This window comes from Hypomesus nipponensis, chromosome 28 (assembly GCF_054491055.1).
Source record: "Hypomesus nipponensis isolate SF chromosome 28, ASM5449105v1, whole genome shotgun sequence".
Classification (NCBI taxonomy): Eukaryota; Metazoa; Chordata; class Actinopteri; order Osmeriformes; family Osmeridae; genus Hypomesus; species Hypomesus nipponensis.
The window spans coordinates 4093639-4235495 of record NC_140388.1 but is presented as its reverse complement, the minus strand read 5'-3'; the positions used below and the strand labels follow the sequence as shown (position 1 = coordinate 4235495).

The 141857-nt window shown below is 45.8% G+C and overlaps 9 protein-coding genes across 19 annotated transcripts in view; 4 read left to right on the top strand and 5 right to left on the bottom strand.

Annotated features, from left to right (window-relative positions):
* tacr1a (tachykinin receptor 1a) overlaps positions 1 to 18168 on the bottom strand; it is a 21881-nt gene extending 3713 nt beyond the window's left edge. For all 9 annotated transcript variants that reach the window (XM_084694608.1, XM_084694609.1, XM_084694610.1 and 6 more), the window contains exons 1-4: positions 17710 to 18168; positions 9116 to 9310; positions 4306 to 4456; positions 3533 to 3729 (exon numbers count right to left, since the gene is read on the bottom strand). In XM_084694608.1, the coding sequence (XP_084550734.1) occupies positions 3533 to 3729; positions 4306 to 4456; positions 9116 to 9310; positions 17710 to 18113 (947 nt within the window). In that variant the 5' untranslated portion in view covers positions 18114 to 18168. The remainder of the gene's footprint in view (positions 1 to 3532; positions 3730 to 4305; positions 4457 to 9115; positions 9311 to 17709) is intronic.
* A 6500-nt stretch (positions 18169 to 24668) lies between these two features.
* Positions 24669 to 32978, top strand: LOC146219552 (tetraspanin-15). Its single transcript, XM_084695223.1, has 8 exons — positions 24669 to 25065; positions 26650 to 26835; positions 27072 to 27146; positions 28464 to 28559; positions 29620 to 29736; positions 30699 to 30749; positions 31164 to 31280; positions 31822 to 32978. The coding sequence occupies exons 1-8, from the start codon at positions 24979 to 24981 to the stop codon at positions 32158 to 32160; spliced, it is 1068 nt and encodes a 355-aa protein (XP_084551349.1). The 5' UTR covers positions 24669 to 24978; the 3' UTR covers positions 32161 to 32978.
* A 9380-nt stretch (positions 32979 to 42358) lies between these two features.
* slc4a5a (solute carrier family 4 member 5a) lies at positions 42359 to 60045 on the top strand. Its single transcript, XM_084695301.1, has 25 exons — positions 42359 to 42425; positions 43389 to 43610; positions 45864 to 45993; positions 46276 to 46436; positions 47259 to 47417; positions 47730 to 47837; positions 48022 to 48077; positions 49351 to 49508; positions 49748 to 49835; positions 50329 to 50483; positions 50616 to 50744; positions 50863 to 51037; positions 51306 to 51439; positions 51872 to 52143; positions 52631 to 52665; positions 53066 to 53257; positions 53886 to 53999; positions 54191 to 54352; positions 54706 to 54884; positions 55127 to 55199; positions 55397 to 55465; positions 56324 to 56497; positions 56952 to 57122; positions 57271 to 57329; positions 58752 to 60045. The coding sequence occupies exons 1-25, from the start codon at positions 42359 to 42361 to the stop codon at positions 58915 to 58917; spliced, it is 3408 nt and encodes a 1135-aa protein (XP_084551427.1). The 3' UTR covers positions 58918 to 60045.
* A 27-nt stretch (positions 60046 to 60072) lies between these two features.
* Positions 60073 to 66169, bottom strand: ogfod2 (2-oxoglutarate and iron-dependent oxygenase domain containing 2). The gene is made up of 8 exons (XM_084694367.1): positions 65910 to 66169; positions 65791 to 65812; positions 62128 to 62162; positions 61950 to 62060; positions 61768 to 61867; positions 61525 to 61649; positions 61170 to 61427; positions 60073 to 60938 (listed from the first exon to the last, which is right to left on the bottom strand). The coding sequence occupies exons 1-8, from the start codon at positions 66039 to 66041 to the stop codon at positions 60678 to 60680; spliced, it is 1044 nt and encodes a 347-aa protein (XP_084550493.1). The 5' UTR covers positions 66042 to 66169; the 3' UTR covers positions 60073 to 60677.
* A 1141-nt stretch (positions 66170 to 67310) lies between these two features.
* On the bottom strand, positions 67311 to 70959 carry star (steroidogenic acute regulatory protein). Its single transcript, XM_084694435.1, has 7 exons — positions 70759 to 70959; positions 70207 to 70314; positions 69708 to 69838; positions 69227 to 69385; positions 68605 to 68789; positions 68241 to 68334; positions 67311 to 68010 (listed from the first exon to the last, which is right to left on the bottom strand). Exons 1-7 carry the CDS (start codon positions 70820 to 70822, stop codon positions 67891 to 67893), a joined length of 861 nt encoding a protein of 286 aa, XP_084550561.1. The 5' UTR covers positions 70823 to 70959; the 3' UTR covers positions 67311 to 67890.
* Positions 70960 to 74541: 3582 nt separating this feature from the next.
* Positions 74542 to 101299, bottom strand: LOC146219548 (G protein-coupled receptor kinase 5-like). Of its 3 annotated transcripts, none has more exons than XM_084694529.1 (16): positions 100843 to 101299; positions 83548 to 83643; positions 83328 to 83440; positions 81433 to 81510; positions 81250 to 81347; positions 80635 to 80727; positions 80393 to 80456; positions 80149 to 80289; positions 79745 to 79935; positions 79603 to 79640; positions 79352 to 79441; positions 78803 to 79011; positions 77826 to 77963; positions 76164 to 76301; positions 75793 to 75924; positions 74542 to 75592 (listed from the first exon to the last, which is right to left on the bottom strand). In XM_084694529.1, exons 1-16 carry the CDS (start codon positions 100892 to 100894, stop codon positions 75509 to 75511), a joined length of 1755 nt encoding a protein of 584 aa, XP_084550655.1. In that variant the 5' UTR covers positions 100895 to 101299; the 3' UTR covers positions 74542 to 75508. The 3 variants fall into 3 exon arrangements, with proteins under 3 accessions (XP_084550655.1, XP_084550657.1, XP_084550656.1); XM_084694531.1 differs by lacking the exon at positions 100843 to 101299 and adding an exon at positions 93787 to 93802; XM_084694530.1 differs by lacking the exon at positions 100843 to 101299 and adding an exon at positions 88567 to 88843.
* Positions 101300 to 101808: 509 nt separating this feature from the next.
* srrd (SRR1 domain containing) lies at positions 101809 to 104790 on the top strand. The gene is given in 8 exon segments (XM_084694532.1): positions 101809 to 102147; positions 102318 to 102358; positions 102449 to 102654; positions 102771 to 102869; positions 103015 to 103166; positions 104050 to 104095; positions 104269 to 104359; positions 104362 to 104790. Coding segments are annotated over 8 exon segments (885 nt in total). The 5' UTR covers positions 101809 to 101998; the 3' UTR covers positions 104463 to 104790.
* Positions 104791 to 105516: 726 nt separating this feature from the next.
* On the bottom strand, positions 105517 to 121837 carry LOC146219546 (clustered mitochondria protein homolog). The gene is made up of 28 exons (XM_084695300.1): positions 121579 to 121837; positions 119257 to 119366; positions 119005 to 119176; positions 116013 to 116144; positions 115659 to 115807; positions 115409 to 115563; positions 115052 to 115174; positions 114795 to 114921; positions 114611 to 114703; positions 114103 to 114269; positions 113835 to 114020; positions 112996 to 113430; positions 112734 to 112807; positions 112512 to 112616; positions 112122 to 112222; positions 111655 to 111807; positions 111436 to 111498; positions 110992 to 111224; positions 110603 to 110687; positions 110257 to 110410; positions 109407 to 109546; positions 109181 to 109261; positions 106812 to 106937; positions 106547 to 106656; positions 106318 to 106411; positions 106119 to 106247; positions 105895 to 105968; positions 105517 to 105742 (listed from the first exon to the last, which is right to left on the bottom strand). The coding sequence occupies exons 1-28, from the start codon at positions 121628 to 121630 to the stop codon at positions 105517 to 105519; spliced, it is 3849 nt and encodes a 1282-aa protein (XP_084551426.1). The 5' UTR covers positions 121631 to 121837.
* Positions 121838 to 131409: 9572 nt separating this feature from the next.
* tcima (transcriptional and immune response regulator a) lies at positions 131410 to 132410 on the top strand. The gene has a single exon (XM_084694896.1). The coding sequence runs from the start codon at positions 131514 to 131516 to the stop codon at positions 131814 to 131816; it is 303 nt and encodes a 100-aa protein (XP_084551022.1). The 5' UTR covers positions 131410 to 131513; the 3' UTR covers positions 131817 to 132410.
* Positions 132411 to 141857: the final 9447 nt, after the last annotated feature.

The window sequence follows — 141857 nt, the reverse complement described above, 5'->3', positions numbered from 1 at the left end:
CCCAAAAGGAAAGGTGGCCTAAGGTTTTGTGTAAACTATAGGAAGCTTAACAAAGGGTCCCAGACAGATGCTTTTCCACTTCCTACAATCCAAGAAATCCTAGTCTTTTCCACCCTCACCCACTTAAACAGTGGCTATTGGCAGGTTGAAATGGATCAGGACAGCAAGGACAAGACTGCATTTGTCTATGCAGAAGGACTGTTCTCCTTTCGGGTTATGCCTTTTGGACTCAATGCTCCAGCCACCTTTCAGAGACGTATGGAGTCTGCCTTAATGGAACTAAAAGGGAAGATATGCGTAGTCTAGCTGGACGACATCATTATCTACTCCTGGACAAGAGACCAACACTTCCAAGATGTTCAGACAGTGTTGGACAATCTAAGAATAGCTGGACTCGTGTAAACATGAAGATGAACCTCTGCAAAAACTTCTTGAAGACTGGCCATATTGTCTCTTCAGAAGGCATCAGTGTTGATCTGGATAAAACTAAAGCTGTCCAAGACTTCCCTGGGCCAACCACTCTCAAGGCCCTACAACTATTTTTTGGGATGGCTGGTTGGTATCATAGATTTATCCCAAACTTCTCACTGGTGGCAGAACCACTGTTTGTGCTGAGAAAAAAGGTAGCAAATGAATGCCAGACGTCCTTTGAAATACTCAAACGAAATACTCATCTCCCATCTTGGCTCACCCAAATTCTGACTGCCTGTTATTGTCTACACTGATGCTAGGAATGTTGGGTTGTGTGCAATCTTTGGACAACAGATTGAAGTTGGAACTGAAGAGGTGCTCGCATTTGCTGGTCGAACTCTGAACAGTGCAGGGCGGGACTATTCCACAACCGAGCAGGAATGTCTTACTGTTGTTTTGGTACTAGAAAGGTGGGTATACGATCTAGAAGGACAACACTGAATTGTGGTCACAGACCACTCCTCGCTTGTGAGGGTGTTCAAGACCACCAAACCAAGCAGTGAACTAGTCTGTTGGCCTTTAAGATAGCAGGCGTCTATCTTCCACTTGGTGATGCACTTTCAAGGGCTTCTGTAGATAGTACAAAGGGCCCTCAGTCTATCTGTGCTTCTGTTTGGGTAAGTTGTCTTGAATCCCCCAAATCTGGGTTTCCCCTTTCAAATGAGATTATTTTGAAGTCCCAAGTTTGGCAACTGAACGTGGCATCTTGGTATGTCAAGATATAGTATATAGAGTTGTGATGCTACCACATAGGACACTGTATCAGGTTTAGATTCCAACTATCCTAGTCTTCAATTAATAATAATAATAATAATAATAATAATACATTGTATTTTCCAAGGCGCCTTTCTCTGCACTCAAGGACACCGTACAGAGGTACATAAAAAAACATTAAAAGCAGCAGAACATTTTTAAATACAACATTTGCATCACCTTTTCCATTAAGATCCCTTGGCAGGTATTCTTGGATGGTTCAAAACATATAAATGGTTGCAAGCTCCAGCGTACAGGCCAAAAATGAACTTGGATGTCAGGAATTTCATCAAGAACTGCCAGGTATGTCAGAAGCACAAGATAGAGAGTAGACGGCTGGAGGGAAAACTACAACAGACAATTGTACACCATCCCTGGAAAACGCTTGGAGTTGATCTGATGGGTCCTCTTCCTAGAAGTTCCACCCAGAACGTCTACATGTTAGTATTTGTTGATTACTAAACCGAGTGGGTAGAACTCTTTGCTCTTCGCAAAGCCACATCTGAGTCAGTAGCACACAGTGGAGTGCCAAATTATCTCTTGTCAGGCCGAGTTTCTCAGTTTGTTCCGCATTTGTCACACCCGTAGAGGCCAATTTAAAAGACACTTCAGGGTATGTTTCCGGAACTTATGGTTTTGTGGTGATAGGTCCAACAATTTTTGACTTTTGTTAATTTCTTTGCTAAGCCACAATCCTTTTGAAGTCACAAAAGGAGTCAAATAAGTCACACTCCTTCCCCCCTATTTTGACGATCTGAAACGCAAGTATCAAAACGCAAAGCGCAAGTAACTTTGTGGGCGTGACTTCAGCTTGGTTGTTATTTTGCCAGCGGGATAAATGACTTTGCGCCTGGCGCAAATCTAAAAAGGGTTGGTCTGAAGTAGCTACATTACTAATGGGTGTGGTTTGGGCGTAACGTGCAATAAACCAAACAGAGCATCATCTCACATTCCCTTTAAGAGCAGCGCTTGTTCCATGGCGAATTGCTATTATAACGGCTGATTTGCCAGGCGCACTCCAGGAGCGGTTCACAGGAGGAGACCGACGTTCTTGTCAGAGCCGTAAAAGATAGAGAAATTACATTGTATGGGAAAGGCAGAGCAGTTTTGTCATTTCACTAAATTGGCCGCTCATGCTGTTCATTCAAATTATTATTCTTGTTTTTACATAGATTTTATTTTTTTAATTGTTATATTTTTTAATTGTTTAGTTCTTAGAATTAGTTTAACTAATGTACTTTTGTACTTAATTTATACCCGTTTATTGTTTGCACCTTCCTGCCACAGTTAATCGTGTACTCGGCGAATAAACCAAATTCTGATTCTGATGGGCATGGGAGAAGAAACCTAACCAAATTAGCTTCGGTTAAACAGTAATGGGAGGAAATTGCCACAGTTGTTACAAATAAAGTTCACATACATAGAAATTTCTTATGAAAATCTTTTTATAATCATTGAAGAAATGTAACACGCCATAAATCAAAACAATGTAACGTAGCTTCGCAGAAAGAAGACCCTGGCCTCGCCAGCAGTGCGCATGGACCAAGCTTGCGCCCTTAAAATAGCATCTGAATAATGCGCGATTGACTTTAAACCACGTTTTTCCTGGTCAGTAGCGGAATTGTTTTTCGGAAACTGCAAGATACCACCAGGGAACGTTTGCGCCGGAACACGCCTCCTTTTTCGCTGAACCGCCCACGGGAGCGCAAAGTCATTTCGACGTGCGTCTGTGGAGGGAAAAGTCGGCTGTGCGTCGAGTGCAAACTAGGAATGACACTTGCGTCGTTGACTAAGTCAATTGCGCTGGGTGCAACATAGGGCCCCTTGTATCTTATTTGTATCCAAGTATATGTACAGAAACAGCTCTGATTATCAATTGTGGTTAATTTATTTGCTTACAAAAACAAGCGGAGCTGGTTCATGCAGGGGACACGAGACATTGCGCGTCACTAGCAACTCGCCCTATCAATGCACTCTGCATTGCTTAGTGCGACACAAGGTGCTTCTGTTTAATCTGCTGCCTCCGCCTCCCCGGCCTCCACCCTTGGTTCTGTGTTTCTTGTCGTAGGGGGAATGCGTTGCTGCTCTCTGCTTGGAGGTCGAGACGGTGTCTCCGTCTGGTGCGGCAGGGAGCCATTATGCCAAATTCAAGTATTACAATCATGTATTGTACCGTGTGAAATAAAGTATCAAGTAAATACAAGTCCTCCTGCCTGAACCAATTAAAAGCCCACCCTATGTGTGTGTGTGTGTGGTGGGTGTGTGTACATGCCTGTGTGTGCTTATTATTGGCGTGTGTGTGCGTCACCTGTCATTGAGGCAGCAGTAGATGATGGGGTTGTACATGGTGGAGCTCATGGCCAGCCACATGATGGCCAGGTACACCTGCTGGATGAAGGTCTCCTCAAACATCTCGGGGAAGAACTGATGGAGCAGGAAGTACACGTGGAAGGGCAGCCAGCAGACAGCGAACGTACACACCACCACGATCATCATCTTCACCACCTGGAAAACACCACACACACCACCACGATCATCATCTTCACCCCTGGAAAACACCACACACACCACCATGATCATATTCTTCACCACCTGGAAAAAAAACACATAAAAAAGGAACAGACGGCACACACAAATCCTGAACGATGGAAGAGGAAACCATTTCAAACGAGATCGAGGAGAGGGAAAAGAAAGATGGGGAGAAATCCGGGGGGAGCAGAAGTGGCTTAGATGAAAGAGTAGACAGACAGAAGGGGTTTTTAATCTCAGGTTTATGTACTGATTATTTAATGAGAAAAAGATGTAAGAAACCCACACACATATCTTTCTGGTATCGGTGACTTTGTGTTTGATACCAGAATGATAAAAGTACAAGCAGCAATGGACCTCTATTGCAATTATCAATTGAACTGAGTAAGCCTGTTCATTTTCAATTACTCCTGTCGATGGTTTTCACAATAACGGACTCAGGTGGAACTCGTATTGTAAATATGTTGAGAAGACATTAACTGCTTCCCCTGGAGCTGTGTGCTTCCCCTGGTCCTACCTGGTTCCTGGGTGTGGAGACATGTTGAGGCTCACCTTGCGCTTGGCCATCAGCTGCTCCCTGTAGCGGTCGGAGGAGTCTCCGGGGATCTCGCTGGCCCACAGGGTCAGGCCCACCACGAGGTAGGCACATCCCATCACCAGCAGGGGCAGCACGTAGATCAAGATCACCACACACACGTGGTACCTGGTGGGAAGATGGACAGGGTCACACACAACGGAGTAGGGGAAGGAGGGGGTAAGGAGAGAGATGGTAGGTGGGGCAGGATTAAAACCCTCCTCTCATCCCCTGCTGAATGTGACTGATGAGAACTTGTGTGCACACGCACAGGTTTACAGAGATTTTGTTGTGCCTAAATCCGAAAAAGTTCACAGGGCCGAAGGTTTTTCAAACAGTCAACTGTCATGCAAATGAAAGCTTTGTGAATTAATGGATGAAGACAGCATTCAGACAGCATGTAACAAGTGAATTACTTGGTCATCAGACACGGATACAAGTCACTGACCTCGCTCCTGAGCCTGCTGTGGATTTCTGGGCTGAGTGTGTGCGCGTGCGTATGTGGTATTTGTATATGTGCGTGTGTATGTGTGGTGTTTGCTGCAGGAGGACCCCTTGATGCTCATGAATTCCAAAGGACAATCCATTTATCTCACTGCGTGCTGCCCAGCTGAGCTCATCTCCCTTCCTCCGTGATTCACCGAGATGATGCCCATGTGACAGTGTGCAGGACAGTGGCTCGCGTGATCAACTGAAAGGGACCACACCATCTAGCAGGCAATGAGGAGAGGAGGAAATGTGTCTGGCTGCTATTCTTTATAAATCACAAGAAAAGTCCTTTCAGAGTTTCAAGTACAGTAGCTGCCATGAAACGACATCTGAGTTAAGATATTACTGTTTGTATGCCCAAGAGAGGCTTTCAGAATCTTTCTTAAACTCTTTAAATATTATATCCATCTCTGCTTATATCCATCTCTGCTTTTGAATCTGTATGTGTTTCTGTTTTATGGTGGAAGGCATCTGTTTACAATACAAATACAATTTTAATGATGTTCATAGTTGGTTAGGAGTGATTAGAGCTGCCGGATATGAGATCTGCTTGAGAGGATAAAGGCTACTGGTGAAAGGTGGGGCTTCTACTAGTGTTGTTGTGTCACAGATGTGTGAAATTGCCTGTCACACTCGTAATACTGGCTGTTGGTAAACAATGCTAGAAGGGGACAAGCATTGTTGAGTTTGCAGGACCAAAGGTGGTAAACATTTCTATTCCCTATTTCCCAGATAGCTTTTATTAATTTGCAACAGAGTATCGCTTGTGGAGCAATTCCGAAATGACAAACAACTTTTTCAACCCTCCTTCAACATAAGAATGTGAGAGCCTTCCAAAAGCAGAGAGTAAGATTAATGTCCGCAGGAAAGCGGGGCTTTACTTTCCAGTTATTAGATCTTTTGTCATACAAAGATAACACTGATTCCCCACAAAGGTTTGTGAGCGTGGCTAGAACTGGAACTGTTTTGACACGGTTATCACAGTCATTTCACAGACAAAAAGCATGCAGTGCTTTGGTTTTCTCCCACAGCACATTGTTTCAACACTCCCAAACAGAGAATGTTTGCATTGGAAAAGCGAACGCATGCGCACAGACAGACAAAAGTGCACACATTCACCTATGGTTCAATTACAGACACACAAACACACACACACACACACACAGTTATTTCAACCTAGTATCTGTCTCAAGAATTGTTACTACTACTTTCTGCATGGCTTGGTCTGGACTCTAAAGCAATTTGCAAAAATCAGTGATCAGTGCAGCATTGAGAAATCCCCTCTGAATACAAATTGAGTCCACTCCCTCGCAGGGACTTCAGTAGGTCTGATCAAAAAAATCCATCCTTGTAATGGATGGAGAACTAAAGGAATCGGAGGTTACACACGTTCACCTAAATGTCAGAGGACTAGCATCAATACGCCGCTTGTCTTATGGGGCCACTACAAAGACATTGGATAACATCCTCTGTGTTTACATGCATAAGACCATACTTAAATATTCGTATGTCTTTGATCCACCGTCAGTGCATCTACGCTTGAGTGTCTGTGTGTGTAAGTCTGCGTTTGAGTGTCTCTGTGTGTGTGTGTGTGTTTAAGTGTGTGTGTGTCAGTGCGTGTGTCTCTATGAAGAGGTATATGTAGCAGACAAGGTAACCTGACACCTCAAATCACACTGCCTTACTGGCGTACATCAAAGAGGCCTTTTCAGGGGACCCATTTAGGGGAGGGAACAGGGAGAGAGCAAGGTGTACCCGGGTTGGAATGGCCTGACCGTATCTCTGCTTCTTTTTACGTGTGCCTGTGTTGTTTTCTGTGTGTGTGTGTGTGTGTGCACGTGTGCATCCTTGTGTGTGCCTGTATGTGTGTATCGTGTATGTGTGTGGATTTTCGTGTGTGTGTGAGAGCACGTGTGTGGTCCGTGCGACACGGACGCATTCGTCAGCCCGCTAACGAATCCAAGGGTTTGGTAACTGGCCTCAACCTATTTATACCCTTCCCCTGTGGCCTTGTGGCCCAATCTCTGCTTGCTGTGAGGCTGGACCAGGGGGCATAGGGCCTGGCCAGGGGATATTGGGGTGAGCACAGGGGCCTCACACAATCAGATGTGTCAATTACAGCAGGGTCTCCATGTGACGCCTCCTCTCATTTGGCTATGATGTGTTCATTAAAACAGCTACACGCTCCACAGCCATTCCAACATGGACATGGTAATTGTCATAGTGCTATTCAGCGCAAATTATTCCCACACTGGGCCAAGCCAGAAGACAATGGCTTCTTCAGACAATGGCTGCATAATCAGCTGAATCACTGAGGGTGCTGCGAGCAGACTTCCAATCTGTGTTTATCTGTCCACCACGAGCGTAGGCAGCAACAACACAAAAACAAAGACATTAAAGGGCGCAGGGGTCGCAAACACTTTCCAAGGTGAGAAGAAATGGGTCCTCTAATAATAACTGGTTCACCCCTTGTTTATGTAACCCCCGGGCATGGGGGGGGGGGGCACAGCCTCGGGGATCTGTCTAGCACAGGGCCGGGTTGAACGTGTATGTCCAGTGGTGGGTTTACACAACAAACACCCCTGATACCCAGTCACACGGACCAGCACATACAGTTGTAGCTTCTCAGCTACAAACACAGCCCGAGTAACAGGTGTGGAGGTGTCACTCCGGATATGTGTCCACAGCCTGCCCCACAACGTGGTAAGCCGTAGCATCTATTTCAGCGGAAGATAGAGGGATGGAGAGAGAGGTTAAGGAGAGCAGAGGACGGAGGGCGGGGTTATGCAGAGCAGAGGTGAAGCTCATCGGCGGTGACGATGCAAACGTCATGCAGCTCTATGAAAAGAACTGTGAGAAGCCGTGAGAGAAGGGTGTGAAGAGGAGACGGAGGAGGTGTGAGGAGAATGAGAAAGGACTGGATGCAAAACCGAGAGCGAGAGAGAGACACAGAGAGAAAGAGAGAGAGACACACAGAGATAAAGAGAGGTGAGTTTTGTTTTGTTTAACACACATTTATTGGTCCCTTAATAGTTGGCAGGCATTACACCATGCTCCATAAAACATCATCATGACCCACAGAACCCAACAAGAAACAAGCATATTTGTATTCTTCATTATCATTTATATACTGTATTTATAGTGCATTCGATTAATTTGCTATCCTCCAGTTAGACATGCACACCTAATGTATGACACACTGCTGGCCGGATAACGGAGTTCTATTATTTGGGTTGAAGTTAGTCTCAGGGTACCAGAATGTACTTTCCACTTCCTTATTCCTCACAGCCAACTTTACCGCTTTAAAAGATGCTTCAAAGAAATGAATACAATTCAATTCTCACTTTATTCATCTCGAAGGAAACTTCAAGGTACAATAGTTTCCTCAGACAAAGACGTATAATAATTAGATGGTGGAGGATGTGAACTGGGGCTCCAGTTTTAGACTTTCTCAAGGAACTTAATTAAATATATTTTTTATTAAAAGTACTAAGTAAAATCAATGTTTATAATAACCAGGGTAAGTAATAACCAGGGTTAATATTAAACACGGTTAGTGCTGACCAGGGCTAGTAATAAACAGAGTTTGTATTAATAAGCAGTGTTGATATTAACCAAGGTTCACAATAACCATGGTGAATAGTCAACAGCGTTAGAGATAACCGGGGTTAATAATAAAAAGGGTTAGAAGTAATAATCAGGGTTAGTAATAATAGGCATGTTTAGCAGTATCCTGGGTAAATTAACAGAGAAACAGATTCTTCCTCTCATCTTCACCCTGGGCTTCACCCAACGCCTGGGTCCTCTCCTGAGCATCAACACAGCACTGTCACATCTCTCATCGTGCGCCATTCATCCTTGAACCTGAATGAAGCCAGGCCTACTAACATCACTGGAGAGGGAGGTTGAACTGTACCGTGTAACTTGTGTTCAATACAAAAACACTATAAAACTATCCCTCTTGTTTCGCTTGTCTAGATGTTTAGAAAAATGGACGAATTTGTCCCGGATCCACACACACATAAAAGCAATGAGTCCCTTGTTCAGTGGCTCGACTCATTAAACAAAGAAGAACATCCTTTTACACATTCTTTTTTGAATGGAAACACATTATCAGCATTGGTTATTAATGGGACTAGGGAATAGAGCACACACACTTGCACACACTCAGAATAGTTCAACCAACACACATTCACACTCGCACACAAACTCACGTACGCACACGCAAGCACACAAAAAAACAACACGCACGCACAAACAAACAAACGCACCGAGTCCCACACGCACACAGTCACTCACATCTTTTTGAAGTCGAAGACAGTGTACTCGGGCCAGTCGATGTAGCAGACCACTCTTCCAGGCAGCTCATCTGTGGTGGAGTAATAGTACTGGGGAAAGGCCAGGAGCAGGGCCAGAACCCAGATCACCACCACCACCACCCTGTTCTCTGTCGAGGTCATCCGGGGCTGCAGTGGATGGATGATGGCCATGTACCTGGGGACCATCAGGAGGAGAGGTCGGTCACTCATGTCTGGTCTGGAGCCCATGGCAATCATAAACTTGACATAGTGGGGTTGGCCGACGGCTCAAACCGGGAAACAGATGCGGTTGCTCATCTCTCACATACACGCACAGAAACAAACACACTCATGCACATCAAAACAGACACACACACACATACACATACACACACACACACAGACACACACACACAGATAGCCAGTGTTGAAAGAAAGTAATTACTCTGTTCTAAACCCAAGGGTATCAAACAATATAATGCGTACATTAAAATTCTCTTCACAATCACAGTTTATTTTCTGTTAGACCCTGCCCTTGAAAAATGAAGTCATCTTTCAAAGCGTATTTCTAACAAAGGAAACACCAAGAAATTGGGCTTTTGTCATTTTGGGTGCCAGATCGGAAGCTCTCAACGTTAATATCATCCACCTTTAGACATCGTCTTACCAAGTCATTATGCACATAATGTAACTGTAAAGCATTTTTCTCTGTCAAGATTGTATCTTCTGAGTGTACTACAGAGGACCACATGAAAGATGAAGTCGAACTAAGTGATCTAATCAATGGCTTAATTCACGTAATAACTCGATTTAGCCAGCTAATTAGACATTCTCCTTCTCATCACCAAGGGAGAAGGAGAGAACTGTGTTTCGAGTGTTCCCTGTGGTCCAGTGGCGGAACCAGACTTTCATATGTGGGCTGTCCAAGGGGTGGCCAGGGCTACTTCAGGGGGTCCACAGACCAAGATTGAAAATACTTGTGTAACCTTAGCCTGGCATCTAAGGAATGTCAATTATTCATGATTACTGATTAAAAGTAGAAATTATAATTCACTTAAGCCTGAGTTCTTCAGAGTGACCTAGCATGGTCCACTAGGGTTACTTTAATACAATTCTACATTTACTATGAATAGACTACATGGCTTGTGACTGACTGCCTATTATGTTCTGACATGGTGCTGGTAGACAGGGTCCTTGTGAAGTCTGACCACATTGACTCTGACTAGCCTCGGGGAGAGAGCTGCTCAGGGGTATTGGGATGGTGTACGGGCTCGGGTCTATTTGCACCTGATCTTGTTTGCTCAGTATTTTGAAGAAGTCTGCTATCTCACCCTTACTTTTCATGTTTGAAGAGAACCCTATGCAAAAACAACATGTAGGCCTACATATCCAATTACCCACATGAGTCAAATCTCAATCTTAAACATATCCCCATTATTAATCTTCAATAAACTACCAGGCTTGAAGTTACTAGATCATGGCTGGCCCTACTTTGGCTAGACCGTATTTCAAACAGGCATTATACAATAGCAAACAGGGTAGCTATCTGACTGCAGTGTTAATCTTTTAAGTAACGTTAATAGATTGATAAGGCATCTCGTCAAGGCATCTTAGCAGTTAAAGTATAAAAATAGTGTAGTGACCCACACAGAGACGTGTGTTATATGTTAGGCTGTTAGTTGGTTGTGTTGTATTTACCAGTACCCATTGTTCACAGGGTCCTAGATGCCAATCAACCTGCTGTCTGTCAATCACGGGAATGCCCGGAATGTTCTGATACGGGCATCCTGGTGGTTGGCGGAGGGGCATGGAGGGGGGTTGGGCAGGGGGATGGAGCATTGGAAGTTAAGAATAGGTTTAGCCTTTGTTCTTACTGTTAGGGGTGTGCGATACTGCAAAATTTGGTATCGATCGGATACCAAGTAAATACAGGGCCAGTATTGCCAATACCAATAACTATACTTTTTACTTAGAAAAGCAGCTTATTTACTTTTGTGTAGGGGTAAGCAGTGCCTCATAATTTATGAAGTGAATGCATCATCAATATAGCCTGGCTGCAAGCCCAACTTCTCCCCGCCCACAAAAAAATTTGGTCGGGAAGTTGGGTCTGGAGGGTCTCGTATTGGGGAACAACTACATAAAACCAGGATCTGGGCGTACCAATGAAATTGCCAGGGCGGGCTTTATACGATGATGGACAGATGATCAACAGTAACGTAATCACCCACATCACAAAAGAGCGCTTAAGTTGAATTTGTTTTGAACAAACAACATATTACATTGCTCTGATTGGTTGTAGGTCTATCAAATTGAGCGAAGAGGCATTTGTTTTCCAGGCTTGTTTGAAACACGCCCCGTAGTCAAAGCCAAACGGAGAGTTCTCAGACTCATATTCTGACTAGAATTATGAGTATGACAACGTCAGGCTATCATCAATACGCAAATTTGAATGAAAATGAATTTTCATGATCAGTGAATGATTTTGTAATTTTTTCTTTAATTAGTTGATCATGGTTATGACCATAATAAAACACAGGACAACCAGTTTTTTCCAAAATACTGTTAGTATAGTCTGCTGCTGAGTTGTTACTGCATGTAGCCTGGTCCTAACCAGACCCTGGTACATTTCATTTGTACAGAAGGGTCTGGGATCGCTCCATTGACAAGCGTTAACTTTAGGGCTGCAACTAACGATTATTTTAATAATCGATTAATCTGTCGATTCTTTTTCCGATTAATTGATTAATCCATTTTTTTTATTTTTTTTGCATTCATTTCCAACCCTTTATTCAAATACAGAACTAACAGTGCAAATTCACAGCGCAAAAAAATCTTCAGAATGTGCACAAACAGGCACACAATTTAGAAAAAGTTACTAATATTAGCGTGGATTTAACAGTATTTTCCAAGATTAGCAATTTATTTGAGTTTTGTTTAAAACTTGATTGAAAATTGATAGGTTGTGGAAGTAGGTAAGACTTTATTAGAATAATCTTGTCACGGAGTGCACGGCGACGGTGTGCCGGTCTGCGTCACCGGCATTCTAAGACGCACCTGTTTTGAGTTGGGACTAATTAGGACGGCTATATAAGCCGAGATGTTTCAGACTTTGTTGTGGAGTCTTATTCTTGTTTCATGTTAATGGCCGTGTGGCGTTTGACCTTTGTTTTGTGTAACCCTGTTTATTTTGAGTAAAGACCTTGTGCACTTTCATTCAAAAGACGCTGACTCCTTGCCTGCTTTATCACAAATCTGATGTATATTTAAGATTTTTTGACACAATTTTGAAAAAAAAATAGGATTTGCGAGGATTTTCATCATTGTATTTGAAACTTTGTTGAAAAAGTAAAGGCTGTGGAAGTATACCACAGCCTTTTTTTGTACAGTAACTGAACATGCCAATGCTCTGAGAATAGCACTAAGAATAGCTCAATGAGTAGGAACGGTGACCTGCAAAGTATAAGGTCGTAGGTTTGAATCCAGCCACACTGAGTCTGTCTAAATTGAACGTATGTTTAGTTAAACAGGATGACATCATTCTGAAGTACCATGCGCAATTTCACCTTGATTTGTCATAAGATCATTGAATTACAGCTGTTTAAGCTTTGGCTGAATCGAAAAAGCCATGCTACAGGATATACAGCTTTTTTCTTTTTTTTACAGAAACTGACCAGAATTTCTCAGCCTTGTGGGTAGCTCAGTGGGTTAAAACGTTGTACTGCAAAGCATAAGGTAACAGGTTCGAGTCCAAGCACAGTCTTTTGGCCTGTCATAATTTTGATTACTTGTTTAGTTAAACAGGCCGACATCATTCTGATATACCATGCACAATTTCATGCAACCTTTCTTAACCTTTGTCCCAAAACTGACAAAAAACTAGTACTCATATCACGCAGTCGGAGCACTGCTAGATAATCAGCGTCAGCACCCTTGGGTACCCAGCATGCAGTGCGGCATGTCCAAAAACGCAAAGACTTGTGGAAAATAGTTTGGTTACAACAGCCTTGCGAGGGATTTCAGTTGTGGTGTTCGTTCAGTTAGATGTTTGTAATGTTATTATTGGTTAGTTAATATAATCTTGTTGGTCACCCTGATTGTGTATGTTGTGTAGTTTAATCGCACCAGAGAGTCGGCTGCTAAACTGTCACAGGCTGTTCTTGCAAGGAGCTGAATATAAACGTTGAACTGGCCCAGTTGCCCACATGACTTTAGTTAGTTGTGCATTGACAGAGTCTGGAATTGTTTTTGGCCAAACATGATGTCGTTTTGCTCTCTTGTTGTATAAGTCTCAATCTTCTGCAGTGTACGTGTTTATAATATTTTGCCATTTTGCGGAGGAAACCGCATTGCTGCTTGCAGCTATATTTTGAATTGTAGTTCAGTAGTGGCGGCGGAGAAAGATGCGAGTGAAGCCATTCGGTCTGTTGTGGCAACGCTACCGAATATCTAGAAGGGGTCATTGACCGATTTTCTAGGGTATTTCACACTGTTCCTTAAGGTCTCCGAATAGAGTATGTAACATTGGTTGGGCTCAAAATGGCCCGGGTACTGTTCTATGCACCCTAATGCAACCCTGTGAAATAGCCCTATAATGAAACAAGCTGTTTTCTCCTTTTATGGTATGCTCAAGAATATTTAGATGAGCTGCACGCTGATTGGTTGGTTTACAAGGAGTGAAGCTGTGGAGCAAAGACGCGACATGGCCAACAGCACTCACTGAAACATCATAGGTGGAGAGAGAGGTGGAGAAAAATGTGAAAATGTAATCTATTGTGTCTACACAACACTGTTTTCAAAAGCTTGACGAGATATAATTCGAAATGATAACGTTTGTTGTTTCCATTTCTGTTGTCAAGCAAACGGGATCGACTTAAGTGGGTAACGTTACAGCTTAGCAACCAAACTATCGTGATTCAACTCAGTTTTAGTTAGCCATCTTGCTGAAAGATAAAATAAAAAATAACCTGACAAAGATCTTGACAAACATGCATCGTGTATTGTAGAATTTACATGACATCACACATTCTATATTGCTAGATACAGGATACGTTAGCATTGCTAATAACTGTTAGCAAAAAAATCATACTACAGCTTGCGGTTGTGATGAACATAAGCACCTCTTTTCAGCAACAACTTCATAGCAAATCCTGCTATACATTGTCCCAGGTTTTCAGTTTTAACTGTCCTCTGTGAAATTGTTTGAACACCAGATTACCCGCCTTCAAGGAACACTTCTCAATAGGGAGTGCCCAGACTCTCTGTATAAATGAAATGTACGAGAGTCTGGTAGGACCAGGCTACATCTGCAAAGCAGAGCCTGCGGCCCAGCAACTCCACTTTCATAACATTTTGTTCAGGAAGCCTCAACCCCAAAGCTAAACCTTAAAACGATTACTTTAATATGATGCTCCAGTCTCCCGCCGCTGGCCCTGTATCAGATGCTGGCGCAGTGATTTGTGACTGACTGGTGAACTGTGGAAATATCCTTGATTGAAAAAATGCACTGCCAGATGTCAAAAGAAACGCTTCTTTTAACAAGATAACTTAAATGTCAATTAGCATCCAATTGCCTGGGATAGCGAATTACATTTTGGGGAGGCACCTGGGGTGGCCAGTCCGATATCAGGGGGGTCCAGTGCCACCCCGGCCACCCCTCAGTCTCAGCAACTGCTGTGGTCACACGCATCAAATAGCACTAGTGACGGACTGGAGAAAATAGAAGAGAGACAAACACAGAGATGCGGGGGAAACAGACCACTGATCCTACATCAGAGTGCACTGTTTACGTATGATGAATGGGAGAACCTGCATTTTATACTGTACACTTCACTACTGGCCACCCAGAATTTCATACTTCAAGATAACCTCAACTGAGTTTAACCCTGAGCAGGGGGAACCCCTCCCCTTTTTCACCCACACATCTAGCGGCGTTTGCTTTCTTAAAATCTTGTATAAGCTGCGCTCCTCACATCTAGGTCTCGCATGGCTGAGGGACATGTTGCGCTCTTGTCAGAGACAAACAATTGCCTCTGACAAGTGCCTTTTATGAATGGGTGACGTAAATCCAATAAAAGCATTTTCAGGGCTCCTGCAATACCAGATGCAATCCAATGAAACCAAGGAGACACATGGGGGGGGGGGGGGGTAAGCGAGAGGGAGGGGGTTGCAGTTGTCCGGGAGTGTGTGTTGTGTGTGAGGAGGAGAGAGGGAGTGGGCATGTGGGAATGCGTGGTCCGTGTGGGACAGAGAGGTAGTGGGGGAGTAGGCCTGCAGGAGCGTGTGTGCGTGTGTTCGGGAGTGTGTGACTGGAACCATTATTGTCCTCAATACCTCCCACTAATTTTACTTGCACCTGTGTTTGAAGGTTCTTAAGTTGGGAAGCTATTGAGGGAACATAGTGGTCTCTCCTGGGGTGTTGTTTCTTTCCGGGATGTTGCACGCAACCCCCCCCAGCCCCCAAACCCCCCCCCCCCTCGCATCAACAGACAGGAGGGGACCTGCCTTGGAGAGTGCCAGGCGGGTGGGATGCAAGGCTAACACTGATTGATAGAAAAAGGGGGCTCTTTTCTATTCTGGTCCACCGACATGACATCGCTCCTCCAGTCAGCAGTTTTCTTTGCTTGTGAGCCAGGAGGCAGACGAAACCTGGCTCTCCTCCACAGCACACAGAAACCAGCCAGGATTCACCTGGCCATAGGAGCATCAATCATATTGCAACGCTTCTGTCAGGGGGCGTTGTGTGTGTAGGGGGGGGGGGCATGTATATGTGTGTGGGGATGGTGTATGTGTGTGTGGGGTGTGCGTGTGGGGGGGGGGGCAGTGTGTGTGTGTGTCTATGTGTGTGAGGTGAGCTACCTTGTGAATATCTGATCTGATTGTGTGCGTGGCTGTGCTCAGTTGGATTGCGGGCGTGAGCGATGAGACAGAGCCTAGCAGCTCGGAGGGCAGCCCTATCGATGATCGGGATGAGGGGGATGGATTCCGGAGACACCCCTCGAGGGATGAGTGGCAAAGACGCGTAAGGGGACTACAACATTACAGGTGGGAGGGGGAGTAAAACTCTCCACTGCAGCACAGCCGCGTAGCCAAGCATGGGCGTGTCAGCGGTGACATGGCTGACATGTAACCAGCTTGCTGGGGCTGGTGGCTGCAAGCGTGAACGGCAGACACAGGGACGAGGTGACAACAGCAGCGCTAGTCAAAGATGCTGTGTGTTTCCGCTTTGAATTCGTTTCCGGAATTAACCAGGTTAGCCCAGATGCACACCTGAATCCACTCATCCACCTCCACTGTGTATTACAACACCTTGGACCTTGGCTACTGAGGAGCAGAATTCAAGCTATGTTCATCTATTAAAGGAAATAAACATGTGTTGGTGAAATGTATTTCAGCTTATTGTGCTTGCTGTTGATCAATTAAGTCTTGTTTGCATTTCCTAGAAATATATATATATATATATAAATAATCAGACCTAATGATGAATAAATAGAGAGGCGTTAAGCATGTAAAACTACCCTTTTCAGAAAACTGAACATTGAGCCGGTTCACTGCTTTAGACACAAGGCTGATCTTTATTTTGTGTCTACAAGTGCACTTAAGCACTGGGTGAGACTAGATGGGTGCAGGTAATGATAAATTAGTATGTGCAAGGTCTCTTTTAGTGTATGGATGAGCCACAGGGTAGCTGCTGATAGTCAGAGTTAGAGTAACTCTCTCCCTTCCTCTTTCAACCTTATTCTCTCTCTCCCATTCTTTCTCTCTCTTTCCTTCCTTCCGTCTCACTCTTTATCTCTCTTTGTTCTTCAGCCTGCCTGTACAGTCAGGTGCCTCCAGATCTCCTGCACCAGAGGTAATTGCATTTGAAAACAGTGCAGAAGGTCTAGGTTATGCCTCTGCTACTTGGGAAAAGGAAATACGCAGGGGGTGACAGAGTCTGAGTTCCACTATTTCAACTCTATTTCCAGTTCTGAAAGCAGGGAGGCCTTCTCTTGCAGCATCTACATCTAGACAACTTCATTTCTAACATACGGAAAAAGGTTAGCATCAAAGCAACAGCTGGTGAAACACACACAAGTACAAATGAACACTCACGTTGCACAAAATGCCTGAACACACACACACAACATACACTCAACCACATACAGAGATTGAGATGTTAAGTTCTGCTCCTGATTCATCTTCAAAAGGAGGAATCCTTAGAATGATAGATTGTGGGTTAACCGATGAGTGGAACAGGTGAGTTGACAAGCTCAAGACTGGTTTATAGCCTTACAGAGCATACTGTGACTCACACAACTGAACATAGGCTGGCTCTGAATCATTGATTAATCCTAACAGCCCCTAAACTATCCTTGCCACACAGAACCATGCTAAAATTAAACATACTTTAAATTACACTTAACCCACAGTGATTTAAAGATAACATGACATTATGGTTTGGTTTCATTGTTGATTAATGTACGAATTGGTGCATTATTTTGACAGAATCACAGACTGAACAGTTTTCTTGACTTTGGACTAGGTATCGGGGTTGTGTCTACATAGTTTGACAATTATTGATGTGATTTTGCGGCATGCACAGTTGTCTATGCTTACCTGTCTAGCGCTATGGCAGTCATTGAGTAGATACTGGCGAAGACAGCGGCGATGGGAAAGAAGTTGTGAAAGCGGCAATACACCAGCCCGAAGTACCATTCGTTGTGTACGGCATAGGAGAAGTTGATAACGGTATTAAAAGCTGACATAGATGCTTCAGCGAACGCAAGGTTCAACAAAAAATAGTTTGTCACTGTTCTCATTCGTTTATGCGCCATAATTATCCATATAACTATAACGTTCCCTACCACGGACACAATAACTATGCAACTGTAGGCAATAGCCCAAAGGACAATTCTCCAGACGGGTTGGACAAACTGGTTCCAATATATTGTTCGATTCTGAAAATCGGAGACGTTAGTCCCGTTAGTTGGCGCATCTGTCGAAGTGAACAATGGATCCATTTTGGAGGAAACAATAGTAAATAAACCTGAGTAAATAAATGTGCTTTAGAACAAATTCGATCGAGAAACCACAAAGAAGGTTGTTCATCCGCACACTGCCACACTCTTCTGGTGTTTGATTAACAATGGTACATTTTAGAAATATATCTTGGAGCCGTCCTTGTCAAACATGCACAAATCAACAGAAGAATGTAAAGAGATGCTACTTCAAATGGAAGTTCTCTTCAATTTTTGTCATTGAACCTGACTTGACTCCACTCCTGGTAAAATTTAGATTGTCCGATATGCACTGTCCTGCTGTTCTTCATTGTAGCAGCACGGGCGCCGGGTTGAAGGCATAAACTGAGTTCCAACACTTCCCTCTTGCGCCGCTCACTCTTCTAAGCTCTCCTCACAATATCCAACTACATCTTCAGCACTCTGCTCCTGGCGCGTTCCAGCGCGCAGGAATGCATGAGCGCAGTATGGCGCTATATTGGAAAAGCTATCTATTCTGATTTATGGCCTTTAGTATGTAGGCCTAGTTTTGTTTACATTCTGTGGTTTGTTTAGAAATACAACTTTAGGTGGCTATTTCAGAACATTAAGGTACGCTAAAGTTATAATGAAAAATGTGATTACGCTCAATTTGATTGAATATTGAAGATTGAAGTACTTTATTACTCGCTCACTATTTCCCTCTGGTGGAACTAACTTGTGATACAATTCAATTATTGTCTTCGTAGTCTCCGTAGTCGTATTAGTCTGCTAGTCTTCTAGCGTTCCCCGTCCTTTGTGCAGGGTGTATAACCGATGCGTCTATCAATGACTCTCGTTAAAGGATCAAACCGTTCCTTTAATAGTGAGAACACTATACAAGTTGTTCATTAAAAGTATAAAGCTTTCACGGCATAGGACTCGGGTAGGTCATTTGAAGTAGGTGAATCTGAACTGGAGAGTAGGCCTACTTTGTTTTGGCCAGGATCCAAAGTACTTGTTTAGAAAGTGTCCTCTGGATTCAAACTGAAGGTTTCTGGGGCTGTGGGCCAAAATGTCCATGCTTTCGTACACACTTTACAGACAGCAGCAACTGCCAGAGAAAGAGTAATCTATTTTTTTTTTTGATATTTAAGGGAACCTTGGTGAAATTGATTTGGTACCCACAAGAACAACACCATCTACAAAATGACATTATTAAGCAACAATTTTACATTCATCCCAAGATAAATGTTTCAAACAGAGCCATATATCAACCAGCTATCACGATCATGAGCTACCACCAGATATTGTTCCGTTGCACGGTTTAAGAGGTTACAACATTTTTGTGGCAAAGTCTCTTGTGTGCACCAAGGGACCTCAGTGCTAGCCTAACGTCACAACGTCAGCACACCTCATCACAACGTCAGCACATGTTAGCAACGATGCAGTTCTTGCAAGACAGACAGCGATATCAGCGAGCCCTCAGCATTAGTTAAGGCTACTTTTCTCTAGGTACCTACGGACATGTCTTAATCTGTTAGACAAGTGGGTTCCCCTTCGTTCTTTTGGTGAGCAGTCTCACAAGCCTTACTTACCCGGCGTCATAGAGCCGACCAGCCAAATAGTTATTAAGCACTAACGTTGCTACCTTCATATACCTTGCTCTACAGCTGGCAGCTGTGCTCTGTTTTGCTCCTAGATTCAGACCTAGCCCCAGTAAATTGTAGAGCTAGCTTACCAGTCGAAGGGCGTACAAAAATACAGGGTGTTGATTTATACAGGTTGGAAACATACCCATCTGCAACCGACGCAAGCGCACCCCCACAATTTCTCCAGATATTGTACCCTCTGTAGTTCATCATTCAATCTGTTAATTATTAACAACTTTCCAAAACATGTTTAGGACCACCACTAGTGTTCACTCTATGTGGGATACTGGTTGTTACATAAGAGCCAGTGTTGGGCTGTGATGTGAAAAACTTCTAAAAACACTCCAATGGCATACAATTGTTTGTCATCATAAGTAGGCCTACATTTAACCATCGTAGTAAGTTGAAGAAAAATTTCAACCATTGTATTTCGGAACAAATTGACCCGAACCATTTGAATAACTTTTAAAAACAGCAAAGTATCAGATTCAAGCAGTAAATCTTTGTTAAAAAGAAGAAATATTACAACATTTGCCGGATGAACAATGCTTTAAAAAAAAAAAACATCTTTTGACAACTAGATTTTTTGTATGTTATCAAGGCAGGTTATCTAATGTGTTTGAGAAGCACTTTTTGTCATATTTGCCTGAATGAACTTCACATCTTGATAGCAAGCAATAGGCTACATATAAAGATTTGATGGTATTACAAATCAATCCGACATCTGTGGGCGTCAGAAGACTATAATAAACACAACAAATCATTAGGCCGTACCCTGACTAATGATTGGACGGGCTACCTGTCTGTCTGTCTGTCTGTCTGTCTGTCTGTCTGTCTGTCTGTCTGTCTGTCTGTCTGTCTGTCTGTCTGTCTGTCTGTCTACCAACCTGCGCGCACTCTACCCCTGCACTGTAGTTTTATGGGAGTGGCTTTGAAAGGAGGGTTTGCGATATTTTGGGATGAATCGTGTCAAACAGAAGCTAAAATAACTAATCCAGCCTTAATATGAAGATAAAACGTGTTTAAATGTTCTCCTTTTTGTGAAGGCAAGGTCAGTTACATATATTGTATACTTTAATAAACATAATTCACCCTTTTTGGAACAATTGCTCTTTCCATGATGTACAAAGTAAGCAAGTGCTTTCTGTAGAAGAATTTCCTACATTTACACATGTGGTGCTGGCTTTACTGTCTTATAAAGGGGCAGACCTGGCATCATTTTCACTTCTTGCCAACACCTGTATCCATTAGAACCTTTCATTTCTTGTTGATTGACTGTGGGTCTGAAAATGCCAGATTGAACTTTCCAGCCAACACCTGCAGCGACATCTGATCGAGGTGGCTGGGATCACCTCAGGATCTTCGGAGTGATGAGTGCTTTGCCAATCTCCTCCAGGAAAAGCAGACGTCTGTACCATTTGCCCTCATTTAACTTCTGAGTCATTTCATGTCTATAACATTGTAAAATATCACCACAGCCCAATGAGCAGTATGCACTGGCAGCTGTATGCTGATGTGACTTTATCCAAATACTCAACTCCTCCTTTAGTGAAATTATTGTATAATTAGTTTTCTTTGGGCAATATGAAACTATGGTTGAATTTTCAAAACAACAAAAAAACTAACTTTGAGAGATGCCAGGCTTGTTTTTTAAAATTTTCCAGTCAAGGTCAGCTTTCACCTCTGCAGGTCAATACAGGATGATGGGATGTAAATAAGTTGTCACACATTATGCTGTAACCATACAGCACTTAAATCGCATCAAGCACCGCTCAAGTCCCCTGGTTTTTTCAGGTGCTCCTCCATGTAGCTGGAAGTAAATCGATTTGACATCACAGGTTGCTCATATTTTGATACCCTATTTGGCATGCTTATTGACTGACAAAATGGAAAGCGTCCTCTGAATGGGACAAGGAATTCATCTACTGTCACGAGGACCGGGATTATTCAGGAGAGATCAAATGTCCACCCATTAATACCATACATCCCTAACTTCAGCTAGTTTGTCTTTTTCGTGTCTAGCCCGTATATAGTATAAGCTTATCAAAGTGAATGAAATGATAAATGACGTGGAACGCTTCTAGAGAGATTGGTGCCTGAAAAACTGGTCTTCCATTGTCTCCATTCAAGAGACTGCAGTTGTTTCTCCATTTGACCAGGTAAACCCCAGATAAAATCAGCCATCCAATTTATGCATGCAAGTCCATATGATCCAGTGGCTTCTAATTCTCATTCAACACATGACTCCCCCAAAACTGTCCATAGCCAGTATAATTTTCAGTTTTGGTTGTGATGTAAAGAGCTCAAAAGCTGGTTGTATGTCATGGACTCAAGTGGTAGAAAATTGTTAATGTTGAAACCATTTTTATGACACTGGAGGCAGACTGTCTGCCTGGTTTGTTATGTTGCAGGTGACCATTTCATTTACCATCTTTAGATTTCCATGGCACCATTCAACATCTGCATCTTCTATTAAGATGTTCTCTGTCTCTGAAGCATCCTTTGAAATCTCTTCCCCTATTTAAGTATCGCAGACAGTTCAACATTTATGAGAGGATTTCTTGGAAATATAAATCAAAAAGAAAAACACAGGTTGACCAGAATAACAGACTCGAAACGGATTGAAATTACCTGGTACATAATGGCAAAGTTAATTACCAAGAATACTTATAAAACACTGCTTTCAATTCATTTTTTCAATCTCTCTGTGAAGAGCTTTTATAGTGATGTCTCCAAGATGTTCTTCTTTGATTCCTGTCAGAACACAGTAATTCATATTTTAATATTTTGCTAAGTGTCTCAAGTCTAATGGCAACTTCAAGAGAAAAGTATCTCCAAGATGAGATGAAACTTCAACAAGGTGTCAAGTGGGAAATAATAGAGCAGAAACACATTATTTATATATATATATATATATATATATATATATATATATATATATATATATTTTTTTTAATTTTTTTTTAAACGCTATGTAGGCCCTGTTAACATAGCAACCCAAACATAAATAGCTCAACTAATTATTGTGTTACCTTAGAAATGAGGAAAAAACTGTTTCATTTAACTAATCTTATTCCTGCCTAGTGTACACTTTTAGAATGGCTTCAACTTGATTTAAATCAGTCCCAATCTTGTTGTCAGCAGGAAGAACTTTCACTGCAGGGTGCCTCCTTGTGAATAACTTTCAAGAAATTCAAATTAAAACATTATGTTGATAATACACTTCATGTTGATACGTTGATGTCCATTGCTTTATACTGTATGAGAAAGTAAAACTTGAATGTCAGTTTCTATTCAAAGGACAAGATAAATAACAGAGAGGGGTTAAGTTGACTCTAGCTCCCCATGTCCAGCATAGAGATAGGAGGATGTTTGGTTGCTTCCACAAAGAAACAGGTCTGCCATCCTTCCACAGTTGATGGTAGCATTGACCGTGCACTGGTGCTTTGAATGAAGCTGCAATCTTGTCACAGCAATAGAATGGGCTTCGGGCACAGTTGTCAGTCCTACTGTATGTTTTATTTTGTATTTGGGTATAGAACTTTCAACGGTCAGCTAAAATGCATTAAAACTGACTGGATGACAAAACAAATCATAAAAAGAATGACAGTCGACAGGTGCTTGAGATGGTTTATGGTCACAAGGATAACCGTCACAAAATATAGTTTGTGAAATGAGACTTGCATAATGACCAAGGACTCCCTGACCTACAGTGCTGTCATTTACATGAGAGCCCTTCAGAACTCAATGTCTCCCTGGTCGAATGAAGTCAGCAGCTTTGACCTTTTCACATCCTGTTTTGAATACTAAAATGTGTATTGTTGCCCATGTTTTTACAGCCTCTTCTTCTAACTAATTGTCCAAGCTGAGCACTGAATTAATAAAGAACCAATTGTTATTTTATTGCTGTTTAAAAAGAAAACACAATCTGAAAATGATGTTCACATAGATCAAATGTGTCAAACAACAGAAATGTTATTGTTGCACTGTGTCTGGTAAAAATACAAATTGTTTCTTGGCATTGATAGACCTGTGTTACTTCTGGTTCTTGACAATTTGCTGTACAGTACTTATATCTCCATCTGTTTTTAACTTTGGATAAAAGCTGCTTCTTCTGCTAAATGAATACAATGCAAATGCAATGTACCTATGAAGTCATAATAAAATGCTTATTTTTGATGCAGACTGATGACATTCATTCCATGTATTATCAGTCTTGGTTTTATTTTGCACTCATCGACAGACCTCTCAGTGTCAAAATGCCCTCCCAACAGGATCAATGATTTATAACCGATCTATTATTTATTTTTATTCCATAATAAAGGCATCCGAATTCTAGACACATTTTGACCCACTGTAGGCTACGCTTGTGTTGAACTCTCCTCTAGAATTCAGGATGGCAGACCTACGCTGTCTGACCTCATCCTTAAAATTCTGAAGTAGTTAATTATTTAAACGTTCTGGTCTGAAAAAGCCCAAGTACTCTACTCGAAAGCCTACAAGAAACGTAGCCTATTTCTACTCCGTTTATCAATTGTTTTTTACAAGGAGGAATGCAACCTGTTTCGAAAACAAATGAGTAAGCAACTGTCTAGTTGATGCAACATGTGGAAATAGGCCTTCGACGGACTTGATCCCAATTTAGTCACAGGTTGACAGAAGAATTAGCTGCAGGCTTAAGCTTTTTTATTTTTTATTATGACTATTTCAATTTAGAAGTTCAACGTGCATTCTGCTCTCTAGGGCAGCTATGGCCAATGATGATTCGAAATGCAATAGGCTCTAATACAATCCTTCTTGTTGAAATACAGAAACATTTATGCAAATAAGATAAGTTTAACCATTTGAAATAGCGCAGCTCTTAAATAAAGCGACTGTAGCCTACATCCAAGCCATCATTATTATTCCTTGTAAGTGGATTGCCCCTTTAAGAATTTTCCAAAACAGAGCATGCTTGAAACGCGACGCGGAAGTTGAAGAGGAAATATTAGATTTGATTGTTACAATGTTAGAGCTAATATAGATGAATAGATCCACTCGTTAACAGTACTGCACAGTGAATATGTTATTAATCCGTTTATAACCAACCAACACAGACAGGCGCTGATTGATGCAGTTGAGTATGAAAATGAAACTGCAGGTGTTTCTCCGGCGATGTTTTTTTTTTTAGCTAGAGCTAGTAGTAGTAGCTAGAGTTCAGTAGACGAAACATTTTTTTACTCAGTGTTACTAAACACACAACCTGCCCGTCTGTCAACATGCCTTCTTACTCAGAGTGGAGAAAAAGCAATCATTTCTATTACTTCATTAAATTCACCTTAAATGTCTACTCGATGCTGTTCTCGGTAAGTATAGCTCTAGCTAGCTAATGGTCATTTAGCTACATGTGAAGATGACTGAGGCTTGTCGGTGGACCAGAAGAGGTGTATGGTTATGTAGTAGCCTATACTATAGCCATATAAGCATAATCAACTACAGTAACGTCGAAACAACCTATACGTCCGCGGATGTGGGAGTTATGGGGCAGTACTACTAACAAAGGGGGCCATGCCTTGCCTTTCACTGATTCATGCAGGGGGAGCTTGCTAGTGTGAATAGGCGCTAGCGAGATAACCACACAAAGAGAGCCTTCTGTGTCTAGACTAGACGGATGATATATTTAGCCGACACAGAAGAGCTTGTACTGTGCTGTCTGCTGTGTTAGAGATGGTATTGCGTTTATTGCGATGATAGTTGCTGCAACAACACATTATCTTCCATTGGAGCACATATATGTCTTTAGATGGTTTTAGCCCAACACCGAGAGATCGCGTCCCAATCTTCTGATTTCTTAGCCTGAAGCACTATACGAAATCAGCTTGTTGTTGCCAAGACCTGGATAAAGATGGAAAGCTTCAGCTTGTGGTTAGTTTTGATTTGACCTCCTTCTCTGTTAATACCCCCCCCCCCCGCCCCCCCCAGCCTTCATCTCCTGAGCCCCTCTCTAAGGTGGTGATTTACTGTCTTGAGAGCTATTCCTTCCACTTGTGCTCCCTTGGCTGGAAGCCATCTACGCTGCAGCTCTTAAAGTTAATTAATGCTTTTCCCCCTCCATCGTCTGTTCTATTAAGCTAATGTAATTCATACGGTTTGCGGGAATCCACAGCGGTGCATTTGCGTAGGTTTCCACAGAGGACCAATCTTTTAGGGCAGTTGTCATTGTCCTCATTGTTACTTTATCCAGCATCTTCCTATCAATAGGAAAGATTTCCTTGGCCTTTTTAGTTCGGCTTGTCTACTTGCTGTGGTTTCTGCTTCATACTAAGGTTATATTCATTATGCAGTTTGTTTGTGTTCCCAACTCTCAAGTTTATCACCCTCTCACATGCCTCAGAGCAAAGGCTTTTCGGCCCTTATCTCAGGGCCAGTAGAATACATGCAATCTCTGAGGTAGAAAGGATTGAGGTGGGTTGCTGTGGGGGGTGTTAGTGGAGGGTAGATGATATGAGGCCAAGTTTCTCTTTAAAGATGCCCTCCCTCTCCTTGAGAATTAATAGGACCGGGCCCAATATGGCCTCTTATTTGCAGAAAGTGTCATTATTACACAGAGTGAATGCCATTCTCTAGCTTTGGTCTTGAAAGCCCTTAAATGCCTTACAGTACCAGCTGCTTTTAACAAGGTGGCAGACATAACCCGACAGCGTCACAGGGCCACACTTTCTCCCCCATTTTCTGCCATTTCTTGTGTCTTTAATCTTCTCTACCGCACTCACTGGATACCCACCACCAATATAGCCCTCATCCTATCAGATTTCATTAGGGGGACTTCTAGCACGGCTACCGACCAGCAATGCATATTTTGCGGTTATGTGTATGGCCTGGCTCTCGTGCTCTGGTACCCACCCCCCCCCCTGCCGATCCCTGTTTTCACCCCCTCTTATGTCCCTCAGCTGCTGGGCCTGTGTGTCCTGTGTGTGGGCGTGTATGCGGAGGTGGAGAGGCAGCGAAACCGCACCCTGGAGGGGGTGTTCCTGGCCCCTGCTGTGGTGCTCATCCTGCTGGGGCTGTTGATGTTCACCGTGTCCTTGGTGGGCATGGTGGGCTCCCTCAGGGACAACAAGACTCTGCTGCATATGGTGAGTTGTGTGTGTGTGTGTGTGATTGTGTGGAGGAGGCCGTACTGGGTGGGGGGATCCCGAATGCCTGAGGTTGTCTCCCGAGTATCACTAGCCCCCCAGAACGGTTTGTTTCACAATCAGTTATCTCTCCCTCCTATCTGGCTTAACACGATTAGGGGCTCAAGTCCCACTGAACAAAGACTTGGTGTTCCTCCCTGGGTTTGTGTCCTACTAAAGACGCCTTCCTCCTCCAGTTCCTCTGCGTGCTGTGTGTTCTGCTGCTCCTCCAGGCTGTGGCTCTCATCGTAGCGCTCATCTTTGAGAAGAAGGTTTGTTTTTCTCGTCAGCGCATCTGTTCCCAGATCCAGACACCATGGGCCTCATGTGTAAATGTTGCGTACGCACTAAAAGCTTGCGTACACTGGTTTTCACGCACACGGTATGATGTATGAAAATGAACTTGACGTGAGAACGTGCGGGCCTTGTCTGGCTCTGTAACGAGAATTCTAACTGAAAAGTGCCGAAACTCACCAAACATTACAAAATAAAGTTTCCACTAGAGTTACTGTTATACATCTATGACGTTGACTATTCAAAAAACATGATTACCTCCGCTATTAAAAGTTTGATCATTGATGTGGATGATTCACATCAAAATGACAAAACCTAAAATGGGAAATGCTATTAACTGTTTAATCCGTCACCATTTAAAACTTCTGTTAAACTTGAGGGTGTCAAACGATCGACAAAGTCACTCAGGAAATGCATATCACTCTCTCTATATGGTTAATGTTGCACGCAGCATGGATTCTTTACCACAGATGATATATACTGGCTGTGCTGTGCAGCTCACAGACAGTCATGGGAAAATGCCCTTGTCTCAGTGAGCCTGACTCTGGCTCATCCATGACACACAGGAGGCATGTTTCTTAATTTTGAGTTTAACATCGGACCATTTCGTCTTCATTTCTACCATGGTCCGGTTCTCCGAACCCACAGCATTTACAGCCCTAGTGACAGTTTTCCATTCCGCAGACTTTCTTTTGTTGTTAATACTGGATGACAGCTGCCAAACAGGACACATTTCCCCACCTCCACCTCTGTTGTTAGAACATCAATCTCCCAGTCTGTAAATGTGTTATTTTTTCCGTGTTTCGCCATCGTAATTTAGAAAAAGAAATGATCAGGGGCCCATTTATAGGCCATCTGCATATTCTTTTGTGGGTGGAGGCAAGGCGGGGTCAGTGGCTCGTTCACGTGCGGTCAATCTCACGTTGATTGTGATCTATAAAGGAAAGGTGCGCAGGACCTGGCGTACGACCGGTTTTGTACATGTGAATATTTCTGTGCGTAGGTACTTTTCAAATTTTGGCCATACGCCATCTTCTGGTATGTAAGCTGCGCAATCTTTTATACATGAAGCCCCATGTTTACACAAGGTTCACTATGACCCTTCCCCCCTTCTCACTCTCAACATAGCCTCCCCACCCCTCTGCACTTTCAGCTGCCTAGCCTCGATGCCCCCCCCCCCCCCCCCACACACACACGCACTTAGCCTCCAGCGACCTATAGATCCCAGCCACATCTTTCTGACTGACCAATGCTTTCTCCTCATTCTCGCCTCCCTCTCCCTCTCTCCCCTTCAGACATCCGCCTTGTTCGAGAATAGCATACGAGAGGGAATTAAACACTACTACGATGACCTGGACTTCAAAAACATCCTGGATTATGTGCAGGAGAAGGTGCAAGTTTGTTTTGATATCGTCAAAAAGCAGTATGTGGAACGTTCTGTTTAGTGTGTGCCTGTTTAGTGTGTGTCTGTGCCAGTGTATGTTAGGGTTTGGTACAGTTCACATTTGAATCAATATCGACTCTGGTACACAAGTCTCTTTTTTTCAGTACTTAACTCTCTAGAATAACAAAAATGCATGTTCTGTTTTTAAGTATTTAGCACTGGTCAAATTTACGTGAATCGGTTCTCTGTAGTACCGATATAATTTAGTCGGTAGAGTTTGTTACACAATCCTAGTGTGTGTGTGTGTGAGAGCAAGTAAGATGAGTAGGAGAAGGCCAATGTTGATAAGATGCCGTACTCAAATCGAGCTGTAGCCTTTGATTAGCAAAGCCCTCTGACCTTACAATAATTGCACCCTCACAGTCATGTGCACGCTCTCCAGCACTTGACACTTTACTCTGTATTAGGGAGACAGCCATTGTCTCAGACCAGCCTTTCAGTCCATTAACCCAACTGTAGACCCTCAAGCGTCTAAGCCTGTTACCTCTAATGACAACGGTGCCACCCAGCATGCGATAAGTCCCTTCTTTTGCTCGTGCTCGCACCTCGAATCACTTTCTCTGATGTCAATTGCAAAGTCAATGGGGTGCCCAGTTTTATCAGCAGCAAAATTAGTATAACGCTGCCCTGTACAGCACATAAACTCAACACGACGGGCCATAGATTTCTGTAGAAGCGCACTTCTTAATTGAGGGTCAGAAAGACCCCTAATCTTACCCAGGCATCAGGCAGCTCTCTGGCTATCTCCACATCAATATCCATTAGTGGTGGGGAAACGGGAGTGGGATTTACGTCTGTAAAGGGGATGTTGGCTGGGCTAAAAGGATGAACGACACAAACAGGCGAGGGTTTTCGAGACGCCAAGGTGTCCCTGGCTGTCAACGCCTGTGTTTTCCCCTCGAGGTCTCTGAGCGAATGAAATGGAGGCTCCTGTTTAGGCACTTTGCCGTTTGACTCAAACGTTCTGTCTTTGCGCTGACTGACTGTCTCTCTGTCTTCCCCTCCAGTTCTCCTGCTGTGGTGGAGATGAATACAAGGACTGGGGTGTCAACCAGTATCACTTCTGTAATGGCACTGGCCCACTGGCTTGTGGCGTCCCCTATACATGCTGTGTTCGTGGCACGGTGAGGGCTGGTGACACACACACACACACACACAGCTCATGACATCCCCTAATGGCCATAATCCGTGTTTATAGCTGTGGTGCTGGGGAGATACCCAGTGAGTGTACAAAGCAGGGGAGCAAGAGAGAGGAACAGATTGACTCATGAGAATGGTAAATGGATTGAATTAGCTCCAGCTCTCCACCAATTCCAAGGTTTCCAGGTCCCTTCCTGTGCCTGAACAGCAATCCCTGCCCCAGAGTAACCCAGTTAGAGGCGCCTAATCGTTTGGTAATGCATCACTATGCTGCAGGAAGGCGGACTGTGGCTCTTTACAGTGAACAGAGGCTGATATGCGAGTCACTCCAGCTCCCTCCGTCACGAGAACAGCGGGACTGTGTTTGGAGCCTACCATCCCAGGACCAAACCACCTCCCAGAGAAACGGTTGATATATGATCCGACACCAGCTTTTCTCCTATTCTTTTCAGCCCGGATGGAGAGTGCGATTGATCTTGGCAGCCGTGCTCCAGCCAGATAGTCAGTTTTGGGAGTCCCGAGGACAGAGGGTTGGAATGGGCCCTGGGCGTTTGTCTTCTGCCCGTGACTAGGTATCAGGATGGGTCAGAGGCTCCCCCAGAGCTCCCCTGGCTGTCCTGGAGCCGTGTGTCCAGTGCTCGGGGGGGGGGTGACGAGGTGTGGTCTCAAGAGAGGACGGAGCCGTGGGTTTGAAAGCTGCAGCTTCTAATGAGATCCAGGGAGACAGAGCCTCCAGAGATGAGGCTGGGGCTGGAGGAGGAGGAGGCTGGGGGTAAAGGAGGATATATGGGTCATCTGGTGCTACTGTGCTGTCAGAATTGCTGTCGCCACGACGATACTGGTCCCATTCCAAGTGACTGCATTTGCGCGTGTGTGTACGCAAGGGTGTTACACGGCTACCTTTCACATTTCTTTCCATGACTTTTCAATTTGTTTTTATTTACAGGTGGGAGAGGTAGTCAACACCCTCTGCGGTTACAACACTCTTCAGGAACATGTAAGGGGAAGGTCATTGGTATTCAACGCATGAAGGCAACCAGACACTTTTCCATTTCCTGTGTACTCGTTCTCCACGGTGGAAGCTGATAGACTTGACATTCAGCTCAGCTTGAGTTTTTAACCCTCACTGCCAAACTTGAGCATTGTATAAATGCGTGGTGTTATCAGAGATAAGCCAATGGTGTTTCGAGAGAGCCAAACTTAACGGAAGTGTCACCTCGAGCTGCTCTCTGTTCTTGTGATAGCCGGAGACATTTACATTTAGTCCTTTAGCAGACGCTCTTATCCAGTGTAAATAGAGGGACTTTCCCTGCACAAAGACTGCTTAACACTAGGATTGCTTGAGAATTGTAAGCGTGTGGTCCAGCTTATCTGTCTCGTCGGCTAACTCATGTCCCCCCCTCCTTCCCAGCGTGAGACCCTACACGAGTTGATCTACGTTCGGGGCTGCATTCATGCCGTCAACCTCTGGATGGGGGACAACGTCGGAGCCACCATCGGAATCTGCTGTGCCGTCGGACTGCCGCAGGTCAGTTAAGAGCACGCCGGAACAAGTCTGGCGATCACCCCATACCCACAGCATGTCAATAACCTCTCCAGAGACCAATTCCGAACAAGAAATTGGCACGGGATGTTTCTAGAGCAACTGTACCCCCCCCCCCACCCACCGCCCTCCGGACTATCTGCTCAGTCTTTTTTCACTTCCTGCGTCGCTTGTCAATTTTTGAAAGTTTGGATTATCAGACTTTTCCCCCCACCCCGCAGACATGCAATTACGCGTCACGCTGACTCGGCGGCAGCTGCAGCTGTCGATTATCAACCTCGTCTCTGGGGACGACACAGTGTCCAGAGACACGCTACACTTGGCAGTACAACACAAGGTCTCTGTCAGCACTAACTGGAGACCATCTTTTTAGAAACGTGACAATTATTTGGGGGGGGGATCCTTTTTTGTGGTACTTCTATCCACTGCCTTGTCCGGTAGTTGTGTTGGATGTGTCGGTGTAGCTGTGGCTGTAGAGGCCTGTGGTGTCACCTGTCTGACCTCTCACCTATCTGAATCCCTGCAGCTGCTGGGCATCCTCCTGAGTTGTGTGTTCTGGAACCTTCTGGTGGAGATGAGCGAGTCGCTGGACATGGTGGACTTCAAGTTCCTGAAGAGCGCCGGGTTCGAGTACAGCGAGCTGGACCTGTCAGGGGCCGGATGCTGCCTGTGTCTGCCCCGGGATGGAGGCTACCTGCCCATCCCCGAGTCCGAACCAGACACATGGGCCCCCGACCCCTCGGACTTTGAGCCTGTCCAATCACAGCGGCCCCTCACACGCTCCGTTCAAGACCTGAAGGGGCCCGGCCTTGGGATTGGCCTGGACGAGGTCGACTTCAGGATGAAGAGAAAAAGAGATCATTGAAGGGAACTGTTTCACTTTGTGTTTTGAAATCTGTATTTTTTGTTGTTGAGGGATAGATTAGTCTTGTTGCACTATGTAATGGTTGAACCAGTTTTTTTCAATCAGTTTTTTCTGTTGATAAAAGGGATCACAGGAAACATGGCACTTTGGAAAGGCATTTTCCCTGCTCTCAGTAATAATTCCATGCAAGATTGTTTTAGAACAAGAAACTTGGTTATATATATATATATATTTTTTTTTTTTTACTTTTCTTGGGCATTGATAGTGTAGATATTGTTTTGAATTGTGAGTGTCATGAGCTAATGCCTAGGCCTACCTCAGCCTGTTGTGGCCCAGTATAGACACTATGTTTAAAGATACGTACGGTATGAAGTTCCTAGCTTGAGATGATCATTCTAGTCCGAAGTAGTCGTAGGCTGTTAAAGTATTGCGTGCAATGGTTGTAATGGATGTGTCTATTTTACTATGATCTTTTCAACACTCTTGTCTCTGTGTCCGGTGTGTTGGAAACAGAGCTGGAGTCAGCAAGGGATGCATGTTTTGTATTTTAAAGATGTTTACGGCTGTTAGGGTAATCATCAGGTTTTCAGTATCTTCCAATTTTTTTTAACGAAGTTTTTATGATATCCTGCTTTTCTTGAAGCAAAAACAAACCCAAGGAATACAAATCTTTCCTAAAGTGATTTGAATCCACACTTAGAGCTGTCCACATTGTTTTCATATCAGATTTTTTGCACTGTTTGAGCTTCATCACAGCTTTGGCCTTGTATAAACACCACTGTTATTGTCAATAAAGCTGATATGAATTTGTTTACTGATCTGCATGCTCACAGACTCTGTTTGTCACTTACAAATCTCATCGTCCTTGCCATTCCCTCAGTTTGCGTGAGAGTTCTCTGGCGTGGAGGGCATGTTGCACCAGATGCGTGGAGAGTGGCCAGAGATTACTGCCTCAGTGCTGGGTTCACTAAACAGACAAATGTACTGTCGGTAAATCTTTTCTGGAATGACCCCCCCTGTCAATCTCACCCCATCTGGAACCTTTTAATTGACAAATTGTCTCGCAAATGTATCCCCTTTGTAAGAAAAATGCTTGGCGTCCTCATCGATTCTACTGAATGACATTGAGTGCAACTTGGAGAGCTCCTGTTTCTCATAATGAAATACTTTCAACCCCATCTCATGCATCGTCACCACACACATGCAAACACGCAACGCTTGGAAATGTACACGTGCGTTAATTCACGACGACACTCTCCTCTTCTGCTCCCTGTCCCCACCTCTCTCCCCTCCCCTGTGACAGGGATGAGGAGCTAGCGGGAAGAATAATTACAGGGAGCCTCCACAGGGAGGAAATGAACGGCAGTGCCCCAAAACACTCAGAGGACTGAGTGCAGGAACAGCATGCATCCAAACAGCCATGATTATGATAATAGTGACATGGATGCTGCTGCTGGTAATTGCCGAGCACAGGCAGGCTCTTTGAAGGACAAGCTACATATCTCCCTGTCAGACCCAACCTCACGTGTTCCTCACCTGTCTGCTTCAACACCCTGTCTCCCTCCATTTCATGTCTCTCTCTCCCTCCTGTCTCCCTCAGACTCCTGTTTCTTTCCCTCAACCTCCTGTCTCTCTTTCTCCCTCAACCTCCTGTCTCTCTCTCTCCCTCAATCTCCTGTCTCTCTCTCCCTAAATCTCCTGTCTCTCTCTCTCTCCCTCAATCTCCTGTCTCTCTCTTCCTCAAATCCTGTCTCTTTCCCTCAAATCCTGTCTCTCTCCCTCATTCTCCTGTCTCTTTCTCTCCCTAAATCTCCTGTCTCTCTCTCCCTCAAATCCTGTCTCTCTCCCTCAATCTCCTGTCTCTCTCTCTCCCTCAATCTCTTGTCTCACTCCCTCAATCTCCTGTCTCTCTCCCTCAAATCCTGTCTCTCTCCCTCAATCTCCTGTCTCTCTCTCTCCCTCAATCTCCTGTCTCTCTCTCCCTCAAATCCTGTCTCTCTCCCTCAATCTCCTGTCTCTCTCTCTCCCTCAATCTCCTGTCTCTCTCTTCGTCAAATCCTGTCTCTTTCCCTCAAATCCTGTCTCTCTCCCTCATTCTCCTGTCTCTTTCTCTCCCTCAATCTCCGGTCTCTCTCTCACTCAATCTCTGGTCTCTCTCCCTCAATCTCCTGTCTCTTTCTCTCCCTCAAGCTCCTGTCTCTCTCTCTCACTCTCATCTCCTGTGTCTCTCCCTCAACCTTGTGTCTCGCTGTCTTTCTCAGCCTCCTCTAAAACTGTGTAAACATTGTTGGTAAGATACAGAGCAGTGAATGTATGCTGTATGTCTTTAAAGAGAGGAGAGTTAGGAGAGTTTTTACAGAAAACTTATTGGCCATAATTCAGCCTTTGCTATAGCTTTACAGTAGCACAGTCTGGCTTTTCGAAAGGAAAGTTTCAGATTGTATTTCCTGTGCATGCTTAAGTAGAATGAAAGTGCTTCTAAGGTATTTTCCAATCCAAATTATCTCTACTAATAATGCCCATTATCATTGTTAAATCTTCCAGATTAAAAAGTAAATGCATGCTCTCCAATCAAATTCTGAAGGCAGAATGTGTGTCCAATGCTGTCTGATGCCTGATTAAACTACCCATCGTTTTGACGTTGGTTCCATGTGAGTTTTGACCCAGCAATCCAAAGTTAATTTCACAGTTCAGGCACCTTTGCTAGGAGGTAAGGTTGGGAAATATTTACCATCAGCCAGGCTGGTGTGGAGGACAGAGTTTAGGGCTCCAGAATTATTCAGAGTATTCGGATGGATGAACACCAAGCTATCATTAGTGGTGTGATGGGAACTGGTATCAAGTTTACATAACATGAATTATACCTATGTCTCAAAATAGTCTTTTCCCATGGTAAGACTTTATTTATATAGCACATTTCATACAAGAATTGTAGCTCAAGGTGCTTTACATAAAATCAATAAAAACAATAATACAAGTGATAAAAGTCATAATTAAAATAGCAACAATAATATAACTAATAAAAGTAGTAAAACCCTTCTGAGATAAAATTACTTAAATGGTTCGGTAAAAGGTAGGTTTTAAGCTGTCTTTTAAAAATGTCTAGCGTGTTTGCTTCCCTAATATTTATGGGTAATTTCTTCCATAGTTTTGGGGCGTAATTAGCAAAGGCCGAATGACCAATCTTCTTATGACTGCTTCTGGTGACCTCTAATAGGCCTGCATTTGATGATCGCAGTGTTCTAGCTGGTGTGTAGTTTATAAGGGAGTAAGCAATGTTGCTAGGTCCTTGTCCGTGTAGAGCTTTGTATGTGAGGAAAAGGACCAGGGAGCCAGTGTAAAGTAGCTAGGACAGGACTAATGTGTTCTCTCCTTTTAGTTTTGGTTAATAATCTAGCTGCAGAATTTTGAGTGAGCTGTAGTCTTTCAGTGGTTTTCTTGTGAAGACCAGTGAAAAGTGCGTTACAGTAGTCCAGCTGGCTGGAAATAAAAGCATGAATGAACTTCTCTGTATCATTTTGGTTTATGAATGGTCGTACCTTTGCTATATTCCTCAGGTGAAAGAAAGCTGTTTTGGTCACTTTATTTATGTGAGAGTTGAAATTCAAATCTGAGTCCAGGATTACACCGAGACTCGTCACCTCTGGTTTAAGACAGGGGGCCTCCTAGATTCTTAGTAATCATCTCTCTTTTGGATTTTGGACCACATAATAGGACTTCGGTTTTGTCTTCATTTAATTTAAGAAAGTTATTATTCATCCATTTGTTTATTGCCAACAGGCAGTTGGTAATGGAATTGATGGCCGTTGCATTGTTGGGTTCAGTGGATACATATAGTTGTGTGTCATCCGCATAGCTATGGAAATCTATGTTATGTTCTTTGATTATGTCGCCGAGTGGTAACATATAAAGAGAAAAAGTAATGGACCCAAGCAGCTTCCTTGAGCAACCCCATAGCAGTTCTCATGTTTCTTGGACCTATGGTCTCCTAAACTAACATAAAACTTCCTTCCTGTGATATATGAATTTATCCAGTTCAATACACTATCCGTGAACCCAATAAGCTTTTCCAGTCTATTGATTAGGATGTCGTGATCAATGGTATCAAATGCTGCACTGAGATCTAGCAGGATAAGGATAGAACCTTTATTTACATCAGAGTGTAGTCTGAGGTCGCTAATTATTTTGGTGAGAGCAGTTTCAGTGTCCTTCTCCCCTACCCCCCCCCCCCTCCCCCCTCCAAAAATGCCACCCTCTCAAGATGCCATCCAGTCAAGAAACTGATATTTCTTTATTTTTCCATTCAAAATGTACTGTTTTAATTAAATAGGTGCTACTACTATTATATATTATGCAGTAGCCCACTGGGAAGCTGGACGTTTTGTCACAATATCCCACACACAATGTTCACTTTTTTACAAAAAGAATACAATCCATGAGTCCCTCTTTCTGGAAGATCATGACAACAGTAGGCCTGCCCGATCCTGGAGGCTGACAGGCCAGGGAATCTAAAAGTCTGTTGTGTGTGAGAGGGCATGGGTAGCAGCTGATCTAAACTATCATTTCAGAAATCTGTGTGTTTGTCTGTCTGTGCATGTGCAAGTCTCATAGTTGGATATTTTTTCTCCAGAACAATTAGCTTAAGAACCATACATTTTGCAAAGTTGTAATTGCTGGTGTCTGTCTCAGCACCCAAGGACATGCTGTGCCGCATTCAACGTTGTTTGGATGAGCACTTGTTTTCAAAAGAAAAAACCTATGCCTAAAAGGTCTATTTAACTGCATGCAAAAAGAAGGAGGAAACTGATTGGAAGAGGACTATGTTAGCTATTCCACATTAAGTTCCACACTAAATTCCTCCTGATGACCTAACTGACTTTTCTGTTTCTCTATCTACTCAATGTGGGAAGTGGACCAGCACCTGAGGCTGGGCCGCGTGGGGAAGGACTCCTTCCGAAGGAGGTGTGCTGGAACTTGCGCTTGGCACAGAAACATATCTCCAACATACAACATATCTCTGTTGATGTCCTGTATCTCAGTCCCAAAGGAGAATCGCTGTGAGCCTGTTGATAGTCTCATCCCTGTCTCTTCTCCCTCTTTTCCTTGTGCACCTCTTTATGTCCTTCTTACTTGCCTCTCTCTTTCCATATCTCTCACAGAGGTCTTTCCAAGAGGTCTTTTCAAACAGCGACAACATTTCTACCATCAGCATAGAGAATTTAGCAGGAGTGCATCGAGAAGTCAGAGGACTTCCTGGATGAGTTGAGCAACACAGAAACACAGTCGACTGCCATTGTTGCATCTGGCAACCCTATTACTGGAATATGGCTTCCCCTGTGAGAGCTATCCCTACTCTCAGTATTTCCCATGACAGGACCAGCAGAGACTACTGCGACCTGATTGAGGAGATAAAGGCTCATCCTCCTGAAAGTCAGGGGGTCGTACCCCCATCACTGATATTGGTACAGTCCGCCATTTATCTAAACCTAACTCAAAATCCAAACAGTCCCATGCCAAAGAGGCAGTTGTGAAGGACAAGCAGGTAGAGTGGATCTATGATCGCGGCGACATGATCGATGAGGGTGTGCTGAAAGAGATCCTTTCAAATACCTACAACTCCTTATGCTAGGCAGTGATTGCTATGTCACACGGTGCCGTACGTTTGTTGCCAAGTTGTATGATTTGTTGTCAAGGGACCTGACTCAATGTGACATTGAGCCTAACCACCAGCACATGTGGCCTGGGACAAACGCATGGGAGCCGTGGATGATAAGGAGGTCTGCCACAGCTAATACCATAGGACTTATGAAAGTTCAGAAAGTGAAGCGCTTTGAAGAAATGGAAAATCTAGAGAATAACGAGGAAATTACATTTAGCAGACACTGTTATCCAGAGCGACCTACAGGGACATTCTCCCCGAGGTAAGTAGGGTGAAGTGCCTTGCCCAAGGACACAACGTCATTTGGCACGGCCGAGTATTGAACCGGCAACATTCTGCTTACTAGCCCGATTCCCTAACCGCTCAGCCACCTGACTCCCTACCTGCGTCTGGACATCGCTTCTCCATCTGCAGCAAAGATGAAGGCTGTTTTGAGACCTCCATTTTCCGTCTCCCAGTGCAGTAGTGAACTGCAAGGCTCTTTAGAAGAGGCAGTGAGCTCAAAGATAGAGAAAGAGGGAGCTGAGGGGCATGAGACGGTTAGACAAGCCCATCTTATTTTTTGCAATTCATTTTTCAAGATAGATTAGTTTGATCAAAATGTACTTTATTCTGTTCTAAACTAGGATGGCTAAATAAATAAGACAATACATTGTATAACTATCCTTCAACCTGGAAAGACTCAATAACGTTGCCTTATGGTTCTTCAGCATGCATCAGGATGTCCTATAAAATTGATTTTGTTCCTATTTCCCTCCATTCCATTCACAGACTAGCCTTATCATCACAAATCCATACATCCGTGACCAGTTGGAAATCACTGTGGTCTCTCTCCCTGCAAGTAAGTATACAGGGAAGGAATATAGTCACAACCATGCCACTGGGTGGATTTTGTTTCTGCTTCAACGATGCCAAGAAAGGGATATGAATCAGGTGGATACACTTGACATTGTAATACAGTAATAGTAACACCAACTAATTCCCTATTACAGTAGACTTGAGCGAGGAGAATAAGAATAAGCCTGGTAGGAGGAAGAGGGTATCTTCCTCAGGAGACTCCTAAAGGGCCTGAGAGGCTGTCTCCTGTTGCTGCTGCCGAGCCCCCTGGACTGAGGAAGGCTGGAGTCCACACTTGCCCTTCATGGCACCACTTCTCACATTTAATTCAATCATTCCATCAGTGTCCATTTGTCTCTAAGTTTGACCAACATGCCTACTATACCTATAGGAATTGTACTTCCATACATTTTGTCACTTCCAAATAGTTAGTTTCAATAAAACGTTTGTGTTACACAGCTGTGTTGTCCTTTGGGTTTTATAAAGTGAACCAAATTATGTTCTAAACTGTAGTCTTCAAAAGAATGTCAACATGATTGAAAAGAACAAAATGTAATTGAAAAACTAGAGTCCCCTTATATAGCATAAGTAGAGAGAGAGAGAGTGAGAGAGAGAGAGAGAGAGAGAGAGAGAGAGAGAGAGAGAGAGAGAGAGAGAGAGAGAGAGAGAGAGAGAGAGAGAGAGAGAGAGAGAGAGAGAGAGAGAGAGAGAGAGAGAGAGAGAGAGAGAGAGAGAGAGAGACAGAGAACTTTACCTCATTGTTCAGATGGGTCCTTTCAATAGCTTGGAACTCATGTAGTATGTTTTCATGGATGCAGACGGGCTCATATGAAAATACGTTATTTCCACTTGGTTCAGTGCAAGATTAAACCAGGTACGTCTTTATAACATTTCTGTTGTTGTGTTGACCTTTTTTTTAGTTTGTTTAGAAATCAGCCCCCAGTACATAGAATGTCTTTCTCTCTCTGTCATGCTACTAAACTGTGTGAACATTGCTGTTTCCCTGTGTTTAACATTAAGGAATTTCACATTGAACTGCATGTGCTTTCATCAGAAAATGTTTTTGTTTATCATGCTATAGTTTTAATAGCCTTGAACTCTGATCTTTTCTAGAACAATTGATAGTGTCAGTTAAGACAAGCTTTTCAGTTTAGATGAAAAAGTTCAACCTTAGAAACAAGCAACATTTATTAAAAACAAAGTGCTGAGATGACGATTTGGTCCAGTAAAATTATAAGTTATTAATTAAGTTTAAACAGTAAATTGCAAAAACTTCAATTGGAGTTTCATAATTTATTCTTGACAAATTACAGAAAACTCACAAAATACACAGCTCAGAATGACTTATCATAGTTGCTGTAAAATGATCTCTCTCTCTCTCTCTCTCTCTCTCTCTTGCTCATAGGTTTAATACATACATGTTTCATAAAGTTGTGTGGTTAAAGAAGGGTTACCCATATGCAAGAGATAAAGGATAGTGTGCTGTGACACCTAAAAGGGGGACAGGGGTGTAGCATGAACATTCCTCACGAGTAGTGAATGTGTGTCAGAGAGAAAGAGAGAATGCGAGACAGAGAAGAAAGAAAGAGTCAGACTGTGAGACAGAGGGGAGAGAGAGGCAGAGAGACACTGTGAAAGAAAGAGTATTTGATTTTTTTTAAAGACTAGGAGAGAGAAAAAAAAAGACTAGGAGAGAGAGAGAGAGGCAGAGAGAGAGAGAGAGAGGCAGAGAGAGAGAGAGAGAGAGAGAGTGTTCTCTCCCACAGTGAGAGTAAGTGCTGTGCAGGCTTCATTGATCAGCCTGTCAGTGGTGCTGGCCTGCAGGTCCCACTCAGGCTGTCCACTGGGTGTGAAGGACACCAATGTGACAGCACTAATTACAGCCTGGAAACCAGCTCTGACAACACCACCGCAGCTCTGGCAACACCACCACAGCCCTGACAACATCACCAAAGCTCTGACTACACTAAATCCACAGCCCTGGCAATAACACCATCACATCCCTGATAACAACACCACCACAGCCGTGACAACACTACCACAGTCCTGACAACACCCCCACAGCCCTGACAACACCACCATCACAACCCTGACAACATATCCATAGCCCTAACAACAGCACCACCACAACCCTGACAACCTAACCATTGCCTTGATAACAATCCCACCACAGACCTGACAACACTACAGCGCTGACATAATCACCACATCCTTGACGACGCTACCACAGCCTTGACAACATCACCACAGCCCTGACAACACCAACAACACAGCCCTGACAACACCACCACAGCCTTGACAACAGCACCACCACAGGCCAGGCAACAACCAGCCCTGAACATATTGCCAGAGCTCCAGCAAGCTCAGCATTGCCTCAACCAGCTCTCCTCTCTCAGTGACTCGTTACCTGCAGCCCACTCTAGCATGAATTACATCATAGCCATGGGTGGTTTGTACAGCTGTTAGTGTAGTTCTTTGTTCTAGAACAGTTCTTGGTTATAGTAGGTAGCTAGATAGTTCTTTCACTGGACCGCTCTGCAAAAAGTTTTTCTCAAATGAAAATTGCAAGACGATATTTGTTGATTTTTTTATTTTGAGAGAAAAAGCTAGCTGCAATGAAAATATCAGTTTGTCTAAGACAGATGACATTTGTGTGAGGCTCCCGGTTTGCGCTGGCATCTGTTATCTCCCAGTGGGGGACAACACCATACTGGTCACCATACTGGTCACCATGCTTGTCAGCATGGTCACTATACTGGTCACCATACTGGTCACCATACTGGTCAACATACTGGTCACCATGCTTGTCAGCATTATCACCATACTGGTCACCATGCTTGTCAGCATTATCACCATACTGGTCACCATGCTTGTCAGCATTATCACCATACTGGTCACCATACTGGTCACCATACTTGTCAGCATTATCACCATACTGGTCACCATGCTTGTCAGCATTATCACCATACTGGTCACCATGCTTGTCAGCATTATCACCATACTGGTCACCATACTTGTCACCATGCTTGTCAGCATTATCACCATACTGGTCACCATGCTTGTCAGCATTATTACCATACTGGTCACCATGCTTGTCAGCATTATCACCATACTGGTCACCATGCTTGTCAGCATTATCACCATACTGGTCACCATACTGGTCACCATACTTGTCAGCATTATCACCATACTGGTCACCATGCTTGTCAGCATTATCACCATACTGGTCACCATACTTGTCAGCATTATCACCATACTGGTCACCATGCTTGTCAGCATTATTACCATACTGGTCACCATGAATGCTTGTCTTTTGGTGGGAATTGTGAGCATCACGATCACAGAGATTCCCTCTCGTCTATTCTAATCATGCTTGTTTCCATTGAGTTGTCCTCACTTTTAATTATTTCCTCATTGATCTGTCATGGCCTCAGTCACACATGCAGGTCACTGAACAGGACCTGCTCTCAGTAAAGAGCCCAGTTCTGTCTCAATGACCCCACTAACTACCGACACATACACCCACACACACCAACTCACACACACAATAACATACCATAACACACACTCTGCCACACAAAAACACACAATTTGTTTGCAATTAGTCAATTGCACACCCAAATGATTTTACCCTAACACATGTCAATTTAGGCCTATGCAAGTACAAGATCATCAACTCTGTCCTTGTTTCCTGCTGTGAGGATGGATCATGACCGGATGGGAGACCGAGGGGTGGGGGTCTCTCACCTTCGATACGAGGAGGAGGAGGGTGAGTCCTATGTTATACTGTATGCTCAAACCAAATGTAGTCAATGCAGATTTTCATGACCTTTGTTGCTGCAATGTGGTATTGTATTCGTCTTTGTTGAATTGATTATTTATGTCAATATGGGATGGTGGCAAAGAATATATGATATTCATTGTGATCTCGATTTGCTAATGTAACAAGGACTGCTTTTTGTGCATGTGTGTGTGTGTTTACGTGTGTTTGTGTGTGTAGAGTAGGAGGGGTGTATGTGTGTGCTGGTTCTGTAAAGTTTAATGAGGACTGTATTTCATGAGAAAACCCTTTTGTCAGGGCTGCGTGCCAGCATTGATCTCCGAGTTTTCGTAATTAATGTTGGATCCAGGTCTCATATATCTGTAATTGGCTCGCTCTCCGGCTCATTTAGTTAAATATGTTGATCACTCTTCCACAAAAAATGTTGTGTCAATTAAATTATTCAAGACCTAGCAGTGTGTACTGTATGAATATTAACATACATGTAACAGTGAGCTAATTTTTTGTTTAGCTGGATATAGCTATTATCCTGGGTTCACCCTATAATTACCCACCAATAAGACATATGAACCAAGAAGAAATATGACACCATATGACGTTCATCTCTTGAATATGCTAATTATGCTCACATAAATGCACGATACTTTATAATATTTATTATGATTCGTTTTTTCAGTCATTCATGACATTATTCATTGAGACTGAGATATTCATCTACAACAGACATCTTTCAACAGTTATTCAGTCGTAATTTATGACAGTGATTTCATATGAATGCATTTCCTGGTGAATGACTCGTTAAATGAATGACGTGATAAGATTCTGATATCATGTGAAAGTCCATCAATCAAATTAAACTTTCTTGACAAGCTTGGTTTGTCGCAGAAAAAAGTGTTCAAGACTATTATAAATAAACTCTCCAAGTAGAAACCCGCTTTTTGTCGCCCACAGACCATCAGTCCATTTACATCGGCGTGCCGGTGCCGCGCGGCTACAGACGCAAGCGCAGACGAAGACGCTCCACGTCGAGCCGCGAAGCTGGAGACCTGGATCGACGCTACGAGCAGCACAGACACCACGAGCCCGATGACGACCGATACAGAGAGGTGGACATGGAGGAGGGGCTGGTGGACCCCCATGACATCAACGTCCACCACGACATTAACAGGACAAGTGAGACGCCCGAGACAAAGTGATGCACACACTACAAATGCGGACAGAAAAACGCCACACAACACACCTCACACGCCAAGCAACCACAAGTGCATGGATACACACACACACTTACACGCACACGCTGAATTGGACTCCATCTTATGTTGTAGATACAATAAAAAGACACTGAAACGACACATCTCAGAACAGAGATGTGAAAGGTTATTAGCACCAAACAAAGTCACACGACGGAGGTTTTTAGTAGGGCTGTCAAGCGATTACAATATTTAATCGCGATTAATCGCATTATTTCATGATAATTATTCAATTTATTTAATCTGTTAAAATTTTACCCCAATAAATTATTTTTTGTGGAAATAACTTTAAAAGGGTGTACTTAACTTCAGATTGGCCTAACTGGATGATAATGTCCATATAACAAGTTCAGATGGAACACAACTTAAATTGTGAGGGAGTTTTATTCAATTTGTTATACTGCTGTATAATAAACATCCACAAAATTAGACTTATTCTGGAATATAAAATACATTTAAGACATGTTGTCTCATAGCCTATTACGATATCCTGCTCCATATTATTCAAATCTCACACAAGCATACTTCATACACTTAAGCAACCACAGATTGACCTTAATATAGAACAATACAGCTTCTATCTTGTTGAACCCAGTCAGCTGTTCGCTTCTTTTGCCATATATTACCGGAGCGAACGCTGCTGCTGCTACAGATAACGCTGCTAACGCTGCTGCTAGCTGTGTTCTTTGCTTGCATGTGATAATTTAGGCTGGAAGTACTCCGGTGATAACTAAACTCAGCCTGACAATCAGCACATACAGCCTTAGTTTTGTCAACCGAGCCGCCTCGGAACTTTTTGAAATGGAGCTTCCCATCTAAAATCCCTTTTTCCATCATTCAGCTTAGCCTGGCTCTGCCCTCCTATGTACTTCCGCTCAATTTGGATTTTGTTTCTGTACTAGGTCTGGGAGTTTGACTTTGAAGTCGGTTTTCAGAAACAATTTTTTTGTAGGTCCAATCAGCGAACAGAGGGAGTGGCTGAGAACGATGACGTTAATGTCGTGCACTAGTTTGAGTATTTCAGTAATGGTGGCGGAGAAAGATGCGAGCGAAGTTATTCTGTGGTTGTGGCAATGCTGCCGAATATCCATAAGTTAAAGCCGGAGCAAGAACATTCCTTGCTGAGTTTTGTAGGTGGCCATGATGTTGTGGCCCTCCTCCCCACGGGGTTCGGGAAAAGTTTGATTTTCCAGCTATGGCAGCTAGCTTCGTTACAGTAGTGGTGAACGAGTTGGCTGAGACGAACGCTTGCGATTGGTTATGGCAAATCAGAGAGGCTCTGGGCAGACCCAATAGTTTTAAACTTCAACAGAGGACCCGCCTTCAAGGAAGTTAAAGCTTGTCAATGGGGCGATCCCAGACCCTCTGTACAAATGAAATGTACGAGGGTCTGGTTAGGACCAGGCTACATTCAGCTGGCGTCGGCAGTCGAAATCATGTTACGACAGGTGATTCGCAGGGTCAAAAATAAATTTGCGTTAATTTTGTCGCGTGTTCAGCGTTCTCATCAGCGGGAGTCTTATTTCAGGGTCTGAGTCAGATGTTGAATAGAGATCAGGGATCACATTGATCATTATTGTGTCATTTGCCAGAGCTGTTTCCTGCCTGTTCTTGGTGTCTATTGACCGTGTTATATGAGTTGTGTAGCAGTGGGTGGAAATAATTTCTCCACTGTACACTGATCATTAGTGCTGCATGTGGCCTCAAATACCTTTGATGAAGAGGTTTCGCGATGTGAACCCATTAAAGAGTTGATTAGAATCAATAAATATCATCCGGCTGAAAACTAGGCAGAGAACTTCCTATCTCAGGCTCATTCACAAATATTTATCTTAGATTTTGATGCATATTATGTCAACAACCAGTGAAATAGGAATTCTCTCTCTGGTTAAAGTCAATACAGGGATTCAATATCATTGATCCCTCGTGCCCTTTCCCAGTGCAGCGTGGAATTACAGTTGCATCCATGCAATAGGCTAGTTAGATGAACACGGGGGGAGAATTTGATTTGGAAGGAAATGAAAACGTGTAAGTGCGTGTGTGTCATTTGTGTGCCGGTGTGTACCTGTGTGTATGTGCCCGTGTGTGTGTACCTGTATGTGCCCGTGTGTGTGTACCTGTGTGTGCCTGTGTGTGTGCCTGTGTGTGTGTGTTCTTGTGTGTGTGTGCATGTCAGTGTCCCCTGCAGCGGAACGGTTGCGCTACATCCTTGGGGAGGAGGATGACATGCCCACCCCCACCCTCTTCACCGAGATGGACACACTGCAGCAAGAAGGAGATGAGCTGGAGTGGAAGGAGTCCGCTAGGTGATTGGCCAAGACAGACAGAAACAATCCTCCCATAGGCTCACGTCTGACCCCGGTTTGTCTGTGGTCAGGATAGATCATGTTAGGCATGACATCACGTCCTGTCAAATATTGTAACCCCATGCTTCCAGTGTTATGCAACACCATGCAGAAACACACAGCCAAACCCACCTTTACGAGTCTAGGGTATGCAAATGACCCCTTTATTGTCTCTTAATCCCAAACTTCCGCTTTACAACCCTAAACTACCCATTTCAACTGTCTCTCTGGTTCTCCCTCCAGGTGGGTGAAGTTTGAGGAGAAGGTGGAGGAGGGAGGGGAGAGGTGGAGCAAGCCCCACGTCTCCACCCTGTCCCTTCACAGTCTGTTTGAGCTGAGGACCTGCCTGCAGACTGGCACCGTACTGCTCGACCTCGAAGGCTATTCTCTGCCACAGATAGTCGGTGAGACTCCCCAACACTGTCTAGGCCACTGTCTAACCCTAGACCTTTGTTTAGCCCTCTGTCTAGTCCCCTGTCTCGCCCTAGCCCTCTGTGTAACCCATTGTCTAGCCCTCTGTCTAGCCCACTTTGTAACCCACGCCCTAGCCCACATTCACAAACATCATGTCAGGCAATTCATAGGTCATTATTTCATTTAGTCATTTTTTTGCCCAAGGACAACATAATTTGATATGGCCGGGAATCGAACCGGCAACATTCTGATTACTAGCCCGATTCCCTAACCGCTCAGCCACCTGACTCCGCTCCCTTTAAGTAATTACACAAATGAAAGATAAATTATACAGTTATTTAGTCCAGTCCAGTCATGTTTGAGGTGTCTTGTATGCAGTGGACAGTGCCTGGTTAGTGTTTGGTGTGGATGGTGATGTGTGTGTGTGTAGCCTGGTTAGTGTTTGGTGTGGATGGTGATGTGTGTGTGTGTAGCCTGGTTAGTGTTTGGTGTGGATGGTGATGTGTGTGTGTGTAGCCTGGTTAGTGTTTGGTGTGGATGGTGATGTGTGTGTGTGTAGCCTGGTTAGTGTTTGGTGTGGATGGTGATGTGTGTGTGTGTAGCCTGGTTAGTGTTTGGTGTGGATGGTGATGTGTGTGTGTGTAGCCTGGTTAGTGTTTGGTGTGGATGGTGATGTGTGTGTGTGTAGCCTGGTTAGTGTTTGGTGTGGATGGTGATGTGTGTGTGTGTAGCCTGGTTAGTGTTTGGTGTGGGAGAGGATATGCTGCTGCTTCCAGTAACTGTGAGACCCTGTCTTGTGCTTCTCGGTGAAGATGACATCATCGAGCGTCAAATCGAGGAGGGCATGCTTTCTCCGGACCTGAGGGAGAAGATCAGCTTTGTGTTGCTCAGGAAGCACAGACACCAGACCAAGAAGCCAATCCACCGCTCCCTGGCCGACCTGGGCAAGTCCAGCTCCGGACCTGCCCCACGTGAGTGTCCAGCGCCCGGCCAAACACGATCATCACCTCTCACCCTAACCCTCTCATATCGTCAGCTATCCTCAACTTTAACCCATTAGGCAATTCCTCAGTCCTAACGCAGTCCTCTCCTCAACTGTAACCTCCTCCTCTCCTCGACTCTAACCCTTGTCCGAGAACTTGGCACATCTCATACCAAAACATCCTGCAAATTGTAGTTTTGGACACACGGTGCTCTGTAAGTCTGTTGATATTTTCCCTTCACTTCCCCTCCATCCATCCATCCACCCCCACCACCACCACTTTGTTCCTCCCCTCCCCCAGCAGCGCGGGGCCCCCTGCCTAGAGGGGGCCCAGGTGCTGGGGCCAGCTACAACCGCTCCGTAGAGGACCTGCGTGTGAAGCAGCAGTCCGGCAGCTATGGTCGCCTGCGTGAGTGCCCCTCTCTCTGTCTGTGTCCAGAAGGGTTCCAGAACGTCATCTCCAACTTCACTGAAAAGAATCATGATAACACGATTTATTTACCAGAATGGAAGTATTCAATTGATTTCTGTCTAACTTGGGAATCCATCTCTGATTCTCCATCATATAATTATGCTGATGTGTTGCGTTTTAGGTCATGCCCAAAGTAGGAGTATGAATGACATTGCAGACACTCCCAGCACAGACCAGGTGACCAAATTACGTGACATTGCAAATCGGCAGGCTCAATTCAATCATGTTGCTCATGCACAGAAAGGGTTTACATTTTGTGCAGTCAAATAAGACCATTGTCGACATGAAAATACATTGAAGTAGACACATTTTCGGTGCATGAACAATAAGTGGACTTCTGGAAAGCTTGTTTGATTGAATTGATTTGAGTGTTTGTAATGCAAGAATTCATATCCCTATCTTTTGCAATGGCAAAAAGGTGTGTCTTTCATGTTGTACAGATCCCTGTTATGCACTTCTTAGTGTTGTTTTCAGCTGATTCTCATTCCAACTGTCAAAGCCAGGCATGGTTGTCTCATTAATCGTGTATTGAGTTTCTCGGCAGGTGATAGTAGAAAGGCGAGGGAGCATGCAGCTACATAGTAATTCCATCTTCTGATGTCAGACTAGAAGCCCAGAGAGATCTCCAGGGTGTGTTGGGAATCTGCTTTATTTCAAAGATTACTCTGAGACCCCAATGACAGGTTAGACCAACAAAACAAAATCCGCTCAGCTTTGAGTAACGCATACCGGTCTAACCCTAACTCGAAGATGTTAGCGTATGCATGATAAATACTTCTAGATGTGGGTGCAGGTCCCAGTCAGCTTCACCCTGGTTGATAAGCTGAGTCACTGGCATGCCATGCTCTGAGCTGTATCTTTATGCATGCTTAGACCACACTGGTGGCCCAACTCCCAGCTGACTGACAGGGCACGAGCCAGCCTCAGTCTGGGTCAGTATTGACCTAGCATCGGGAAAACGTGCATCTCATCGTCCTGTCCATGTGCCTCCATCTCACATGGAGTCATCGACACTGTCCTGGTGGCAGGATTAGGCTCACTGCTGTTGGGTGAGAACATTGCAGTCATATTTGCATTCCATCAGCTTCGACGAGCTCAGATTAGCGAGATGTATACACAAAGATTAGTTATTTATATTTTGTGCTAAACTAAAACAGTCCTGATTGGAATGATTAAAGGCGTGTTGTTGTTCAGGAATCACCGAGAGTGCGAGGGAGGTGAAGGGTAATGCTGCTTGCTTGTAAGACACAGCAATAAACATAAAACCCAGAGGGGATTGATAGGAAACAATAACACAGAAACAGATTAACTATTAGATTAAGATTAAGATTTCAAATTGTGGGGATTTTCAAAACAAGGACTTCTTCCACCGTTCGTTTTCTCAGTATGAGATCCATCCTGGATGTGTATCATGTTTCATGTGTCTCTCTCCCTCTCCTCTGTCCTTCAGCTGAAGAATAAGTTCATGAAAAAGATCCCTAGAGATGCAGAGGCATCCAACGTGCTGGTGGGGGAGGTGGACTTTCTCGATAAACCCTTTGTGGCCTTCATTCGCCTGGCCCAAGCTACGACTCTGGGGGGACTAACTGAGGTCCCTGTCCCCACCAGGTGATGACTGCCGGACACCCCTCTCCAATCTCCTGCCTTTGTGTTCCTGCTTTCATTCCAGTCCAGATCACTCAAGTTCCTGTACCAGTTCTAGTACAGATAACTCTATATCCTGTACCAATGTTCAATCCAAATAACGTCTATATTCTGTGCCCCTTCTATTTCCTGTACCCATTCTAGTCCAGATAACCCTATCTCCTGTTCTCATTGTTTAGCTGATTCTCTTTCTGACTACACAGATTCCTGTTTATCCTCCTGGGTCCCCAAGGGAAAGCCAAGTCCTATAACGAGATTGGCCGGGCCATAGCGACCCTGATGGTGGATGACGTAAGTGTCTGGCCTTGTGTCTCCAGTGTTGCTGGGAGCCACATCTTGACTGGGAAAATAACAATCATTGTCACGACATGTGCTTCCTGGTTGGCCTGCAGCCAGTCATAGCCTTTATAGGTTTAAACAGGAACGCTCAAAGATTGGATCATGTCCTAGTAAAGGGCAATTAGGATCACCTTGATGTTTCTTCTTTCAAATCTGCTTGACCCGCATTCATTGATTGACACTTTGTTTTGTTCAACTGGGGGTCATGAAGTCAACAAGGCTCCATGGATTTTGACCTAATTAGAATATGGGGCCCTGCATAAGAGATGAGACCTAGCAGTTATGTGGCACAATGAGGCACATACTAATCAAACAGACGTTAGGAAAGGTTACTAAGCTGATTTATTTTCCTATTTCCTCTCTCTCTCTACCTCTCTACCTCTCTCTCTCTCTCTCTCTCTCTGTCTCTCTCTCTCTCTCTCGCCCTCGCTCTCGCTCTCTCCAGCTCTTCAGTGATGTAGCGTATAAGGCCAGAGACAGAGAGGACCTCATTGCAGGTATCGATGAGTTCCTGGATGAGGTCATCGTCCTGCCTCCCGGAGAGTGGGATCCCAAAATCCGTATTGAGCCTCCGAAAAAAGTACCCTCAGCCGACAAAAGGTCAGAACACTTCCGATGGCGGAAACCACAAGATGCAACCCCCGTCCCTCCAGTCTTCTCACAGACAGCCCCGAACCACGGTTCTCAACGTTTGACCCCATGAGCTTCCCTCTTCCCCTGTGTCGCGTGCAGGAAGTCGGTGTTCTCCGTGAACGAGCTGGGCCAGATGAACGGTACTGCCGGAGGGGCTGGAGGCCTCAGTGAAGATGAGGAGATGCCTGCTCCACACGAGTTAGGAGAGGAGCTGGCCTTCACAGGGAGGTAGGCTGACCAGAGGCCTGCATGACTAGGGCTTGGCGAACTGGGTAGATGACCCCAAAACGCAATCTGGCAGGCTGCTGAGTATTCCGAAATGTAAAGATGTGTGTGTGTGTCACAGATTCTGTGGGGGTCTGTACCTGGACATTAAGAGAAAGCTGCCTTGGGTGCTCAGTGATTTCTGCGATGGCTTCCACATCCAGTCCATCTCAGCGGTGCTCTTCATCTATCTGGGATGCATCACTAACGCCATCACTTTCGGTGGGCTGCTTGGAGACGCCACTGACAACTACCAGGTAGCCCACATCGCGGCAACGCTAACAGATTTATCAAGGCCAGCTCGAGCACAGTCCTTTTAAGATAAGTGCTACAGTCCAAGATGATGATTCACGCAGTGCTTTCTAATTTAAGATATGGCATGGCGAGAGACTTGTCAGAGTCACCGCCCCCCCCCCCCCCACCAACACCACCACACACACACACACACACACACACACACACACACACACACACACACACACACTCATGCACGCACAGACACACATTCACTCTTTTTCCTCTCAGGGTGTGATGGAGAGTTTCCTGGGGACAGCTCTGGCAGGGACAGTATTCTGTCTGTTTGGGGGCCAACCTCTCATCATACTCAGCTCCACAGGCCCCATCCTCATCTTTGAGAAACTCCTCTTCGAATTCAGCAAGTGAGTTCAACAACGCGTTGTCGAGCCGCCCAAACAGTCGCACACGACTACTCATGTCTGTATTGTACAATGAAGGAGTATGATTCTCACCCTTTTCTCCCGCTGTCTCCCTCCTCTCTCCTCCGCGCCTCCCCCTCTCCCCTGTGTCCCCTGCTTCTACTTCTCCCCATCTGTCCTTCCCTCTCCCTGCGTCCCCTTGCCTCCTCCCTGTCTCCCTGCCTCCTTCCTGTATCCCCTCCCTTTCCCTGCGTCCCCCACCTTCTCTCCCTGCCTCTACCTACCTTCCCCTGCATCCCTCCTCCCTCTTCCTGCCTCCTTCCTGCCTCCCCCCTCTCTCTGTCTCCTCCTACCTCCCTGCCCCCTCTCTGTGTGTCCTCTGTGTCCCCCCTGCCTCCCCCCTGCCTCCCCTATCTCCCCTGGTCTCCCCCGCAGGAGTAACAATATAGACTACATGGAGCTGAGGCTGTGGATCGGGATCCACTCCTGCTTCCAGTGTTTCCTGCTGGTGGCCACAGACGCCAGCTACATCATCAAGTACATCACCCGCTTCACCGAGGAGGGCTTCTCCAGCCTCATCTCCTTCATCTTCATCTCCGACGCCATCAAGAAGATGGTGGGCTCCTTCAAGTACTACCCCATCAACACCGACTTCAAACCCGACTACGTCACCGCTTACAAGTGCGAGTGTCTGGCCCCAGACCCCAGTGAGTCCATCCTAACCTCACAAAGCGCACTGACTTTAGAAGAGGATGGGTTTACGGAGGGAGCCATTGAAGAGATTAAATATCCAATGGTTGACTTGACAAGAGATATCTAGTCACGTTATTGTACATTTTTCTTTTTATCATTTCAACAATTGCTTAACTTAATTCAATTGCTAACAACATTGACAAGTAAAACTTTTGGAAACATTGAGTACTGTAACTCATTTGTTTTTCCGTGTTTGTCTGTTTGCTACGTCCACACTATTTGGCGGCTGTCTAATCTGAGTGAGTAAAACTTACGTTATATGCATGAGCCTCATTTTTCTCTCAGTCGGCAATGCTGGATTCTCATGACACCAATTATGTCTCTTGTCCCTGTCTCTACCCTCAACTTGTTTTCCTCCTCTGTCTTCAATTTCTTATCTATTACCTTCCTGTGTTGTTCTCCTCTCCTGAACAGTGGCGTCTCTGAACTTCAATGATTTAGTTCCAGTGCCAGATAATAGTTCTGCTCTATTTGGGGTAAGAAGAGTTCGTAGTCTATTTTCCATTCCATTTAATTAATGTTTCTTTTTTTGTAGCCTTTGATTAAAACATGCAGTCTGACGACATTGAACTTCGAAGGAACTGTACCGTTCCCTTGAATAAACAACATTCGTTTTTGAATTCAAAGCTCCACGATAAAACGTCCCTTTGCCACGTCAAAGAACAGACAACAGTGTGTTTACAGCTGGTTGGTTTCCTGTTGTGTCTCGTTTCTTTTCTATTTGCTTTTACCTTCTCTCCCTTTCATCCCACAACCCTACACCGTGCCAACCATGTTCTCCCACATTGACCTTTTCTACCTCTAAAACTCTGCCTCCCTGCTTCCCTCCTCCTCCTCCCCTACCTTCCTCCATCCCTTCCCAATATCTCCTCCCAGTTGAATGTAACAGCTCTGGACTGGAGCCAGCTGAGTAAGAAGGAGTGTGTGAAGTATGGAGGTTCTCTAGTGGGGAAGACCTGCAAGTACGTCCCAGACCTGGCCCTCATGTCCTTCATCCTTTTCTTCGGTACCTACTCCATGACCGTCTCCCTTAAGAAGTTCAAGTTCAGCCGTTACTTCCCCACCAAGGTGAGGCCGGCGGACTGAGGGGTTTATGGGAAATGTAGGCAGCAGTGTTGCGGTTTGGTTCTTCCAACAGATAGCTTTCTGAGCAAAGGAAAACGTCTCGAGGAAACCTCCATTGAATGTTTACAGTCTGCACTTGAATCATGTGTTGCATGTCGCATATCTCAGATAACTATATTCACCAACAAAAGTGAGGGGAGGAATGTATGTTTAATTTAAACTTGTGTATGGACATTTTTCCTCAACTGGTGTTGGTGTTTCTGTCCTAAGCTTTCAGTCTGACAGTCGTCAGCTTTGTTGCCTCACTGCTCCTAAGTTTGGACGGGAGTCCTTCATGCCATCTGGAAACCACAATGGTCATGTTGCTGGAGTCTCCCCTGCCAATACCCTCCACCTGCATCTGGTTTTCATGAGGAGAAATAGACACAGACAGAAAGACGCCTTTGCAAAAAGAGCGGATTATTCTTGTAAACCGGAAACCTATCAAAGCACAGTTTAGATTTTCAATGCATTCAACATGTGTGTATCAAAATAGGTCTTCTTTTACTTTCTAAGGTTTTCGTGACAAAACATATGTGTTTCTAAAAATGAATTGTTTTGTCTTGTTCTTCTTGGCACCTCCTGTTCCCAGCTGAGGAAGCTCATTAGTGACTTCTCCATCTTCATGTCCATTATGACCTTTGTGGGTCTGGACATGTTGATAGGACTCAAGACTCCCAAGCTTATCGTACCCACTGAGTTTAAGGTAAGACAGTTGGCTCTGTTTCTCTGGTATGTAGGGAGATCACTGTTCATTCAAAGCTATGTGCATCCCATGCCCAGGGGTCCAACCCTGTCCCTAGATAGTGTAAAGCCATAGCAATGTAGCTCTCCAGGAGCAGGGTTGGAGAGCCCTGCTGTAAATGATGTAAACCAACACGGTTTGGTCTCCCTCAGCCCACTCGTCCAGACCGCGGTTGGATCGTTCTGCCGTTCGGGAAGAACCCCTGGTGGGTGTATGTGGCCAGCGCCGTCCCTGCTCTGCTCGTCACCATCCTCATCTTCATGGACCAGCAGATCAGCGCCGTCATCGTCAACCGCAAGGAGAACAAACTGAAGGTATATCGTTTATGGGGGTCAATGATGGGGGTCAGATGGCTGAGCGGTTGGGGAGTCGGACTATGAATCAGAAGGTTGTTGTTTCGATTCCCGGCTGTGCCAAATGACGTTGTGTCCTTGGCAAGGCACTTCACCCTACTTGCCTCAGGGAGAATGTCCCTGTACTTACTGTCAGTCTCTCTGGATAAGAGCGTCGGCTAAATGACTAAACGTAAATGTGATGGAAACACAACGAAACCAGGCCAGGCAATCAGGCTCGAAGTTTCTATCGTATTTGAAATGTGTCGAGTTCAGACGCCATCCCAACCAACTATGGGGGTTCAGCTTGTGTTGTGTTCCTTCCCGGCGAACAGAAGGGCTGTGGGTACCACCTGGACCTGTTCTGGGTGGGGATCCTGATGGCCGCCTGCTCCTTCATGGGTCTCCCCTGGTACGTGGCCGCCACCGTCATCTCCATCGCCCACATCGACTCTCTGAAGATGGAGAGCGAGTCCAGCGCCCCGGGGGAGCAGCCCCAGTTCCTGGGAGTTCGGTAAGGCCTGGATGAAGTTCAGGTAGAAGTTGGGGGGATAGGTAGAGCTCAGTGCATAGAGTGTTTATCTGCAACTCTGTGGTTAACATCCCGGGTAAGATCCCTCCAGTACGTCGCTTTGGATGAAAGCCTCTGCTTGGTGAACATATCATTATTTTTTCAACCTGACTCGTGGTGTTATGAGCTATATTGTATGTGACATAAGATCATGCAGTCATCTGACTGATTCTCTGGTTCCACAGAGAACAAAGGCTGACAGGAATACTGGTCTTCATCCTCACTGGAGTCTCCATCTTCCTGGCTCCCATTCTGCAGGTGAGCTCTGCTTCTCAGCAGCAGACAACTTCAGGTGTTCATTTAGCAATAAAGGGCTCCGTGGTCCATCTTGTGAGAGTGAACCTATTGAGACACTGAACAAGTCAAATGAACGCTCCTGGTGTTAAATGAACCCTTTGGAGTTGGCTGTGTACAGTTCTATGGGAGCGAGCTGTGAGTTCTTTCTGTGTCCACAGTACATACCGATGCCAGTGCTCTACGGTGTCTTCCTTTACATGGGCGTGGCTTCTCTCAGTGGCATCCAGGTAGGTCATGGACCAAAACAAGTTGGGGTCAGATGACTGAGCAGTTAGGGAGTCGGGCTATTAATCAGAAGGTTGTTGGTTCGATTCCCGGCCATTCCAAATGATGTTGTGTCCCTGGGCAAGGCACTTCGCCCTACTTGCCTCGGGGGAATGTCCCTGTACACACTGTAAGTCTCTCTGGATAAGAGCGTCTGCTAAATGACTAAAATGAAATGACTAAATGTAAGTCTCTCTGGATAAGAGCGTCTGCTAAATGACTAAATGTAAACGTAAAACAAAGTCAGTCCGTCTGAAAGTGGCACCTGTGTTCCTCATGCGATCCTACAAGTCATTCACTGAATGCAGCCATTCAGCTTTTTAGAAAAGGCAGTTTGGGTGGGATTTATCCAGTCCAGACACCAAGCCTCTAAATCGGATGTTCAAATTCCTCCGAAACAAGAGAGAGTTTGAGGAATGAGACTTATGTATTCAAGTAGCATTCACACACAGTTTGAGAATCCGTCTGGAGGCTGTTTGGAGCCGGAGCTTCTCTCTACCAGTCACAGTAAATGTCAGGCAGCAGACTGTGGAGAGATTGCCACCCCTGTCAGACCACAGAGGAGATCCTCCCATTACAAATGCAAATGAGTGTGTAATCATTCATTACCGGGCTGGGGATAAATGTTTAAAGAATAGAGGCAGGCTGATTATATCTTTTCATGTTCGTTTAATACAATTTCCTGGCCTTGTTTAGCACTGCCACAGTTTGACATGTAAAAAGCCTATTGATTGTTTAGATGATTGAGTGGTTGGTTGGTTTGATGATTGATTGATCTCTTGGTCAGTTCACTCGCTGATTGATGGATCTGACCTTTTCAGTTCTGGGATAGGATCAAGCTGTGCATGATGCCTTCAAAACACCAGCCAGACTTCCCCTACCTGCGCCACGTTCCTCTGAGGAAGGTTCACCTCTTCACCCTGGTCCAGATTGTCTGTCTGGCTGTGCTCTGGGTTCTCAAGTCCACCTTTCTGGCCATCATCTTCCCTATCATGGTTGGTGGCCCTTCACATCAGCAACGTTGTTTGCCGGTCTCGTGATTTTACGATTCCTTGGCTTAACAAACAATTTCTCGGTCTCTCTTGTCTTTTTCTCACTCCCTCTTTCTTTCTTTCTGTCTCTCCCTCGGTTTCTCTGTTTCTCTCCCCCTCTGTCCTTCTCTTTCTCCCTCTCTCTCCCCTATCTCCTTCTCTCCCCCCTCTCTCCCTTTCTGTTTCTCTTTTCGTGTCTCTCTCTCCTCCTCTCTGTTTCTCTGTCTGTTTCTCTCTTTCTCCCTCTCTACTCTCTCTCCCTTTTTTCCCCTCTCACTCCTTCCTCCCACTCCCCCCATCTCCCTTTCTGCTTCTCTTCCCGTTTCTCTCTCTCCCTCTCCCCCCTCCCCTCCCACCCCCTATCTCTCTCTCTCTCTCTCTCTCTCTCTCTCTCTCTCTCTCTCTCTCTCTCTCTCAGATCCTTGGTCTGCTGTTGGTCCGTAAGATGCTGGACATAATGTTCTCTCAGCATGATCTGGCCTGGGTGGACGACGTGTTGCCTGGGAAGGAGAAGAAGAAGAAGAAGGACGATAACAGGAAGAAGCCCAAAGACATGAAGAAGTCGCGAGTGGACGACAGCGACGACGAGGTGACAAACCTTCAGTGTTTTGCTGCCATCCACTGGCAGTTGTATTCATAATCAACTGTGTTCTTTTTGGTGCCTTGTGTAATGTGTGTGTGTGTGTCTGTGTGAATGTGTGTGTGGGTGCCGCGTGTTTGTGCGCGTGCGTGTGCAGGAGAAGTACCATCCTTACTCCAACTGTTCCCCCAGCTCCGAGTCTGACCTGGATCGCAGGTACTGTGTGCTCAAACTCCACATCCCCTACAGAGACCTCGTCCAGCCCCCAGACACCCCCTCCCAGTGGGCAGCCCACTGCCAGCCAGGCAGATACCACCCCTGATATTCCACCCAGCCATGTACACAGTACACACACACACACACACACACACAAAGACACACACATATACACACGCGTGTCACACTCACATGCACACACACACACACGTGTCACATTCGCAGACTGTACGTACACACAAAAGCACGCACACATATTTCCACAAAACGTTTCTGCAGTTGCATGCAGAAGCATTATGCAACTTCTACATGTACACAGAGTCATGTAAATACCAGCACAAACACAAAAATACAGAAGTCTCTTGGAGAGATTCGCCAGTCCTCCCCATGCACTTTAAAGCAAAGCAGAAGTATTATATTAGTTGCTAAGGGACCCCATTTGCTGCTAGTATTCCTACAGTATGTGATGTGTGAAATGTTTCTATGTACACACGTTACAAAGTCACTGATCTACTCAACAACTACCAGAACTCTACTCATGTTTTCCAGTATGATACTGTCTTTCTTAGAAACTGCTGGAGCAAACTTTCTTTTCCGAAGAAATTAAATTTGATCATGTCTGTATTATGAAAATACTGGCTCGGCTTCAATGTTTTTAGATGTGTGTTTCTATTAGATAAATAAAAGTTCATCAACTATGTGTAGTCAGTCGATGTCAGCTGTGTGTGAGATGCTTATGTCCTACTGTATTTGCCCCAGGCTACTGCTACAAGTAGCCTTTTGGTTGTTTCTTTTTCCCCCCCATGTCTATCTAAGGGTGTCACGCACATACATACATGTTTAGTTCTCCGTTTGTTTGGATGTCATTCTCTGCTTGCATGTGAACCCTCGCTACTGTATATGGATCTCCTGGCTTGAGTCTGCGCGTAGCACTAAACATCAATGCGTATTGCCTTCTTCATCCCCTGTCGTGTGGCTTGGTCTGCTGCCGTTGTTGTATACAGTCTCTCGTCTGCATTGCCGTGAACGAGGCCTGGTCTGGAATCAGACTCCATCGAAGAGAGCGTAGTCTTCCACTGCTCTGCCTCCGCATTAGCGAGGTTCCCTCATACGAATCAGCTGCCTGCCTCCTCCCTTCCCCTCCCAAGGTGTACCTTCGTCTGAGCAGACGTCTAGACTGTCACCACACCCCGGGAACGGGCATCGATCCCCCCCGAAAAGCTGACAGCTACGTTTACTTCAGCGTTTTCTCACCCCCACCCGCCCTCTAAAATCACTCTGCCGTCTTCTCAATGCGTCTTGCTGACTTCCCGCGCTGAGGGAGTCCCCCCTCTTCCCTCCCGTCCTCCCTCCACACTCCAATCCCCTCTCTCTGTGTATTTGGCTGGGTGCGTGTCATAACTGGACCTTGCCACTCCCCAGCATCACCCTGCATCTGAAGATCTCCTGCCCGTCGTCCCCAGCCATGCCCATGGGCCGAGGGATGCCCTGCCCCGTGCCCCAGGTCAAGATCCAGGTGGAGTCGGACTACGAGGACTCGGACACGGAGCATAGACACAGGGAAATGAGCGGCGAGACCACGCTTTAGGGTGACTTAAGCCTCCATGTGGACACACTGTGGACGCCGCCACTGTACATAGGCCAAAAGGCGTCGACTCACACGTTTAAGACCTCCGTCACGGATTGACAGCTGTGGACATGTGACAGATGAGCAGATAACCAAGGACATGGGATAGTAGAGGTTCCATATTTCAACCGTTTGGAAATCGGTTCTGTCAGCCATTTGAATAGACCCCGCATCAAGGCACTACGCGCAATCTGTTCAATAGGAGGGTTAGTCTTCCCTGAGCCACCTGGGTGGAGAATATACTGAATGTATAATGTCCAGGGAATGTAGTGAAGACCCCAGGGCGCTGAAACGGCACACAGAGTGATTTATATTTGTTATATATAAGAATATATTTTGTGTGAAAATATTTATATTTATATGTCCTTCGTAATAATGTTGCATTGTTTATGCATCCGAGTCTTTATTTGAGATCTGGGCACACAGTGAGTCTGTGTTGCCCATCTACCATCTTCATTGGTGCAGATTTCAGAGGAATTTGAACTCCAGAAGTACCTCTTCAGCAGAAGATCTCCAGTGAGGATGAGAACCTCACCGGAAAGTCATAGTTTACTTATACAAGCAAGGTCCAGTATTGAATTCCTCTGACCTCAGAGTTAGTGGCGGTAAAATGGCCTTTTATTTGCAGAGGAATTTGATATCCCTCTGCTGCCAATAATTGATTTCCCCTCTGCCATTTACAACACTTATGCTTTTGTATTCAAACCACTGGGACAAAAAGAAACAACCAAAGGTTTACTAGAATGCACATTTTTGTTGTCACTACTAAAGATGATGATGGTAATTATATTTAAAAATAACACCATAAGGGATATGGTAAGGCAGTCTAATGTATGTCTTAAATTACAGCAAGACATATTTCTGCACTGCTCTAGAAAATTTGGTACCACAAGTTCAGAGGAAATGAATATTACTTGACAAAAGAGAAATATATATACAGAGGATATAAATTATTTATAGTTTTGCTTCATTTATGTACAGAATGTATTGCTGTGATTGAATTGTTATTGTGGTCATCCTTTTCATGTTCAATGTTGACTTTACCATAAGAAAAATATGTTAGCACACAAAAGATGTTTGTGTATTGTATCTGAGATGGTCATTACAGATAGCATATTGATAATTACATCTGTGTATTTATTCTGAATCTTTTCAATACAACAGTCTTAACATTTTGACAGTGCATCCCGTATATCTGAATGTTGAAATGTATAAGATCATGGAGTGAACCGCACAAGCACAAACAGACAGTGTCGTCAGGAAACTATTTGACTAAATTAAATTAAATAAAACACTGAATGAAACTGAAATGGGGGGAAAAAAATACAAATAAAACACTGTCAATCAACAAACTCAACAAAGTACAAACTATGCACTGTTCCTCCTAGAGCTGTTCTGATAATGAGGGAATGTTTCATTCATGTTAACCTTTCCTCTCCTTGACCCCCTTTGGCACTTTGTCCCACAAAGAAACCACACTCACTCCTCACACAACAAACCGCAACATGGTTTGGGATTCCATTTCCATTTAGCAGACGCTCTTATCCAGAGCGACTTACAGTGAGTACAGGGACATTGCCCCCGAGGCAAGTAGGGTGAAGTGCCTTGTCCAAGGACACAACGTCATTTGGCACAGGCGGGAATCGAACCAGCGACCTTCTGATTACTAGCCCGATTCCCTAACCGCTCAGCCACCTACCTCTAAAAGACTGGGAAGGCTTTTAAGTGAGGACGCAGGACGTATTCAGTGGAGGGTCCTTGGTAAATCCGTCTCCAAAGCCCTCTGCTTCCACCAGAGTGGGTTTCCTGCCACACATGGGGCAAAGCCTGTTGCGTTCCTGCGAGGCTCTCAGCCAGAGGATGAGGTTCCAACGCTGGCCGGAGGAGATGGGCTGGGCCCCGTGCATGTGCTGCCCCCTGTGCAGGACCCCCTCGCCCACTCTGTGCTGCACCTCCGTGCATTCGGTCTCGTTTAGCGGCACCTGCAGGGGGCAGCGCAACACCATCAGCGACACATCAGGATGCTGTTCCCCTAACAGGATGTAGCTTTGTTATGTGGTGCTACTCGCAGAAAACCATGGAAGAAGGCCCTCTAAATACCATGCGGGTCATATGATGAGGATATTTAAAAAAGGCACAGGTTTCACGAGAAATTCCAATACACACTTAAGGAATTGTTACTGTTCTTAAGATTTGGGAGTTGTTTAAGGCACCTGTCTCATGTCCCCAAAGTAGAGGTTCCCCTCTGTGAACTCCTTCCCCAACGACACATTGAGGGTGACCTCAGCGTTGTCATAATGATAACTTAGGTCCAGGTCTTCATGCATGTCGTACTTCACCACAAACGCTTTGTGGCTGTCCAACCGTCCCCCTCCACAGTCCCGGTACAGCAGAGATGTGATTGGCTGCAGGTAGTGTTCACGCAGAACGGTGATGAAGCCTTCGTCCAATCCCAGCTCGTTGAGTAGGATCTGGGCGAAAATGAGGGTAGCAATATTGGCATGGGTACCACACTGAATATATGGCTTTAAACATGGCCAAATGTATCTGCATTTAAATAATTCATACCCCATAGTGATTCATAGTGTTAGGTCTGCTCTTGGGAGCTGAGGATACTTCAAAATTCTCCAGCTCCTCTATCAGTTCCTCACAAAAGCTTTTCTTGAACACAGGAAAGCGGTAGACTCTATGGGCTTCAAGTGTGAGAGAAGGGAGATAATGAACAAACTAGTATCACTTGCCGTTATACCCCACCGAAGAACTTATATTACTATACATAAGTGACTATGAAGGCTGTAGTGCGGGATTTACCGGTCTCGGTCTGTATGAGGGCAAGAAGTCCATCTTCACTGGCGTCCTGAGACCAACAATAGTCTACAATCTGTCTAAACTCTGGTGCCAAATAGTTTTCCTGAGAGGGAATACTGAGTTAAGTAGGCTATACATAACTGTGGAGAGACAGTAAACGTTTTCGAAGAAAAACGCGTGCCCACCTGCAGCAGATAAACGTGTTTGTGGAGAGGTGTGTAGACGTTCCGTATGGCTGCAGCTCTGTCAGTGGACTTCAGACCAAGGCTTCTGCGCCTTTCAACTTCTAGTGCTATCTAAACAGCAAATTCGATCTTCATTAAATGCTGTCGTAAACAAAAATCATACTAAACATTGTCATACCTTGTGCAGGACATCATCAAACTGTGCATCAGTGGGTCCGTGTACGTGAGTTTAATTCCTTATATCCTTATAACGGAACACGCATGAATACGAAAAACGTTTGTCAGTCCGTTTTTTCGTTTTTCTGCAAAAACGGAAAAACGGATTTTGACGTGTTATTTTGTTTTCTCGTTTTTTAAACACAAACCATAAAACAACTTTATATTTGGATTTTTCTCACGTGGGTGGAGGTAAGCGTGAAATGCCTGTCATTGGCCGAATGTGTTGTCAGCACTACCTGTTCTTTCAAAGTAAAAGTTTCCCCCATCTAACTCGATTAGCCTAATATGGGTTATCTGTCAGTTACATTTTAGGGTATTCACGTTTATAAACTTGCCAATTAATCTTTATTGACTTGGGAGTTCACCCTTCCAACTTCATTCAATGCATCTAATTTTTTAGGGCCTACTGATATCTACAGGCTAAATAAACTAATGTCAAAATGCTGTAGGCTTAGTTGTGTTTTTCCATTTATATTTGTATTAGTAATATTATAAAATCACATCAATCAATTTTATTGGCCCCTCAGTGTGGTAGTGTTGCTGTAAATTTTTAGCTAACTGATAGTGCTTATAGATCCAACATTCCATTGAACTTCTTTCACACAACTGTAAAAATATAAATGTGCAGAGGAAAATGGAATGTGCAACTGAAATGCAGGGATAGCAGCATGTGAGGTTCTTATGCACTGATGATCCTGTGCACCCTGCTCAGACACAGTTTATGCATGCCGCTAGGCGCTTGACCTATAGGCGGCAGGAGGAGGAGCATGGACCCCTACTCATCAATGGATCGGAAGCGGAGAAGATCAGCTGCTTCTAGTTCCTCGGGGTGAACATCAGCAACGACCTCACCTGGTCTGTTCATACGGACAAGGTGGTCAAAGCGGCCCGTAAGCGCCTCTTCTTCCTGAGGAGACTGAAGAAGTTTGGTATGGACTCAGTCATCCTCATTAACTTTTACAGATGCACTATAGAGAGCATTCTGACCGGTTGCATTACAGTGTGGTATGGGAGCTGCACAGACAGGGACCGCAAGGCCCTACAAAGTGTGGTCCGTTCTGCTGAGTTCATCATCGGCAGGAAGCTCCCAGCCCTACAGGACACCTACCACACACGTTGCCTAAGGAAAGCCTGCAGGATTGTAAGAGACTGTTCCCACCCATCCTTCAGTCTCTTTACCCCGTTGCCTTCTGGCAGGCATTACCGCAGCATCCGGTTGTGACACGCAGACCGGACAACAGTTTCTACCCAAGGGCCATCAGGCTTCTGAATGGACACGGATGTGGACATTGATTTACTGCACACTAGTCACTTATACTCTGTCACTTTCAGCTACTGGTTGCACTATCAGTAACATTGCACTACTGTACCTCACTGTACCTCGCCACCAGGCTCCTGTATGGTCATTGACATAGTCACTGATCTGCAAATTTGCACTATTGTACTGTACTCCACTTAGGTCAAAATAGGTTATAGGGTTGAAACAGGTTTTATGTGCATTTAGGGTTAGTATAGTGTACTATTTATTGTTATCTGTAATTGAGGAAGTTTTAGTATTAGTATAGTCAATTATTTATTGCTAGCTGTATATTTAGGAAGTTTCACTTATTTAAGCTCAGCATAGATGTAAATTATGTTACGTGTACTTATATGTTATGTTATGCCAGGTGTTTGCGTTGTCTTGTCTTAAGAATTTCAGTGCCCAGTCTAACCTTGTGTTGTTCTGTGTACCTGACAAATAAAAGACTTGAACTTGACCTCCCTGTAGTCTGTCACTGACACAGAGTTTCATGCATTCAAATTTCCCCCCAGTCATCTACACACCATACTCCACTAATTGAATGGTTACTTTTAAGTGTCAAAAATAAGTTGCACTATTAATAATACAAAAGCTGTGTCAAGTTGCATGGGTAGTTTTGATGGAGAACAATCTTCAAGACATGCCACACATCTTTCATTGGATATAGGTTGGGGCTCTCACTGGGTCAAGGATATAGACCTTTTTATTCCTTAGACTAGTGGTCACCAATCCTGTTGCAGGAGAGCTACCTTTGTGTATAGGTTTATCTCCACATGACCTTAGCTTCCGTTACTGAGTGGTTGCACAACTAACTAGCACACACATGGTGTACTTTTCTCTGTTCCTTGTTGCCCTATTAAGTGTTGACATATACAGTTTGTATATAAAAAAGCTCCAAGTTTAACGCCATGTTGCCCTTTTTCATTTGTCTGTAATTAAATTGATTTGAAACCTGAAATGACCCTTCTTCAGAAATGACATTTTTTACAAAGTTTAAGTGCATGAATGTTTGTTTGGATTTCAGAGTTCCTAAATGAATGTAGTATAACTAACACATGTATCTGGATATATGTAAGATACAGTATTTCATGCAGAAAGAGAAGGTGCAGTTAGGTGTTGAAATGTATTTGACTTTGTATGGTACTTGAATGTTGTATCCCAAAGGAACAGAGAAAAGTACACCATCTGTGTGCTAGTTAGTTGTGCAACCACTCACTAACGGCAGCTAAGGCCGTGTGGAGTGAAACCTATACACAAAGGGAGCTCTCCTGCAACAGGATTGGTGAACACTAGTCTAAGGAATAAAAAGGTCAATATCCTTGAGTGACCCAGTGAGAGCCCCAACCTATGTCCAATGAAAGATGTGTGGCATGTCTTGAAGATTGCTCTCCATCAAAACTACCCATGCAACTTGACACAGCTTTTGTATTATTAATAGTGCAACTTATTTTTGACACTTAAAAGTAACCATCCAATTAGTGGAGTATGATGACTAGGGGGAAATTTGAATGCATGAAACTGTGTCAGTGACAGACTACAGGGAGGAGGTCAAGCGCCTAGCGGCATGGACAAGCTGTGTCTGAGCAGGGTGCACAGGATCATCAGTGCATGAGAACCTCACATGCTGCTATCCCTGCATTTCAGTTGCACATTCCATTTTCCTCTGCACATTTTGAATTGCCATGATGTATATATTTTTACAGTTGTGTGAAAGAAGTTCAATGGAATGTTGAATCTATAAGCACTATCAGTTAGCTAACAATTTACAGCAACACCACCACACTAAGGGGCCAATAAAATTGATTGATGTGATCTTATAATATTACTAATACAAATATAAATGGAAAAACACAACTAAGCCTACAGCATTTTGACATTAGTTTATTTAGCCTGTAGATATCAGTAGGCCCGAGAAAATTAGATGCATTGAATGAAGTTGGAAGGGCGAACTCACAAGTCAATAAAGATTAATTGGAAAGTTTAAAAACGTGAATACCCTCAAATGTAACTGATAGATAACCCATATTAGGCTAATCGAGTTAGATGGGGGAAACTTTTACTTTGAAAGAACAGGTAGTGCTGACAACACATTCGGCCAATGACAGGAATTTCACGCTTACCTCCACCCACGTGAGAAAAATCAAAATATAAAGTTGTTTTATGTTTAGTTGTTTTAAAACGAGAAAACAAAATAACGTCAAAATCCGTTTTTTCGTTTTTGCAAAAAAACGAAAAAAAGGACTCACAAACGTTTTTCGTATTCATGCGTGTTCCGTTATAACGATATAAGGAATTAAACTCACGTACACGGACCATCAGTGGAACAACCAAGCGTCCTCAGCACCTAATAATAAATGCGTAATAAAGACATGTTTCATATGCAGAGAGATTGAATAAAACACAATAGATACAGAAACGATTGGCTTGCGAGATCCACATACTGCCTGATAGTTCGATCTAAACTGGGACTCGGAAACGAATCGGACATGGAGTTTGTAGTCCTCAAGGAAAATATTGTCTGTGTTGAAGCAACTACAAGTGTAAAATGTTGGTTTAGGGTCCTCGTTCTGCATGACTATCAGTGCAACACTGATAATAACTAATCGACAATGTTTTCCTTTATGAAAAAGCTAGTTAAAGAAACATGGCTTGCTAGCTAAACGTCATTAAGATCACAAAACAACCTCAGCCAGGAAACCCATTATAGTTGCATCTTTACCTTTTCAAAATAAAAGTCAAAACAAAACTTGAAAAAAAGCCTAAACTTGCTTTCCCAAATATGTTTGCAAAACACACACAATTCAGTAAATAAGCTAAAATTAAATAACATGAACAAAATGTATAAAAGCCTTGGATGAATCAGAATCAGATGGCTGAGTGGTTAGGGAATCGGGCTGTTAATCAGAAGGTCAAGATGGGTAAGGCACTTCACATTACTTGCCTGGGGGAAAGTCGCTTTGGATAAGTGTCTGCCAAATAACTAAATGAAAATGTTATCTTAGGATAGGAATTTTGCTATTAGAGAACCACATTTGTTTTGCAGATATGGAATAGGCTACTAAATTAGGATGACAAAGAACCTGTCTGAAACTCAAAATAACTGGCAGCAGCATTCTTGATTGGTCTGTATTGTAATAAAGATGAGGATCATGCACACAGAAGTAAAATGGATGAAAAGTAACCAGAAACAACTTAATACAAACATGTTTCACTAGATAGTATTATAAGGTAAATTAGACTTGAATATCGGACAGACAATGAACTTTCATTTAAATTAAAACAATACAATATCTACTACAAAATATATTTTTCTTCTTCACCTGTTTAACCAACATTTCACATACATCTAAATTGTCCCACCCTCTAGCATCCTGTCTTTCACAATATGCTTTAATTACGTTACATTACGCTACTGGTACAGAGCTCAACTAGCTATTAGTCCCTTGATATTATGCTGTGAGAGCCTTTCATATGTGACTTGTCAATCTCGAGCAGCCTAACGGTAGTCTCATGTTCATTCTAAACCTAGATAAAGACATAACAGGACAACTGCCGTTTGAAAATCTCTTTTACAGTTATAGGCCCAGTTAGGATTTCTGGAGATACGTTAAACTAGGAGGTCTAAGATAGGACACAGCTAGGAGTTGCTTCTGTAACAGGAAGATTGTATTTCTTCTACCTTGAAACTTAAGACAGAACAAGTAGTTTGGATATATTTCTATAATGAGGCCCCCCTTTATACTTAGGCCTCTATTAGGCCTACTGTTGGTTTTCTAATGATGTGTTTTCTAAGGACTGTTCCAGTAATTTCACATTAAAACAAAACACGTTGGAAACCTTGGTACCATTGTCATAATTGTAATCATTTATTCACTTAGTGGGCATCCTTACCCACCCTAATGCAATGCCACTGTTACAATAAATACTTTACTGAAAGTGCAAATTATACATTGAGGTTACAAAGAACAATGATATCTCCAGTGTTAGAGCATGTTTGACAGGAATATATTGGGCAGATATGGTTTTGTCTGTAATCTAAAATATTATCCTCCTCTAATCCTCTCCCCTTCAACCAAGAGGGCATACAATATAGGCTGACTGAACTTAAACTACATTGGAAGATTTGCTATTATGATCATTTCAAATCAATAAATTGAAGGAAGCTAAAGTACTGTATAAAAGGGGAAACCACATTAGATATTTGTGAATCAGTTTGGTGTCTTATCACACAAGGGCTCTTATGTAACCGCAGTGTTTACACAAATTCTAAGACGGTCCTAAGATCTCAGTTACTGTTTCCTGTGAGTTACTGTTTGCATGTACTGTGGCTATTCTCTGTGGTGACTGACATGATTGGGTTAGGGCATTTAGTTGGCCTGCAGTTTGTGTTGCTTGGCCAGACACTCAGTTTGGCCAGCTGTGTCAGCAAGCAGCTGCCATCTCCATGGTAACGTTGCTTGCCATCCTCTGTCTCAGGTGGTTGGCAAAGTCCACCTGTGTCTGGGAGAGAACTTTGTTTATGATGGCCTTTGGGATCCACCCCTTGAGAGAGAGAGAGAGAGAGAGAGAGAGGTAGAGAGAGAGAGAGAGAATGAGAGAGGAAGGAGTGAGAAAGACAGGGAGAGGCAGAATGAAAAAATTAGAGAGACTTCCAATCTGATTCATGTACAGATCAGAAAGCTGTCACAACATCAAGGAATCAGTAACTCCATAGATGAAATGGATCCATGGAGTTATGAATATGCAAACACAGAAAAGAGCATTCTGCATACCTTTAAGTCTATACTTAGCAACCAGGTAAACTTGGTCTTGTTTGGGTCCTCTGCACTAGGCCTCATGACTATACAGGTGGGCCCATTCTCTGCCCTGGGAGAGACAACGGCCACACAGTATCAACATATCTATCATTTATACATACATCCATTTGTCTACCATCTTTTTACCCTCCCTCCCTCCCTCCCTCCCTCCCTCCCTCCCTCCCTCCCTCCCTCCCTCCCTCCCTCCCTCCCTCCCTCCCTCCCTCCCTCCCTCCCTCCCTCCCTCCCTCCCTCCCTCCCTCCCTCCCTCCCTCCCTCCCTCCCTCCCTCCCTCCCTCCCTCCCTAATGGTGTGTAAGGTAGTGGTTGAGGTGGTGTACCTGACGACGCCCCTCTGCTGGGGCATGCCGGGGTGCTCGGTGGACATGCCTGCCAGGAAGCAGGTGGAGCCGCGTCGTTTGGCACAGCGGACGCTCACAAAGTCCCGCGGGCCCACTACGTTACCCGGCGTCTCTGCGGAAACCTCATGGGTCACCATAGTGTCTTGACCGATCTTCTGGAGGATCTGAAACAGGGTCAACAACAGGACACGCACGTGGATGAATACGTCAATAAGGAAAAGGTTTTGACGTCTTGTTTCACTAAAAGGGTGCATGTTGGACTTGTGAGAGAGAGAGAGAGAGAGAGAGAGAGAGAGAGAGAGAGAGAGAGAGAGAGAGAGAGAGAGAGAGAGAGAGAGAGAGAGAGAGAGAGAGAGAGAGAGAGAGAGAGAGAGAGAGAGAGAGAGAGAGAGAGAGAGAGAGAGAGAGAGAGAGAGAGAGAGAGAGAGAGAGAGAGAGAGAGAGAGAGAGAGAGAGAGAGAGAGAGAGAGAGAGAGAGAGAGAGAGAGAGAGAGAGAGAGAGAGAGAGGAAGGGAGAAAGAGAACAGAACTAGAACTGAGGTGCCAGCCTGAAGCTGCATGTGCCCTTCCTTTAAACCGGCCGTGTTCTGGAAGTCCTCACCTTGACCTGCTTGACATTAGGGTTCCACTGGCCCATCTCCTCCATGTTCCCCACCAGCTCCCCGTACAGCCTATCAGACGGCTCATCCAGAAGCACCTCCAGCTTGAAGACTTTCCCCACCTCGGGCAGAACCTTACTCAAAACCTTATCTCCATTAGCCTAGGAGAGACACGAGGCAAGGCACGGCAGTTAAATACTACCAAATTATGACTGCATACTCAATTTGTCTTCCCCACAGTGACAAAACCAACGGATCCCACATGACAATGCGTTCGGTGGGGAGGGTGCAGCTCAGTGGAAGAGCATTTAACTGCAGATCCAGAAGTTGCGAGTTCCCCCCACTACCCTTTACTGTACATTGCTTGGATAAAAGTGTCTGTCAAATGAACACTTTATTATTATTATTATTATTATTATTATTATTATTATTATCCAGGTACATGTCCCAGGTGTGATTGTGTGGTGTTCCTGCTCCACTCACAGCGATGATCTCCGTGGTCCAGCCGTCCTCATGGTTCAGGATGCTGATGGACTTCTGCAGTGCCTCTTCCCCCTGCTTCATGTAGCACACCTCCTCGTCGCTGTAGCCCCGCTCCTCCTCGATACGGCAGCCTTGAGGAAAGCAAATGCAATATGACACACTCCTTGTGTGTGTGGGTGCATGTGTGTGTGTTTTGGACATTGGGAACGCTGAACATCAAGGGCAGAGATTGAGGTAGAAAGAGCAATCTCAACACGCGAGATGCTATCAGTCTTCCAGAGACGTGCCCCCAGTCTCAACACTGGGCCGTCACCACACAACCCCCCCATGGCCCTGAGCAATGTCAGTCAACAGCAGTGCTGTAGATTGTGAATCGTTTCGTTCTGTCAGGGAGCCACTGAGATATCTCTTGGGCTGGGAAGGACCAATGACACGGTAGACTAGTGAGAGGTGTGGCTGCGGTGACCAATGCGGGCTCAGGCGGTTAAGGAGGACTTACCGAGTACAGAGCTCCTGCGTCGGACGCTGTTGATCCAGGGGCTGGGGCCGGGTCCTGCCAGCCTGCTGAGCTCATGCTGGATGGCAACCATGGCATTCTTCCTCAGGCCTGGGAATGGAGGGAGAGGGAAAGAGACAGACAGAGAGACACAGAGAGGGAGATAGACATATATAAAGAAAGACAGACACACAGAGAGAGAGAGAGACAGAGAGAGAGAGAGAGAGAGAGCGAGAGGCAGGACATCATCAAACTACACCAGCCCACCAACATGAAACAATACTTTAAGTTTGTCACACAATATGTAAGGTATCAATGCCATTGGGTACACGGTGAGTTTATACAAATAAGGATGAGGATTTCAAGTTTTTTAGAAGAATAAAGAAAGAATACAATGTTTAGTACCAAATAAGGCTAACCAGGCTTGCTACCTCTAGAGATGTCCACTAGAGACCACTAGAGCCATCTACAGACCACTAGAGATGTGTTCAGACCTCTAGAGATGTATACAGACCATTAGAGAGGTCTACAGACCTAGAAAGCCCTCACTCTCACCTGTCATGTTCCTCATGTGGCGGTAGGAGATGCCAGCACACAGTTTGAAGGTAGCAGGTAACATCTTGTATCAGTGCAGATTCTTCTGCTTCTGAAAAAACGTGGGGGTTCTGCGTATCGAATAGCACACGAAGAGGACTTTCTAGCAAACGGTTCAGTCTTCCAGATAGAGCGAGCCGAGGTGGAGAGCAGTGGTGTGCGTCGCCTTGGATGATTTTCTGGTCTCTGTTGGCATGTGGCTCTTTTATACCCCCTTTGCAAGGCCGCCCTGTTGTCATCTCCCAGATAAACACATACATCATCCGCCTGTTCCTGTGACCCTGTGGCCAAGGACGCATCTAGGGCTTCACAAGAATGTCTCGGACTCTCGCAGACACCTTGTCAGATAACATGCAGTCCTCTGGCCCACTGAGGCACACACGCACACACACACACACACACGCACACACACACAGGAAGAAACACTGAGGTGCACCAACACACCAACAGACACACTACCGCATTCACAGCAACACACATGCTCACTCTTACACACACAAACACAAGAAAATCTCCCCCTGTTACATGCACACAAGAACATGGTCATTCTGTGCTTGATAACGTGGAGGTCCTACCAGTGAACTATGGCTTCCCCCTCACTGTTTCTGAAGGCATTGTGTTATTGTTGCACTGTGCCTGGAAACTAAGATGTGGTTACTTTAAACTGTGCCTGGTAACTGAGATGTGGTTACTTTACACTGTCCCTGGTAACTGAGATGTGGTTACATTACACTGTGCCTGCTCACTGAGATGTGGTTACTTTACACTGTGCCTGGTAACTGAGATGTGGTTACTTTACACTGTCCCTGGTAACTGAGATGTGGTTACATTACACTGTGCCTGCTCACTGAGATGTGGTTACTTTACACTGTCCCTGGTAACTGAGATGTGGTTACTTTACACTGTGCCTGCTCACTGAGATGTGGTTACTTTACACTGTGCCTGGTAACTGAGATGTGGTTACTTTACACTGTCCCTGGTAACTGAGATGTGGTTACATTACACTGTGCCTGCTAACTGAGATGTGGTTACTTTACACTGTGCCTGGTAACTGAGATGTGGTTACTTTACACTGTGCCTGGTAGCTGAGATGTGGTCACTTTACACTGCAACTTGCAAATAAATATTGCCATTGCTGGACTTTGAACCAAAAAATACTGTCACACAATAAATGAATCCATTGTAAAATGGAAATGTACAACTAATCTTAGGTCTGTTTCCTTTGGCCTGAGCTGTTCTAATGACTCGCAGGTTTCCATAATATCCCGGTGCAGACAGTCTAGGTGCAGATGCTGACTACTGGTACTGGCTTTGTGTTACTGGTGTCAGAGTGGCCTCATTCCCAGCTTTCTCCTCACAGGCTGTAGCTGTTGATGTCCCCACTGTTGACAGTCTCTCCATCAAGCAGCCCCACGGGCTTAGATAACCTTGCTCTCTCGCTCCAACCAAAACCACGCGGCACCGAACAGCAACATTGCTCCAGAGAGCAACGCGTCACACGAGGCACCGAGACAACACCGCTCAAGAACACACAAGCAGGAAGAGAGGTCGCTAGGCCCCGAAAAGTGCAGGGAGGAAGAGGAGGACAAGAAGAAAAAAGCAAGGGGACAGGATAACATAACTCCTGGAGCGGAGATCGTCAGGGTCTTTTCCAGGGTGAGTATGGCATAAGGACTGGAACACCCAGACCCCAGTATTATCTGAGATTGCTCTGCAGGGTGGGGTTTGCAGTCAGCCCCATGAGCCATGGCCTGCCTTTTCCTGTACGCCCCTGAGAAAGCCCAATAAGGGATGGGTATAGCTCAGTGGTAGAGCATAGGGATGGGTATAGCTCAGTGGTAGAGCATAGGGATGGGTATAGCTCAGTGGTAGAGCATAGGGATGGGTATAGCTCAGTGGTAGAGCATAGGGATGGGTATAGCTCAGTGGTAAAGCATAGGGATGGGTATAGCTCAGTGGTAGAGCATAGGGATGGGTATAGCTCAGTGGTAAAGCATAGGGATGGGTATAGCTCAGTGGTAGAGCATAGGGATGGGTATAGCTCAGTGGTAGAGCATAGGGATGGGTATAGCTCAGTGGTAAAGCATAGGGATGGGTATAGCTCAGTGGTAGAGCATAGGGATGGGTATAGCTCAGTGGTAGAGCATAGGGATGGGTATAGCTCAGTGGTAGAGCATAGGGATGGGTATAGCTCAGTGGTAAAGCATAGGGATGGGTATAACTCAGCGGTAGAGCATAGGGATGGGTATAGCTCAGCGGTAGAGCATGGGGATGGGTATAGCTCAGTGGTAAAGCATAGGGATGGGTATAGCTCAGCGGTAGAGCATAGGGATGGGTATAGCTCAGTGGTAGAGCATAGGGATGGGTATAGCTCAGTGGTAGAGCATAGGGATGGGTATAGCTCAGTGGTAGAGCATGGGGATGGGTATAGCTCAGTGGTAGAGCACAGGGATGGGTAGCTCAGCGGTAGAGCATGAGGATATCTCCTCCTCTAGATCTTACACCGGTATTGGTGAATATGATGATGTGGATGGTGATGAGTTATATGAATATGTTCGTTACGATGTTGTATGAGCATGTCATGTGCATGCTTGTCAGGCGACAGAAGACACACCCATGTCTATCAAGTCCTCACAGTGTCTCCTTGACAATATTTTGACACGAAAACAAGGGTTCGAGAGACAGGGTGTCAGACAGGAGACACGCAGCCTTAGGTCAGATCAGGCTTTATTAGGAGCAACAGGACACAGTGGGTTTGGCATTACATGCACTTAGTCAGCACCTTAATATACATTCTCACAGTCTCCCTCTCCTCCTTCCTCCTCCACTCCTCTCCATTCTGGCCAACCAAAGTGTGTGTGTGTGTGGTTTCCACAGAAACAAAAAAGAAAGGACCGTTGATAAAGAAAGTGCAAACGTTCATGTGGTCTAGATAACTCCAATAAGGAGGCACTTTTCCCTGTCTTTGACTAGGCAAGTTCTTGGAGAGTTAATTGTAGGAGTAGGAGCATTTTGAATTTATTTACTGCAATATTTTTTGGCATTCCCTACAATAAGAAAAAATATAAACTTATTGAAGATTATGAATCATCCCTCCATTTGGATTGGCGCGCTTGAAAGTCCGTTTCCTGTCAGGGGCCCTAATCAATAATGTGCCATGCCCAGGATGATGGGGGGCATCTCAATACTGCACTTCCGCTTCCTTTCCGCTACGATGACAAGGCTTGCTCCTAGGGCGTTTCCATCCGTCCTTCTCCTACCCCGTGTCTTCAGATCAGTGGAGACAACAAAGGGGAGCGGGGGGCTCTGAATGAGAGAGAACACACACAGCTGCTGGAGGATGAAGGAGAAGGGGAGCCCCAACAGGACAGCCTTGGTCTCTGTCCACAGGAAACCCATGCAGGACCCATCAAAGACCTCCGCTAAGTCTACATTCTACCCAACACCACAACTGAGACACTGAGAGGGAGAAGTAACAATTTCCTTTCATGAATTTGAAGTGACCCCGTGAAAACAGCTTTTTACGGGGTTCCCGTGTCGTGGTGGAACCCCGAGGAGCCGGAGTGAAGCTGGACCTTCCTCTTCACTTCCTGTCTGGGCATGCTCGTCATGACAACACCCAAACAGCTGGAGAAAGGAGAAACAGCATGGCTGAAAGTACTGTCTGCCCAGTCCTAGAGAAACACCACATAGACAGACCATACAGTACTAGATGGCGCCACAATAGTAATCATACAGTACATGTCAGAGGTAAAACAACATCTTTACTATAAAAACAGACTGATAGGTAGATAAATGGCATCCATGTTTCCGTTTTTGAAATGTAACATTGTAAGAAGGAAGTCCCAAGTTAGGTTGTATTCATATCATAACATTGACAGGTTCCGAATGTGTGTGTGTGTGTGTGATTTAGATGGGACACAATTGCAGACTCACATTACTTGGAGGATCAATAGTAAAATAAGAACCAGCCATTTTTTTTCCAGGTTCTAGTCCAAGGTGATCCTAATGGTGTATGTGAACATAAACATTGACACAAACAACATAACTGGATCTTTGGCCTGAGTGTTATACATGGCAATGCACATGGTGTTGAGGTTGTTGAGGTGGTGGTGGTGTCTGATTCATGAAACGAATGTGTGCAGAGAGACAGATAGAGAAAGAAGGGGGGCGGGGAGACAGAAAAGGAAAAAGAGAAAGAAATTGAAAGAAAAAGAGGACAAGGAAATACCAGAGTGAGTATGAGTGTACATTTATGCAAGGTTTTCCTTTTCCATTATTATTATTATTTTTTAAACAACAACAACAACTAGAACAATATTTCCACAAAGACCCCATCTTGTATTCCCTGTGGTGGTCTTATAGACTCAGTGGATCCCCTGAATTAGCTTCATTTCATGTCTTTTACATCGACGTCAGTGGCTCTTCTCAAGTCCAGCAGTCCTGAGGGTAAGTGAGTAAGGTGTCTGAACATTTCCAAACGTCTCTGCATTGTTGAACGTTCCTCAAACCCCACGCTCCCCTGAGCTCTTAGGCCTTGGTCAAGGTGAAAGGTCAAGGGGTCAGGTGTTTCCCCTGGACTGACCACAGGCTAGGGCGGGATCCCTCAGGATGACTGACAGCTGGTCAGGCCGGGTGTAAACCAATCAGCAGCAGGTATGTCCCCTATGCTCCGCCCTCTCTGTGTGAGCTCCACACAGGGTCTTGGCCACTAGGGGGCAGAGTGGGACATGGAGTCCACTGAGTTTACACTGGAAGACTGCACCCGGCTGTTGGCAATGGACACTTCTGGGTGCTGGAGAGGGGGTGTGGGCACATAGAGAACAAACAAGATAGAAAGAGAGAGGTCAATCACAAAAGAAGCGCGTTTCTCTGTACATCATTTGTGTAATCAGCATGTGTGTGTGTGTGTGTGTGGTTATGTGTGCGTGTGGTTATTTGTGCGAGTCTGTGTGTAGTTACACGTGTGTGTGTGTCTGTGTGTGTGTGTCTCACGTGTCTCCTGAAGATCCGGTCCAGCAGACTGCGCCGGGGGGGCTCTGGGGGCAGCGACCAGTCCAGGTCTGGGGGCCGGGAACCCTGGGGCCCAAACAGGTTCAAATCACTGAAACACTCCGTCTCTATCATCTACCAGAGGGAGCGAGACAGGGAGAGGGAGAGAGACAGACAGAGAGAGGGGGAGAGAGAGAGAGAGAGAGAGAGAGAGAGAGAGAGAGAGAGAGAGAGAGAGAGAGAGAGAGGGAGGGAGGGGGGAAAGGGTGGGGAATAGGGTGAGGGAGGGAGAAATAAAGAGAATCCCGATGTTTAAAGTACTTCTGAGTTGGTATGTTTTGTCAAACTATATACACACAAATCACAACATATACCTCGTTCTGCCATGGGATAGACACACAGCCTGTAGCAAATTTGGAGTAGAAATCGTTGTCTGTTTGGTCCAGATTGACACCCTTCACCGTGGAGAACTGCTCAATGTCCAACACGTCCTTACAGTACACTGCCCGAGGCTGAGGCGAGGAAGGGGAGGAGGAGTGGGAGGATGGACAGTAGGAGAGAAGAGGAAGGAGGGACAACAGGAGGGAAAGCATCGATGAAGCATTTAAAGAGGGAGACGGGCCAAAAACAATGGAGGAAAAACATGCTCATTCCATAATATGTTTATAATAGTAATAATAATAATAAAGAAGTGGCATTTAACTGACATTCCCTAAATGTAAGAACTGACTGCTGTGTTGCGTTGTATGCAATAACAGAGCAGAGGTCTGTACTACAAACGAAGTTCAATATACCCACAATATATTTTAGTTAGTTGGCTTCACTAAGCTTAACAACAGCCATCACATCAAAGCGGTGTCACAATGGTGGCTATCAACTGAGGGCGTTCCCGTAAAAGGGGCGGTGTTTGCACCATGTGGACAATCGCAAACATGGACTGCATATCTGACCCAGGATGAGCAAACTAGAATATTAAACAAATACGAAGAAATAATACATTACAGGCTAAAAGAAGGCGTCAGGTGGCTGAGCGGTTAGGGAATCGGGCTTATTGATCAGAAGGTTGCTGGTTCGATTCCTGGCTGCGCAATATCCCTTGGGCAAGGCACTTCACCCTACTTCTCTGTGGGGTCCATGTACTTACTGTAAGTCGCTCTGGATAAGAGCGTCTGCTAAACGACTGAATGTAAAAGCAACACCGTTGCTGCTGCCAAAGACTGGAAGGAAAGCCGCCAAAAATGGGCAACTGTGGGAATGCGCAAGTGAATAGGCTTATCGACATCACTGCTGCAGAATCACGGGAAGCAGCAGATCTGACCATTTTAACAACTGTGTATTTCATTACATAATGCGTTGCTCAGATGTGTTCTTATGCCTTGTAAGACAATTTCAGCCTTATTGTTTCAGCCGCACGATGGTGTTCAACAGTCTCGGAAACCAATAAAGAACAAATGTTGAACGTGAATTCAAAGCAGTATTGGCTTAAGGAAATCACACTTGTAAAATTTTAGAAGGTCAAAAGTACAAGGCTTTAGTGTTTAATCAGACTCTGTTTTAAGATGATATTGGTATAAGATACTCGTCACATACATTTACATATGTATTGTGTATATGCAGTATATCCCTTCTGTTCTCTTCGGGTGATTCTGACCCATCAGTCATTGTGACCCACCGTCGTATTGCGACAACTTTACCGCATACAAAAACAAAGTGAAGCATTTTCTTTGAACCGTTGGGCTGTCTCAGACCCCCCACATTGCGAAGGTTCAAAGTAAATCATTGGTATTTGTTTTTGTATCGGGTAAACACAACGATGGTTCGTTCAGAACCTTGGGGTCATGTGACCCGAAGGCAGCACAAGGGATATACACCTTATTTTGCATACATGGCATGTATACACAAGGGTGTGTGTGTGTATGCATATACACCCCCCCCCCCCCCACACACACACACACACACACACACACACACAGGGTATAGTGTAACAGAGCAGGTGTGTGCATGTGGCCCTGCAGGGCCTGACGGCAGGTCCTCACGTCAGGCACAAAGGAGGGGTCCAGGATTCCAGCTTCCAGCCTCTTGAAGTTGATGTTCTTGAAGAAGGGATGGGCCTGCACCCCTGCCACACCCTCCGCCTGACAGCCCAGACGCTGCTTCGGGTCTTTGGTCAGCAACTGGAGTGGGGGGGGAGGGACGGAGGCGAGAAGGGCGGGAGAGGAGAGGGAGGGAAAGAGGAGGAGTGAGGGAGGGAGAGAGGGAGAGGGAGGGATAGAGTGAGGGACAGAGAGGGAGGGAGAAATAAAGAGAGACAGAGAGAGGGGAGGGTGGGAGAGAGGGAGAGGGAGGGATAGAGTGAGGGACAGAGAGGGAGGGAGAAATAAAGAGAGACAGAGAGAGGGGAGGGTGGGAGAGAGGGAGAGCAAGAGCGCGAGAGAGAGAGAGAGAGAGAGAGAGAGAGAGAGAGAGAGAGAGAGAGAGAGAGAGAGAGAGAGAGAGAGAGAGAGAGGAAGGAGAGAGAGCGGGGAGGGATGGAGGGGAGAAGGGCGGGAGAGGAGAGGGAGGGAAAGAGGAGGAGTGAGGGACAGAGGAATGAAGAGAGACAGAGAGAGGGGGGGTGGGAGAGAGGGAGAGCGAGGGAAGGAGAGAGAGCGAGGAGGGATGGAGGGGAAAAGGGCGGGAGAGGAGAGGGAGGTAAAGAGGAGGAGTGAGGGAGGGAGAGAGGTAGAGGGAGGATAGAGTTAGGGACAGAGAGGGAGGGAGAAATAAAGAGAGACAGAGAGAGGGGAGGGTCGGAGAGAGGGAGAGCGAGGAAGGAGAGAGAGCGGGGAGGGATGGAGGGGAGAAAAGAGGGAGGAAAAGAGGAGGAGCGAGGGAGGGAGAGAGGGAGGGGGGAGTGGGAGAGCGTGAGAGACTTTCAATACAACAGATGACCTCGCTCATTCGCAAGTGACACCCCGGATCGGCCAATCAATCGCTCGATCACCGCGTCAGTCCGTCCGTGAGAGCTCCTCACCATCCTACAGATGGCCTTGGTGTCCTCCGTGAACTTCTCGCTGTACTCCTCCTCTTCCTCCTGCACCCTCTTCTCCACCTCCTCCCGCTTCACTCGCTCCTTGCGGGCGCGGAAGGGCGATCGTCCCGCGGTCATCTCGTAGATCAGACAGCCCAGCCCCCACCAGTCGGGGCTCATCCCATAGCGCTCGTTATTGATCACCTCAGGAGCTGCGCGCACGCACACGCACACACACACAACGCACGTGCACGTTCACCATCATTTGTTGATCGTGTGGTGATGTTTTGACGGTGTTTTGAATTCAGGATGTGGTTGATACGTAGCCCGCCCAGGTGTCAAAAGATTGCGTGCAGCAGCGGGGTGTGCATGTTGTGTTGCAGCCGTGTGTTGTGTTGTACCTGTGTGTGTGTGTGTGTGTGTGTGTTGTAGCTGTGTGTGTGTGTTGTGTTGTAGCTGTGTGTGTTTGTGTGTGTATTGTGTTGCAGCTGTGTGTGTGTGTGTGTGTGTGGTAGCTGTGTGTGTGTATCATGACAAGCGGGGGGTGCTTACCCATGTACCCCACCGTTCCCACACGACCTCTAATCAGGTCACTGTCAGGCACTTTGATAGCCAGGCCCAGGTCCGAGATACGGATGTGTCCTGCAGAGTCAGGGGTCAGCGATTAAAACCAAAACACACCCACAAACTGTGTTCCAAGAGATTACAGATACGTTGGAGAAGTGATGCAGTTCGTCGACATGAATCGATAGATATCTCCGGTATCCCTATGAAAGAGGTATCTGGAGAAAGACTGAACTCACCGTTATCATCTAACAGGATATTCTCTGGTTTCAAATCCCTGGAAGAACGGTTCAAAGCCAGGCGTTAGCTGGGCAGTTTGGTGCATCCTCGTAACACAGTATACAGAAGTGCGCACGTGCACACACACACACACACACACACCTGTAGACAATGGCCTCTCTGTGCAGGTGGTGGAGGCCCAGGCAGATCTGGGCAGCATAGAACTGGACCCGGTCCTTCTCAAAGCCCGGAGTGCCCATGTTGTAGATGTGGAACTTCAGATCTCCTCCGTTCATGATGGTCAGGACCAGACACAGAGCATCTTTGGTCTCGTATGCGTAGGCTAAACTGACCTGGGGAGACGAGAGGTAGACGAGAGAGCTGTAGTCCCAGTTCTCGGACTAGACTCTAGAACAGTGCTGAGGCATTCGTTCTCGAGGGACTAGAGCAGTGCGTGAGGCATTCGCTCTGGAAGGACGAGAGACTAAAACACCGCAGACGTATTTGTCCTCGAGAGACTAGACTCTCGAACAGTGCTGGGGTATTGGTTCTAGAAAGACGCTCACAACAAAGCGACTGTTGACCCTCTCCAGGATCTGCTTCTCGTTAAGGGCCATTGCCTCTCCTTTCCTCTTCTTGATCCTCTTCTTCTCCAGCTTCTTACAGGCGTACATCTTCCCCGTGGCTCGAACCTGACACGCACACACCTGGCACGCACGCACACACGCACACACACCACGTCACCATCGTCTTCCTCCTCCTCCTCCCCATCGTGATCATCATCATGAGGACAACAGCGAGATGCCTCACCTCTCCGAAACCTCCCTTGCCCAGCACTCGGTATTGTCTGAAGGTGTCTTTAGTGATCGGTAGTCTAAAACACACACACACACACACACACACACAAAGACAGAAACATGTTGAACCGGGCATCAGACAGAGGACTTCCTAGGATGTCGCTCTCTGCGTCACTGAGCCGAGGGTGTGGGAGTGAGGATGGGCCCGGGCCCAGTGGGAGTGCGTGTGGAGAGCATCCGTCCGGAAAGCCTCACTTTTCCAGCATCTTCCACTGCAGAAAGCGGTCAAAGTGCATGCTGTTCTGGTAGTCGGAGAACGGAGCTCCACTCAGATACTCGTGGAGGGCCCTGGGAACACACACACACACACGCACAGACACACACACCCACAATCAGTAAGGCAGACACAAAGTCCCTGCAAAAACGAGTATTCCTTACAGTAAGTAGGTCCTGTATTTGGTCATTGCTCACAGAGCTACGGTTACTGAGCGCAGATAAGAGGGCGGCTCAGTTGAAGATAAGAGAAGCACTCGGTCACCACACGCACACTGGGTGACCTGCAGTTAACACCAAGCCCTTTTTGAGCTGAGCCAAGATAAAAGTGTGGAACTGTCCTGTCCTGACACCGAGAGGGAGAGAGACACAGAGAGATGGAAGGAGACCGGGGGAAAGAGAGATTGAGAGAAGACAAAGAGAGAGAAAGAACAGAAAGAAAAAGATGGAGAGGACAGAGAGAGAAAGAGACAGACATACAGGTAGAGAGAGAGTAGAGAAAATAGAGAGAGAGAGAGAGAGAGAGAGAGAGAGAGTAGAGAAAATAGAGAGAGAGAGGAGGAGAGAGAGGAGAGGAGAGAGAGAAAGTAAACTCACTTGCAGCAGCCACTGAAGATCTCCTTACAGGGGTTTAGCTCCAGGTTCTCTCTGCACGGCTCAGCGAAAACCACTGCTGCCTCGACACACTCTGAAGACTGCACACACACACACGCGTGAGCAGAGACTAATGGCCAGCTTAACATCATTAGGAGCTTTGGAGCAGGCCCAGGAGAAACTCACGTCTTTAGAGAGGAAAGTAGTGATGATCTGCTCTCCCCTGGTCCGCAGCTTCTCATCCGGGGTCATCTCGTAGTCCTCCTAGAACACAACAGGACAAAATGACCCCCCGGCCTGGCATCAACGCTGCTTGATGAAGGCCGTTTGTGTGCGGGGTATGGAGGGACTGTGGATGCGTATTACGAAAACACCAAGGAGACACAAAGGCGCGTGCACCAACTCGCTCTCCGTCTCACTCTCCAGCTCTCCCTGTCTTTCTTTCCGTCCGTCTCCCTCTCCGTCTCCCGTGTCCCTCCCTCTCTCCCTGTCTTTCTCTCACTCGCGCACACACACGCGCGCGCACGAACATACACTGCTGGTGACTCCATATGTGACCCCATGTTGCCTGGCAACCACACAGCAAACACGGCGGGATTCCAGCAGGTCTTGGAGTGTCACAGTGTGTCACACCGGCGTCACCAGCTTTCCGTTACACACACACCCGCCAACACACACATTCACACACACCCAGGCTTTAAAAAGCACTAGCGTCACTTGTGCTTGTGGCTGCAACAATGTCTCTATAGACCCCAATACCAAAAAACACAAATATGATTTGAACAAAGAGGACAGGGTAGGTAATAATCTGCATTGATTTGTGACTGACTTTGTGTGGTGTGCGTATGTGTGTGTGTTCTATAGCCAAAAGGGCGTCTCCACTTCCTGTGGCTGAACCCTAAGGATAAGAATGATATGGCTTGTTGTGTGTGTGTTGGGGTCAAGTTCCTTCTCAAAGGCTCATAAGCCTGGAAGGTCTGATCTAACAGCCCAGGACTGGTTAACGCTCGCAGAGCACGCACGCGCGCGCACACACACACACACACACACCCTTCCACTGACGTAAGAGGAGCCACAGGGTCCCCTAAGCACATTCCTGCCAACACACACACACACACCAGCTCCATTGTGATTGTGTCTTGTTGATATTTGACTCCCACAAACACACATACTTTCTCACATTTTCAGGTTTTCTGAAAGGGGCATCTCCCTCCCTCCCTCCCTCCCTCCCTCCCTCCCTCCCTCCCTCCCTCCCTCCCTCCCTCCCTCCCTCCCTCCCTCCCTCCCTCCCTCCCTCCCTCCCTCCCTCCCTCCCTCCCTCCCTCCCTCCCTCCCTCCCTCCCTCCCTCACTCACACCCAGGCTCTCTCTCTCTGTCTCACCCAGGCTCTCTCTCTCTGTCTCTTTTGGCTTTTTAGGGTTTAGGGAGGGATGTAAAGTTCACAGAGGTGGAGGGAGGTGGAGTTAGAGAGATGCCTGGATGGAGGTGGAGGGAGGTGGAGTTAGAGAGATGCCTGGATGGAGGTGGAGTTAGAGAGATGCCTGGATGGAGGTGGAGTTAGAGAGATGCCTGGATGGAGGTGGAGTTAGAGAGATGCCTGGAGGGAGGTGGAGTTAGAGAGATGCCTGGATGGAGGTGGAGTTAGAGAGATGCCTGGATGGAGGTGGAGTTAGAGAGATGCCTGGATGGAGGTGGAGTTAGAGAGATGCCTGGATGGAGGTGGAGTTAGAGAGATGCCTGGATGGAGGTGGAGTTAGAGAGATGCCTGGATGGAGGTGGAGGGAGGTGGAGTTAGAGAGATGCCTGGATGGAGGTGGAGGGAGGTGGAGTTAGAGAGATGCCTGGATGGAGGTGGAGTTAGAGAGATGCCTGGATGGAGGTGGAAAGGGAGTGCAGGGGAGGCTCTGCTGACAGTATCACCACTCAAGTTGACGATCACCCAAATAACACCAGCCCCCAAACTGTGTTTTTAGTCTTGATCACAGGGAGTGCCGTGGCCATGTGCACGCGCACTTATGTGGCTGTGTGTGTGTGTGTGTGTGTGCGGGCGAATGGCTGTGCGTGTGTGTGCGGATGTGTACCAAGGCGTCCAGTAGATGAATACATCGCAGTAGCTCCGGCCTGGTCTCGCAGTAGAGGCGAAACAGCAGACTACCAATCGGCTGCTTGTGACACAGACTGACATAGTCCCTCTCTGAGGAAAACACAACACACACACACACGTTAGTGGCGTTAGTGTCGCAGTAGCAGGGTCGCGATTACAAACCACGACAGACACATTTCGCATAGAAGGGTACTCACCGATACTGTGCCCCAGCTGAACACACTGGCTTATGTGAGGGAAGCGAAGAATCTCCTTCCATTTCTTACTCCTCCCCTTCCTCTTCCCTCCTCCACCTAGCGACCAGGAGGGAAGGAGGGAACAAGAGATGGGGGGGGGGGGGGGGAGGAGAGAGTTAGGGGGGAGGGAGATAGGGGGCAGAGGGAAAGAGGGGGGAGAGAGAGGGAGGGAGTCAGGGGAAAGAGAGGGAGAAGGGGGGACGCAAATGTCAGTGACAAGTTTCATCACGGACAGGGCAAAGAAAGTGTGAAAGGGAGATCTACAGGAAGGGAGAGGGATTGTGCGCGCGTGCGTGTGCGCGTGTGTGTGAAAGAAGGAGGGAGGCCCGCGCTTTGTGCTTCCTTGAATGAAATCATAGCCCCAGTGAGCATCATTTCCAGATGACGTCTGACTTCCTCTCGACATCCCTGCTCTCCCTCGCCCCTTTTCTTCCCCCGTGTTTTCCCTTTCTCCCTTCCTCGCAGCACTCACTGGGTCTGTGCGCGAGTATGAACGTCAGGGCAGGGAATACGCTTTGTACAGACAGATTCCTGAGTGAACACAAGGCCAAGCCAGATGCAGATTCCATCCCAATGAATAAGCTTTCAGCATCAGCATCCTGCAGGAGCTAGGGGGAACTGTGTTAGGCCAGGCTAGCACCTCTGCTGACCCCTACCTCCTACCTCCTACCTTCTCTGTCTGTCTGAGTGAGTGAGTGAGTGGCCTGGTGTGTGGACGTAGATTAGATTCGATAGAACTTTATTCATCCCTGATATGAAGGGGAAATTCCAACGTCAAAGCAGCCCCAATAAAATACATATTAGAAGTATGCACAATAATAATACGAGTGTAAGCAGTAAGAATGCAAGTATGCTCAATAAGAAAACAAGCATGCAAAGTGTCAACACAATACAGGCTCACAGGAGGTGAATTCTTTTGTTTTTCACTTTGAATATATTTGCAAAAATGTAAACAAAACTTTTTCACGTTATCATCACGGGGGATTGTTTGTAGAATTTAGAGGAACCATTTGTATTCAGTCCATTTTCGAATACGGCTGTTACATGACACCATGTGGAAAAAATGAAGCGCTGTGAATACTTTCCGGATGCCCTGTGTGGCTGTTACTGAGGTTCTTGTACTCTCAGTCAGAATGGAGTGTAGTGGGTGTGTGGCGTTATCCATGACGGTCAATAGTTTGGCCACCGTTCCCCCTCTCTGTCGCCTCTTTGGCAGTCAGGGCTGGTCCCTAAAACAGAGCCCTCCTAATTCATCTGTCCAGTCCATCGCAATCTTCCGTTCTGACCGCTCACAACTGAATCGAAGATAACGCCAGCCACAGGCGACTGGTAGAACGTGTATAGCATGGACCTGCCCGCTTCAAAGGACCCGAGCCTCCTCAAAAAGCAGGCTCTGACTCTTCTTGTACGCGTTCTGGATGTCACCAGGTCCATTCCAGTGAGCTGGTGTGCGCGCGCGCGCATGTGCGGGCGGGGGCGCGCGTGGCGTAGCGTGTGAGCGGGGCCACAGACAGAGAGACATCTTTAAGTAATAGGCCAGGAATGCTTCCTGCTGGCCCACTGTACGTCACAGCTTCGCTAATCTGCTGCTTGCTGCTGGAACGCATAGCTTTAATGGCCTTCACAGGCTTTTACCAAATCGCCTGAAACCTGACCTGGGATAGACACGGGTCAAACTGGCCTGAATACCCAGTCTCACAGGCACGGTTACCTGGGTGGCTGGTTTAGACCAGGTAAAACAATCTGGGAGAAAGGTTAGAAATGGGGATGTGTTTGAGATAAAAAAAAAAAAAAGACATGAGATCAACTCTAAAAGAAAGGTTGGCATGGTGGCTCAGATCTGGCTTAGAGCCCAGGGGCACCTGGTTTGGGTGAGCAGAGCTCCCACTCCTACTGGTACTAAACCACTGGCCATGGAGTAGAAACGGTGGTTTCATGTAAGGGCTTGACCTGGGGTCAATGGAAACCTGTCGGGCCAGCGAAGTCCTCCACCCAGCCATTCAATTGTTACACAATACCTACTTAGGCACAAACGTGCTCTTCCTCCTTCTGTTCACCCTCCACTTCCCCTATCCTCGCTCCCTCTACATCCCTTTCCTTTTCCGAAGTATCTCTCCTTCCATGATGCCCACTTCTTCCAGTTTCTCTCCCAGATGGTCTCCCTCACAGTCTCTCCCATCTCCCTCACCAACCCGCGGCCACTCCACCGTTCTTTTTTCGTAATCTCTCCTCCGCTCTCCCCGAGTCTTCATCTCCATCTCTCTCTCGTCCACTCTGTGTTTTTCTCTCTCTCTCCTTCCCTCTGTCAGTCGCTCCGTCGTTCTCTTCCCTCCCCGCCTTCCTCCCTCTCTCAAGGACTGTATGTCATCAGTCATCCCCCTCTGAGTCATGACCCCCACTCCCTGTTGCTAGCCAATTGCAGGGCTCCATCCTTGCTCTTGGCAAATCAATGGCCTCTATCCAGGTGGGTTAAGGTCACATGTTTACAGCTTTCGAAGCATTTGCAAGATAGGACTGCCTTTCCTGGGAAACAGCACGGGCGAATGGGACACGTCCTCAGCTGGAACCTTATCTATTACAATTACTATTACTTTACGACTGGTCACATTTGCATGTGCGTGTGTGTGTGTGTTAACAGATTTCCGAATGGCACAGCTTCTCTCAGCTGGTGTATGAGCGTACAGAGGAATACGCCACGGCCATGGTAGACAGCTCAGCCAGGAGGAGCAACGGGGACGGCACGGCAACCGGGGTTATCTGGCAGGCTGGCCCTAACCCTAGTTACCCTATCTGGGTGGAAATGTGAGTAACGAACAGCCAGAACGCTACCCAGAAAGAGCCTGGGGTCTTTGGTTAACATTGTACGAGAGAGCCTCTATCTGGAATGTGGTGGACGGAAGTTTCCAGCGGTGGTCTGCATCTGTTGTCTTCAACCCTGGTCCTCAGGGAAACATTAAAAAAAAAACCTTGCAGGGCAGGGGGCATGAGGACCAGGGTTGAAGACCAGTGGCTTGAATGAGCAGGAGATCTCCAGGCCTGGTGTGTAACTGGAACAGGAAATCCTCCTTGGCCCCCACTGTGTCCAGGTCACATACTGCGCAGCTCTGTTTGACAGAGTTGGGCTGTAAAAGTATGAATACGGTCATAAAAGTCTTACGTAAACTCTCCTTCCCTTCCTGTCTCTCTCTTTGCTCTCTCGCTCACCCTCCTTCTCCATTCAGCATATCTCTCTCTCTCTCTCTCTCTCTCTCTCTCTCTCTCTCTCTCTCTCACACACACACACACACACACACACACAGAAACTTACACAGGGTAATGTGTTCCAGCCTGATACGACTACTCCCTTTGTTTTATGTTTCAGCTTTGCATCTCTGACATCACCAATGTGAGCCAGGCAAAATACTAAAATAATCTCAGAGAGAACTCGGCATTCAACTGTCTGCAGGCTGGGTTGAGGCTGGCATGAGGCCGGAGTAAGGTTGAAACAAAGAGGCTGGGGCTGGGGCGAGGCTGCTCAAGACTAAAGCTGGGGTGAGGCTGCTGAAGAACGAGCCCGGGGTGAGGCTGCTGAAGAAAAAGGCCAGATGAGGCCGCTGTCGAGAGAGACCAAGGTGAACCTGCTTGAAGAGAGAAACTGGGATGAGGCTGCTGAAGAGAGGCTGGGGCGAGGCTGCTGAAGAGAGGCTGGGGTGAGGCTGCCGAAGTGAGAGTCCCCAGCTCATCCTGAGCCGGGTGTGCTGAACGCTCGCGCTGAAAGACATTCAGAGTTGTCAACTGGCGCTCGGAACCCACATCCGTAGCTCACGCTCACAGGTTCACCATCACACACAGAGCCCCCCCCCCCCCCCCCACCTAACCCCCCTCCAGAGGAACACAGAGCCCAAGACAGTAGCACAGACAAACAGCACGTCCGCCAGAGCAACATAGAGTAACACAGAGCTCCATTGAGGAACACGGGGTAACAGAAATGCCCAGAGACTAACATGGAGGAACACGGAGCAACCTGAAAGTACAGCAGGCTTAGACTGGAGCATGAGAATCCCTTACAAAAGGCTCTGCTCCACCTATCTCTGAGGGCCCTATCCCCCAATCGACACCAAGAGTTTTGTGTTAGAATCCTTGTCCAGCTTACTACGAGTTGTACACTGGTGTGCCCAAGCGGAAAAAACCCAAACATTTCATGGGTTTATGAATATAAAATCATTTTAAGTGCACTTCCAACGGTGTGGAAAAAGATCAATATGATGAAAGTGTAATGACATTTTCCACTTGGGTGTACCCCACTAAACCAACTCTGCTATGATTATTAAAATACCACCACAGCCCCGGACTGCTTGTGATGTCACACTATAGGCCAATCCTTGGAAAGAAGTAACATTGAGGACGAGGGATGGCTTGACCATGCAAAAACGGTGTGACCACCAGACCACACAGCTGACAGAACTACTGTGCAGACCTTCCTGGTGACAGTGCCTTGCCTAATGGGGCTCCCTGCAACAAACAAATACCGCCATTCCCAGACCTGCCAAACAGGAACAAAAACACCAAATCTCTTTATGAAAATATAGAACTTTGCATCCAGCGCAAATGATGAAGTAGCTCATGCGCAAGTGTCCGTGCGTGTGCGTGTGTACGTCTTTGTGCCACAGGATGCAGAGAGCCGCTCAGGCCAGATGCAGGAGAAGGGGACTATAGGAGGAAGCATCTCTTTGTTGCTCAGTTCCACTGCTCTGATGTCATCACCACTTGGCTTTCTCTCCGTTTCCCTGCATCGTTAGCTGGACTTCAACACTCCAAAACATTGTTCACCCGCCCCTCGATCCCTAAACCCAACGCCCAACATTCAGACCACTATCTAGGGCCCTACATTGGGTATAAGTGAACACTAATGTAGGCCGGGAAACACCTCCCCCCCCCCCCCACTCCTTGTATGCTAAAGACTGGTATAGCTGGATGAAATGATTGGTTTGTTTCTCACACCTTGTTTTGTGATTGCGTTGGTCGTCATGCTTTATGTTGATAAGGGTCCACACGGGGTGGGTTGTTCTTACAGTTAATAGTCGGGTATTTAAGATAATGTGGACCGTTATTCTGAAGCCAGTCTCCTTGCGTCTTCTTCACCTCTCAACTCAACGTTCAACTCCTACCTCTTGTGGCTCTCTTTGCTCTTTCTCACTCCAATTTACAATAATCATGGTAGAGTTATGATTTTTGAGAGAGATGATTCCTTCATTTTGTAACTTGTAATCCACGCCTGTGTTTTTTTATATGTTTTTTTTTTTTTTATCTTTACTTCGACCATTCTTGGTCTAAGCTTTCGTATTTTTGCTTTCAAATGATGTTTTCCTTGATTAAATAGATTTTCACCAAAAAACTGAACAATTCTTGGCCCGGGAAAAAAACGAATCAAAACAGAGAACAATCCCGGGAAAACCGGGACGGGTGGCAACCCTCGTAGCAACCCTTCTCACCACAGGAAAGACCTATAGCTAAGCTAAGCTCGCTAAGCCTCACCATTGGAAATCCTTAAAGCTAGGCTAGCTGTTAACATCAAGGCCTCTTTACTAGTAGTAATGCTTGTCATGTGCTAGCCTACTTTATGGAGGTCATCAATCACTTATCTGCCAGAGATGACAAAAGCACATACAAACAGCATTCATGCTAACAACAGTCTCTTGTATTTTATGTGGGCCATCTGTAACAACAAGATTATTGACTCCATGCTGAATAACAACACACAGACATTCCTCACGTCAACATCAAGCAGCTCCGTGAATAGAGGAGGAATGGATACAGGAGAGACTGACACAAGAGTAGCAGGTTTGGTCTGTCCACGCAGGAGGTCGATTCTTGTCAACATTGTGTTTATTAATAGTCCGGCCCTCAGGCCGACACTGACTGAGGTGGTCAAACCAGTCTGTGACCTCAGAAGCACTGAGCTGTGACGGTCTTCTCTATACTGGGCTGTGGGGATGTGTGTGTTTGCATATGCCCAGAGGAGCAAGAGAAAGCATGTGACCAGGCAGAGAAAGACATATGTGTGTGTGTGTGTGGGGGGGGGTGGGTGGGTGGGGGGGGGTCCTGTTGAAAATATAGAATGTGACAAAAACATGCTCATCCACCACACGCACAGGCATTACATAAGCGAGCAAGCAGGCACTGTCAGTGCTGAGGGCACATTGGGTCACGCACACACACACACACAGTTTACTCAGCCATAAAACTGCCAGAGAGGGGAACATAGTCCTCCTGACTGTAAGCAGGAAGTTATTGTCCTCGAAAGCCTTTACATGGTCATATGGTCAGGACACGTCTGTTGCCTGATTGGCGTACGCTGCATTTGGGGCAGGGAAAACAGAGGCAGGTTAATAAGTACATTTCTCAGAACAGATGTAAACAACAGTCTGATTGGTTCATCAAACACTGCTAATGCTCCTGTAGTAAGGCACTGCTGTAAAACACTAGGCTGCTGCAAGGTATCCAAAAGAAACACACTAACACTTCACACACAGTCCTAACAGACACCACCAGAATGACCACAAGCCATACACAGAAACACACACAGAGAAACACGCACACACACACACACAAACACACCCACACATGGTCAACTCAGCACACTTGCATGAATCCCGGAAACAAGGTTAAAGTGATAACACTGCCCCTCTCTAGGCTCCCTGCTTCCTGTCCAGCTGTTCTATATTTCCTCTGTCCTGTACACAAACACACACTACACACACTCACTGCTCTATTTGACTGGTCGTACCTCTCTCCCTTCCCAGTCAAATGAGTTGTTTATCAATAGAAGCCAATGAAAGCGACAAATGTTATTGATCTCTGGCATGGAAATAGAGCCATTTGACTTGGAAATACAGACAGAGATGGACAGATGAAGCAGATAGAACAAACAAGACGCAATGCTTGACCTGGGAGGGAAGTGCCTTGCAGACTCCTGCTGTCATTGTTCATTAAAACTCAACATCGTACCAACTACTACTATGTCCAGCCATTCAATCTACCCATCAGTTTATCATTCCACTGACTACAATGTAGAAACATTTAAAATAATTGCTCAACTTTAAAAGGGAAAGCCTTATATTTTTCCGGATATTTCTTAAATAACACATACTAATCTCTTGAAGTCATAGGGATTTATTGTAAAAAACTTAAACAAAAGAACCAAACATGGAAAAAAGGACTATATCTATGAAAAAAGTATGCATTCTGAAAATGTAAAAAATGACAATGGTTTACATGTAAAACATTTAAACAATAGGCTACATAAAATTAACGCTTCACAGCTTCCTAAATTTGAGTTCTGATGTCCGCAATAGTTTCTCGCTTTTGCTTAGCCTACTTTGATCCAGATTTAGGCAAACAATACACAAACTTAAAGGGTTAGCTTCCAAATGAAGTTATTTTAAAAGAATTTTAAGATCATTGATCCACGATCATACATTTTGTAAGATGAAGCAACTGAAGCAGGTCCTGCCGTAGCCAAATGTCACTGAATTACATTTAGTCATATCTGAGGCAATTGAGTAGCTAGCAATTTTAACAATCTTTGCATTTAAAGCTGCTTAGAATCCTGCATTGATTATATAGTGTTCTGGTTACAATGTTAATTTAGGGTAAAAATTACGGCGTTATGAGTGCTTAAGTGGCACCCGCTGTGGTTTGCTAGCTTGTTGCTAGTTTTGTGCTACTAGCCAACTGTTAACTACACAGGCAATTGACTATAGCTAAATCAGCAATATTTGCATTTAAATTAATTACAAATAGTATTGGTAATGTTCTGCTTATAATTGTATTTAACGGTAGAAATAGCAGTGTTATTGATAGATAAAATTAACTTCCTAGGAAGTTTGATATGTAGGCCTATTCATTGTCTTATGGCTGCTAATCTTAACAAATGTGCTTACTAGCTGGCAAAAAAAGCTGGACGCTAGTAACAAACAACTAGCAAATGTAGCAATATTTGCATTGCTTGGTTAAGGGAAGATTCTCGCTTTTTTATGGTAACTTATAATTGTATTATACAGTGGTAATGACTACGCTATGGCTCATTCTAGACCTGTGAGAAAATTCCTGTGAACATTTACATTTATTCATTTAGCAAACGCTTTTATTCGAAGTAAACTGATCAATCAATCACTGCACGGCAAGATTTTCTATATTAGAAAATCTATTTTTGACCTCTGAATATAATGTTCTTTATTCAATTTATGGGTATTCTTTCTATTCTGCAGGACGCCTAAGCAGGAGAGGCTGAAATGTGTGTTCTGCATCTCTTTTCACGGAAGAAATAGCAGTGTTATGGGTGAATGTTTTACAATTCACAAAATTAATAAAAAGTTGTTGAGTGAAGAGATTATATATATATATATATATATATATACAATTATACTATTAGAAATTAATTAAGTGTGAATTTGCACGTGAAATAAAGGTCAATGTATGTACTCTTCATATTTACTTCCTTCCCCTTGCAAATATCTTTTGCAAATTCAACATTCACTTTCACTGTTATGCTGATGACACCCAGCTCTACCTTTCTACCAAACCCTCGTCCACTCTCCCACCCGCCTCCCTTACTGATTGCATCACTGAAATATCTGGTTCACCCAAAACGTCCTCAAATTAAATAGTAATAAAACCGAGGTTCTCCTCATTGGCACCAAAACCGACAGTTTTTCTCTCATTATTGACAACTCCTCCTCATCCGTTTCACCATCCCCCAAGGTTAAGAGTCTGGGTGTCATCCTTGACAGCACACTATCCTTTCAGCCCCATATCAATAACATCACCCAATTTATTATAATTTCTTTATTAAATTAAGAAAGTCAGCTACTGAATTGTTACAGTGAACAACAGAGGGTACAATTTCTGGGGATATTGTAAGGTGTCCTTGCATCAGTTGCAGATGGGTCTGTTTTTTACTTAAATTTACAAATATTTCTGTTAGGGCTGGGCGATACATCAAATATTAGCAATAATATCGCAATCATTTTGACGACGATGTAAAATTTGAAAATATCGTGAATATTGAATATAATAATTTTTCTTTTTGCTGGTCCTTGTGTTGCTTGTGTTTTAAGATCACCATCTGGCTCCTCTGTGTTCACACACACACACACACACACACACACACACACACACACACACACACACACACACACACACACACACACACACACACAGACAGACAGACAGACAGAGCATGGGAGGTCCATTTTGTCAAGTTGCAAGAACCATGTTATGGCAACTGCTTAAATTTGCACTACACATTTTGTGATTTGTAACTCTAGCTGTTCTATTTTAATTGTTTTTGTTGTTTTCTAATGGGGGCAAAAGAAAATCTTGTTTTTATTATTTAAATGCAAACATATCGAGATATATCGAATATTGAAATTTTTGGGACAATATCGAAACATCAATTGTTTTCATATATCGCCAAGCCCCAATGTTATACTTTGTATTTATGTAAATTGCATTGATTAAAAATCATACATTTGTTGCTGCTCAATTACACTTTAAAATACTAGGAGTGAAGTGTACAATGAAATGGGGTTCTCTTCTAAATTTCCCTTAGTGCATGAGGAAATCGTGATAGGCTATGTGGCAGCCTCATATTGTTTAAAAAGTTACATCAATACTGGATTATGACTTGAACTCAAGTTTTTGCTTTTGAAAAAAACCTTTGAAACAAGCTGATTCTAACAACGTTGTCACTGACAGCATCTTAGCTGGAATTTCGATTCAAACAGTACCATCTGCAAACTGAAAGCAAGCCCCCCAAAATGTAAATGTTTTCAGGAAAACTGGCTAATATAACAAGTTTACTAGAAGTGATCACTGTGTGTCAGTAACAACGTTCCTGTCAGAAGGCTATCCACGCTGTAAGTAGAGAAAACCGCCTCGGGTTTATCCAATCGTTCGGATATTGAATTGCTTATGGACAATAAGAGGACTTGATGATCATCATTTGATACCCCTCTTATGGTTAATTGCTTTAATAATCTATTAGTCCCACAACAATAATAGCTCAACAGCGTAAATACAAGGAAAACAAAGTATTAGCTATCTGGTTGGTAGGTAGTACTGTAGCTGCATTACTGCAACACAGCCTGTGCTTTGAAGAACGGATTATCTGCTACAGAAGAATACAACCTAGCAGGCATAATGTACAATTTTCCTCACCTTAAGAAGCGAGCATGTGTTCCGTATTGCTCCAAGATTCAGACCTGACCCCCGGACAGGCATCGCAGGAGCTAACCAGTCGAAGGCCGTACAAAAAAAGAAGAAATCGCGCGTGGGTTCGTAAGATTGTGAATTTGTGACAGTGACTTTTTGTGACTGTGGGCTATGGCTAGCTAGTTAGCCACTGTTAGCTTCACTTTTCACCACAAAAACTTAAATTATATCTAAACTGGGCAACGGAACCTTCCATCCGATACAAGCAACACTTTCGGGCCCAAGACAAACATTTTAAAACCAATATTGTCTATGTAGTGCAAACATTCATGGAGTTTTAAGGGTAGGATAATAGTAACTAAACAATAAATATTGATAGAGATTATATAGATTGTGCCTTGTCAAAGGAAGGCAAACCCAATTACTGTAATTAGACTTTATGTGGACTTTTCCTGTTGTTTTACGGATTTTGTTTGGCAGCCAGAACTTTTTTTTTTACAGTTATTTTTTACAATGCAGCCATCAGACTACCACAAACCTCTCTGTAAAGGTGCTGATGTGGCCTAGGAACAGGGGATAACCCATCAATCTCTTTGTGAGTCTGCCTTTTCCCCAACTCATTATACTAACTTGTAGCTTTGTATTGAGTTGTGTGAAGTGTGTTTTCGAGAATAAAGAGAGTGCACACCATTTTCTAAACTCTCTCTCCTCCTCTCTAAGATGACACTAAGCAACGCTGCCCATATTGATCATCGTCCAATTTACAAACATCAAATATTCATTGGGTTTGTCTGAGATGTCGGACAGAGGAGCAAGCAGGACAGAGAGATGAACTCAACTACTGCAACTCAGCACTCGAGAGATCGAACACTCCTTTCATGTTCAGTCTCTCTATCCCTTACTCGCACTCCCTCCATAGATATCCTTCTATCTACTCTCTCTCAACCATTGTTCACCATCCCTTCTCCATCTCAAATCCTCCCCTCTCTTTAAAATTAATTCCTTATTGTCTCCCGCTTTTTCTCCAGCTTAGTCTGTCTTCCTGTCTCTAACACACACACAGTCTCCCTCTTTCTCTGACCCCATGTCTATCTTTTTTATACTCTCTAACCCCCACCCCCCTTCCTCTGTCTCCAGGCAGACAGAAGCAGTCACTAAGGAAGGCTGTTTTTCTCTCAAGTGCATCCCTCAGTCTCCATTACCACTCCCCTTTTGTCAACCCAATAAACCTCTCCAGCATCATCACAGCCCAGCCCCTACTGAACCTCGAGGGACACACACTCCAGGCTGTGTGTGTGTGGGTGGGTGTGTATCTGCATTCACATGTGTGTGAGTGAGTTTTCACTAACGGGATCTGACAGGTTTTCCTATAGGTGTCAGGAAAACAATCCATGCTGCCAGTAGTCTTGATAAAGGTCTTGTGTCTGCATGTCTGACTGGTTTTATGTGAAAAGTATTTTCTCTTTACTATTTGAAAAGCAGCATAATAAGGCCAGTTGGTGTGTCAGCGTTGGATCTGAAAACATGCTCAGACTTGTACTAGGGTACCATCAAGCTGCTCTTTCTCTTTCCAGAGAAGAAAGGCTTGGGGGACACGAGTCATGCATGCTATTCATGCCAGCTAGTCCTGCTCAATACACCAGCCAGCTAAAGGCACTGCAGGAGTCATGCTAGCGTAGCCGGTGTGTGTCGGTTAAACTCACTCCTCAAGTTTATAACAGGCCACCCGCGTCAACAAAGAGCTAGCTTTTTGTTGGCGTAGCTGGTAGTGGTTGCGGTCGGGAAGTCCAAGGTGGAATGTTCGATCCACAGTGAGGGATGAACATTGGCCCGTATACCTCTGACAGAGCAAGACCACGTATGTTACATTCAGACTGTTGGCATAATACACAACACACGAGGAGTATCAACCGCTACACTAGCTACAGCAGTTATCTGCCAGTTAGCGCTGTGTGTACTGCACCTCATGACCACTGGATGAGCTGTGCTTCTTTAACATCAATTAGTGTACAGTGCCCCTGATGCAGCGTGGGATGACAGTTCTTCTCAGTGGCTTTGGTACCTATATTTCTTAGATCACAGTTGAAATGCTGTCATCTCTGAAGTGCTTGTTCAACCTATTTTAGTAATTTATGCACATCACAACCATAAAAAATTATCATCATTTTAAACAAATTGCCAAATGCTCTAATACATTCATGCAAATGATTTCGGAGCAATGCTGTAAAATAGTCTTGCATTTTCTGTAATCGCATTTGCATAAATAAGATACAACAACTGACCAAAGAGACTAAATTCCAAAGAACATTGTTCCTGTCGTATGCCCGTTTGGGGATTGCTATATCCATGCCGTCAAGCAAACAACCAATGAGGCTCAAGTGTTGGGAATAGTGCCCATGTCCGTGATGCAGCTGGTGATTATAATGTCGTAGCACATTTGCAATGTGCAGGCAGTTTTGACATCAGCAAACACATTCATTTATGTAACAAAATTGACTGATCTATACTGAAAATATCTATATTATATTGTCCTATATGTTCTGTTAGCTACACAGCATTTCATCCATAAAAATAAAAAAAACTTTGAAAGCAACAATTTTAGATAATAACCTTCCAGCTACACCTACTGAAATACATTTTTTACATTATTTCATGTTGAAATACTTATCCAAACAACGTCAATCGCAGGATTCGCAGCACTGCACTCCATTGGATTATAAGAAGGACACCCACAAAATTTGAACTTTTGCAGTGCTCGGTTCTTGAGCTGTTTTGTGGGAAACTAAACCTATTCTAATTTGTACACACACACACATTCCTGGCATTATTAGAGAGATATTATGATCACAGTGTTGGCCAAGAGACACACTTGGGGAGAAGTTTAAGAGATCTATCAATTTGGATGAACATATGGTAAATCTGTTGATCCTAATCAGTGGATTCTTCAATTTACCCCACACTGTCAAAGATACAGCTAGAATATCAACAGCAAAAGAATTCTTCACTTTCAAATGCAGTCGTCAGTGTTTGACCATCTCCAGGATGGTGACGGTGACCTGTGCAGAGGGTGTGGAGCGTGTCGGTGTGGAGCGTGACCAGACTAAACAAGTCTAGCAGCCAGTGCCTACGACCTCGTAATCACACTGTCCAAGTAAATAATAAAATTAAGTTCTTGCATCAGCGGTTTGGGGAAATAGTCCCAGAATGCCTTCTTTCTCCCTCCCTGGTGTATTTTCGAAACAGTCCTTCACCACAAGTCACCAAACAAAGGGCGGCCATAATAGTACAGTAAACCATTATAGTGAACACAGCAAAACCAGGAAGCGTATCTAGTTAAACATAGTTTCTAAGATACTGTACCTCCATGATAGAAGCCTGTGTATATTTGTCTCTCGGTGTGTCCAGGTCTGTCTCTACTTGCTACAGAATATCACCTGACCTTTTCTTTTCCAGTCTGTGGACATGAGTGTCAGTGAGTGTGTGTGTGTGTGTGTGTGTGTTTGAAGGGAGAAGGGTTGAAACATAGGCCAGGCTAATCTGAGTTACAAGAGACAACACATTCATGCTATTTTACATGGATGATATTGAACACTGGGGCCTATTGCACCATACACCTTGAGTTAAAATTTTCTTTCAAGTCTGAGTTAAGGTTTCCTTAAAATAAATTGGTTGCACAAAACACCCTTTGAGTCTTCAAAATCTTTCATTAAATGTTCACTGAAGTATTTAAGGATTTCTCCTTATCTTGGTCTTATACTTATGGAGGTTTGTTAAAGCGTTGCACAAAAGACTTTGCCAACCAAGTGAGGCAAACGACGTAAGGTACCTCTGAATCTTAACCGCAATATGGCCGATTTATGGTAATAAATGAACGTATGGTATTTTCCTTTCATCCACAAACAAATGATTCTCATTCCAGAACGTTCTCCCAACCTTCTGCCTCCATTCTGGAACAATCTGGTTCTAGAACACGAGCTGAACATGATATCCTTAAACTTCCCAGGGTCACTTGGGGCCTCCGCTCTGGCTGACCAGGGTACGAGACCCCTGCCTGGGGAGGAGAGGTGTCTCGGGGCAGGAGAAGTGTGGAGCGGAGTGGGCTGCTCTGGGACTCCCTGGAAGAGAGGCTGGTGTCTAGGCCTCTGAAATGTCAGCCTCTCAGTTCAATTTCCCCTCGCTTCCATCCACCCAAGACTGCCACCAGTGGGTTGTGAATGGGGAAAGTAAGCGCGCGCACAGACAGACACACACAGTAAGAGCAGTTTTTACTGAAGGACGGAACCTACGTCAGCGGGGCTGAGATCAGGTTACAGTCGCTCAGAGGAATTCATCTGCCCTCCGAGCACACACACACACACACACACACACACACACACACACACACATACACTCCTGCATTCACACACAAACACACGTCTCTAACGAAACACCAAGCTCCTTTCCACAGTACAGAGGAAGTGGTCGTTTAAGGAAATCCTTCCGAAAAATGCACGCACGAGTGAAGCTTGGTCTTCATTCCCGAAACATGAGAGACTTCTGGCCCAGATGTTACGTCATTTCACGCAAGTGTTTAAAAGACACATTCAATTGTGGAAGGAGAACCCTCTCATGGAATACATTTTGGGTTCCTTCTTGCTGGATCAATTAGTTTAAACTAAGGTTCTAGCAAGAAGGACTCTTAGAACCTTTTAATGTCGGAGAGATTCCATGGAGGGGGTATAAAACATTGTGCATTCTGGGAGCCCTGCTATGGTGAGGGCAACTGGAGCTGGCATGTGATTTGATAAGAGATGAGCAGGCTAAATGCTGTGAGTGAGTGTGCGTAGGTAGGTGTGTGTGTGTGTGTGTGTGCATTTCACTTCATCATCCATCCAGCTGCATCCACACACAGAGACTGGGAAATGCCAGAGCAGGAAGAGGCGGAGGTTGCCTGACGACAGCACTGTCAACCCGTCATGCAAATGCTCATCAAAACATCGCATTACAGGAAGTATAGTGGATGTGGTACTCAGGTTACTTGGATAGCAGATGAACCACAGTGCAGTACAGCCCCCCCCCGCCCTTCTCTTTCTCCATCCCTCTCTTCCGATCCCCGGCCAGCTCTGCAGACAAGGAATATTGATGGCCTACTCCAACTCATCTTGGCTGAGACACACTCTGTATTTCTGTGATTTCGGAAGTGTGAGAAAGCTGAGGCAAACTGGCGGAGAGGAGAGTAAACTGTCCCTTCCTGTTGTCATTTCTACTAGAAGGCAAAGGCTCTGAGCTCGTGCCTGGCAGAGACACGCTCACATACACAAACAGGAATAAAACAGTTTCTTCGTTCAGTTTCTCTCCCTTTTCCCAGTGATTTACATCAAATAAGCCTGTGCTCGTTTCAGGGCACACACACACAGATAACACAGCATTTATAACGCATTCCAGACACACAGACATTCGCACAACCTTTGACACTCTGGGCAAACAGATAAGACTAATGCTTCAAACCGAGACAGAGGCTACTGTAACATGACAGCTCAGATCAACCTCCATAACGCACAAGCCATCAGTGAGATACAAACCAACCATCCCGGATCATCTGAGACGGTATTTAAATCAGGACTGCTCTTTCTCTCTCTCTGGCTTTTCTTTCTCCCTAGCTCAGCCCATACAGCAACTCATTTTTCTCCCTCAAAACAACAGACCAACCACCAGAGAAGACCCTAGATTACATCACCGACCCCCCCCTCCGCCCCCATCACACACAGACACACCCAGTCAGAGCTCTCATGGGGTCATCTCTCCCCTATGCCCCTCCTGCTCTCTGCCCGACTGCCCGGATAGACATGGAGATGGAGAGGAAGAGAAACAGAGAGAAGGAGACGGACAGGGAGTGAGAGCCAGAGCCCAGCACCACCAGAATGATACCATTTCATTGGGATAAGCGACCACTGGGATGGCTGCAGGAGGAGTGGGATAGCTGTAGGAGGAGTGGGATAACTGCAGGGCCACTGGGATAGCTGCAGGAACACTGGGATAACTGCCAAAGTCAACGACGGACCTAGACTCCATCAAATCGTGCGAGCGTGCGACAGAGGCATGTAACATGTACTGGATACAGTGCAGGCCTGACAAGTAACCCCGTCCTGTCCCCCGCATCAGCCGGCCTGTGGTACACGTTGCATGATGTCATGAAAATGAAACAACAAGTGCGATCTTGGACTCAGGTGTTTCATGGTCCACGCCACTAATTACAGCAGTCCTCAGAGGACTAGCAGTCTGTTCATTAGTGTTCATGAGGCACCCTACCTAACCTGAGCTTCAGGTTGTGAGTGTGTAAGACGATCATATAAGCCAGTAACTCCTCAAGAGACATCCGTTTTTATTCAGCCACTTGCTGATATTGGATTGGATGAGCAAAGCTCCGGGCCTCTAGTGCATGCATATGTTGCCTACAACAGGCCAGAATGTGTTTACAGAAACGGAACAGGGGGCATTTTGCTGCATGGGAAAATAACCATTTTCAATACAGATCACGTCACAGATCTTAGTAAGAATGCCAAGTGATGTATCACTTGCCAGTATCAGCATCGATACATAGGAGAATACGAAGGTTAAGCCCTTGGTGTTCTCTGAGTAAACGTAATAGGCTATGCTCTACTTATTTCCCAAGGCAGACAGATGTACAGCGGATGTGGGAGGCTGATCTTTTTTCTTACAGTACATCAGGAAACCCCGGGCTCACTAGTAGGAGCTAGCTGTCAAACGATGACAAAACATCTACAGGCCTGGGGTTACAAGTGATAGAAAACCTCGCGGTAAGAAACAGGCTACGGTAAACAGTCTTCATGCCTCGAGGGTGCCGTAATAAAAAATTTGACTTGGAATATTACATAAGAAGTTGTGTTAAAAGACCGTAGGCTAATATTTGACTTGATGGTGAAATGTTAGAGCCATTACATTTATAGCGCCTCACTGTTCCAGCACATTACCTGGCATTCCCTCGGAGTCCTCTAGTTGCTAAATAAAATGTCATGACATTTCTCGAGATCCTCTGATCTTTGTCTCAAGGTGAAAACTTACCCTCTCTCGCTTTTAGCAGTACTGTGTTGGCCACTATATTCTCCAGCTCCATCAAAAATCCTGTTAAGAGATGTTTTGTAGATCACACAAACGTCGGTGGAGCAACACCTCCAACCTCACCGCTGGATGTCTTGTCTCTAACTCCTCTAATCCGAATCGGTGTAAATTATATTCATTTCACACTCGCGGTCTACGTACTAGTCATTATAGAATCTGATAAAACACAAACTAGGCATGATTCGTGTTGTGTGCCGAGAGTGCGGCGTTGGAAAGTAATTTCCATTCCAATTCAAAAGAAGGACCCAATGGCATAATGGTGTAGAGGCGCATCAAATACAGATATAATATCTATTTTAAACCCACAATACATCCCAAATCTTATCGAAAAGAATTACATCCTTTAGTAACGCATTCCTAAAAGCGGCTGAAGCGCGGCAGAGATCTGAGTGTTTTCAGCTGCACTGAGGGCTGTTACATGCTTCACGCAAACTGCGTAGTGGGAGGAGCTGGTTGGAGAGAACGCGCATTCTTTGTACTCTTGCGGTCCTGCGGGTCGAAATCCTCCACAAAAGAATATCCACAAGAAGGCGACAGCGTTTAAAGACAAAATGTTGACCGACATCAAAGTTGAATTTTAAAACCAATTATGTGTAGGCTATGTCATGTAGGTATATACAGACTATGATACAACTGCCTATCAACGCTATTTCACCAAATACTATAAGAAAAGCATTGTTTATTGATATTTATTGCGAACCTCTGCATTATTCTTTATTATATGAATTAGCAATATATTTAAATTTACTATATTATAATATTCTGAGCTTTAGGTTACGTTTTGAACTTACATTATTATTATTTCTTTGCGCAGTGAAACACTGCCTGCTTTTATTTTGAAAGCAAATTTGAAAAACCCTCTTTTGAGTTATTTGTAATGCTTCCGTTGTGTACCGGAAGTATATTCATTTACAGTCTTCCCAAACAGTTGTCCCATGTGTTGCGACTGTATGACAGTCTTCCAAGCGTTTAATATGAATGCATTTGCTACGTTGCGTTATATTTTGCATACCGTAACTGGTATGTTAAATTGAATTTATTTTAGGTTATTTAAATTGAAAGTCATGGTCTTTGTATTCCCACGTTAAAATATCTCCAGATGCCGGAGAAAGGCGAGGGGTGGCAGGTGGCCCGTCGGAAGAAGGGGGCTAATCGGAGAAGAAAGCCGTCTCATCCGGGCGATCAGACCCCAGAGCATACCGAGACACTGGATCTCCAGAGAACCAAGGAGCGAATCACAAAAACCATGTGAGCTGAGCAGACGCTAAAGATCTGGAAACCAAAAATATCTATGGCCTTTCACACATCTTGCCGTGGTTGAAGTGAGGATAATAAGCCTAATAATAGGCTGATAATTGTGTATGCGTTATCCCGAGGGGGGTCAGCCTTCCTCACACCTCATGTCTCTTTCTCTGCAGGTCTGAGCTGAGGTGTACAGACTTTTGGCCAGAGTGGAAGGGTGTGCCATATCTCGGTGTCATTATTTTTCTGTTCGCTTAGTAAGGTGCCTTTCACAACCACACTTACAAAATCCCCCTCCTCTCCACAGAACAACTCGCAGGCGTTTTGTTAGCTCCAGGATCTTCCGGGGCTGGCTGTGACCTGGCCCCTGGAGCCTCTGTCAGCGTGCCACAGTGCGAGGGAGACGTGGAGTCTGAGCTGGAATGTGTGTGTTACGGCCTGGGCTCCTTTTCTTCCTGTGTGTCAGCCCGTTATCAGCTGGCCATGCTGCTCCTCTTGCTGGACTCTCTGCAGGTCCGACATGCAGCCTGGGACACACACACACACACACACACGCACTGACACACAGGTCAGACGCAAACACACAGTGCAGCTAAATGACACGACATGTACATCTATGCTTCCCCCAGATCCCGGTGAAGAGCTGCTCTTTGTACGACCCCGTGTTCTCCTCGGGGGAGAGGGACGTATTGAGGGAGCTGGGCCTCTCGGTCCTCACTGAGAACGAGGTGTGCGTGTGTGTGTGTGTGTGTGGATGTGAATGCTTGTGCACAAGATCAGTGATTTACTGTCTTCAATCCAGTTTGTGAATGTGTGGCTGAACCATGCAGTTAGCTAAACGCATTTAACTTTGGGTGGGTTTCTGTGCAACAGGAAGGGAAGAGACAGGTAACCAGGCCCACTCTGTTTTACCTGATGCATTGTGGGAAAGCACTGTACAACAACCTGCTGTGGAAGAACTGGCAGAGAGAAACCCTGCCCCTGCTGACCATCGTAGGAAACAGCTTCTCTGGCATACATGAGAGGTGTGTACTGTGTGTGTGTTACCCCGCTCCTCATCTCCCTCCACTGGCTACCCATCACGGCCTGCATCAGATTCAAGACCCTGGTGCTGACCTTCCAGGCAGTGAACGGGACTGCACCCGACTACATCAAGTCTCTCCTGCAGCCTTACACCCCCACCCACCACCTCTTCTTCAGACAACCGCCTGGTGGTCCCACCGCTCAAGACTGCCCGGTCCCGACACAAGCTCTTCTCTTGCCTGGCCCCCCAGTGGTGGAATCAACTCCACACCTCCATCAGGGACACAGACTCAGTCACAGTCTCTCCACCTTCAAGAAAAGGCTCAAGACGCACTTGTTCCGGGAGTACAACGTTACTTCGGACTGATTTGCTGGACCCAATGCTAGTTTCCTCAAGGATCACAATGACTCTTGCTTAGAGACATGTTGCTCTTGTTAGTTAGTGGTTACTGATTTAAAACTGTTGTACATGCTGCTAAATATTTCATTGTTGTTTCTTTTTATTTTTTTATTTTTTTTAATGTTGGTTGCTTTTCTACAGGTACACTTGCACTTATAGCGATTCATGTTGTTTAATTGTAACTTGCTTAACTACATGCTCCTATGGTTCTTGCCTTTGGCACTTATTTTTGGTTGTTCACAATATGTGCTTCATGTTTTGGCTTCCCGCAATGTCTTGGGTCTATCTTGTTGTTACCAGTGACCAATGCACTTTGTAAAGCTCTCTCTTAGAAGTCGCTTTGGATCAAAGCATCTGCTAAAGGAATACATGTAAATGTAATGTGTGTGTATACTGTATGTAGTATCCTGTATGTATACTGTATGTAAGTGTATTGGTGCACTTTCCAGAGATCTCCTTTCTGATCTTTTCTGTTTTTTCCCCAGAATGGTGGCGAGGGAGCTTCAGACAGACTACACTTATATTGCTCATGTATCCTTTCCCTGGGACCATAGTGCTCGCATATTCTCAGAGAGCACCTGTACCTGATGTTTATATGAAAATCATCAGAGAGCACCTGTACGTGATATGAATATTGATATATCAGAGAGAAGCCGTAGGATGTTCCTATGAATATCTGAGCCTTAACCCTTCCTGGTGTTCAGGCCGTGAGCGTGGTCTGTGAGCGAGCCCTTCCCTGCTCCTCCCGCTTCCTGGACGTCTTCAACGATACCGCCCTCATCACCTTCCCCCCCTCGGCCTTGACCAACTCCCTCCATCGACCTGGGCGCAGCCGCCAGAGCCGCTGTACCAGCACCTGCCCGACCTGGAGATCATACAGAGGCAGCAACACAGATAGGAGGTTCCCTCACGGAACAGTCTGGAACTCTGGGTTGGCCCTGTGCTGAGGGCCGTGTGTGTGTGTGAGGATGATTATTGTGTAATCACATTAAACTGTTTCATGTGATTTACAATGTAAGCAATTGTATGTTATGACTTTATTAATATTACATTCTTTACCAATGTGTATGTTTTTGTTTTATTATTCCCACCCAGTGCCATTAATTTAACTAATAACAGCAGTTAAATTAGCTGTATTGTAAGCCAAAATCAGAGGAACACAGTCATATTTTAGTTGAAGTGAAAAGTTTATTATTGAATAAAGATTAGTGCAGCCCTCTCCCAAACGCCCTACCATGAAGCAGTGTCTCTCTATCTCTGTGTGTGTGTGTGTGTGTGTGTGTGTCTGTGTGTGTGTAAGAAAGTAAAAGAAGAATGACATTGTCGAAGCACACTTGTCATTGGTCACATTGTTGCTTAGACTCCTAACCTCTCTCCTCAGTCTGCTTCTCCATTGGCCGTGCATCCCTCTTCTGTGACCAAGCTGACTTTCAGTTGGTTGACACTGACTGTCGCAAATCCATTAGCAACTACCTCAGGTTCCGACTGATCAGTAATGTTACCAAGAATTTCCTTCACTGCAATCAAATTCTCGGGTCCACACTTTCCAATGGCCGTCTTCACCTCGCTGTCTGTTCTTGTCTCACTTCCTCCATTTTGTGTCTGACTGTGTCCCTCAAGCTCTTTATTTGCCGGGCCTGTGTGGACCTCTGCCTCAGCCCTGACTCCAACCTCTTCTCCTGCCTCATCCATGCCTCCAATGTCCCCCCCTGCCTCAGCCTGACCTCCAACTTCTTCTCCTGCCTCAACCCTGCCTCTATCCTCCCCTCCTCCTGCCTCAGCCGTGCCGCCAACCTCCCCTCCGCTCTCTGTAGATGAGGCCATGTCCCTAGCTGCTGACTCGACCTCAGTAGGCTGCTGGACGCTGCCGTTAACATCTGTGACCTCCACTGACCCCTCCCCTCCTGGCTGTTTCTCCCGGTTCTCCTCCCTGCTCCCCTGTGGAGGGCCTTCTATGGTCTCCTCCCCTCCTCCGGTCTCCTCCCCCCCTCCGTTCTCCTCCCCCCTCCGTTCTCCTCCCCCCCTCCGTTCTCCTCCCCTCCTCCATTCTCCTCCCCTCCTCCGTTCTGTCTCGGTTCTTCATGTGAAGCGTTCTCCTCTCCAGCGTTCTGGGCAGCTCTGTTGGCTTCCTCAGCTTCCCTCAGCTCTCTCAGCTTCTGTCTGAACTGCTGGAGGCCACTGGGGGGGGGGGGGGGAAACAGTCATACTGAGTGACATCCCTTCTGCTTACACAGACACATTGACCCTGGCATTTTGGTTAATGTTTGGTTCAAAAGATACTTTCTTGACCGGACCGGACTGGACAGAGGTGAGGGTGGTCGAGGGTTTACCTGTCTGTGTTCCTCCTGACCTCTGCAACCAGAACCAGCTGCTCCAGAATGGTCTCAGCTGAGGGGGTTAGAGTCTGCACACACACACATACACACACACAGGTTTACACACAACTCATTCATCATGTGGTGTACTTAGTATGCATATAAAGTACACATCAAGTATGTGCGTGTACCCCAGGTGTGAGTGTGCGTGTACTTCAGGCGGACGTGTGCGTGTGTACCTCAAATGTGCGCGTGTCCATGAGTTCTGGGGCGCCCTTTCTCAGAGAGCGCTCGACGCGCACTGCATTCTGGGTAATGGTCCTCAGGAAATCCGAGCTGCAGCGTGTCTGAGGGTGGTCCTCACCATGCTGGAGGAGGAAACAAGGTTACACACGCACAAGCACACACACATACACACACATGCACATAGGTACTGACCAGGCTGGTGAAGGCGGCCAGGGCCTCCCTTTCGTGGTTTATGGCAGAACGATAGTCCCCTGCCAAACACATTGACTGGGACAACAGGTGCTGACTGCGAGAGGAGCACAAAGGGGCAGAGAAGAGGAGGTTAAAACAGAGGAGCTTTACAGCGTCACGACTTGGACTCGACGGACTCCGCCGCGTGATTCTACGGGTTGAAAACTGTCGAACAGGACGAACGGGACACCTGAGAGCAGTGCGCAGGTCTTTCGGGCCGAAGAAGGAAGTGTTGAGTTTGAGCGCGTTCCGTAGGTACTGGCCCGATTGCTCTCCTGTCAATACGAGCCCCAGGCAGCCCTGAGAGAAGGATGGAGAAGGATGGAGAAAGAGAGAAGGGACAGAAAAAAAAGGGACAGAAAGACAGAGTGAGCGAGTACAAAACAGGGGCCGAAAGAGGCTCACTGTGCGTTCGGCCGAGGTAAGCGCGAAGGTGGGCAGGTGTGTGTTCTCACGTCCAGCATGGCGACGTAGGGGTGGTCTTCACCGTGCACGGTCAGCATCAGGAGACGGGCTCGGAAGAGACAGCGCTGGGACAGAGCCTGCTCTCCGCCCGCGTAGACGTACACCGCCAGCAGCACCTGCGAGACGCACACCGTCACACACGCGCAGCAGGGGTCACATGGCCCGCACTGGGATTCGAACTCAGGACCTCTGACTTGCAGAGCTCTAGACCTGTGGCTCTTTGATGGCGCGGTTGGTATTTATACTGAGGAGTGAGTTTGATCAGTTCCACGGTTTGTGAGGTTGTACTCACGTATGCTGATGATTCCACATTGTGTTATGCTGCAAAAACTGTCAGTGAACTGGACAAGGTTTTATCAACTGAGTTAAATATGGTTTTTGATTGAATACAACGAAATAAGTTGGCACTGGACATTTTGAAAACCAAATCAATTATCTTGTGATCGAGCCATAAAATGTCATCTATGCCAAAGATGATATTGAACTTGTCTGAGGAACCTATAGAACAGGTAGATAAAATAAATTACTAGGCACAAAAATAGATCGTTAATTATCATGGGCAGAACATATTAATACCATAGTAAAGAAGATGGGTTGTGGTGTCTCTATGGTGAGGAAATGTATTTCTTAAGTCCCTACACACATTGTGGGACAGGTGGCTAAATCTTTAATTTGATATCAATTGGATTATTGTGCACCTGTATGGTCATCTACATCTAAAGGTCAACAGAATAATTACAAACTGCCCTAAACAGAGCTGCCAGGATAGTATTACATTGTCCCATAAGAACAAACACTATCAGTATAAACAGTTGACTCTCATGGTTAACAAGATAATTGTTAATACAACTAGATTTTTCAGAAACACTGAAAATATATGTCTTATATAACCAAATTGTTAGGTGTCATCAGGTCCCTTCTCATGTGACTAGGTCAGCTGATGATGACCGGATGAAGCTTCCATGCCCAAAATCAAAAGAAAGTTATTTATCGTGCCATCAATCATTGGAATAATTGCCCACTGATAAGTACTTAAAATGAATAGCAAAGTCTCTTTCAGGTACCATCTGAGAATGTACTATTTACAATTGTGAGTAGGGAATGGTCATATTTACTGTATGTATGTAATAATGAATGTAATACATAACTTATTTTGAATAATTTCTGATGATGATTATAATGATGTTTACTAACTAGGCTACTTACTAACCGAGAGTGAGGTCACGCCGGGAAATAGCAAACTGGGGCTGGAACCGAGCGATAGCGAGGTTGATACGGCAAAGCCGAGGTTTGATATTTCCCGGCATGAGCGAACGGTCGAGGTTAGTAAGTAGTTTATTATATGGCATTTTTAGCTTCTTTTCATTTTGTAGGCTAAATGAAAATAAATGGTACCTCTAGGCTAATTGTAGCTAGCTCTCAAGTCGTCTCACGCTGTGTTTCATGTGTTGCCTAGCAACTCATTACTTTTGATAGAAAGCGGACAACATGGTTCTGCTAAAATGGCTTTAATTTCAACACAAAATAACGACACAAGTGATTTAAAGAGTAAAGTCTTCATCCTCACTTTCGATGACAAATCTTTTCAGCATCATCTGGATAGTAAAACTCAACAGCTGACTCGTCGCTCATTTTGAAGATGACGTCAGAGGGCAATACGGAGCCGTATTGACCGCTGAGGAGGGCAATTGCGTCTGGCATGACTCCCCATTAGCCAATCAGAAAGCTCGTACCGTCGTTGCCATATAATAAAATGATTTACTGCTTTTAGATTATCATTGTGTTATCTTTGGGTCATTGTGACCCTTCAGTTATTGTGACCCACCGTCGTGTTGCGAGAACTTTACCTCATACAAAAAGAAAGTGAAGCATTTTCTTTTAACCGTCGGGCTGTCTCAGACTCCCCACAGCGCAAAGGTTAAAAGAAAATGCTTTCTATTTGTTTTTGTAATGGTTAAAGTTGTCGCAACATGACGATGGGTCGTTGTGAACCTTCGGGTCACTTTGACCGGAAGGCACTCGGGTCATTGTGACCCGAGGGCAGCACAAGGGTTAAGTGGGTAAATTTTTTTTCTCTATTTGTTGGACCCCAGGAAGATGAGCTCATCCCACTTTGGTGACAGCTAATGGAGATCCTTTTACATTTAGTCATTTAGCAGGCGCTCTTATCCAGAGCGACTTACAGTAAGTACAGGGACATTCCCCCGAGACAAGTAGGGTGAAGTGCCTTGCCCAAGTACACAAAGTCATTTTGCACGGCCGGGAATCAAACTGGCAACCTTCAGATTACTAGCCCGATTCCCTAACCGCTCAGCCATCTGACCCCCTTATCCGTTTTAACAATAAACAATAAACTCACGTATTGCTGGATGGTGTTGGGGTGGTCGAAGCCGAGCACTCTTTCACTTATGACCACGGCTCTCAGCTGGACACTCCGCGCCTGGAGGAGGGGGGGGAGGGGCGAGCAGGGTCAGTCAAGACAAACAGACATGGCCATGAGTGTGTGTGTGAGAGTGTGTATGTCTCGATCTTTTTGTGTGTGTTTGCCTGTATGTGTGTGTGTGTGTGTGTGTGTGTGTGTCCACCTCGGCTGGTTGTCCCTGGAGGTAGGCCACCCTGGCCATCAGACTGAGACAGTGGCAAGCCTCCGGGTGGAGGTCGTCACACACTCGCCCAAACAGGTAGGAGGCCTCCTTCAGATGCTCATACGCTTTTTCCAACAGGCCTGGAGAGATACACACACACACACACAAACCACACACACCACATCACAAACACACTTGTTAATAACAGAAACCACTTTGTTTTTCTGGGGGTACGCGTACCCAAAGTGTAACATTGAGAGTAAATCATAAAACTCATTCCGAGTCACAGTTGTGATGGAGATCACTGGCCATGGAGCTAGTCAGAAAACGTTACGTGCAGGGGACGCAGCTTACACTTTGGTTGATGAAAGAGTGCAGCATTAGTATACTTCACTGAAGGTTTCATTGTTTTTTTTTTATGGAGGGAGAGAGACCAGGGAGTGGGTGGGATAAGGGGGTCGCCATGGGGTGTGTGTGTGTGTGTGGGGGGGGGGATGGCTGTTTTTGTTATCTTTATGTTTTTGTATTGATCTAAAATGTAAAACCTGTACTATTTTTGTATTTCTACCTTTATATTATCAATAAAGAATTTATATAAAAAAAAGAGAGTAAATCATAAAAATTGGGTATAAATATATAGTTTTACAATATAAATACAGGTATAGGGAAGTGCTTGATTTTGGAAATCCGGAAAAGGGGATGCTTAAGCCAAAAATGTTGGGAAACACTATTCCACATGAACAAAGACAGGCAGATGACCGGACGGTAGGATGGTGTGCAAAGGTAGGTAGTGATAATGCATGTTTGCACAGGGTCTGCTGTGTAGCAGGGCCTGGAGTGTCCATGTCACCTTTCTTCATGTTGCTCTGAGCAGCACGGAACGCTGCTGAGGCGTCGGCTGTCGTCATGGTGATGTGTTTGACGACGGGGAAGAGGTTGAGCACGTCGTCAGGGCCGAAGGCTGCCTTGGTTCGGTTGTCGAGGAGGTAGTCTCTCAGTCTGAGCTGGGATGGACCGGAACAGGTCAACACCCTACAGCACACCCACTCTACTACTGCAAGTTACTAAATATGTAGCCACTGTTCAGAGTTAGGGTTGAATTTACAGTTACTGCACTTCTGAGTCTGTGTGTGTGTATATTTGCATTAGCATTAGTGTGTGTGCACATTAGCATGAGTGTGTGTGTGTGTGTGTACCTGCACTCCAGTCTTCAGGCAGAACTCTCTGAGCAGAGACAGTTTCTGCAGCCTGTACAGCTCTACCAGGTGGTCAGGACCAGAACTGCAACACAGATTGCGTCGAAGAAGTTACTACCAACCAACAGGGGCATCAAAGTGTGGGGGGGGGGGAGTGGGACTGACTGCCCAGGACCCAATGGTGGGAAGGCTCATATAACTTGGAAAGAACATTTGTTGAGTGAAAAAACAGACATAACCAAAAATAGGGAGAAGGGGTCCCAAATTGCAATCTCTTCAAATTATTAGCGGTGCCCCTGCCAAACAAATAAATCATAATTTCTACAGCGTGGAATGAGCCATTTGATGAACCAATAGAAACAAAAACACAAGCTCAAGCTCAATCTCACCCCAGTTCGTCAGTGATGCCATAGGTATCTGTAGCATCCTTGACAATCAGGTTCCAGAGCTCAGCTCCACTGAGCGTGCTCCAGGTTGTGCTGTCAGAGGCCCCAACCCCTCGGCCGCGCTTCCTGGAACGCTTTTTAGTCTCCTCCCCCACAGGGGCGGAGCTGAAGTGGGAAACCAATAGGCAGCAGAGGAAGTGACTGACAGCTGCTGACAGACTGGAGATCTCCACCCCCTAATGAAAGAAGAGCTAGATCACTATAGATACAAGGCAGACACATTCATCGTTGTTATACCAAAGACTACAGCTGTCATTTAGAGGCGTTGCCAAATATTTGCTTTGCATTGTGAGGGGCAGAGAAGGCATGAATAGAGTTGTTGAATCATGTTTCCTTCCCCTGACGAAACCATGTGTGGAGCCCAGATGGGTTTTATATTCTCAATACCTGGAGGAAGTTGTTGAACATGCGCTTGGAGGAACGAATCACAATTTCCCCAACGGCCAACCTCTGAAAGAAGGAGAGGAGACAGAAAAAAAGGGAGAGAAAGATGAGAGAGATTCAGAGTAAAACGCTAAAGGCTAAGGGTTAGGGCTCTGGTATCTTCTGTAGCACTAGAGTGTGTGCCGGGTTGGGCTTGGGACTCGTTTCTCCTGTAGCACTGACCATAATGTGCCTGAGTCGCTCCTTGTGATCGGATTGGCTGATGGCCTTGGTCAGCTGACCCAGGTAGCGAAGATTGATGCCTTTTTGGTGCAGAGCCTGTCTGAGAGTAGCACCATCTAGAGGAACCTCGATGCCCTGCAGGCAGTCCTCAATCTGTCCGCACAAACACATTACGATGATGCCCTTTTGACACTGAATACTTCTTCCAACAAAACAGCAAATCGACAAAACATTTGCATTTAACAGAAGCTCTTATTCAGAGCGACTTACAGTAAGTACAGGGACATTCCCAACGAGGCAAATAGGGTGAAGTGCCTTGCCCAAGGACACACGTCATTTGACACGGCCGGGAATCGAACCAACAACCTTCTGATTAATAGCCCGACTCCCTCACCGCTCAGCCATCTGACCCCCCAAAAAGGCCAGCACGTTGTAAACAATTTTGTTCGTGTGGAGGAGGGACTCACAAAGGCAGGGATCTGGTGGGTGGTGATGAAGGCTGCGGCCTCTCTCAGGAGCCTCTTCTGCAGGCGGACGCTTGCTCCGTCACATCTGGGAAAGTCCAGCCCTTCACACGCCACCGCTCGGTTCGATTATGACAGACTGTTACTGTGAGGGTGTGACTGTGTGTGGTGCGCTGGACGTGGAGAGAGAAAGAGAGAAAGGGGGAAAGAGAAACTGAGAGGAAGAGGGAGGGAAAGAGAGAGAGAGACAGAGAGAGAGAGAGAGAGAGAGAGAGAGAGAGAGAGAGAGAGAGAGAAAGAAAGAAAGAAAGAAAGAAAGAAAGAAAGAAAGAAAGAAAGAAAGAAAGAAAGAAAGAAAGAAAGAAAGAAAGAAAGAGAGAGGATGATTTCTACCTTGGTTGAAGATGTTGGGGTTGAAGCGCATTTCAAAGATGATATCACTGACTGAGCCCACGTCTTTACAAGCACCTCTGACTGCGTCAGTTCCTCTGGCGTCACCTGTAATACACACACACACAGTACAAAAGGTCACAAGTCAGTCAGGTTATACAATGCATTGAAGTTGTGTAGCATATGCCAAAATACCCCAAACACATAAGACACACACACTCTAACCTGGTTTCACACACTCCTCCACTCCTCCGTTCTCCTCCATCCTCTCCCTGACACGCTTGGTGAACTGTGACTGCCTGTCAAGGGTGGAGAGAGGGAGAGGGAGGGCGGAAGGGGAGAAAGAGAGAGAGGAATGAGGAAGATGACCAAAATGATCCCCGCGGTCACTTTTCTCCCAAATCAAAACAAGATGGCGGTCGACGAGTGAGTACGTTGCGAGCCACGGTAATGCAAGGGTGGTAGCCAGTGGGACTCTGGAACTCACTTGTGCTGAGCAAACTGGTGTACCAGCTCAGGCCTCAGTCGGCACAGTCTGTGAGGGAACGTCCGGGGCAGACCTTTCTCTGCGTGGTACCCCTCCGGCCACCCCTCTCCCTCCTTCTCCTCCGACGCTCCTCCACTCCCTTTCCTCCCGGCTCCCCCCCTCTCCCCCTCCTTCTCTCCCCCGCTCTCTCCGTGAGGGCAGTAGTTGGCGTCCGCCGGCAGGGTCCTGAACAGGTCGAGCAGGTAGAACCTTCCGTCCGGCCCCAGGACCCCCTGGGCGTCCACCGAGGTGAACAGGGGCACCTGCTGGCCGTTGGGAGCCAGCACGGCGTGCCTCTGCAGGGAGAGGGCCTTGGCCGCCTGGGCCAACAGCTCCAGCAGCCGCCTGCGGTAGGGGGACTCCTGCGGCCCCGCCGACACCCCGTACAGCAGGCCCCTGAGACGGAGGGGCGGGGGGAGGGGCTAGAGTTATCAGGGCTATCAGAACTCACATTGCTAACGTCTACACTTTTGAAGGGGAGGAGGCAGAGTTGGGGTTATCAGAACTCACATTGATAACGTCTACACTTTTGAAGGGGAGGCAGAGCTAGGGTTATCAGAACTCACATTGCTAACGTCTACACTTTTGAAGGGGAGGCAGAGCTAGGGTTATCAGAACTCACATTGCTAACGTCTACACTTTACAAGGGGAGGCAGGGTTAGGGTTATCAGAACTCACATTGCTAACGTCTACACTTTTGAAGGGGAGGTGGGGAAAGCAGAACCCACGTGCAAACATCTACGCTGCGTGTCGGGATGTGGCGTGTTGCGATAGAGGGGTGTTGAGGAGGGGGTACCTACCTGGGGGAAGGCTGTGGCCCCTGGCTCTGTTCCAGAGGCCCCTCCAGACCAGGGGCCAGACCCTGGGCAGACAGGCGGACCCCTCGGTAATCCACGGTGGCGGTGGGGAGCGTGTGCAGCCCCTGTAGCGCCCCCCCTAGGTCGCTGTACAGCTGTACACCTCTCAGCTCCAACTTCTGTGCAGCCCTGCCACAGATAAAGGGGTTCAAACGGCAGGACCACCTGTGTTCAGCGGAGGACGATTCCATTTCATGGTATCTTCTCTTACCTGCGTCCCCTCTCCCCGTCCGGAGCCCCCGCAGCACCCCCCCGGCTCAGGAACAGTCCGCCCCAGAGGAAGCCAGGGTCGTTTGGGCCTCCGCTGACTGACTCCACAAAGCCGTCCATCACTGTCTCTGCAGCCTGAGCCGCTGCCCACACAAACGCACTGTTTACCTGAGAAAAAGAGAGGGAGAGAGAGAGATATAGAGAGGGAGAGAGGGAGAGAAAGAGAAAGGGAGGTTGAGATAGAGACAGTGAAAGAGCGGGAGAGAGAGAGAGAGAGAGAGAGAGAGAGAGAGAGAGAGAGAGAGAGAGAGAGAGAGAGAGAGAGAGAGAGAGAGAGAGAGAGAGAGAGAGAGAGAGAGAGAGAGAGAGAGAGAGAGAGGGAGAGGGAGAGCGAGAGGTAGGTAGAGAAAGAGAGAAAGAGGATAAGAGAAATATAGAAAGAGGACGTGTGTTGGAGAAATCGCGGACACAGCAGAGATGTGGACCCATGGGAGGTTCTCTTCTCGTACCTGCAGCAAAGCTCTGTCTCTCTGCAGTCTCTCCTCCAGAGAACCCTGAGGAAGATCTCTGGCTAGCTGCAACTCCTCATTCCAGTCTGGGGACTACACGCACACACACACACACACATTATAATGGGACAACACAGTCAATTATACTGGGGCAGTTTCCACAGAGAGCTATTGTGGCGCCCACCTGTGCTGATCCCTGCTCCTCCAGTCTGCTGTAAAGGTTTTTGTGTAAGTGGGAGACAGAAGAGGGACCCAGCCAGCACATGGTACGGTAGGGCGTGGGCAGCACCTCTGCCGGGGCCACCTGAGGTCTACAGTAGGGAAAACGACACAACCCATTGCACCCACAGGAAACACTTCTGATTGATTTTGTGGCTGTGGGTGCCTGTGCGCGCCCGTGTGTAAATATGTATGTGTGTACGCGTGTGTGGGGGGCGCTACCTGTTTCTCAGAGTTGCGAGGGCCTGTTTGAAGCCGGGGCTGAAGTGAGCGAGCAGGTCGGTGAGACAGTGGCAGACTGGAGTGGACGGGGCAGGACGAGGGTCAAAAGCTTCCTCAGTAGACCTGAGAACAGCACACCGAGAACGAGGGGAAGGGACGTGCAAAATTTAGAGAACATACTGAGACTATACAGACAACAAAGAAATACAGTAAACTATAATACACAGACAGCACACAGAAAATTGTACAGATACGACACAGATAATCCAAACAGGATACAGATCACACGCAGGCAATAATCCGATAGTATGCAGAAAATGTCCAGAAAACGTGTTAGAGAACAGAGCTTTTCCTTACCTGTTGTGGTAGAATCCTCGTGAACAGGATGTGATGTCACACCTGCGACCTTCCAGCGTGAGAACAGTGATGTACAGGAAGTCCCCCTGCAGTTTCCTGTGACCAGGGGGCGGGTTCCAACAGCTGAGTGACAGGTCCTTCAGACAGCGGTGAGTCTGACAAGAGAGGGACAGTCACAAGGAGTTTGTGTGTGTTAGTGTGTACAGGCGGAGACGTGACTTTCTATGTGTGTGTGCGTGTGTGTGTTCACCTCTGGTTGGGAACTATGGGGTAGCACGGCTAGAAGGGGCGTGTGTGGTGACCCAGGGAGGAGGTACTCTGGAGGAACTCCATCCTGATTGGCTGGCTCTGTCTTTGTATTGCTCGCTGGGAGCTTCCCAGCTTTCTCAGTGGCTGAGGCTGGGACAGAGAGAGCACGTCTACCAAGGTTAGAGAGGCTGCTGCCGCACAAAGGTTTGATCATGCCTGTCTGTCAATGCGTGTGTGTGCACATTAGCAGCAGCGTCTATGAGTTTGTGGTATGTGGGCATGCCAGAAATACGTGTACGTCAGTGTGTGTTCGTACTTGCAGTGTGTGTGTGTGAGAGTGTGTGTGTGTGCATACCTGCAGTGTGTGTGAGTGTGTGCAGCAGGCTCGGGGAGCGTCCCTCGAGCAGAGCGTCCGGGGCTCTGTCTGCTCTCAGCAGCTCCAGAACACGGCTCACATGCTCCCTGGCTGAGCTCGGGGAGTAGGGTTCTACACCAGAGGGGCACACGTTAGTCACGTTGGTTGCACACACACCTGGTCACACGAGTACCCGGACGCACACGCACTCACCCGCACACACGTATACCCTCACACGCGCTCACGTGCACACACCCGGTCACACGCACATTCACACACACGCTCACACATGTACATGTACACACACACACACACACACACAAAAAGATACACTCATAGACACACAAGCACACACACACGTTCACAAACACATGGCCTCATACACACATGGTCACACATTCATACATGCACAGAAACACACACACACATAGTTTCACAGCACATCCTGTAATTATGCACATTCAGTCGCACAGACTTTCACAAGAACACACGCACCTGCATGCACACCGATACTGACTGGATCTGACCTAACAGGTCTGTAAATGCATCATATTTGAATATTTGTACTGCCTTTGACATTTTGAAGGTAGAGAGGGGGACAGGAGAGAGGGGAAATGACAGTTTTTCCCGATTGCTTAGACACAAAAATGTCAAATAACACAGAGTTAGTGAAACCTGACACTAAAGGAGCAATTGCTTAAGCACAATTTTTAAAACAGGGCTCACTTTGTCAAAACACAACAAATGATTCACACAACCAGACACACAAGCAGAAGAACACCTGCAATCTTTTGCAAAAAAAACCCCCACTTCATTTAAAACTATACAATCATGTAATTACTGTAAACCAATTTCTGTCACCGTATGCCTCACACATGGTTCATAAAATTGGTCCAAAATCCAGTTTGAACCAGTTACACACAATTTTTTTAAATACTTTTAGACTAACTATTCTTTTTCTAATGAAATAACATGCTTGATGTTGTCAGATATATTGTTACAAGTACGTACAAGTACATAAATGTGTTGACCAAACACAACACACAAGACCTGTACCACACACTGATGCAAGTATTTACTGTATTTCTCCACATTGTCTTCGTAAAGGCTGCATTTTGTGCAGAAAATCTAAACATATTTCAAATACTGCATAGTAGGCAGCAAATACATTTGTGGAGACAAATGAGTACAGCAAATAAAATTCAGTAAATTGTTTCAATCATGGACTGCCGTAAGTGGGTACAAAAAGAGTACTGGTGTAGTGCATATAGTAGGCTACATTTTACTGTACTGTACTGTAGACAGTAGAAAAAAGTAGTTGTCACCTCTGCTCTTGTCGAAATGTCCAAATTACTGTTGCAACAGTATATCTGCTGAGGTTGGACTGGACTCTCTGTCCAGCCTCTCTCAATGTTGCCCCATGGTTCACAGCATGGTCAACCAATGTTGTTTGAATTTCATTAGATACTGTAAATTTGGCCCTAGTCTTCCACGGCTTCCTGGTCTACTTCTCCCTACCGCTCTTCCTCCATGGGCTCCCCCTCTCATCCTCACTCACCCTCTTCTTCTCCCTGCAACATTGCCTTCCATTTTTTATGAGGACAGGTACACTGACCCGTTGCCTTTTATAGTGCTTACACCTGATTGGTGTGTTTACAGCTAAGCACTTTGGTGCTTGTACACCTGACGCCCGTGTTTCATCCATTCGTTCACGGGTTGGCATTTTACAAGGCAGTGTCTAAAAAAGGTAATTCATTGACATCATTTTACATTTCTGTGTCTAATGTAGAAAAATGTGTTCAGTGATTTGAAAAACAGTGTGTAGTATTTTGCAAATAGTGTGAGGCTAAGAATGTGTTTATAGCTGTGCAGGTCTGTTTTGCTCCTTGAATGCCAGGTTTCACTAATTGTGTGTTATTTGACATTTTCGGAAAAAAAACTGCGTCATTTCCCCTCTCTCCTGTCCCCCTCTCTACCTTCAAAATGTCAAAGGCAGTACAAATATTCAAATATGATGCATTTACAGACCTGTTAGGTCAGATCCAGTCAGGATCGGTGTGCATGCAGGTGCGTGTGTTCTTGTGAAAGTCTGTGCGACTGAATGTGCATAATTACAGGATGTGCTGTAAAACTATGTGTGTGTGTGTTTCTGTGAATGCAATGAATGTGTGACAATGTGTGTGTGAGGCCATGTGTTTGTGAAGCAATCGGAAAAAACTGTAAAAACTGTCTAATCAAAAATGGAAGGCAATTTTGCAGGGAGAGGAAGAGGGTGAGTGAGGATGAGAGGGGGAGCCCATGGAGGAAGAGTGGTAGGGAGAAGTAGACCAGGAAGCCGTGGAAGAATAGGGCCAAATTTACATCATCTAATGAAATTCGAACAACATTGGTTGACAATGTTGTGAACCATGGGCCAACATTGAGAGAGGCTGGACAGAGAGTTCAGCCCAACCTCAGAAGATATACTGTTACAACAACATTTTGCACATTTCGACAAGAGCACAGGTAAAAACGACTATTCTCTAGTGTTTACATTACAGTAAAATGTAGCCTACTACAGTATATGCACTACTACATCAGTACTTTTTTGGAAAACATTCACGGCAGTCCATGATTGAAACAATGTACTATATTTCATTTGCTGAATAATTTGTCTGCACAAATGTATTTGCTGTGTTTACAGTATGTAGCCTACTATACAGTAATCAATTTGAAATGTGTTCTGATTTTCTGCACAAAATGCAGCCTTTATGGTACTTACACAATGTGGAGAAATACAGTAAATATTTTCATCCGTGTGCAGTACTGGTCTTGTGTGTTGTGTTTGGTCAACACATTCATGTACTTGTACGTACCCTACTCTAAAGAGAGAGAGAGGGAGGGGAGAGGGAAGGAGACAAGCTTGTAGGACAAGAAGGAAGGAGAGAGAGGGAGGAGACAGGCTAGTAGGACAAGAGGGAAGGAGAGAGGGGGAAGGATGAGAGGACCTCACCTTCCACCAGACGGAGGGTGGCCCCTGGTTTGAAACCCTTCAGGCTCTGGAGCTCCACCAGGGGCTCCAGGGTCATCCCTGCCAGGGCCAGCGACAGGCAGGAGCGAGGATACACCTCCTCCCTGGTCAGGAGGGACGTGACAGCATCCTGGACTAGCCAGAACCCATGCACCTGGAGAGAGAGGCCCAACATGACTCGTTGGACTAGCGTGCATGCTAACAGGTGTGTGGGAGCCGTCATCGCGTGTTTACCTGCAACTCAAACGGCTCCACCCCAGACCCCTGGATCTTCACAGGAAACGATGCGGTCTCTTCCTGCTTCGTTTCGAAATCTCCACTCCCATTGGTCAGTGTGGGACCACCTGATTAACGGGGATGACCAGGAGAGAGAGAGAAAAGGTAGGAGAAAGAGATGGAAAGAAAGAGGAGAGAGTGAGAAAAGAGAGCCAGGCAGCGAGCGTGGGATGTGACCCGCCACACAGCTAATGACTCCAGCTCATCTCCACCAGGGTCGCCCTTGACAGGATCCTACTTGCCTGTAACTGCTCCGCATCAAACACTGTGTCATCCATCTACGAGCACAGCCTCATTACGTACGTGTCTCAAAATGCAATGTCCCATATTTGGATGTTTGTTCAATGAGACTGGGAGGGTTGGTGAAAAGATTCGATGCGAACCACACAGAACGCACTCGCTCACACAGACGCAAGACAGAGCACGCTCATTTGATATCCTGTGGAATTCGTCTAACAGCAGAAAGGGCCGTGACCTCAGGCAGAAGGACAACCACACCCCACCCTGGCATGTTCACACCACAGCAGGCATGAGGAAACACAGACACACACACACACACACACTGCCCATTCACACATCAGCATACGTGTCCTGGCAAAGATCTATGTGACAAGCATACAATCGCTAAGACCGTATGCGATCCACCTGCACCTCAAAGAGCAGAGCAGGGGTCCTAAACGAGTGTCTTTGCATTCCTGGGTAATGGTTTTCGATTCAACCCCAGCGTGTGACATTCCCAGAGCGCACAGGGTTAAGCGTTTAGCTCGAGGGGAGGAATGGCAGTTTTCCCCAAAGCCATTATGTTTACGAGGTACTTAAAGGTTAGGTAAGAGGGAGACCTGACCTCGTGACCTATTGGATGTGCTACTGGTGCATTGCTCCAAACACTGGCCTTCCTCAGGTCCATTCTCTGAACATTCCCCATGACCCGACCCCTCGATTCTCGAATCCCTCTCTGGGTTGGCGACCTCGCTGCACAATTCAGTGACAGTCACAATGTATACAGTACTACTTCATTCCATACCAGTTTTCAGACTGGAAGTGTTTGCGCTTCTCAATGCTAACTGTCAAACATCTCATCTGCGTGGACACTCACTGTCTTCCAAACACTTTATTTTTGGGGTCAAAAAAAGCAAAGAAACAGTTAACTCGTCCAATACTCCTATCTATCTTGTGGCCCTTGTCTAAATTAAAGGTACCAGGCTGAGAATCCTTGTTAGATAATCTGTCAGTCATCCTTGTGCCTTGGGGGACACTCGTCCTTTGAAAGGAAACCACCTCGAGACAAGCTTACCTGGAGCCCTGCCAGCAATCCCTCTGTCTCTGTCCTGTGTGCACACACACACGCGCACACACACGCACACACACACACCCACACACACACACATTCACATGCACAAACATACTGTACCACCACCCCTTTCCCTCCCCCCAAACAGACACACACACACACGCTCACAGGCACACACACGCGCACACACGCACACACACACGCGCACACCCACACACGCACACACATTCACATGCACAAACATACTGTACCACCACCCCTTGCCCTCCCCCCAAACAGACACACACACACGCTCACAGGCACACACACTGTACCACCACACCTCCCCCCCAAACACACACACTTACATGCACACACACAAACACACACACTCACACACGTACTGTACCACCCCTTGCCCTCCCCCTAAACAGACACACACATACACACAGACCCACACACACTCACATGCACACACACACTGTATCACCACCCCTTCCCCTCCCCCAAACACACACACACACACACACACACACACACACACACTCACACAGAAATGGAATGGATGGGAAAATGCTCTTACCCATGATTCTGTGCCAGATGTTAAGTAGACTCATTGTGTGTATGTGTTTTTTTAAGTGAGGGAGTGGAACAAAGTTCTGAAAGTGATCAGCAAGTCAAGACAAGAGAAACATCAGTGATTAAAAATGTGCAGACACAAATGATTCATTCTGCAGCCCATTATTCTGTTGTTTGTAATGGGATCAAACATGTGCTGCCTACTGACATACTACAGCAAACTGCCAGTTCAGATCTCTTTTTATCAAGGACCAACAAGCTGAAACCCAAACGGGGCCAAATTGTTAAGATCAGCAACAACTCAGCAGACACCAGCCCTGCTTCCACAGTCCACATTCTGTACACCAAACAGGGAAGAAAGAGGGAAGTGAAACGAGAGCAAGGGAGAAAGGGCGAGAGGGAGCAAGGTTTGGCAGTTGTTTTCTTCTTACCCGTCGCTCCCTGGTTTTTCCCTCTTCCTCCTTTCTTCATTTTGTCCTTCATGGCTGTCTGTATTGTACTTCCTGTCTTTTTGCACAGCCCTCTCTGCCCTGCTCACTGGGATCTGTGGGAGTGCGTTAAAGCAGCGAAAGCAAGGGAGCGCGCGCGTGTGTGTGTCTGCTGGCGTGCGTGCTGCCGTGGTCTCCAGGAAGTGTGTGCGTGCTGCGGGGAGCGAGGCTTGCTCCTGCTCTGTCTGAAGGTTGTGAACTCAACCTACTGGTATACAAATTATACAAGACACACCCCTGCAGTTGCTCAACACCACTTCATTACTCTCTCTCTCTTTTTTTTTCTTCTTTCTTTCTTTCTTTCTTTCTTTCTTTCTCTCACACAGGGATGGGTGTGTCCATTTGTTTTGGGTTGTCTCTAATTCCTTTCATCCTTTCCCTCCCCTGAACTTTCACTCAACACCGGCCCATCCTCCACTCCATTTCAACGACAAGATAAATAAACAGCCACATTCTTTTTTAGCACTTCTCGCAAACCTTACAATTGACACGGTCATGGAAAACAGCTCCCCTTCCACGCTCGAAACACTTTAAAGTATCTGCTGTGTGAAGGTTTTAGTGTGAACGGTAGGTGTGTGTTTGTTTCAGCATTTACGACGTGTGTTTAAGGTGTGTCTGTGTGTGTGTCTGTTTATGTAAAAGAGGAAACTCCAGTTTTTTTTTTTTTACATTTCATTCCAAAGCAGTTGAAATGCAACATGGTTGGCTGGGTGGGCTGGAAAAACGAAACAAACCTCCATTTCAGTCTCCAAGACAAATGTCACACAAAGGGGTTACTTGACTGCACCATGGGAGCACAAATGAGACAAAGCACGTCCCTGGATTCAACACCTTGCTACCAGAACCTGGGAATGGTCTGCAGGAGTTTACTGGACCACATGTCTCAAAACTCACATAAGATATTCCTTACTTTCAGCAAACAGAAGAAGCTTACACTGAGCACTCAGATCAAATCAAATAAAATCGAATTTATCTGTATAGCCCTTTTTACACGCAAGCATGTCACAGAGGGCTTCACATACGCCCATAGAACTGCCCCTCAACCAACCTAAACCCTCAAGGAAGACAAGGAAAAACTCCCAGAAAAACTCTCAATGGGAGAAAAAATGGAAGAAACCTTGGGAGGAGCAATTCAGAGAGGGATCCCTTCGTCCAGAGACGGTTGGTAAGAGAGAGGAGCAGAACACAAGCTAAACATAGTCATACAATGTCAATGGGTTTTGAGCTCAGCAGCTTGATTGAAAAATCCCTTCTTGTCATGTACGGTTATGAGTTATGCTGGTAGTTCATTTATAAGGTGCTGTGGTTCAAGCTAGTGTAGTTCAAGAAGTGTTCAAATGGTCAATTGTCAATACTGTAGCTTGCAACTTTTTGAGGAGAGTAAAATAGAATGTGAATTAAAAAGGTGTTTTCGTTACATTTCATTCGATACCAGGATTGAGAGCTTTTATTGTCGAATGCATATGGTAACAACAAGCTTGTAAGGTTAGAGCCATTTTGTGATCTTCTGCATGCACCTTCTTTTTGCCACCAGAAGATGGCACCCTGTCCACAATCAACCTTTTCAGTCAAAGTGCTGAATCTTTTGACCCTAACTGTCCCATGTCTGTCACAGGGGCCTGCCTGCCTCTCTGACTGTCTGTGTCGGCCTGTCTGCTTGTCTGCCTGTCTGCCTGTCGGTCTGCTTGTTGGTTTACATATTTATCTGCCTGCCTGCCTGCCTGCCTGCCTGCCTGCCTGCCTGCCTGCCTGCCTGCCTGCCTGCCTGCCTGCCTGCCTGCCTGCCTGCCTGCCAGCCTGCCTGCCTGCCTGCCTGCCTGCCTGCCTGCCTGCCAGCCTGTCTGTCTGTCTGTCTGTCTGTCTGTCTGCCTGCCTGGGTTTCTGCCTGCCTGTTTATCTGTCAGTCTATCTCTCTGCCTGTCTGCCTGCCTATCTGCCTGCCTGTCTATGTCTCTGTCTATCTCTCCGCCTGCCTGTCTCTCTCTCTATCTCTCCGCCTGGCTGCTTGCCTGCCAGCCTGGGGCTAACACTACTGTAGTACTGGCATGCGTGCCTGACAATGTGTGGGACATTGTGTTTTATTGACTGTTTACTAATACACACGAGTCTCACACACACACACACACACACAAACACATGAGGAAAATGGTCCATGCTCAGTCAGCGTGATGAAGAAAGACAAGAGAGCATTGGGAAATCGGAGAAGTTTTCAGTAGAATTCGTGATTTTCTACCCGAGTAACTTACAGTAATTTCGAAAGTTCATGAAAGTAGAAGTTGACAGAGAACAACAAATGAGCCTCTGGCAGACTGAAAGCAACAGTTACAATTTGCTTCACCAAGTTGTCATCACGGTTCAGAAGACATTGTTGTGTTTCTGGGAATTGTCCACGTTTATCCACTCACATGAAGTGCTTTTATGCTGCAGTAAATTGTTGGTGTTCTAGTGGATCAAAATGTTGTGCAGAGTTTATAAGTGTCTGGATTAATGGCTCTGTAAATATTTGAGAGCTTGTAAAGTATATCAGAAACGTGGACTATTTTCTCTCTGAGTCTCTGTTAGATAATACTTCCTGTTCTATAATAGGAATATGTGTCTTGGTAACTGACTGTGGAGACAAAAGGAAGATCTGTAAAGGCTGTGCGTGTGCACAGTAGCTGTGTTGGGACTCTTCAGAACATCTCAACATCGTCTCAACATTGTTCCCACTTGACCTTGGCTCTGGAGAACAGTGTTCCAGGTCAAAGGTCAAAGTGCCAAGCACACAGGGTTTGCATACAGCAAGGTGGGACGGGGCCCAAGTATGGTCTGTTGTTTGGTCTTTCCATCGCTCACATGGCCGTCCCATTCTCCACTCAGCTACAGAAAGAAACGACAAACTACAACCCGCTTGCCTGAAAAGTGTGATTCGATCCTTGTTTCGTTGTAAAGTTTGAGGGTAAGTAAGGAAGACTTTATTTATATGTCTGTGACTTAAGACCCAGTTCCCCCGCCCGCCCGCCCGCCCCCCTCCCTACCTACCCTGGCACAGTTCAGGTGATGCACATCTACTCCCTTTTTAGTCAGACTGAGCGGAAGTGAAACACGTTATTGTTACGGCGGGCTGAATATCAGGCGTCCTCCAGCTCTCGGACATGTCCTCCATTGTCTTCCTGGGCTGCTGGAGATCCAAGGCTCTGGCGTGAACTCAGTTATCCTTCCCCCCTGGCGACCGGTTTGAACCAGTTGGGAACCACCCAAGGCGCAGTACGGCTCTGCTTTCAGTTGCTCCCCCAGCCGTGCAAAGCACCGCTAAAGCTCCATGAGAGCTGGATTACCCACAACTGGGTTCTGAACATCTTTCTGTTTACTATTATGTGTAAACTAGACACAAATTGGGTACATTAGGTCAGGGGTGAGACTTTTGGAGTGGGAAGAAGGGGAAAGGTTTCAGGTAACGAAAGGGGCTGGTGGATTGACTGACATTGTTTCACTGCACATTTCTTTATGAAACATACTTTCCCCATCTCGTAAGTTATTGTAGAAAATGGCATGTAATATCATCCTGGAGATTTGTTTTCATTCTTCAAAAGGTGGATCGCTTGAATTGAAACTTCAAATATCGGATATATTATGCTTGTGGTTCCACAATATTGGCTTGGTGAGAACCCCTCTGAGATTTAACCGACTCAGGGTTGCAGGTAAGCAATTAACTGATGCTTACCAAGCAGTTCTAACCGGTGGAGTCTTAGTGGTTGCTTTCCAAAAACACTGTTATCTGATCCTGCGATGGAGGCCACAAACCAGACCTCCTGCCCCTACTGCTACCTCTGACTCTGTGCCTGCCTCTACTGCTGCCTCTCACACTGTGCCTGCCTCTACTGCTGCCTCTCACACTGTGCCTGCCTCAATGTCTGCCTCTGGCATTGGACCTGAAGACTGGGTCGGAGCACCAACACAAATGTTTAGATGACTAAGATGACAGTCACACAGCCACCTCCCCGCTGCTCTGGCCTTGTCCTCCTGTCAAGAAAAACAATGGGACCCTCCCTCCCTCCCTCCCTCCCTCCCTCCCTCCCTCCCTCCCTCCCTCCCTCCCTCCCTCCCTCCCTCCCTCCCTCCCTCCCTCCCTCCCTCCCTCCCTCCCTCCCTCCCTCTCCAGCCCAGGTCTGCCACAGTGTTTACCTTCACCTGGCTCACATCCAAGCGGCTTCCCGCACAAGGAGCTCCTGGCTCAATGTCAGGTCCAAAGAGTGGCCAAGATCATTAATGTACTTAACCACAGTTTAGATCACTGTTAGTAACCTTGGGTATAACCTATAGCCTCTATATATATGGCTGCTTGTCTATAGCAGAGCACAGAGGCCTCTGTATCAAACCCAGCACTGCTATTGAAGTGCCGTATTAAATCGAGTTGGTACAATGTCAGCTTTACCCACTAAACTACAGTACGCGACAGAGCTTGGAAAAGGGAGTGTTGTGTGTCTGTTTGTGTATTGCTGGGTAACTTCTTCCTGTATCACAGGTCAAACTACTCCTACAGTGGTTCTATGGAAGCCATTAGGAAGCCACTACTCACAATCCCACTGACTAATGCTCTGTAACCCTTGTAACTATGGCAATGTAGTAAACTAGAGGGAACTGCACCCAAGACCTTCCCCCTGTGGTGACACACCCACTGTTGCACTCTTGTGTGCAATAGTGACAATAAAAGGATTGACAACAGAAGGATTTGATTGATTTGAATCCTACTATGCACTCTATTCCTATTTGTTCTTAATCTCACTGTACGTGTGTGTGTTTATGTGTCTGTGTGTTACTGCTGATACAGTGTGTGTGTGTGTATGTGTGTACTGTACGTGTGTGTGTAAGCCAGACGGAGAGGGACTTTCTTTGCTCCTGTTCCTTATAATCACCATGGAGATAGCAAAGAACATGACCCGCAGATTATGTGACAGAGTCGAGCAGAGTACTCAGGTGACCAGAGGCTAGGTGACGGCCAGTGTTTACTACTAAACCACACCACGGTAGAACAGAAACATAGCAGTGTTGACATGTCCTTGGTACTCCATGAACCGTTTTGCACCGCATGTTTTTCTCCCCCGCTGACCTGCGCGGCAGAAAGCTTTGTTTCTTTGTGTAATTACCTTTCTATTTAGTCCAAGCTTTACCGACAGAAACACACTGCCCAGGTTACTGTTGTATGCTTGCATACTAGTATGTCATGCACCACACATTCAACTTTATTATTCAGCTTTAGTCTCTTGGAAATGTATTTGTTAAACTTGTATTTGAAGGTGAACCAACAAACAGTGAGAAATGAATCGTCTAGGCTGGTGAAGTAGAGAAGGAAGGGGAACGTTGAGGAAAGTCGTCACACGAGGGTGAAGAGAGAGATGAGAGAGAAAGAGGGAGACGGAGTGAGGGAGAGAGTAGAGAGAGAGAGAGAGAGCGTGAGACAGGGAGACAGGGAGCATGAGAGAAAGAGAGTGGGAGAAAGAGAGAACATGCCTTGCCAGTGTAGAAAGAGGCCGACCAGCCTTTGGAATGTCACCCTGACGCCCACATAGCCACCAGTGACCCTAATATGACCGACCCACCCGATGGTGTGCATCATGAGATGTGTGAGGCCGGTTCAGGCTCTGATTGGCGAGTGACACGTCGATAGATGTGGCCTGGCCCTCAGCCTGCTTAGAGCAGTCATCCGTGAGCAGAGCGGTTTGAACCGGGTTCTGTTCAGCACGGCCTGGGTGCCTCTGTGGGGGGGAGAGAGAGAGACACGCACAGAGAGCGAGAGACAGAGAGAGAGTGAGAGAGACAGAGAGAGAGAGAGAGACAGAGACAGAGAGAGAGAGAGAGAGAAAGGGAGAAGGGAGAAAAGGAGAGAGAGACCGAGACAGAGAGAGAGGGAGAGAGAGGGAGAAAGAGACAGAGAGAGAACACGTGCATGCTCAGAATCACCCCTTGGGGCAATCAGATAGAGAGAGAGCATGCTAGCACTGCTTTCCAAAACTCTGCCCCCTCTCTCTCTCTTCCCTCCCACAGCCCCGGCCACCCTGTGGTTTACGAAACGTTCCCCAATTTCCGAAAAATTAGATTAATGTTCTCTTTTTTCTTCCCAGATTCATAATCAAGATAAGATTAAATGTTACACTTTTCAGAAATAACTTAATGACTGCTTAGTAATTCATCACAGCTATTTACCATAAATATAAAACTACAAAATGGCCCCCCCTGGCTGAAACAGCTTATAAAAGTCAATCATGCGTGCTTGCGGTTATTCCATCCCACTAATGCTGCATGCTGATGAGAGCACCTGCGTTTTTGCCGACAATCAGGCACAGCAACAATGTTGTTGTTGAAACTTGGCTAATGTTTGCCAGCTTCACCCTCTGATGTGCTGCTGACTCCTTCCAAACAGGAGCTGTTGTGCTTTCATACCTGGCCCCGTAGCTGCTGTGAATTCATGCCCGTTCATTACAGTTGTTTGTTGTTGCTACTGTCTGTATTGTTTGTTTCTTTTCTTTTTTTTTACTGTTTTTATGGGCTTATTCGTTTAAGAAGAAAGTCACTGTGACCTGGCTGTGGTAGGTGCTATATTACTGTGATAGGTCCTGGACTACCCCAGACTCTATCCACAACAACACTACCTCTGTCCCTGCCTTGGTCATTGGACACCCATTCCACAGTGGCCTCAGTGACATTACCATACTTGCATAATGTTGCTGATTCCTGTCACCCATCCAAACACAAGATTGCTGCCAGTGTTTAGATTCCTGTAAGGACTCACATACCCCACATTAGAGGAGCTCTATAAACAGCCGTGTGCCACATGCGCAGCCCTCCATTCCCTGGTGTGTTGTGATGTAGTCATTTCCTGTTTTGGGTGGTTAAAATGTCAAAAATGAATACTCATTACCGCTCTGACAAACCATGGGAAGTTGTTTGCTCACCTTGTTTTCGATGCTTTCATGCAACACTTTGAATAGGAATATTTGGGATACTGGTGGTTGTGTGAATGGTCACCAAACGTTCCTAAGATAACGTCTGTCAGTGCAAGTTGACAATATTCCGGTGGCACCGACGGTCGTGTCGGTCGGTCAATAGTTAGAGCGAAAGAGAGAAAGAGTGAGAGATAAACAGACAGATAGATAGACAGACATGCATATAGACAGATAGACAGATACATAGATACATAGATGCATAGGTCCATACATGGACAAAGATAGATGCACACATAGACATACTTCAACCGATAAACAAGATCAGAGCATCAGCAATATCCAGCTCTCTTCCAGTACTCCTGCAGGTGTGTTGACAGCAAATGAAGGAAGCCATGTGTGAAAATGCGGGACACACACGTAACAGGTTGACCTTTAGCTGTAATGATCGGTTATGTCTCCTATCTGACAACAGGAGCAGCCTTGACACGGTTTCAAGTGTTATGAAACACATGAACGAGATGTCCCCCGTCAGCACTCCAATAGAGACTGAATCCTGACTGTTGATCATATGATCAATCTGCACTAAACAAGAAAAAGGCATGTTGGATGACAACTCCACTTCTTCTTGATCATTCAACTGCAGAAAAAAGACAACGAGAGAGCATTCTGACAGCACTTTAATATTGAATACAGGACCCGGCCATAGAAGGTGCTTGACATCATATTCTGAGCTGCAACAGCTACAGAGGAGGCCTGAGTCACAGAGGGGTTGACGGGAACATGGTACGACCCGGGACCATGCAGAGACAATGATGGAGTCAACCATGCATGGAGGGGAGGGGGGGGGGAGCACAACACGACAAGAAACCCTTTACCTCATTGCAAATGACGCCAACAACCATGTTACAGCATACTTTCTAACTATGCGATGAACTTCGACTGTGTAAGAACAGAGTGTAGCGATCGAGGCAGCATGCTATCACATGGTGCTGTATACCGTGTCTCTATCCGGGAATAGGCTAGACCAACTGCGAGCACATTCAAACAGGGATATATATATTTAGAGACTGTATTTTCAGTTCACGTTAAGTCTGTGGCCAAACACTTCTGCAGAGCTGTGATGGTTTATGTCTCAATAAGGAGTCTTGGCTTGGAGGGAGACTTGACTGTGAAGAGATGACCTTTGCCCCCAGTTAAATTTAGCGGTCCTTTGTTATGATGGATACTGAAAGCATGGATGGGAGCCAAGGTCGGAGACTAGGGACCCCATATCCGTTTCCCTGTAGAGAGATCTCATTGTGTGCTCTCTCTCTCTGTCTCGAACCCTCAAGTACTTTTGGGTCATAAATATGCTTTTTTGTTTTAGCTTCCCTTTCTGGAACAGCGCGAATATGATGTCTCCAGCCATAACTGTCATGCCAGCCAGAGACAAGTAGCAATCCTGTGGCGACAGTGCTCAGACACACAGACAAAGGAAAACATCACAAAGGAGTGATGTGAGGGTCAGGGTGAGGGTCAGGGTATTGTTCAAATCATCGTCGTTGGTCAACGCCAAATGCCAAGCATTCCGTGCCAATGTAAAGGTTTTTTTACATGTGAGCCCATGAGACTGTCGACATACCAGACCCAAACCAGAGAGAACTAACACAGCTCTCTCGGCTCATCCATATAAGGGAGGGAGAACACGTAAGCCACACTTGCCAGTGTTGGAGACTTCCTCTCCAATTGAAGGGTTGTAAATACTAGGGCCCTGTCGGTCCGGTTGGACACCAGTAAACATTCGAGATATGAGCACAGGAAGTTTGTGTAGGGAAGAAAGTGGATATTCAAACCGCTATTAGGAACGCCCATCAAGTCTTATCAACAGACATCAGCACAGGTCAACCACAAGTCCACCACCTACACCACCCTCTTCTGGGGCAGTCCCCGCCTCACACACACACAAACCTACACACACCTACACACACACCTACACACCAGAACAATAAACACAGAGAGCTCGCCTTCATTCACTGGAAACATGGAGGGTGGCCAAATACAGAGAGAGTTGACAGGGACTTTAACTGGAATATACTGGCATATTGCATCTATATTTGTCTTGTAAATTGTAATAAAAAGCCCAACACCCTATTTTGCTTGAAGAAGTTTGTTCATAAGGACAAAGAAAAGTTAGAGAAGCTAGTCTTGGAGAGATGGCTGGCCAGAAACACGTTTCCCAGAGGGGTTTGAGAGTCTAACGTTTCTCACCAATATAAACTACTAACTGTCTGATTTCCTGTAGATACAGAGGGGAAAATAAGAAAAACTTTCATTGGCATAATGCTTGGAGGAATGTACCAGTAGGTCTATGAGGATTCATGAAATAGCTGTTAAACTATTCTGTTCTCATCTTCAGAAGACACTCTTGAATAATTTACAGGATAAAGTGTTCAGGGCTTAAACAAAAATAGCAATTTATATAATGCTGTATATGACTTTGCTTTACTGTGTGACCTCTTATTTATTTATTTATTTATTTATTAAAAGAATAAATTTGAAAGAACATCTGAAATGGACACTATGCAATACATTAATATATTATACATAACAAATTCGTTAATGTTTTGTATGACAATAAGATGCCAAAGGCAACATAATGTTTACACAGACGTTTATCGTGCTTCTCGGTGCACTGGGTTGAAGTTAGTGTTTGGCAATCTCAGCTCATAATTCCTGACCGGGCGCAGCTCTGCTCGGTATTGTGCCAACAACGGAAAGGGGCGGTTCCTCCGGGAGCGTAACACAACTAGTGATGTCACTTCTGGAAGTGGGTCTTGTTACGAGCGCCCATAGCAGCCCTTAAATACCGCGGGCTGATGTCTCACTGCTCACTCACTCCAGTCGCGTCAAGTTCTTACAACAGGCAACGGCGTGGTCAAAACAGCTTTGGGGGAGCACTAAACCTGTTCAGACAAGATGTCTACCTACGTCTCATCCGACTCCCGCCGTGTCAGCCCTTCGGTTCATGGGAACAAATTTGACACCGCATACCGCAAGAAAGCCGTGCCCAACATTTTCGAGAACGTCAACCAAGACTCACTGATGAGGCTGTTCCAGAAAACAGGGGACATGAAGGCGGAGGAGAGGGTGAGAAGCATCTTCTCCTTCACCCAAGACCCGGAGGAGACAGCCAAAGCCCTGATGGCGCTTAAGCAGCGAAAGAAGGACAAGTTCCTCCAGATTGCAGGCATGGTTCGCCACCTGCTCAAACTGCGTTGACTGCTTTATAGGCTATCAGCTCCGCATGAGCTGAAAATGATGTGCACTAACATACGATGTGAGCGGTAATTTGACAGGTGACACGAGCCTGTCGCCGGTCAAGAAGCGGCATGGATGTACAGTCAAGCCAGTGGCCTCTCGCGTGGGCTAAGCGGTGAAGATGAGATGAACTCCGTGCAAAATGACCGGACTCGCGCGGACACAGCGCGATGGAGGGATAGAGAGAAGGAGGTGGAATGATGCGGAATACCTGCGTGAGACCAGTCCCCAGCAACAGGACGTTCACGCAAACGCTCTCCCTCAGATTTATGCATTCTTGTGGATGCGAGACTGCTTTGCACCTCATAGGTGCTGATTTCCTACAACTGTGATCGTCAGACTGCAGCCGAAGACACTGCCTTGAATAGCCTGTTCTGAGAACAAACCGTATGCCTTGTCTGTGTCTGTTACACGTTGTGCTACATGCTAACACTGTTTATTGGTGGCCACTAACGTATTTGCCACGAACATGTTATAGCGTCATGACATAGGCCTACATTTATGTCCCTTGTCTTTTTTGCAATGTCTTTCAATAAATTATTACACATTAACCTACTTATGCAGTTCTTATCCTTCTTTATCGAGTCCTCTGGTGTTTTACTGAATATCCTGAGCTAACACATGGTGTTATGGGTATGGTGTGATGAACCCATTTTCTGAAAATGAGGTGAATTCCTCAATCTTCCTAGGTGAGGTAAATGTGTTTGAAATGGTGTGTGACACCACTGATAAGGACAAAAGAAAACAGGCCTATATTGAGATGTACTTACAGGCCTAGTGAGCCTATACTGTACCAAACAATGTACAATTTTTCAATATGACATAGCCTATCATTTTGACACACAGACCTATTGGGCCACTTGCGTTGTTTCTTACTATTAAATCAGGTAACCATTTCGAATACATTTCATGTGAAATCTGACAGCTCAGATATTGTGGGGGAACATTTTTTTATTAACATTTTTGAACGTCTAAATTGTATTATAAATAGTGGTAATGAAATACCATGAAATAGCCAGTCTGAGTGCAGACAATTGAATTATGTCATCCAGAACTATAATTTCTCAACTAAGCACATGGTACCCATGTTGGTCACATCAAGGTTTCTATTTGTTCCCTTTCATCTCCCTGTCTCTCTCTCTCTCTCTCTCTCTCTCTCTCTCTCTCTCTCTCTCTCTCTCTCTCTGGGATGAAACCAAGGTGTTTGCCTTGTGGGTAGAGTTACACATGGCATGGTTCACCTTCATCAAATTTCCCTGCTCTGCGGCTTTGGCCAACCGGTGCAAACCAGTTTAGCTGAGTAGGTTTGCTGCAGTGTTTGTGTAGGGCGTATCATCCTGGCTCCCCAGATAAAAGCTGGTTTAGCAGTATTACTGGGCTTAGACCTGCCACATCATCATACTCCATCTCCTTGCTCCCAGACAGTAAAATAGATACGTTCGGGCTTCTTTTGGTAATTGATATTTTTTACCTACAGATGCAGCTTTTTTTGTGCCGTTAAACTGGTAGTTTCATCATGTCACACTGCCTGGGAAGGATAAGCTGGAGGCATGAGGATCAGTGAGTGGATGTCTGCTAATCTCATTGCACTGATAGTCCTTCTGCCAGCTCAAACCGGTTCTGAGGCTTTGCAATGCGTCATCTGACATCTGATGGTACCTGACCCCTGCATGTGCCTACAGGAGACCCATCCTGCTGGGGGGGGGGGGGGGGGGGGAGGGGGAGCTGTCCTCAGGTACTATAATGACCTGGGAAGGAGTAAAGACACATCAAGACTACAGCCTCTAAACACGCCTCACACACACACACGTACACACACACACACACACACACACACAGACACTCTCACTTTATGAGCTACATTGAGCTGTTCTTTCGTTTCGTCCAGACAAGCTGTTTGATTTGATCAAGGAGCTCCGAATTTTATCGCCATCATAAAAAAGCACACACACACACACACACAAAAAACATGATGGCATCTGGATAAAAAGCGTCTGTGTTAAATATAGAGACCACTTTAAAACTTTTCATTCAAGCGTAAACAATGTGTATCTTTTTTGGCGCCTACATATCGTCTTGAAGAACACAGAATTGATTTCCGTGGTTTGTCCTTTTATGGTTATCTAGTAGTTTAGGGAAAGAAGGCTAAGTGTTTGAAACGACTTCCTTGGTCGTCTTGTGGGCCAGGTGATATGTTTGACTTGCTCTGTCCTTTCCCACCCTCTTCCTGCCTTTCATAGAGGACAGCACCACTTGCTTTGATGTCAGCAGACACTGTGGCAGACAACCTTCCAGCCCCGGCTTTGGGGGCATTGCCATGGTGACCCGAGTCGAGTGCTAGAGCGAGAGAAAGGGAGAGATGTGGGAGCGAGAGAGAGGCACAGACAGAGAGGGACACAGACAAAGAGAGAGAGGGAGAAAGAGAGAGAGAGAGGCACAGAGAGGGACGCAGACAAAGAGGGAGAGAAAGCACGAGTGAGACAGACAGACAGTGAGAGGCGGGGGGGAGGGGGGGGGGTAGGTCTCGAGAGTAGGGACCAGTGTAAACCGGTTGAGACCATGGATCAGAGATGAGGCATTAAGTATGAGCTCTGTTAGTATTAGTCAGCACAGGGAACATCCTGAAGCCGCAAGTCCTCATGACTAACAGCCTTCTCCCTCTCTAACACTGAGCTTACACAGCCAAGTCTGTGATATAAACTCCACCCTATATATAACTTTCTTTGTTTCTAAAGACATTTTTCCACATCGTTATGTTTATAATGCCAGCTGAGTTAAATCACTGTCTGGTCAATAGTTTCTTGGTCCCAAGCAAAGCTATGTGGGAGTTGAAACATGTTTCTTTCTGAGACAAACGTTTTTATGGATTCTTAACGAGAGGATCCCAGAAGTGGATGGGGGTGGGTTGAAAGGGAACAGGTTGAATCAACCGTCAAGCATGGTCAGAACCCTTGTGAACTTTGTTGGACTGATCCTTCGACTCACTGAGTTGCCGTACAACAGAGATTGACAACACATAGCCAGGGGACGGCTTCTCAGTCTAACACAGCCAGCACCACAGCACAAGCACCCTCCACGCAAACTCCCACACACCCACAAGCTCTGCATTTGAAGGTTCTATGCAAAGTAGTCGAGGTCGTCGTCCACTTTCCTCTCTTTCTTCAGTGTCTCAGCCATGTGTCGGAGCAGATGGTGAGAATTGAGAGGACGGCCATAGTTGAGAGAGGCCTGAATGGTCTTGGCCCCAAACAGGAAGCAGAAGAATGTGTTAAAGGAGGGATGACGGAGAAGTGCCGCCACTGAACAAGGCTTTTCCTTTGCGTGTTGGACTGCCTGACTCATCGGTTTTCCCTGAAGAGGCCAGCTGGGCCATCTCATCCGAGTGGGTCACAGCCCCTTGGACACAAAAGAAACACGTAAAACGGCATTCTATGATATCCGACGGGCATTCCCTGCATCGGGCACATTTCTGCCCTCGCTGCTCATCGGCGAGTGTGCTCAGAGACAAATTGGGAGCGAGCGACTGTTGTTTTTGGATGAATTGACGTATTGTGTGTGTTCAGGACTGTTTGTGTGGGATTTCTTCTGTCAGGGTATGTTACGTCAACGGGCTGCGTTGGAGTTGACCTTCGCTAGCCTTCCAGCCCCCTCTGGGTGACCCATGCAGACACATTGACGCTTTGCTCACATCCCAAACAAAACATTAAGGTAGTTTCAGCTGCAATTTGCCCCAGCGCCTTCCTCTGTTTCTGGGTATAACATGGTGTTGATTTGACAAGTGAGTTGTTATCCGCCTGTAATGAACACATAATATTATGTCCACATACCAGGCAATGGAAAGTGGGATGTTGAAAACATGCACATATTTTTATGAGAAGGAAGTGTTTCATTGAACGACATATCCGAATATCAGCAGCTAACCAAGGTTAAATACAGCTGTACATAGTGTCCTATTCACAAAATAATTCAAGGAAATCTGACCAAAGTCTAAACAGTTGGACAGCTTGTCTTGTGTGTTTTTGACAGCTGGCTTTTATCGAAAAATCTGATTTATGGTTCTATAAAATGTTTTGAGAAATATAGGAGTTGAGCAAATCTCTTACTTCCCTCTTCTAAATAGGACCGTTTGGTGAGTGTCAGTTCTGATGGGCGCTGAACTGCAGTGTTTGCAGATAGCATGCAGTGTTGAGAGGAGACTCCCCTGATTGGATGTAACCCATAGTGACCCTTTGCTCTTCTCCTCCCTCCCCCACACCGTGTCTGAGAAAACGAACTGTTCTCTGGGCTGGGGTGAGATGAGTCCCTAGGGCTGGAGTGAAGTTTGCTACTTTGGTGGAAGTGGTGGTGGTGATATTTGCTTCACCTCCATTGTTCATCTCTGTCTTTGTGTGAGTGGCTTTGTGTGTGTGTGTGTGTCTGTCTGTGTACATCTAGGTGTGTGTGAGTGTGGGTTCCAGGGAGGCGCTCTGGAGAAGCTCCTTTCCTGTGTGGCTCTGAGGTTCCTCCAGGGCTGGGCGGCGGCAGGCCCTGCAGACAGTCCGTCTCTCTCCAGTTCCACTGTACGGCCTTGCCATTGTTCTCCTCCTCGTTCCCTCGTCCTGTTCCCCCTTCCCCGCCCAGCCCCTACCACCCCCCCCCCCCCCCCCCCCCCCCCCCCCCAGCCTCTCCAGACTGCTCTGACTCTACCCCCCCTGGCTGCAGGTTAGGGTTAGGCAGGACCCAGCACAATGGCAGGCCTCCGCCCCTATTTTTAAGTCAGCGCTAGGGGCGATTTATTTATTTACGTCTTAGTCTATTTTCGGGGGCGACATAGATTGTACGTTCTGGAGATTTGGTGACCAGGCATTATGAAACTCAGACATCAAAGACTGAAAAGCTGGAGGTGGGATGGATGAAGAAGCCCAGACTATTTTCCGGAATTTCCCGTGAACTTGTGGTGTACACAGTAGATAGGATAGACAACCTCAAGACACTGCTCCGTTGGCCCTGGCAAGAGTTCACACTGTGATGTAATCAAAATCAGATTACAGATTGAAGAGGGCTGAGGGTTGCATGTTATCAATTAGGTTAGCAGCAATCCCTGACCTGAGATATCAGTTGGTGTCATGATAGCACAGACAGAACATTGGCAGGGACATGGTTGACTTTGACAGTGAGCCTGCAATGCAGGTAAAGCCCCAAGTGGAAAAAGAGAATACGTCAATCCAATTGTGATATATGAAATGAGAGCTTAAACATTTGTCTACTCAACTGGAACAACCTAAAATGCACTGAATGTGTAAATTCACATACTTATTGTCATTTTTTTTATTTGTAATGTAAGTATGTTTACTTCTACTTTGTGAGTAAACTGCAAGTATAAGGTTTACTGGGCTGCAGACTGGAAACAAAACCTTGCGGGTGTACTACCTGGGCCCTGGAGGTTTCTCTGAACTCTGGACTGGAAGTGATTATCACAGGTGCCACGTCCCAACAGATTACTCCACAATGTACAGTACGTCTTGCAACACTTTGTAAACATACAGACACAGTGTAAGTGTGTTACTTTAGTTGAACGTCAAGATGCATTTCAATGTTGAATGCTCTTCTTTTCCTAATGAAGTCATTGGAAGTGTGATCGTAACTAGCCGCAGTCGTCTCTTCTCAATGTGTGGTCGAAAGCTCTGACTGTCTAAATGATTCAAATTTGTCAAAGTTGTGCAACATCTTTTTTTGCTGTGTACATCATGGGGCCCACTTTAGTTGGGGTTACTTTTTTAAGTTCAAGTTTATTATCATATACACATTAACAGCATTTATCAGTTATGAAATTCTCTGTGCTCAATGTCCGTTCAACTTACGTAAAGAATAAATAATTTAAATACTGGAGAATGGAGAAAAAGGGTATAAAAAATGAATAAATAAAAAAAAGTAGTGCAAAAAGATATTTTAAGGACAGTAGTAGTTTAGTTTAGTTCACATCATGATAGGGTAGATTAGAAGATGTCTACAGATTAACCACTGTAACCTACAGAGGCCCTGTTTTGTTTGCATGTTATCGTCCTGGTTTGTTTCCATGCCTGGTTTGTTTACATTCTGTATGCCTGGGTTGATCCTACACTCTGGCAAGCGTTAATGTTCACAGTTTCACCGACAGTGAAAGTACTGAACAATGGCCGTTCCCTTCCCTCTTCAACTCGCCCCGGTCCCGTCCCGTCCCCATCCATCCATCACCTCAGACAGGAAGTTGATAAGGGAAAGGGAAAGGTGATAAGGCTCTATTGCTTCATGTGCTTGATTCATCAGCTCCAACCAACATCAGGCGCCTCGCCGAGAAAATAGGGGATGTTCCGTCTCTTTTACCACCTGTCGACTTCTTTGGTTTTGTCGGCCTGCTAACTCCACCTCCCTGTGTTGGGCTGTGGTGTGTTTGTGTGTGTGTGTGTGTGTGTGTGGGGGGGTTATGATGATCATCTTTCAGTGGAAAAGAGAGGTTGCCAGCTGCTGAGTGTAGTGATGATGAAGCCGGGAGCTGAGTGCGTCCCCGACCTCACACCCACCGCCGCGATGAGAGCAGGACCTCGACGTTGAGAACGAGGTTGCAAGAGTGTAAATAATGAGGGTCATTCTGTAATGCTGATCCTAGGATTCTGTGGGACATTCTCTTGAACTGGAGCCAGGAGCAGAGAGGCTCAGTGTGGGAGAGTTCAGTTGGGTACACCGCGGTTAGTAGGATTTCATGTTTGGTTATTGAGTATTTGGACATTTGGGTATTCTTCTTGTGCTAAACCCTGTTGCAACATACCTATGTTTTATTGACTTTTACTGTACTTTTGCTGACATGAGAACACTTTTTCTTTTTCTCTGAAAATGGATCTGTTCGCACACCCTCTCAGCAACCCTCTCGATACTTGCCAATAGATGACATTGTATCAACAGTGGTTGTGTAAAAGTTCAGAACAGAAAACAGCTGGGGAAAGAGTTTGACTTTGGAAACCGTTCAACATAACAGGAAAAGAACATGTCTATTCTGTGCCAGGGGGTTGAAGAGGTTTGCAAGGTTTGCTAGGTATCCCTAGCCCCATCTCTGGGCATCTCTCTGGGTATCTCTCGAGGTATCCCTTCATGCCTCTCTAGGTATCTAGGTATGGGGACGCCGTGCAGAAGTGCTGTATCAGCAGCCAGCAGAAGCAGAAGTAAAGCCAAATCCTCATCCCGCTGCATGTGCAGCCAGACCTCCGAGTCTGAACCGGTTTGGAACCAGCTGAGATTAGCCCTGCAGGGCGAGTCAGTGGCAGCCTGGGAGGGTGTCAGAGAGTACACTGTCTAATTCCCCCAGCCTGGCACCTAAAGCCCGTAAGCAGCTCAGCTGTCAGAGCGCCAGAAGGGCGACACGCCTCAGGGCTCCAAACAATCCCTCGCTACGGGGGAATGATTTTACTGCGACACAGGTCCTATCTCCAATGGGGGAATGATGTTCCTGTGACACCAGTCCTATCTCTAATGAGGGGAATGATGTTGCTGTGACACCAGTCCTATCTCTAATGAGGGGAATGATGTTGCTGTGACACCAGTCCTATCTCTAATGAGGGGAATGATGTTGCTGTGACACCAGTCCTATCTCCAATGGGGGAATGATGTTCCTGTGACACCAGTCCTATCTCTAATGAGGGGAATGATGTTGCTGTGACACCAGTCCTATCTCTAATGAGGGGAATGATGTTCCTGTGACACCAGTCCTATCTCTAATGAGGGGAATGATGTTGCTGTGGCCAAGGTCCTATCTCCAGTGAGGGGGGGGGATAAAGTTACTGTGACACAGGTCCTATCTCCAGCTGGGGGGAAGGGATGATGTTTGTGTGGACCAAGTCCTATCTCCAACTCATGTCCATAGCTTATTGGTTTAATGGTGTCATAGGTGTAGTAGGTGGGGATGGTAGGGTTCTGATTTTGGTTAGGGTTAGGGTTAGTATAGTGTATGAAGAACTAGATTAGATTGCCAGATTAGATTTGGTATGAAACGCTCACTTGAGTGTGTGATCGGACGTTTTATATGACATTGAGTCTACTGGCTGGAGGGAATGGGACAAAAGACATGTGAAGACATTTAAAGACAAAGACGTTAACCTTACTCTACTGATCTATTGTACTAAATACCAGGAGTGAGGTGGCTGAGTGGTTAGGGAATTGGGCTTGTAATCTGAAGGTTGCCGGTTCGATTCCTGGCCATTCCATTGACGTTGTGTCCTTAGGCAAGGCACTTCACCCTACTTGCCTCGGGGAAAATGTCCCTGTACTTACTGTAAGTCGCTCTGGATAAGAGTGTCTGCTAAATATAAATACATTTATTTTTTAGTTTACACATGGGAACAGATCACATACAGTACAGGAGACTGGCTGTAGATATTGGGGCTGGCAGACTAAATGAAGCACTAAGCTGTTTATTATTGTAAACAACATTATTATGAGTCACCTATTTATTGAGGCAGGGTTATGTCACTGTGCTGGGTGTAAACTGTGCCTGCTCTTAGTAATCAGTTGAGGGAGTTCAATCCGCTTTGTCAAACCAAGCTCCATTTAATCGAAAAACAAAACAGTCGAGCTCACATTTGCCGAGGTCGTCAAAATACATTGGAGCGTGTTGTTTTTAGGGAGGGGAAACAACCTGAAAGTTCCTGAAACCAGACACCTCCTTCCACTGCTTATCTTGTTTTCCTTCGTGTCCTTGTCAAGTCCAGGCCTCCTTCTCCCATCCAGAGAGAGTGAGAGTGACCAGTGGTGGAACAGGTGTTGGCCCCCTCTGAACCGACACTAACCATCTGCAGCTCTCACCGCCGTTTGTTTACTAGAGTCTTGATCGCCTCTGTCTGTGTTTGTGTCGAATGTTATCAAAATCAAATGTTTGTGTGCGTTTGAATTTCTGTGTGGAAGCACATCCAATGTTGTCTGCACATGAGATGGAGGAATGACGATAGTCAGGGTGAAACAGAGGGAGAGAGAGCTGGCGGACAACAAGCAGAGGAATTGTAGGAAAGAGAGAGAGAGGGATTGAGAGAGAGAGAGAGAGAGAGAGATTGAGAGAGAGAGAGAGAGAGAGAGAGAGAGAGAGAGAGAGAGAGAGAGACAGAGAAAGCGCGCTGTAAGTCATCTAGGCCCAGGGCTATGCACTATCCTGCAGTGTTGGTGACAGCAAATCCGTCTGGTTGCTTACTCATCACAGTTAGTTTACCTCTCTTCTCAAGGAAACCATCCCGCCAACCTCTCCTTTCACCTTGCCTCACCTTCTACAGTGCACCACAGGGACTGGAGGACAAAGAAATGCCTATTGACTTTGAGATTCATGGAGAGTGTGGGTTTACACAGAACTTAGCTGTTCAGCTTTACGATCCATCCAGTCAAAACATGTGTATTGTGCGCCATCTGGTGTTGAGATGCAAAGCTGCAGCATATTTGTCTCGTGTCAATTCCTAAAATGGATTTCTCTCTCTCAAAGATAGCCACACATACAGCACCAAAGATATACACACACACACACACACACACACACTTACATACACACAAGTACCCAGGTCCTCCTGGGGAGCTCTTTGTCTCCACCACATAGCCTCTAAACATTTTACACACTGTCTATCCAGACAATATACCCCTCCACACACACTGTCTATTCAGATATACAGTGTGCCCCCCCCCCCTCACACACACACACACATGGCCCCACACACACACACACACACACACTGTCTATCCAGACAAGTACCCCCCCACCCCGCCAATACACTCTCCATAAATACATTAAGTGCCTCCCGCCCATACACACTGTCTCTCCATAGATACAGTGATGTGATGGCCAGATGTTCCTCGCCATAGGCTGCCTTTTCCATGTACACATCTGGTGTAGACCGAAAGAGCTCCTGATTAGCTAGCTGAAACGTGTCATTCTCCCCCTGTGCCAATAATCAAGCAAGTCGTTTCTGTAATTATTGCAGACCACATCACACCTGAGAGATGATATCAGCTACAGTT

What these genes read in the sequence shown, in the direction of transcription:
- LOC146219548 (XM_084694529.1), bottom strand. Translation starts at nt 100,894, where the DNA reads ATGGAGCTGGAGAATATAGTGGCCAACACAGTACTGCTAAAAGCGAGA. An exon ending in AGAGAGGCCATTGTCTACAG is followed by an intron (nt 79,641 to 79,744) that starts GTGTGTGTGTGT and finishes CCGTTCTTCCAG; the next exon opens with GGATTTGAAACCAGAGAATA. An exon ending in CCAAGGCCATCTGTAGGATG is followed by an intron (nt 77,964 to 78,802) that starts GTGAGGAGCTCT and finishes CCCCCACTCCAG; the next exon opens with TTGCTGACCAAAGACCCGAA.
- tcima (XM_084694896.1), top strand. Translation starts at nt 131,514, where the DNA reads ATGTCTACCTACGTCTCATCCGACTCCCGCCGTGTCAGCCCTTCGGTT.
- ogfod2 (XM_084694367.1), bottom strand. Translation starts at nt 66,041, where the DNA reads ATGCAGAACGAGGACCCTAAACCAACATTTTACACTTGTAGTTGCTTC. An exon ending in TTAGATCGAACTATCAGGCA is followed by an intron (nt 65,813 to 65,909) that starts GTATGTGGATCT and finishes ATTTATTATTAG; the next exon opens with GTGCTGAGGACGCTTGGTTG. An exon ending in GCTGAGGACGCTTGGTTGTT is followed by an intron (nt 62,163 to 65,790) that starts CCACTGATGGTC and finishes ACGTACACGGAC; the next exon opens with CCACTGATGCACAGTTTGAT.
- LOC146219546 (XM_084695300.1), bottom strand. Translation starts at nt 121,630, where the DNA reads ATGAAGGACAAAATGAAGAAAGGAGGAAGAGGGAAAAACCAGGGAGCG. An exon ending in CTCGCAACTCTGAGAAACAG is followed by an intron (nt 114,922 to 115,051) that starts GTAGCGCCCCCC and finishes TCCCTACTGTAG; the next exon opens with ACCTCAGGTGGCCCCGGCAG. An exon ending in GGAGGAGTGTGTGAAACCAG is followed by an intron (nt 112,617 to 112,733) that starts GTTAGAGTGTGT and finishes TGTGTATTACAG; the next exon opens with GTGACGCCAGAGGAACTGAC.
- star (XM_084694435.1), bottom strand. Translation starts at nt 70,822, where the DNA reads ATGTTACCTGCTACCTTCAAACTGTGTGCTGGCATCTCCTACCGCCAC. An exon ending in GGACCACGGAGATCATCGCT is followed by an intron (nt 69,386 to 69,707) that starts GTGAGTGGAGCA and finishes TGTCTCTCCTAG; the next exon opens with GCTAATGGAGATAAGGTTTT. An exon ending in TGCTAAGTATAGACTTAAAG is followed by an intron (nt 68,011 to 68,240) that starts GTATGCAGAATG and finishes CTCTCTCTCAAG; the next exon opens with GGGTGGATCCCAAAGGCCAT.
- slc4a5a (XM_084695301.1), top strand. Translation starts at nt 42,359, where the DNA reads ATGGATCATGACCGGATGGGAGACCGAGGGGTGGGGGTCTCTCACCTT. An exon ending in GAGTGGAAGGAGTCCGCTAG is followed by an intron (nt 45,994 to 46,275) that starts GTGATTGGCCAA and finishes TTCTCCCTCCAG; the next exon opens with GTGGGTGAAGTTTGAGGAGA. An exon ending in CAGCTCCGGACCTGCCCCAC is followed by an intron (nt 47,418 to 47,729) that starts GTGAGTGTCCAG and finishes CCCCTCCCCCAG; the next exon opens with CAGCGCGGGGCCCCCTGCCT.
- LOC146219552 (XM_084695223.1), top strand. Translation starts at nt 24,979, where the DNA reads ATGCCTTCTTACTCAGAGTGGAGAAAAAGCAATCATTTCTATTACTTC. An exon ending in CGCTCATCTTTGAGAAGAAG is followed by an intron (nt 27,147 to 28,463) that starts GTTTGTTTTTCT and finishes TCTCCCCTTCAG; the next exon opens with ACATCCGCCTTGTTCGAGAA. An exon ending in GTGCCGTCGGACTGCCGCAG is followed by an intron (nt 31,281 to 31,821) that starts GTCAGTTAAGAG and finishes GAATCCCTGCAG; the next exon opens with CTGCTGGGCATCCTCCTGAG.